The 114,404-nt window shown below is 39.0% G+C and overlaps 11 protein-coding genes, 1 long non-coding RNA gene and 2 pseudogenes across 18 annotated transcripts; 7 read left to right on the plus strand and 7 right to left on the minus strand.

Moving 5' to 3' along the window:
• Window positions 1–569: 569 nt before the first annotated feature.
• On the minus strand, window positions 570–9,556 carry LOC121780422. 2 transcript variants are annotated; one of them, XM_042178050.1, is made up of 10 exons: window positions 9,407–9,556; window positions 7,373–7,437; window positions 7,039–7,238; window positions 4,334–6,894; window positions 4,113–4,246; window positions 2,174–4,036; window positions 1,962–2,010; window positions 1,630–1,874; window positions 1,424–1,522; window positions 570–1,111 (listed from the first exon to the last, which is right to left on the minus strand). In XM_042178050.1, exons 3-10 carry the CDS (start codon window positions 7,226–7,228, stop codon window positions 883–885), a joined length of 5,370 nt encoding a protein of 1,789 aa, XP_042033984.1. In that variant the 5' UTR covers window positions 7,229–7,238; window positions 7,373–7,437; window positions 9,407–9,556; the 3' UTR covers window positions 570–882. The 2 variants fall into 2 exon arrangements, with proteins under 2 accessions (XP_042033984.1, XP_042033983.1); XM_042178049.1 differs by having other exon boundaries at window positions 7,336–7,437.
• Window positions 9,557–20,934: 11,378 nt separating this feature from the next.
• On the plus strand, window positions 20,935–31,333 carry LOC121778316 (biotin carboxyl carrier protein of acetyl-CoA carboxylase 2, chloroplastic-like). Of its 2 annotated transcripts, XM_042175645.1 has the most exons (8): window positions 20,936–21,202; window positions 29,204–29,254; window positions 29,379–29,467; window positions 29,546–29,852; window positions 30,101–30,172; window positions 30,475–30,540; window positions 30,956–31,022; window positions 31,181–31,333. In XM_042175645.1, exons 1-7 carry the CDS (start codon window positions 21,080–21,082, stop codon window positions 30,977–30,979), a joined length of 732 nt encoding a protein of 243 aa, XP_042031579.1. In that variant the 5' UTR covers window positions 20,936–21,079; the 3' UTR covers window positions 30,980–31,022; window positions 31,181–31,333. The 2 variants fall into 2 exon arrangements, with proteins under 2 accessions (XP_042031580.1, XP_042031579.1); XM_042175646.1 differs by lacking the exon at window positions 31,181–31,333 and having other exon boundaries at window positions 20,935–21,196; window positions 30,956–31,015.
• Window positions 31,334–32,025: 692 nt separating this feature from the next.
• On the minus strand, window positions 32,026–33,435 carry LOC121778790. Its single transcript, XR_006045729.1, has 4 exons — window positions 33,229–33,435; window positions 32,866–32,961; window positions 32,444–32,523; window positions 32,026–32,219 (listed from the first exon to the last, which is right to left on the minus strand). It is a non-coding gene; the product is annotated as an uncharacterized LOC121778790 (long non-coding RNA).
• Window positions 33,436–33,699: 264 nt separating this feature from the next.
• Window positions 33,700–35,594, minus strand: LOC121779256 (annotated as a pseudogene).
• Window positions 35,595–37,393: 1,799 nt separating this feature from the next.
• Window positions 37,394–40,439, plus strand: LOC121778610 (protein FAR1-RELATED SEQUENCE 9-like). The gene is made up of 3 exons (XM_042175983.1): window positions 37,394–37,459; window positions 37,933–39,441; window positions 39,961–40,439. Exons 2-3 carry the CDS (start codon window positions 37,957–37,959, stop codon window positions 40,126–40,128), a joined length of 1,653 nt encoding a protein of 550 aa, XP_042031917.1. The 5' UTR covers window positions 37,394–37,459; window positions 37,933–37,956; the 3' UTR covers window positions 40,129–40,439.
• Window positions 40,440–41,396: 957 nt separating this feature from the next.
• On the plus strand, window positions 41,397–45,869 carry LOC121778260. Of its 2 annotated transcripts, none has more exons than XM_042175579.1 (7): window positions 41,397–41,587; window positions 41,711–41,892; window positions 41,985–42,178; window positions 42,251–42,358; window positions 42,463–44,309; window positions 44,834–44,906; window positions 45,483–45,869. In XM_042175579.1, exons 2-7 carry the CDS (start codon window positions 41,808–41,810, stop codon window positions 45,645–45,647), a joined length of 2,472 nt encoding a protein of 823 aa, XP_042031513.1. In that variant the 5' UTR covers window positions 41,397–41,587; window positions 41,711–41,807; the 3' UTR covers window positions 45,648–45,869. The 2 variants fall into 2 exon arrangements, with proteins under 2 accessions (XP_042031513.1, XP_042031514.1); XM_042175580.1 differs by having other exon boundaries at window positions 41,774–41,892.
• Window positions 45,870–47,316: 1,447 nt separating this feature from the next.
• On the plus strand, window positions 47,317–52,907 carry LOC121779764 (diacylglycerol kinase 1-like). 3 transcript variants are annotated; one of them, XM_042177172.1, is made up of 8 exons: window positions 47,317–47,633; window positions 48,775–50,197; window positions 50,625–50,991; window positions 51,398–51,474; window positions 51,814–51,933; window positions 52,132–52,296; window positions 52,408–52,545; window positions 52,637–52,907. In XM_042177172.1, exons 2-8 carry the CDS (start codon window positions 49,028–49,030, stop codon window positions 52,784–52,786), a joined length of 2,187 nt encoding a protein of 728 aa, XP_042033106.1. In that variant the 5' UTR covers window positions 47,317–47,633; window positions 48,775–49,027; the 3' UTR covers window positions 52,787–52,907. The 3 variants fall into 3 exon arrangements, with proteins under 3 accessions (XP_042033106.1, XP_042033105.1, XP_042033107.1); XM_042177171.1 differs by having other exon boundaries at window positions 47,317–47,620; XM_042177173.1 differs by having other exon boundaries at window positions 47,317–47,600.
• A 3,117-nt stretch (window positions 52,908–56,024) lies between these two features.
• On the plus strand, window positions 56,025–58,355 carry LOC121778807 (vinorine synthase-like). The gene is made up of 2 exons (XM_042176213.1): window positions 56,025–56,569; window positions 57,488–58,355. The coding sequence occupies exons 1-2, from the start codon at window positions 56,106–56,108 to the stop codon at window positions 58,209–58,211; spliced, it is 1,188 nt and encodes a 395-aa protein (XP_042032147.1). The 5' UTR covers window positions 56,025–56,105; the 3' UTR covers window positions 58,212–58,355.
• Window positions 58,356–58,796: 441 nt separating this feature from the next.
• On the minus strand, window positions 58,797–67,519 carry LOC121779723 (probable manganese-transporting ATPase PDR2). 2 transcript variants are annotated; one of them, XM_042177114.1, is made up of 22 exons: window positions 67,307–67,519; window positions 66,926–67,208; window positions 66,434–66,523; window positions 66,107–66,309; window positions 65,821–65,893; window positions 65,499–65,671; window positions 65,219–65,390; window positions 64,834–64,938; window positions 64,640–64,750; window positions 64,455–64,541; window positions 64,169–64,351; window positions 63,156–63,206; window positions 62,949–63,074; window positions 62,285–62,364; window positions 61,916–62,024; window positions 61,533–61,661; window positions 61,329–61,394; window positions 61,116–61,187; window positions 60,778–60,932; window positions 60,468–60,579; window positions 60,262–60,378; window positions 58,797–60,120 (listed from the first exon to the last, which is right to left on the minus strand). In XM_042177114.1, exons 2-22 carry the CDS (start codon window positions 67,172–67,174, stop codon window positions 59,032–59,034), a joined length of 3,552 nt encoding a protein of 1,183 aa, XP_042033048.1. In that variant the 5' UTR covers window positions 67,175–67,208; window positions 67,307–67,519; the 3' UTR covers window positions 58,797–59,031. The 2 variants fall into 2 exon arrangements, with proteins under 2 accessions (XP_042033048.1, XP_042033049.1); XM_042177115.1 differs by lacking the exon at window positions 67,307–67,519 and having other exon boundaries at window positions 66,107–66,302; window positions 66,926–66,941.
• Window positions 67,520–74,565: 7,046 nt separating this feature from the next.
• LOC121778806 lies at window positions 74,566–82,304 on the plus strand. Its single transcript, XM_042176212.1, has 8 exons — window positions 74,566–75,018; window positions 75,868–77,217; window positions 77,519–79,228; window positions 79,359–80,411; window positions 80,712–80,816; window positions 80,904–80,993; window positions 81,404–81,514; window positions 81,597–82,304. Exons 1-8 carry the CDS (start codon window positions 74,962–74,964, stop codon window positions 82,116–82,118), a joined length of 4,998 nt encoding a protein of 1,665 aa, XP_042032146.1. The 5' UTR covers window positions 74,566–74,961; the 3' UTR covers window positions 82,119–82,304.
• Window positions 82,305–85,319: 3,015 nt separating this feature from the next.
• Window positions 85,320–89,422, minus strand: LOC121780434 (putative late blight resistance protein homolog R1A-10). The gene is made up of 2 exons (XM_042178064.1): window positions 85,668–89,422; window positions 85,320–85,558 (listed from the first exon to the last, which is right to left on the minus strand). The coding sequence occupies exon 1, from the start codon at window positions 89,353–89,355 to the stop codon at window positions 86,803–86,805; it is 2,553 nt and encodes an 850-aa protein (XP_042033998.1). The 5' UTR covers window positions 89,356–89,422; the 3' UTR covers window positions 85,320–85,558; window positions 85,668–86,802.
• A 1,545-nt stretch (window positions 89,423–90,967) lies between these two features.
• Window positions 90,968–93,369, plus strand: LOC121779257 (annotated as a pseudogene).
• A 2,067-nt stretch (window positions 93,370–95,436) lies between these two features.
• On the minus strand, window positions 95,437–95,838 carry LOC121779258 (putative F-box/LRR-repeat protein 9). Its single transcript, XM_042176570.1, has one exon. The coding sequence runs from the start codon at window positions 95,836–95,838 to the stop codon at window positions 95,437–95,439; it is 402 nt and encodes a 133-aa protein (XP_042032504.1).
• A 966-nt stretch (window positions 95,839–96,804) lies between these two features.
• On the minus strand, window positions 96,805–112,061 carry LOC121779545 (UDP-glucose:glycoprotein glucosyltransferase-like). The gene is made up of 37 exons (XM_042176889.1): window positions 111,733–112,061; window positions 111,075–111,503; window positions 110,784–110,937; window positions 109,971–110,142; window positions 109,636–109,709; window positions 108,931–109,027; window positions 108,733–108,845; window positions 108,473–108,588; window positions 107,866–107,923; window positions 107,470–107,622; window positions 107,289–107,387; window positions 107,056–107,208; window positions 106,036–106,104; window positions 105,673–105,755; window positions 105,357–105,519; window positions 104,826–104,960; window positions 104,598–104,706; window positions 104,424–104,518; window positions 103,912–104,024; window positions 103,617–103,824; window positions 102,952–103,020; window positions 102,455–102,600; window positions 102,119–102,220; window positions 101,471–101,618; window positions 101,023–101,079; window positions 100,809–100,939; window positions 100,601–100,689; window positions 99,567–99,916; window positions 99,356–99,451; window positions 99,201–99,265; window positions 98,880–98,982; window positions 98,499–98,657; window positions 98,257–98,397; window positions 98,104–98,147; window positions 97,905–98,019; window positions 97,293–97,445; window positions 96,805–97,199 (listed from the first exon to the last, which is right to left on the minus strand). Exons 1-37 carry the CDS (start codon window positions 111,894–111,896, stop codon window positions 97,020–97,022), a joined length of 4,905 nt encoding a protein of 1,634 aa, XP_042032823.1. The 5' UTR covers window positions 111,897–112,061; the 3' UTR covers window positions 96,805–97,019.
• Between the last annotated feature and the right edge of the window lie 2,343 nt (window positions 112,062–114,404).

Consider the following 114,404-nt stretch of genomic DNA (forward strand, 5'->3'; position numbering starts at 1 on the left):
GAGGGTGGTTTAAAGCAATGTAACAAGCAACTATATATATACCATAGCAAACCAATTCAAATTCAATAAATCTAGCATATGGTACAGTGCAAATACACAACTACACTACAGTAATTACAACGAAAAAATAAAATGGTAGGATTGCAAGTTCCAAAGGAAAACAATAATCAAAAACAAAGATAAAGTCCAGTAATGAACAAGGGCACCATGAACAGCTTAAACCTTCTCTAATACTGCTAAAGAGCCTCAAATTTGAGGAAACTGAAGCCAATTTCTTTCTGAGTTTCATTTGGAGCTGTATAACTCAAATCAGGCAGACATGATCGTTTATATATATTACCAGATACGGAAAACATGCTAGGATAGCTGCTCCTGGCATATTGGTAGAAAGGCATTTATACCTAATACTATAAGATAGCTCTAAGACCAACAAACTAATTGAACCTGCTTTACAAAGATCGAGACTCCAAGTCATCGAGCCATCAGACCATGGCCTGAATTTGAACAATGCAAGAAAGGGATTTCGTAAACTAAAGCCCCAGGAGGAAAAGAAGAATAGATACTGAATATACATAATAAAATATTTATCTATCTAAATGTCATATATCCATTTTTGCAATATCATGCTGCACTTAATATTATCCCCGTCTAGGCAAAATGATGGGGAACCCCAAATTCATTCCATTTCATAGAGATGTACATGAACTGAACCTTGCATTTCTCAATAATGACATAAATGCCTAATCGAAAAGATTAAATAGCTTCCAGCAGATATCAGGAGACCTCATGTCTGCGATTCGATCACACCATTCAACCGGCCTTGGTGAAAGTGCCAGTCGATAAAGTACTGGACACGGTTCAAATCAGCAGAAAAATCAATCATTATAGTGAAAGACATTGTACCCTGTCAGGAAGACTTCTAGGCATGGGCACAGCAGTTACATATTTTTGTGCACAAGGTTTTTGCATAGCTGCTGTAGCATCAGTGGATGTCTCTGCATTATCAGTTTGCCCGCGACCATGAAACCTAGCAAATCGATTGATGACAGAAAACTTCTCTAAATCTTGACATTCCAATCTCAAGTCCAATATTGATGTACTCCTCCCCGGTCTGCCAAACACAAATAACATATTTACATCGAAGAGAAAGATCAATACAATTGCTAGTTTGCTACATCGTAATCGGACAAAAGCACAGCAAATGAAACGCAACCACAGATAGATTACCAGCCAAACAAACTAATGTAATGGCAATTCTGAATTTCTTATGTAGAATGATATCATGTACTATGTAGGTGAAGAACAAGCTTATACTATATGTCAAGAAGAAGATTCAATAACATTATTCACAAAAAGAAAATTCATCATTCCATCCAATATATGCAACACTAACTAGATTAAATCACATAAACACATGATTTACCTCAAGAAATCATTTTCTAGCTTCCCAGCTTTTCCCAAAAATTCTTCAATGACTTTTGCAAAACGTGGATCGCTGCTGAGTTTTCCCTTAGCAACATGCCTGAAAAAAAAAATTTAATATATATTCGGACTTTGCAAAAACTAATTGATAAAAAAATTACTGATTTGGCATGATTGAATCAATCCAGGTAGGGAGGAAGAACTTACGGGGCAATATCATGAGGGGGCGAACCCAAATTACTAGAGGTAGATAGCGCACTGCATGCATCTCCAAGTGTTACTCTTGATACAGCATAGGCCACACTTTCATATTCGGAAATAGCATCAGCGGATAAAACTGTAGCAGGCGGAGGAGGAAATAATTGCTGCATAAGCTGTGTTGTCAAAATAAGCCTTCTCTTTGACCTAAGCAATGTTGGTCCATCTTCAATCAGGTCAATATCATCTTCAACCTGTCATCAGCATCAGAGGTAAAGAGCCTGGTCGACATGGTTTGTATAACTATATTAATGAGGGCATAATTAGCAACCACATAATACCTTTTCAGCAAGACGATTTGTTGCTTCAGTCCAGTTTGCTTCCACAACACTGCATGCAGTAAATTTACATAAATACTAATGAATAAGATTTTGTAGTAAAACCACAGGCAATACCAAATCCATAAAGCAAACACTTCCACATCATACATTCTTGTAAACAAGATTCAAAATTGAGAAAACCAGAAGAAAACATCCTGATTCATGATGATTACCTGAGAATTGATGGACTTAGTGAACATTGTGTTATCCCTTCATACCATGACAGAAGTTCAGAAGTAGCACTCTTACGCTTCTTGGGTCTCAAAATCATCTGCTGCTGACCAGTAGCATTCATCTGCATTGATGGAGGAGAAGATATGTGCTCATTTGTTTTGAAAGTGGGAGCAGAACTCTTAAGAGAGTCACTGACATATGCCTCAACAGGAGTAGCCGTCATTTTTTCTTCTAGATAAGGCATATCCATAGCACTAGAAGACATTCCAGGAGCAAATGGAAGTTCTTCTGGTTTCGAGGACATGGCATGGCGTATATTTTGCATAGGCAATGACCCATTTTTAAAGGATCCATACTGGTTGAACCACGATGGTGCCATCTGGGGGCTAACCATATGATGCTCAGCTCTAACAGCAGAAGGATCAGCAGGAGGTTTGCTCCGAGAATCATGCAGAGCAGTCACCACGGCAACATCCTCTGAGGCAGCATTTCCATGAGGCAAAGTGTTTCTCTGAAGCATATCAGATGGTGTAGAGAAGGTCACCACCCTAGAATCTTCAGGAGGAATTCCACTACTTGAATCCAATGAGTTCCTAAAATTATCTTGATTTTGCTTCTCTGTTACCAAATGTGATTGATGAATATCATGAATATTTTCTGGTCCTTTTAGTCTCTTTGAAAACCTAAGGCTAGGATCACTCTCTGCATGCTTCAGGACCCTCATTTGATTTAGTAAGGCAAAATTTTCATTAGAAAAGGTATTAGGTTTCAGAGATCGACCAAAGTCTTCAATGTCCTTTTGTGTTGAAGCAGAATTAGCAGGTGAATCATCCAAGTGGTTCTTTTCAGAAGATGCACTTCCCAAAGGCACTTCTGTTTTTGAGGCTGAGAGAAACTGTCCAGTTCTTTCCTTCAACCTTTGCTCTTTCTCATCAGTACCAATTGAAGCATGAACAATTGCAGTCGACTTGGTAAAAATATGCCCCCCTTTACCAACATCAAGATCACCTCGAGAACTAGATTCCAAAATATTGGGCTGGGGTAGCTCATGAATATTTGTCAGGCCCTTTGGGTACTGAGTCACCGAAGGATGTTGAGGTGTAGGAACATTAGACGGCATGCTTTGCAAGACCTGGCCTGAAGACCCTTGTCGAGAAATGCCTGACATCCCAAAATGCTGAGAATTGCGCATTAGATCCCTACATGACGCAGTTCCAGCTGGACCTATCTCCTGTACATCATACGGGCCGCTTTGTTGACCAGTGCCACCAGATGAAGGAAGACTATTTTTCTGAAGATTACCAGATGTATCAGGTAGAACAGTCTCTGTAGAACCTCTTTCCATAGAGAGTGAAGTACTGTAGCTGAAGGAGGTGTCAATGTGTTGATTCACAGCTGGTCTTGGGCTTGGCCTTGTTGCTTGTTTACTCTGAAGCTGACTTCGCATATACGGAATATCAGAAGTTAATGCTGAATGATAATTCCCCGATCCCTTACCGACAGAGTTACCAATACCAGGATGCCTTGGACCTGCAGATGTATTGTTTTCATATTCCATCTGAGATTTTTCATTTGGGAACTGCCTAGATTGCAACGAAGATGCCATATGCATGCTTTTCTCTCCCATTCCTATACCAGCAAGACTGTTACGTGTTGCATTTTCCATGCTTTGAGCATTCTGGGAGGATGCTGAAAGGTCAGGAATCTGCAACAGTTGAGATGGAGGACCAAGTTGCAATCCAAAACCTTTAGAGAAAGAAGATTGGCTACGCTGAAGGTGACCAGCAGATCCATCAGAGTTTTCAGCTTCAGGTGGTTGAGATGATACATCCACCTTGTGAAGAAGCTCCAGCATGTTTTGGCTGGATTGGATAGAAAAAAAATCAGAATGTAATGACAACTGATAAACTCTTTTAAGTAAATGAAAACTTGAAGTACCTGGGTGATGAAGCCTTGTTCGTGCTTGAATCAAAGGACTGGCTAAAAAGATTAGATGTCCCGGCCGCATAACCAGTAAAGCTACCACCAGAAGACTCTTTATCAAGGCGTTTATTGTCTTTGGGAAGTTCACCCTGTAAGTAAAACAATACTTAAAAGTTTTTGTCTAGTAACATTAATAATTAAGTCTCGTATCTAATACAACTCAATTGAGAAATGACCTTTTCTGCAGAATATCTTGGAACCTGACCAAACAGTTTCAACTGGCCAAAATGGGCATGGGCACTCTGCACAGGTGTTGCCTGTGCTTGGCTATGCTGCTTCAGGCCATGGGTTGACCCCGCATCATCATCCAGATTTCCCATGGGATGATACTGAAATTTGCGAGGAGCAGAACCTTTTTTAGCAAGCAGATTGCTTGACTTTTGCTTCCCAGAGGATAGAGACCTTGAATCAATTGCATCAGTCGGACCTTTTTCCCTGAAGCTACCTGAAGCATGATTAGATAAGTTTGAGCGATGGCTGTCATTAGAATTCTCTTTCATGGCACAGTTCTCCCTATCGTAATTTCTCATTTCATCATGATCGGAGCTCTTCCATGATCCTTGATTTTGATCTTTAACCTGGTCCATCATTCTCCCTAAGCTTTCACCCCCTTGGGATTTTGTTGAAGGAGAGGCATGCTTCCACTGATTGAGCAAATAGTTATTCTGAGCAAAGGGATTAGCTCCATCACCAGCTACCATATTAAATGAGTTCGCAGCTGAAGTGGCAGCATTGTGAAAACCCAAATCCCCTTTGGATTTATTTACTTGGTGATTTCCAGATATAGATCTTACAGAACCAAATTCAACAGCACTAGTTAGGGGACTGGGTTTCCATAAAGAACCTCCATCTGCCATTTGTCCCTGCACTGACTTCACTTGATTGTTCTGGTTTTGAGCCACTCTCTCAGCATCATGAGCATTCAGCGATCTATCTCCAGCAGGTGGTACAGCTGCCAGGGCATTCCCACCATTTGGTTGTCGTTTAGTTCCACCCTGACCAGGAGGCCAATCTGCGAAAAAATTCTTTCCATTTCTCTCAGCGCCCACAGCATTTCCCAAGGCATTTCCATGTATATCACTCTCACCTCCTAATTGATTTTGAACTTGGCTGTGATTTAGCCACTTGCTAGTTCCTGCCACGGCTTGCCCAAACCTTTGAGAAACATCAGTCGCCGCCGCCTCACTAGGCTGCTCCTGGAAAGTATGCCCAAGTTGATTCAACCCCATCAATTTGAGAGAGTCGGAAGAGCGAATGGATTCAGTGCCCGTTGCTGAAGAAATATGAACACGGTCATTGGGCAACGATGATTGTTTGACATTTCCATTGTGAATTAGGGGGGACTGATTTGCTGAAGAGCCATCATTATTGTGATAGTTCAGACCACTCCATTCCTCCTGAGGCCCTACATCGGCAGTAGAAGTTTCAGCAACTGCAGACTGCATAAGAGCACTCCAGCTACCACTCTGAAGGGATGGAGCCCCATTTGATATTCCACTACTACTATCAAATAAATTACCAGCTTCTGCACTTATACTCGGGAGCTTACCAAATGCAGACCATATATTATCATCTGAACCATACAAGATCTTTTCTTCAGCAGGATCTAAGGTGACTTCATTCTGAGGTGAAGATACATGCATTGGATATCTTTCTTGCGAGGTTTCTGACAGAGTAGACAGCTCCTGCCTCCCTGTGTGGTCCTGATGTGATGCATCATTCTGCAATGAATTCACCTGCTGGTGGAACCCTATATTCATTATGCCAGTATTCAGTGACTGACTAGAACCATGTTCATTAGTTTCATTTTGATAGTTTTGTCGAGATATGGAAGTCCCCTCTGGTCTGGTAAGTCTGTCAGGCAGAAAATTGTGCTGATTACTGTGCAGAGAATTGCCAGATAATCGCATTTGAGGTGTTGATGGTCTCTCTGTCACCATAGGAGAGTATTGGTTCATAGCCAAACCCCTTGGGTTGGATACTGGAACTCCATAAAGGGATTGATCATCCTGTTGATGTACCATGTCCATTAATCGGTGTGTCTGTCCAAGATTTGGTAGAAAGGTAGTGCCACCGGGGGATCCTTGCATGGCAGCAGAACCACGGCCAAGCCAGTTTGTACCAGGCTCAGCCATCCAAGGATTGCGTAATGCATCAGAATTTGGACTACCATTAAACAGAGAGGACTGGCTTCCAGATGCCTGTTTGGTAACCTGAGGAACCTGATTAATAGGAGTTTGAGGCCTTGAGTCCAGCTGTTGAAGTTGCTGCTGTCTTTGACGCTCTTCCATTTTCCTGTAAATGAGTTGCTGCTGCAGTTGTTGCATGTCATTGAGGCCAGATTGCTGGCGCTGTAATGCCTGCAGCATGCTTGCTTGCTGATGATGGTTCATCTGCTGCTGACCACCAAAGAGATCAAAACTAACAGGAGAGACAGATGTTCCCGATCTATCTGAAGCTTTTGGTGGTTGCTCATGGCCGCTAATTCTATGCAATTCAGGCACAAGCAAGTCTCTCGAGGCTAATAAATGACGTTGATCAGAATACGCATCCAATTCCCGGAAGTTACCTTCATTCTGCCTACCTTGGGGATATTGATTGCCATACATATAGCCGTTGGAATATTGTTGCTCATTTAGGGGTGGGCTTCTAGAGAAATCAGGCCTCAGATTTGGTTGAGGAAAATTCAATCCATGAGCTGAATGAGCAGGATAGCCAGACTGCCCTCTATCTATTTCTGCTCAAAATATAAAGGAGAAATTAGACATAAATCAGAAGCAATGGTATAGCCATGTGTCTAAATGTAACAAAAACGCCCAAAAACAAACAAATTAGACCTAGAGAACATGTTCAATTCCACATTGAAACAGAGAGGTAATACCTGGGTTTTGCCCAGAGTAATTTTTAGTGCTTGAGTTCAGCACATCAACAGGTCTTGGGCTGCCAACCCAAAAATTGCTGTTGGACACTGGCCAGTTTCCATCCAAACCATGTGATTGATGCTGCCCCTGCGGTGAATTGTCTTGTGCAAAGAAATTGTGAACCCTATCTCCAAATTCGTTGCCAGGCATAGATGCTAACCTAAATTTTGATATAGGTAAGTTGAAATTTGTGAATAGAGAATTAACTAGTTTGACTTGGAATTCGTTTTTCTCAAAAATCCATAATGCATTACAACCTTTGGAAACAAGAACAAGTATGTCAGCATACAATACCCCTGAAAACTAACATCAGCCCTGGGCAACCTTCTCAAACACTGACAGCCTCCAGAATAAGAACACTGCAGAGCAAGCACTAATTAGGTATGCACCATTGTAGAATGCCAAATGTTGTTTTTATACACCACATTAATGCAATGCAGAGATGGTTAGCAATAGAAGAAGTTTAACCACATTAAAGCAAAAATATAGACAGATCACTGATAATGCTTCAACGGTTCAACCATCTAATCACCAATACATAAAGAAAGAGTATGACAAGTGCAAAAAACCCATGTCGGTTTTGGAAACTTATAGGCTTTACGGATTATATGGGTAACGAATCTGGTATTAAGGTCGATAAACACATAATGTAACATTTTAATTTAAGTGTCTAGATGTAGAAACATATTCACCTAAGATGTAAGCAAAGTGGTTATGGGTGTTCACGTGGTTCTTTATTATACAAGGGTTGTGAGGAAGTCCACGGGTGTATACTTATAGATCTCTATATTCTGCAGAAAAAGAAAGTTCTTTAGCAGGGTAGGTAATCATGCTTCCTCCTAACCTTAGAGCAGAGCTTAAAGAAGGCTATAGGTGTGAGGCCGGCTTATTGATGTGAGGTAGATACAGAAAATAGGAAGTTAAAGTTAAAGTTATAGAACAAAGGCAAATAGCAAGTGCAGTCTAGCAAAGTTCAGTTCCATATTCAGCAATCTTTCTAATTGAACAGTTGTGAAGCCATAATTTGATCAATCTGATAACTAGCATTTGTTATTCAACATCTGATATCATTCCTTTCTAAAACATAGCAGGCTTTAGTTGTCTGCAAGTCAAACTACATCTATAACTGGGGGGAGGGGGTGGGAAGACATGCAAACCTAAGTCTCAAACAGATTATTAAATGCTACAGTTCTTAATCAGAATCATAATTTAACAGAAATTTGAAAAGGAAGATTGTCTAGACGCTCCTAGTCCTATGATTTCTACTCTTCTTTTTATTTGGTTTGGTGAATAGTTATACGTTCTATGCTGTGAATTTCGAGCTTCCTCCTCACTACACAACATGTCCATTTTATAATCCTAAAAATCAAGAGCATGTCACGCATTCCGTAGAACGGATATAGTGTACTTGCAGTCAAGCATTACATGATCATCAATACAATTTGTGTTTTGGTCGACACTTGACTGCGGGGTAAAATAAAATAATGTAACCTACAGTGGAGATGATAGATTTTAATCAAACTAAAATCAGTACAGTAAATGTGGTACTACATGTTATATATTAATTGACCACATCACAAGACCAATCATCCACTAGTCATCCACTATAAGTGATTACATTCTACATGCAAACTAGGCCTAAGAGCATCTCTCCTTATAGGAATTAATACAACTTTTATATTTCATTATTTCCTCAACCATATATGATAACAGCACTAGATTTTCAAGGACAGGCCAATACTGTGATTCACGTGTTTCTTACTTCACCAATTGAGGTCATAACTCTCATGTCTAAAACCTATACCCTATCATATTGACCATGAGGGAGAGATTATTTGTTCAAACCACTTTCAGTTATGGTAGACCATCGCACATATAAGCAACTTTTACAGCACAAAATCTAGAAGAAAAAAAATTGTGAAGATAACCCCCTCCCCCCAACACACACACACACAGCTCTCATGTCAAACACATCATCCTTACACCAACACAACCCCAACTCCAGAAGGTGCAGTTTTTAGCCCATTCCGTCAAACAATTACAACAAAAACCATTGCATCTGAATAGAACATCGTGATACTAACTCAATCTTCCAGAATCACTTCAAAACAAGCTGCCAATCGGCCTGCCCACCTTCAATTCCTAAACCCTACCCCCAAATCGAACCATCTGGAGCAGGACTTTAAAGTGCACCTATCCCCCAAACCCTCCCCCAAACCCTCGCCCACCCCACCTCATCCGGGCGCAGGTTCATGCACAAAACGGAATCAGATATAAATAAATGGAAATGCGACGGGATTAAAAAACTACCAATCGAAAATGACTCACATTAAAATTGAGATGTGTGTAACGAGAGAAAAATGGAGGTGGAAATCGATCTTCAGATACAGATGAGTTTAGTTCTAGGGTTTTGAATCGACGAGCTGGAATATGAGGAGCTCGAGAAAGAGAGAAGAGTATTTTGGCAGTGAGAGAGAGATAAAGTATATGAATTTTTCAACGAACTGTGAGAGAGAAGGTTAGGTTCGGAGAGGGCACAGGCTCGGAAGACCCGAAGCTGGGTACTGTTCTTGGTTGGGATGGGTCCACAACGAATTTCCAATGAAAGCTCGCCAGTTGGCGTGACGAAATAGGTGAGACGTAATTGCTAAAATGTTTATTACACTTTAAGCAACCACACGACAGCAGTGAGATTCGAACTCAGGTTCCTCCGTTGCCAACTGCGCTACGTACATGCGGGCACTACATTTTCTGACATGTTTTTAGAAACAGTACAATATGTAAATAAAATTTAATTAAGTAACATTAATATGAATAAATAAAATTGTGTGTCGTGCACAGTATTGAGTTCAATTATCCTTTTGTATAAAAATATTGATTAAAAATCTAATAAAATAATGATGCGGGGTTGAAGATTTTATACTAGCTATCCGAACGATCATTTTTTTGCCTTTCACAACTAAAAGATGATTATTGTAAATAAAATATTAGTATTTGCACTTTATTTCTATTTTATTTTATTATCTCAATTTTATTTTTTCTTCTATTTTCACTATCCATTTAACATGCAAATTTTTTATTTTTCCATTTTCACCAATTCCACCAATAAACTTCCTATTTGTTATTTTACTACTTTTGGTAATATTCCTCACATTCCACTAACTTTATCTCGCTCACATTTCATTATAAAACTAGTACTATTAATATTCCACTTACTTTTAAACCCATTTTTTAGTATATTTTTTAAAACTTGTGCTCGGTCAAATATGCCTTGTATTGGTGGACGGAGGGAGTATATAAAATCTTGTGTCATACAAATAATGTAACTAAAACTACAACAAATAAGAGCATCCACAACCGTGCTCTTGCCAACGAGCACGAATGTGGGTTCGGCCCCACTTTTTCTGCCTACTCTTAGGCAAGAGCACAAGGGTCCCACCATTCCATTATTCAATTTAAATAAAAATATTTCCATAAAATTAAAATACATTAAAAATACCCGGAATAATATTACAAAATACATTAAAAATTAAAAATTACATAATTAAAATCCTAAAAAATGAAAATTACATAATTAAAATCCTAAAAATTAAAAATTACATAATTAAACTCCTAATCAATAAAAAATACATAATTCAACTCCTAAAATCAAAAAAACCACTACTCGTGGCCGAATTTCGCCCAAATGTGTTTGATTAGGTCTTCTTGTAGCTCAACGTGGGTTCGGGTATCGCGCATTGTGTGCCTTATTTCGATCCTCTCACCCACCGTCGTATGCACATCTCGGCGTGGGGAGACCTCGCGCTTGAGCTTTCGGCTTCATCCTCGTCGTAAAAGCTAGCCGCCCTCGGTCCTTCGTCGGCTATAATCATGTTGTGTAAGATAATACACGTGTACATGATGTCGGCGATATTTTTCACGTATCACAGTCGAGACGGGGTCTTCACAATGTTGAATCGGGCTTGAAGAACCCCAAAGGCTCTTTCGACGTCTTTCCACGCAGACTCTTGACGCTGCGCAAAAAGAACCCGTCTCCGGTCTTGTGGGTTGCTGAGCGTCTTCACGAAAGTCGACCACCTTGGGTAGATACCATCGGCAAGATAGTAACCCATGTGGTATACATTTCTGTTGACGGTGAAGTCGATCGCCGGTGCTACACCATTCAACACATCATTGAAGAGGGGTGAAGAATAGAGCACGTTCAAGTCGTTGTTGGATCCGGAAACACCGAAATATGCATGCCAAATCCATATGCGGTAGTCGGCGACCGCTTCAAGGATAAGTGTTGGGTCGCCGCCTTTGTGGCCGCTTAAGTGTTGCCCCCTCCAAGCAGTCGGGCAATTCTTCCACCTCCAATGCATGCAGTCAATGCTGCCAAGCATACCGGGAAAGCCATGGACTGTTTCGTGAAGACGAAGCAATCGTTGGCAATCATTGGTGGTGGGTGCCCAAAGGAATTCATCAACGAAAGTTGTACGAACGCCATCGCAAAACTTTTTAAGACAAAGGATTCCAGTGGACTCACCGACATGCAAATACTCGTCGAAGAGGTCGGCCGTTTGCCCAGTAGCGAGTTGTCGGATGGCACACCACTTCTGCAACGCCGAGAGACTTTGTCGACCGGCTGCATCTGGACCTGTTTGGAAGAATTCAACACGGGCGGACAATATGTTGACAATACGCATAAACAAACGCTTTGACATGCGAAAACGGCGCCTAAAGTATCTTTCGGAAATCGCGGCGGGTCGGCAAAATAGTCAGCAACGAGCCTTTCGTGGGCTCCCTCCCGGTCACGATGGATGTAGCGGCGAGTTGATCTAGTTGGTTGAGGAGGATGGGCGGGGGTATTCGCTACGACATATGTTTCATAAGCGGCACGATGTTGTTCGTAGTATTCTTGTTCTTCGCGCTCCGCTTCTGCAATGAGATGGGTGAAATCCATTTGAGATTTTGAGTGAGAGATGAAGGTGTAGATATTAAGTTGTATGAATGAGAGATGAATGAGAGATGATTTGATGTGAAAAATGGATGATGAATGTGTGTATTTATAGATGATTTTGGGGGAAAAAATAAAAAAAATACTGAAAACGGGCAAAAAAACGGCCATTTTTTTGGGATTGGGAAATATATTTTTTATTTTTTGGTATTATTTTTTATTTTAAAAAAATAAAAAAATGATTTTCCAACGGATATGCCGTAGGCCAATCAACGCTGCCACGTCGCCTGCTTGCTGGCACGGACGTGCTCGATGCATCAAGCAGCGCCGTGCCAGCGGCAAGAGCGCAACGGCGGACAGCTCCTCCGCGCTGCTGGCACGGACGGACAGACAAGCATATGCTCTCCGTTGTGGATGCTCTAATGTGTTGGGACGTAGAAACTAAAACAAAAGAAGAATGTAATTTCTAGTTTCTATTGAACATTTCAATTTTTCAATTGAGCTACAAATAATTTAAAATTACATCAATCATCTAAGCCAAATGCATGGACATCATTCTCTTTGTTTTGAAAAAAGTAAATCGACTCGTGGGTAGTATTAGAACTGATTTTATGAATATGATATCGTATGAAGTTTGAAAGATCAAAATCTACTTTTGAGTGTCACCTCACTCATATCTACATACCAAATTTGGCTTATTGTATCATCGCATTTAACACTTGAAACATTATGTTCATCATCTTCTTGGAGTTAATAAGGACTAACATTAACATATGTGCATCATCTCATTTGGAGATTCAAATATCATAATTGGATTATGATGGGGTACGTACTAAACAAGCCCAATAGCAGTGACGGCCCATCAGCCCAAAGCCCAAGGAAGAGTATCAGTTCGGCATTACCAAAGAGTTCGGCTCCAGCCTACAGCTCGGTAAAAGCCGACCAATCAAGCTCTACTCTCAGATCGGCAAAAGCTGCTCGGCAATAGTTCAGAAGTTCGGTCTCAGTATTCGACCGAACTGGGAGATAGTGGACTCATGCAGAACCTCCACGACCTCCACTACACGATCTATTTAGTGGTGTCAACTCATGCAGGATAGCGGACCAAACAAAGAGATAGTGGACCCATGCAGGACCTCATGACCTCCACGACATCCACTACCTAGTTAGTGGTGATGCAAGCCACGACCTAGTTAGTGGTGATGCAAGCCACGATCTTAGTTCAATGTATAAATAGAACTTAGATCAGATAGAAGAGAGCTCTAGACATCAAATATCATATAGCAAGTCTGTATTTGTAAGCTGTAAACCAGATCAAGCAATACAATCTTGCCCTCCTTTCTTCCCGTGGACGTAGATTTACCTCAGTAAATCGAACCACGTAATTCCTTGTGTCGTGATCTATATTCATTACCTGCATTTACTACCATCAAAAATTCGCCCAACCATCACTGGCGCCGTCTGTGGGAAACAGAGAACCAAATTTGTGATAAAGCGAATTTTTGACCCTTTTTTCCACCAAAAAAAAAATAAATAAATAAATAAAAAAATGCATACCAGATCACGTAACACCCATAATACCGTTCATGATAACCATGAGGAAGCTAGTCCAGCCCGCAGGTCTGGAAAACAGCCTCGGGAGAAATCTACTTCCAGTTCTCACGGAGAAGGAACAAGCCGCTCAAAGACTCATCGCACCGAGTCTTCCCAGCAGCCCGATTTGAACGAGGCTGTCAAGTTGTTTTTGGCCGAGAAGCAGGAAGAGTTCTTAATTTTCCTGCAAAAGGGCCAAAAGCCGGAGACGAAAACGGTGGATTCTCCCTCCTCATCCAGACATGAAAGTCACTACCGCAGTAGTGCCGTGTCTTCCAGGAAGAAGAATCCTCAACCCCGACATGTTCCTGTTCCTCCTCGGTACCGGAATCACAGGAGAACTCCATCTCCTCCATACCGAAGAGATGTCGGGTTCGCCATGTACGGAGCATTGAAGACTCCGTTCTCGGACGATATCACCCGAACTCCCTTGCCACAGAACTACCGAACTCCGTCGATGACTTATGACGGGTTAGAGAATCCTCATGACTTCCTGGGACGCTATCAGTATAACATGGCGAACCAGGGTCTCAATGAGGTCCATATGTGCAAGCTGTTTCCCGAGCTGCTTATCGGGAACGCAAGAAGGTGGTTCGATAGCCTCCCCCAAGGTAGCATTAGATCTTACCGAGATCTAATGGATGCTTTCCACATGAGGTTCTTTCAGAAAGCGGAAGCCCGAATCACTTCGGCTCAGCTGCTTTCTACACGTCAAGGTCGCGACGAAAAGATCAGCGACTTTATGACGAGGTTCCACAAGGAATGCTTACAAGTAGATGATCTCAATGATCTACTTGTCATTTCGGCATTCCAAAATGGAATCCTGCCCGGAGCTCTCTACAGAAAGCTCGTGGAATGCAGTCCGCAAACAGCTCAAGAGATGTGGGACATTGCGGACCAGTTCTCCCGTGCCGATGAGGCAGACCGTCGCAAACGGTCTTTAGACAGCTCATCCCGAGGAGACGGGAGGAAACCCGATCATAGCGATCAGGGACATCCTCGCCGAACTCCTTTTGGCGATCAGGGACATCCTCGCCGAACTCCTTTTGAAAGGATTCAAAGGACTCCGGTGCAAGACCGATTGGGGCCACGTCTCAATCCTGAGAAGCCGCCCGCCCGCCGTGATTCCGGTTGAGATCGGCGTACCCAGTCCCCGAACTCTAAATTTCTCCTCAGAAATGAATGATGACGGACTGAGAGCCGAACTAGATCTGGCCGAAGAAAGAAGAGAATTGGCCTGCATAAAAGCAGCCAAGTACAAGGAGCAAGTAGCCCGGTATTATAACCAAAGGGTGAAAAAGCTGCAATTTCAAGTGGGAGATCTCGTCTTGAGAAACAACGAAGTAAGCCGAGCAGAAAAGCTGGGCAAACTCGAACCCACATGGGAAGGTCCATATCGGGTGTCAGAAGTCCTCGGCAAAGGGTCTTATAAATTGACTCACATGTCAGGAGAACAAGTACCCCGAACATGGTACATTTCCAACCTCAAGAAGTTCCATTTGTAAGAGACAGTCCGGTCAGTCAGTCTTGTGTCTAGTTCGGTCCTAGGGGTATGTGCTTTCTTTGTTTTTTACTTGTTTTTCATGTTTGTCTATGTGCGTTTTGTTTGTCTATGTGCGTTTTGTCTGTCTATGTGCGTGTCGTCTCTTACAAATGTTACTGAGGTATCTTGTTCTTCGAAGGCTGATCCCCTTTTTAGAACATATATAAGCCAACGATTGTGAGTCCAAGCTTCTAAGGAGGATACAAGACCACAATTCAGCTTAAGAAACAAGCAGTTCGTCTGAAACGAACTGCAACAAAGGGAAAGTCCGATCCACGCGATAAAACTCGCCGAATTAGGACAAGGGAAAGTCCGATCCACGCGATAAAACTCGCCGAATTAGGACAAGGGAAAGTCCGATCCCCAAATTAGGATAAGGGAAAGTCCGATCCGAGCGATAAAACTCGCCAAATTAGGACACAAGCTTAGTCCGGTCAAAGAAGTTTACTTCATAAGACCAAAGACGAGTCCGGTCAAAGAAGTTTATTTCATAAGACCGAGGACCAAGTCCGGTCAAAGAAGTTTACTTCATAAGACCAAAGACGAGTCCGGTCAAAGAAGCTTACTTCATAAGACCGAGGACGAGTCCGGTCAAAGAAGTTTACTTCATAAGACCGAGGACGAGCACGATGAAATTTTTTCGCTAAGCTGTAAATACGCAGTGATAGAAGCGAAATGAAGATTTCATTTATTAAAACTTGTTCGGCATACAACTCCGCTGCCCTACGAGAAGGCATTACGCTATTACAAAGGACTATTCTACTGTCCACGGTTGCTAAAGTTGAGCCACCTATTCAAAAAATCCTCGTGAAGCCGAGTTCGGGCGTTCCGGGCAGCTGAAGAATAAGCAGGTCGACGAGATGCTCTGATCGACCTACCGCCTCTTCCCTGAGTCCGGGAAGTTCTGGCACCTCGGCGGCGAAGAGTCTCTTCACGAAGCATTTGTTGATCTTGCTCACTCATAATCACAACTCCTCTACGAACTTCAGTCCGTCCTCGTCTTGACGTTTCCGGTTGCTCCTGAGTCCGTTCTCGTCTTGACGTTTCCGGTTGCTCCTGAGTTCGTTGCTGATTTGGAGTAGGATTTTGAGCAAGTGAATCAGAGGTTTGAGCTGGAGTGCGAGCATCTGTTGGCGGGAAATGCCTAAGGAATCTCTCGATTGAGGGACGCCGGGAAAGAATGATGTCGTACCGAGAAGCCCAGCGCCGCAATGATTTCACGACTTGTTGCCAAGCCGAGCTCTCCAGCGCATTGTTCCTCCGGAGTACATGATATTCCTCCCACAGTTCGTCAACTCGTTCCTGAACTTCAGAGATGGTCATTCCCCCGCGCCTGCAGATGAAATCCTCATACGCAGTCCTCTCAGCGACGGCAGTATTCAGCTCGGCCTCCAGATCTTTCTTTTCGGACTCTAAGTCCTTATTGTCGGCCTCCAGCTTCACTAAACAAGCCAAGAGTTCGTCATTCTTCATCTGGTCACCTATGGCTTTTTTCTCAGCTTCGTCTAAAGCGGAAGAGTACAGCCGCTTCCAGTGAAGTACCTCCAGCTCCTTAAGAGTTAAGAATACAAAGCAGCTATGTCAGTTCGGCATTTCAGTTTACTGAGCAGGTAGTAAACCACAACAGGAGTAAAAGAGAGTACGAAAAGCTATACAAGACACAAGTGTAGAAAGAAGAATTTTTTCATTCATAAGAAATTTTTTTTTTTTTTTTTTACACAAGGAGGGCTTCAAGGCCATTTTACAACAAGGAAGAAACTAAACTAAGAGAAGGGAGACGAAATCATACTCCGCCAGCTTCGTCTCCGGCTCCTCGGTGAGGTTCAGCTTCCTTCTCCTTGTCTGCCTCAGCTTCAGCCTCGGCCTCCTTGCTCCCCCCAGCCTGCTCGGTGCCCCCATCACCGATCAGCAGCACCTCTTGCTCGGCCTGCCTGTCTCCGGTCTGCTGATCAAGCTGCTCGGTCTCACCCTCTCCGTGGAAAATTGGAGCGGGTGAAACTGGCCCTAAGGAGGCAAAGATAGCCTCCATATTCTCGTCCCGGTCAGCTCGGCAACTACGAACTCGGTCAGCAGAAAGCAGGACCGAGGACGAAGCAAGCTCCTCAAGGAGCGACAGACTCTGGAGACGAGCTGCTATCTCTCGGCCGTACAGCGGCAGGACGACTTCGGGCCCCTGCTCGGCATTATCGGTCATCAGTTTCAGCAGATCACCGACAAAGGCCGAAAATTGATTGCTCAGAAAGAGTTTCTCCGCGAAAGCACGGAGAACCTCCCCTTGGGCAACCACGGCGGCAGCATCCCTCCGTTTCGTCTGCTCTCGCTGGATGACGAGCTGGTTTTTGGCAAACTGGGCTTCATCCTGGGCCGAGATCCTAGCAGCTCTGGCCTTCTCAAAGTCTGCCTTAGCCTGTTCGGCCTGGTGACGAGCAGCCGCCAACTTCCTCTGCATCTCAGCATAGTCGCTGGACGCTTTAGAGAGTTCGACTGCGACGAGCTTGCTGAGCATGCTATTCCTCTGAAAATGGAAAAAGGAAAGAGTCAACAGGGGCCACCAAAAAAACATAGGAAAGAAGCAAAGCCAAAGAATCAAGAAGAGAAGTTACCTCGGCAAAGTCCGTTGGCCATGCAAAAGGCTCACAGACATGCTCCGAAGGGGGCGCCAAGACGATGTCTCTCTCCGGCGCTCTTGGGGGCTTCTGGGTCTTCCCCTTCCTATTTGCCGAAGTCGACTCCGGCTTCTTTGGATCCGAAGAGGTCTTTTGCCTCTTCGGATTCTTCTCGGCATCAGACGCCGAGCTGGTGGTTTTCGGCCTCTCCGGTTCCTTAGATTCGGAGGATTTGCGACCGAGCTTGTTTAGCAAGTTCACTGCCAAAAAGCAAGAAAACAAGGTTAGTTTTCGTCGTCAAGGCAGTAATGCATAAAAAAGAAATCCTCACCCTCAGTCTCTTCGTCCGAAGACGAGGAGTCGAACACGAAGTCGCCCTTGACGAGCTCAGACTCCGAGTACTGCTTCCTAATCATGGGAATCTTATTGAGCTCGGCCTCGAGCTCGTCCAACGGTTCTACCCGAGGATGAGGAATAACGGACTTCGGCCCTCTCCAGGAAAAGTCCGAAGCCGAAGTCCTATTATAAAAAAAGAAGCGATTTTGCCATTTCGGCCATTTGGTTTTACAAAAGGCTCTAAAGGGCTGTAAAGGGATCAAGTAAAACCAAGATCCCTTCCTCTTAAACTGGAAGAAATTAAGGATTGCCCTCAGAGACAGATCCTTATCTAGCCTACGCAGTTCGGCAGCAAAGGCCGATAAGTGCCTCCAAGAGTTCGGAGTCACCTGACCTAAAGGGAGTTGAAAAAAATCTAGCAGCTCTACAAAGGCAGGGGGAAGAGGGAAACGAAGCCCGCATTCCAAGCCGGCTTCATAAACGGTGGCGTAACCCTCCGGCGGCGAGTCAGCCCTATGAAGGTCGTCGGGAATCGCAACCTTCCCCCCAGGAAAAAAATATTTTTTGTGTAAGGATATCACAGTATCCTTACTCAAGATGCTGTGAAAATACTCTACGGTCTTCTCCCCGGATTCTTTCCGGCTAGAAGACCCCTTACCCCCTTTCCTACCGCTACCTGACTCAGAAGAAGAAGAAGAAGACATAGTTCTTACTCTTTGAAAGTCTGAAGAAATTCTTGAAAGCGGAAGGAAATTTTTACGCAAAAGAGAGAGAATGCAGAAGAAGCAATAGCAAAAGTGTTCAAATGATGAAGAAGGGACGTATTTATCAGATTCGGAGAAGATTTCAAAATCATCGCACCGTTTCGAATCCCACCTTTTCAGGATTCAACGGCCGGATTTTACTGTCGCATTTAATGCAGTCACGCGCAAGGCACGTCCCCTGACGTCAGCCTCCCCCGTACCTTTATCCAGAATGCCGAAGTGACTCGCTTCGCCGAAGTGATTCACTTCGCTTTTCGGGGGGGGGTAGTGATGGGGTACGTACTAAACAAGCCCAATAGCAGTGACGGCCCATCAGCCCAAAGCCCAAGGAAGAGTATCAGTTCGGCATTACCAAAGAGTTCGGCTCCAGCCTACAGCTCGGTAAAAGCCGACCAATCAAGCTCTACTCTCAGATCGGCAAAAGCTGCTCGGCAATAGTTCAGCAGTTCGGTCTCAGTATTCGACCGAACTGGGAGATAGTGGACTCATGCAGAACCTCCACGACCTCCACTACACGGTCTATTTAGTGGTGTCAACTCATGCAGGATCTCAGGCAGGATAGCGGACCAAACAAAGAGATAGTGGACCCATGCAGGATCTCATGACCTCCACGACATCCACTACCTAGTTAGTGGTGATGCAAGCCACGACCTAGTTAGTGGTGATGCAAGCCACGACCTAGTTAGTGGTGATGCAAGCCACGATCTTAGTTCAATGTATAAATAGAACTTAGATCAGATAGAGGAAGAGAGCTCTCTAGACATCAAATATCATATAGCAAGTCTGTATTTGTAAGCTGTAAACCAGATCAAGCAATACAATCTTGCCCTCCTTTCTTCCCGTGGATGTAGATTTACCTCAGTAAATCGAACCACGTAATTCCTTGTGTCGTGATCTATATTTTCTTTTACCTGCATTTACTACCATAAAAAATTCGCCCAATCATCAGATCAGATCATGAACACTCTACAGATCTTGAAAGAACACAAAAGTTTTGAGCATATAATCTATTTTCGTCTATTTAAAATAATATTGGGAGCGTGAAGTTTGAAATTGGCATATACCAGCACCGACTTTTGAGCATGATCTCGTATCATAAATGAGTTATGGGTAGTATCTATCAAAATTTAACGCACTATCTCAAATTTGAGAGCATCATTTCATTTGAAAGTACAAAAAGTCACGTAAGCATCATCTCATATACAACTTGTAAGTTCATAATCTAAATTAAATGAGTTATGAGAATAATTTTGCTTGGAATTAAAAACCAAAACTGAATTTCCATTATCACATAATCTAGAGTTCAAAAATAGTAATGTGAGAGGGTTACATGAGTGGATAAAAGATTATTTTTAATTTTAGTATTTATATTAAAATAGTGGATTTTATATCAGTATAAATAAGTGATTTTTTAAATGAAATAATATATAAAAATTAGTGATTCAACATTTTAATGGTGTCCTATTAATCTACTGTTAAATTTTAATGTTGCTCTATTTTATAGAAACACTCAATTATTCGAACATTTACTCCCATCTTTAAAATTATAGTATCAAGGTGGTATTCGGTTAAAATAAATAAATAAAATTGAGATTTATAATATTATTCGACTGGATAATTACGGATAGATTTCGGAATAAGGGTCTTAATTCATTTACCTTTAACGGTAAATGCGGATGACACACACTTCATTTCGTGAAATGTTGTCCATTTTTGTCCGTCTGTTATATGTTGTCTATTTTTGTTTTTTTTTTCATTTTTAGTAAATAGAGTTTACTTTTCACTAACTCATTAAACTCACGCTCTATTATATACACTCGCACTCTATTATATGGAATCCATTTCACTAACTTTTTTCACATTTTTTAAACCCGTGACAAGTTAGATGTGGATAATATTTCGTAGAAGAGGGAGTACTATACTACTATTATTATTAGTCTTAGCAGCTAATCTCGATCCAAGTCAATATCGAAACAAGTTAATATCGATCAACCGAGATATTATCAATACGCCAATATGAATTGCACTTTGTTGGTTTAAACTTCCAAAACGCTGTCGTTTCCTCCACCTCGTCTATATCGCCGCCTCAACCGTTAATCTGTTTCTTCTGCTAATTTTTCTTCAAATTTATCGCCATTTTCTCTACAAAAAAAAACCTTTAAACTCTTCCCAAAAATCCACCTCTCTCTGTACACGCATTGTTCTGCATACATTCATAGCAAAATGGCTTCGTTCGCCGCTCCATGTCCCAAGGCTTCGTCGGCGCTGGCAGCGCCATCGCAGCATATTGCTTCGTTCCCGCGATCGAAATGCCGAATGTTTCCGATCGCGAAAATCAAGGTTAAGGTAACTGTACTTTTACGGTTTAGTTTGATTTTAGCTCGTGTTGATGTGTGTACATTGTGGTGCTATGTTTAACATTGCGCCGGATTTACGATTTTGCAATGCAGTAATGTAGAGAGATTTTAGATGAGTTTTGATAGTTGATTGGCAGAAACACTGTTAATTTTCGCGTATGTTGAAATGGAACGCTCTTTCCTTGACTGGATCAAACACTACAGTAGAGGCGCAGTGATGGGGTACGTACTAAACAAGCCCAATAGCAGTAACGGCCCATCAGCCCAAAGCCCAAGGAAGAGTATCAGTTCGGCATTACCAAAGAGTTCGGCCCTAGCCTACAGCTCGGTAAAAGTGATGGGGTACGTACTAAACAAGCCCAATAGCAGTAACGGCCCATCAGCCCAAAGCCCAAGGAAGAGTATCAGTTCGGCATTACCAAAGAGTTCGGCCCTAGCCTACAGCTCGGTAAAAGCCGACCAATCAGATTCGGCATTACCAAAGAGTTCGGCCCCAGCCTACAGCTCAGTAAAAGCCGACCAATCAAGCTCTACTCTCAGATCGGCAAAAGCTGCTCGGCAATAATTCAGCAGTTCGGTCTCAGTATTCGACCGAACTGGGAGATAGTGGACTCATGCAGAACCTCCACGACCTCCACTACACGATCTATTTAGTGGTGGACCCATGCAGGATCTCATGACCTCCACGACATCCACGATCTAATTAGTGATGATGTAAGCCACGACCTAATTAGTGATGATGTAAGCCACGACCTAGTCAGTGGTGATGCAAGCCACGATCTTAGTTCAATGTATAAATAGAACTTAGATCAGATAGACAAGGGGGAGAAAAAGAGCTCGAGACATCAAATATCATATAGCAAGTCTGTATTTGTAAGCTGGTAAACCAGATCAAGCAATACAATCTTGCCCTCCTTTCTTCCCGTGGACGTAGATTTACCTCAGTAAATCGAACCACGTAATTCCTTGTGTCGTGATCTATATTCTCTTTTACCTGCATTTACTACCATCAAAAATTCGCCAAACCATCACTGGCGCCGTCTGTGGGAAACAGAGAACCAAATTTGTGATAAAGCGAGTTTTTGATCCTCTTCCACCAAAAAAATGCATACCAGATCACGTAACACCCATAATACCGTTCGTGATAACCATGAGGAAGCTAGTCCAGCCCGCAGGTCTGGAAAACAGCCTCGGGAGAAATCTACCTCCAGTTCTCACGGAGAAGGAACAAGCCGCTCAAAGACTCATAGCACCGAGTCTTCCCAGCAGCCCGATTTGAACGAGGCTGTCAAGTTGTTTTTGGCCGAGAAGCAGGAAGAGTTCTTAACATTCCTGCAAACAGGCCAAAAGCCTGAGACGAAAACGGTGGATTCTCCCTCCTCATCCAGACATGAAAGTCACTACCGCAGTAGTGCCGTGTCTTCCAGGAAGAAGAATCCTCAACCCCGACATGTTCCTGTTCCTCCTCGGTACCGGAATCACAGGAGAACTCCATCTCCTCCATACCGAAGAGATGTCGGGTTCGCCATGTACGGAGCATTGAAGACTCCGTTCTCGGACGATATCACCCGAACTCCCTTACCACAGAACTACCGAACTCCGTCAATGACTTATGACGGGTTAGTGAATCCTCATGACTTCCTGGGACGCTATCAGTATAACATGGTGAACCAGGGTCTCAATGAGGTCCATATGTGCAAGCTGTTTCCCGAGCTGCTTATCGGGAACGCAAGAAGGTGGTTCGATAGCCTCCCCCAAGGCAGCATTAGATCTTACCGAGATCTAATGGATGCTTTCCACAGGAGGTTCTTTCAGAAAGCGGAAGCCCGAATCACTTCGGCTCAGCTGCTTTCTACACGTCAAGGTCGCGACGAAAAGATCAGCGACTTTATGACGAGGTTCCACAAGGAATGCCTACAAGTAGATGATCTCAATGATCTACTTGTCATTTCGGCATTCCAAAATGGAATCCTGCCCGGAGCTCTCTACAGAAAGCTCGTGGAATGCAGTCCGCAAACAGCTCAAGAGATGTGGGACATTGCGGACCAGTTCTCCCGTGCCGATGAGGCAGACCGTCGCAAACGGTCTTTAGACAGCTCATCCCGAGGAGACGGGAGGAAGCCCGATCATAGCGATCAGGGACATCCTCGCCGAACTCCTTTTGGCGATCAGGGACATCCTCGCCGAACTCCTTTTGAAAGGATTCAAAGGACTCCGGTGCAAGACCGATTGGGGCCACGTCTCAATCCTGAGAAGCCGCCCGCCCGCCGTGATTCCGGTTGAGATCGGCGTACCCAGTCCCCGAACTCTAAATTTCTCCTCAGAAATGAATGATGACGGACTGAGAGCCGAACTAGATCTGGCCGAAGAAAGAAGAGAATTGGCCTGCATAAAAGCAGCCAAGTACAAGGAGCAAGTAGCCCGGTATTATAACCAAAAGGTGAAAAAGCTGCAATTTCAAGTGGGAGATCTCGTCTTGAGAAACAACGAAGTAAGCCGAGCAGAAAAGCTGGGCAAACTCGAACCCACATGGGAAGGTCCATATCGGGTGTCAGAAGTCCTCGGCAAAGGGTCTTATAAATTGACTCACATGTCAGGAGAACAAGTACCCCGAACATGGTACATTTCCAACCTCATGAAGTTCCATTTGTAAGAGACAGTCCGGTCAGTCAGTCTTGTGTCTAGTTCGGTCCTAGGGGTATGTGCTTTCTTTGTTTTTTACTTGTTTTTCATGTTTGTCTATGTGCGTTTTGTTCGTCTATGTGCGTTTTGTTTGTCTATGTGCGTTTTGTCTGTCTATGTGCGTGTCGTCTCTTACAAATGTTACTGAGGTATCTTGTTCTTCGAAGGCTGATCCCCTTTTTAGAACATATATAAGCCAACGATTGTGAGTCCAAGCTTCTAAGGAGGATACAAGACCACAATTCAGCTTAAGAAACAAGCAGTTCGTCTGAAACGAACTGCAACAAAGGGAAAGTCCGATCCACGCGATAAAACTCGCCGAACTAGGACAAGGGAAAGTCCGATCCACGCGATAAAACTCGCCGAATTAGGACAAGGGAAAGTCCGATCCCCAAATTAGGACAAGGGAAAGTCCGATCCGAGCGATAAAACTCGCCAAATTAGGACACAAGCTTAGTCCGGTCAAAGAAATTTACTTCATAAGACCAAAGACGAGTCCGGTCAAAGAAGTTTACTTCATAAGACCAAAGACCAGTCCGGTCAAAGAAGTTTATTTCATAAGACCGAGTACCAAGTCCGGTCAAAGAAGTTTACTTCATAAGACCAAAGACGAGTCCGGTCAAAGGAGCTTACTTCATAAGACCGAGGACGAGTCCGGTCAAAGAAGTTTACTTCATAAGACCGAGGACGAGCACGATGAAATTTTTTCGCTGAGCTGTAAATACGCAGTGATAGAAGCGAAATGAAGATTTCATTTATTAAAACTTGTTCGGCATACAACTCCGCTGCCCTACGAGAAGGCGTTACGCTATTACAAAGGACTATTCTACTGTCCACGGTTGCTAAAGTTGAGCCACCTATTCAAAAAATCCTCGTGAAGCCGAGTTCGGGCGTTCCGGGCAGCTGAAGAATAAGCAGGTCGACGAGATGCTCTGATCGACCTACCGCCTCTTCCTTGAGTCCGGGAAGTTCTGGCACCTCGGCGGCGAAGAGTCTCTTCACGAAGCATTTGTTGATCTTGCTCACTCATAATCACAGCTCCTCTACGAACTTCAGTCCGTCCTTGTCTTGACGTTTCCGGTTGCTCCTGAGTCCGTTCTCGTCTTGACGTTTCCGGTTGCTCCTGAGTTCGTTGCTGATTTGGAGTAGGATTTTGAGCAAGTGGATCAGAGGTTTGAGCTGGAGTATGAGCATCTGTTGGCGGGAAATGCCTAAGGAATCTCTCGATTGAAGGACGCCGGGAAAGAACGATGTCGTACCGAGAAGCCCAGCGCCGCAATGATTTCACAACTTGTTGGCAAGCCGAGCTCTCCAGCGCATTGTTCCTCCGGAGTACATGATATTCCTCCCACAGTTCGTCAACTCGTTCCTGAACTTCAGAGATGGTCATTCCCCCGCGCCTGCAGATGAAATCCTCATACGCAGTCCTCTCAGCGACGGCAGTATTCAGCTCGGTCTCCAGATCTTTCTTTTCGGACTCTAAGTCCTTATTGTCGGCCTCCAGCTTCACTAAACAAGCCAAGAGTTCGTCATTCTTCATCTGGTCAGCTATGGCTTTTTTCTCAACTTCGTCTAAAGCGGAAGAGTACAGCCGCTTCCAGTGAAGTACCTCCAGCTCCTTAAGAGTTAAGAATACAAAGCAGCCTATGTCAGTTCGGCATTTCAGTTTACTGAGCAGGTAGTAAACCACAACAGGAGTAAAAGAGAGTACGAAAAGCTATACGAAGACACAAGTGCAGAAAGAAGAATTTTTTCATAAGAAAATTTTTTTTACAAGGAGGGCTTCAAGGCCATTTTACAACAAGGAAGAAACTAAACTAAGAGAAGGGAGACGAAATCATACTCCGCCAGCTTCGTCTCCGGCTCCTCGGTGAGGTTCAGCTTCCTTCTCCTTGTCTGCCTCAGCTTCAGCCTCGGCCTCCCTGCTCCCCCCAGCCTGCTCGGTGCCCCCATCACCGATCAGCAGCACCTCTTGCTCGGCCTGCCTGTCTCCGGTCTGCTGATCAAGCTGCTCGGTTTCACCCTCTCCGTGGAAAATTGGAGCGGGTGAAACTGGCCCTAAGGAGGCAAAGATAGCCTCCATATTCTCGTCCCAGTCAGCTCGGCAACTACGAACTCGGTCAGCAGAAAGCAAGACCGAGGACGAAGCAAGCTCCTCAAGGAGCGGCAGACTCTGGAGACGAGCTGCTATCTCTCGACCGTACAGCGGCAGGACGACTTCGGGCCCCTGCTCGGCATTATCGGTCATCAGTTTCAGCAGATCACCGACAAAGGCCGAAAATTGATTGCTCAGAAAGAGTTTCTCCGCGAAAGCACGGAGAACCTCCCCTTGGGCAACCACGGCGGCAGCATCCCTCCGTTTCGTCTGCTCTCGCTGGATGACGAGCTGGTTTTTGGCAAACTGGGCTTCATCCTGGGCCGAGATCCTAGCAGCTCTGGCCTTCTCAAAGTCTGCCTTAGCCTGTTCGGCCTGGTGACGAGCAGCCGCCAACTTCCTCTGCATCTCAGCATAGTCGCTGGACGCTTTAGAGAGTTCGACTGCGACGAGCTTGCTGAGCATGCTATTCCTCTGAAAATGGAAAAAGGAAAGAGTCAACAGGGGCCACCAAAAAAAACATAGGAAAGAAGCAAAGCCAAAGAATCAAGAAGAGAAGTTACCTCGGCAAAGTCCGTTGGCCATGCAAAAGGCTCACAGACATGCTCCGAAGGGGGCGCCAAGACGATGTCTCTCTCCGGCGCTCTTGGGGGCTTCTGGGTCTTCCCCTTCCTATTTGCCGAAGTCGACTCCGGCTTTTTTGGATTCGAAGAAGAGGTCTTTTGCCTCTTCGGATTCCTCTCGGCATCAGGCGCCGAGCTGGTAGCCTTCTCTTTCTCCGGCTCCTTAAGCTCGGAGGATTTGCGGCTAATCTTATTTAGCAAGTTCACTGCCAAAAAACAAAAAAGCAAGGTTAGTTTTCGCCACAAAAGCAGTAAGGCACAAAAAAGAAGTCCTCACCCTCAGTCTCTTCGTCTGAAGACGAGGAGTCGAACACGAAGTCGCCCTTGACGAGCTCAGACTCCAGGTACTGCTTCCTAATCATAGGAATCTTATTGAGCTCGCCCTCGAGCTCGTTCAACGGTTCTAACCGAGGATGAGGAATCACGGACTTCGGCCCTCTCCAGGGAAAGCCCGGAGCCGCTGTCCTATTATAAAAAAAGAAGCGATGTTGCCACTTTGGCCACTTGGTTTTGCAGAAGGCCCTAAAAGGCTGTAAAGGGATCAAGTAAAACCAAGATCCTTTTCTTTTAAACTGGAAAAAATTAAGGATTGCCCTCAGAGACAGATCCTTATCTAGCCTACGCAGTTCGGCAGCAAAGGCCGATAAGTGCCTCCAAGAATTCGGAGTCACCTGACCTAAAGGGAGTTGGAAAAAATCAAGCAGCTCTACAAAGGCAGGGGGAAGAGGGAAACGAAGCCCGCATTCCAAGCCGGCTTCATAAACGGTGGCGTAACCCTCCGGCGGCGAGTCAGCCCTATGAAGGTCGTCGGGAATCGCAACCTTCCCCCCAGGAAAAAAATATTTTTCGTGTAAGGATATCACAGTATCCTTACTCAAGATGCTGTGAAAATACTCTACGGTCTTCTCCCCGGATTCTTTCCGGCTAGAAGACCCCTTATCCCCTTTCCTACCGCTACCTGACTCAGAAGAAGAAGAAGAAGACATAGTTCTTACTCTTTGAAAGTCTGAAGAAATTCTGAAGAAATTCTTGAAAGCGGAAGGAAATTTTTACGCAAAAGAGAGAGAATGCAGAAGAAGCAATAGCAAAAGTGTTCAACTGATGAAGAAAGGACGTATTTATCAGATCCGGAGAAGATTTCAAAATCATCGCACCGTTTCGAATCCCACCTTTTCAGGATTCAACGGCCGGATTTTACTGTCGCATTTAATGCAGTCAAGCGCAAGGCACGTCCCCTAACGTTAGCCTCCCCCGTACCTTTATCCAGAATGCCGAAGTGACTCGCTTCGCCGAAGTGATTCACTTCGCTTTTCGGGGGGGTAGTGATGGGGTACGTACTAAACAAGCCCAATAGCAGTAACGGCCCATCAGCCCAAAGCCCAAGGAAGAGTATCAGTTCGGCATTACCAAAGAGTTCGGCCCTAGCCTACAGCTCGGTAAAAGTGATGGGGTACGTACTAAACAAGCCCAATAGCAGTAACGGCCCATCAGCCCAAAGCCCAAGGAAGAGTATCAGTTCGGCATTACCAAAGAGTTCGGCCCTAGCCTACAGCTCGGTAAAAGCCGACCAATCAGATTCGGCATTACCAAAGAGTTCGGCCCCAGCCTACAGCTCGGTAAAAGCCGACCAATCAAGCTCTACTCTCAGATCGGCAAAAGCTGCTCGGCAATAATTCAGCAGTTCGGTCTCAGTATTCGACCGAACTGGGAGATAGTGGACTCATGCAGAACCTCCACGACCTCCACTACACGATCTATTTAGTGGTGGACCCATGCAGGATCTCATGACCTCCACGACATCCACGATCTAATTAGTGATGATGTAAGCCACGACCTAATTAGTGATGATGTAAGCCACGACCTAGTCAGTGGTGATGCAAGCCACGATCTTAGTTCAATGTATAAATAGAACTTAGATCAGATAGACAAGGGGGAGAAAAAGAGCTCGAGACATCAAATATCATATAGCAAGTCTGTATTTGTAAGCTGGTAAACCAGATCAAGCAATACAATCTTGCCCTCCTTTCTTCCCGTGGACGTAGATTTACCTCAGTAAATCGAACCACGTAATTCCTTGTGTCGTGATCTATATTCTCTTTTACCTGCATTTACTACCATCAAAAATTCGCCAAACCATCACGCAACGTATTTCTCTATATTTCGTAGTTCAGAACTCTAATTTTTGCCTAGTGTAAGTGTTTTAGGGGTAGATTTAGTGCTGAGATTTTTATTTATTTTGTTTCTTGTTGATTATAGCCTTTTTGTAGGATTTATGAGATGAAATGTGTTCCTGCTGATAAAAATTAGTTCAGTTAGTTACTGGCTTTGTTGTTTAGTTGATGTCTGGTCGTCTGGATATGTGCCTTGCGCCGTGTTGTGCTATTCTAGCTCGTATTCAAAGATAAATATTTGTGATGAACCTAAGAAAGATCAATAGAGTGAGATGAGTTTTTTTAGCAGGTTTAGATGTACAAGAACTTAATGTTTTGCTGAAGTACTCCTATCGAGGGCAGTTTAGTTTACAAATGCTAGAATAATGGTGCGTTGTCACTTAACCGTGATATGGCTAAAGCTCATTTTTCTCTTACAGGGGATTAGCCGGAACCATTCTGATGCGTTTAAGGTGTTCGCCATGAACGAGGTCGTACATATCCTGTAATTTGTTGAATGCAAATTACATGTTGGTTATTGTATTATTTCTTCTAGCCATCTTCCAGTATATGCTGCCATGAGCTTTGGCTAATATTTTTTGTTACCTTGATAAGGTCTCCATTGAAAAACCATCACTTGTGGCAGAGATCCCAAATGCAGAATCTGTTTCAGTTTTTATGGATCAAGTATCCGATCTCATCAAGTGTGTACGCTTATTTGCATATATCGTCATACTGTTTTCTAGTGTTATATTAAATTCCATTTTATGAAAAATGGCCAGACTTGTAGACTCGAGAGATATTGTGGAGTTGCAGCTCAAGCAATTGGATCGTGAGCTGGTTATAAAGAAAAAGGAAGCACTGCCGCAACCTTCAACTTCAGCTCCAGTATTTTACGCCCCACAGACTACATATTCACCTCAACCTCCTACAACAAATGTACCAGCTCCTACTTCATCAACACCTTCAGCTTCGCCTGCAGCATTACCGGCTCCAGCAAAGCCAAAGTCTTCGCATCCCCCATTCAAATCTCCAATGGCTGGGAACTTTTATCGGTCCCCTGCGCCTGGTGCTCCTCCTTTTGTGAAGGTTAGTCCTATTGTGTATATATTTTCCTTTATTTGTGTTGGCACTGAAATACTTTTATCCTGTGTGATTTGTCCCCTATAATCTCTCCCAGATGCAGATGTATTAAGTTCAATAACATAAAAAATGTAATCAATTTGTATATATACTCTTTTATTATAATGTGCTTTCTTTTCAAATTTCGTTGCTTCCTTCAATGCTGTAATAACTAATAAGTTGCTCCATAGGCTAACTCAGAGTTGGTTTTCTAGGTTGGAGACAAGGTTCAGAAAGGACAAGTAATATGCATTATTGAAGCTATGAAACTGATGAATGATATCGAGGTAAGCTCCTAGAGCCCTAGACCTTAGAATCAAGATGTTTTGTCTATACATTCCGTCTCGTTGAGTATAATCCATGAATAAACAAGCAAGAGATGTTTGGATCAGATGGGGCTTTGTGATGACTAAGTTTCTATGGAAAGTTCAATTATTTCGATATTTTCTTGAAAGCACCACGGGGAAAGAACTTATTTCTTGCCTGCATTGCAATTTGGCATTCCTTGGATTTGTTATATACTTTACATAATCCTCGAGCTATATGCATGATTCTCTTATATGTTTGGTGTGTTCTCGGTATCGTTCAGGCTGATCAGTCCGGCACTGTGGTTGAGATACTTGCGGAGGATGGGAAACCTGTCAGTGTGGACACGGTATCTGTTTTGCTCTTCTACACACATCATTCCTTCATTTTCAATTCTTAATGATTAGTGCCAGAAAATTCGTTGCTTCTGTTATGCTTAAAATAAACCATAAATCACAAATTTCCCACCATAGCTAAAACCAAAAGGTCCAAAACCTATGTCATTGTGTCTTTTTTGTTGCTAATTACCCACTAAAGTGCAAATTGTGCATAAGTACAAAGCACTTTGGTGGATATGTACCACCTAGGGGCTACCTTGCAGTTATCGAATAGCTGAGTTCGTGATTTACTAAAGAAACAAGTTTAGTTAACACGCATCGTTCCCTTAAAATAACGACTGATTTTGGCCTAGTGAAACGAACATTCATATAGCGTCTCATTCTTGATGTCCTGTGTTCTTCAAAGTGCTTTTTCCTCGTCTGCAGCCTTTATTCATCATCGAACCGTGAAGATCCCAGATTATGATGGAGGACCATCTTTAAAGGGAAAAAAGTAAGATATTTCTTTGGCCTTGTCGATATATTTACCATGAAATCAGCTTTGATAGCTAGATCATCACTTATATTTTGAGAATAACACATATTCTGCTACAAAAAATATGCAATTATGTAGTCTCTTGTTATCTATGTATTAATCTTGGTTAATCACAGGAAACTATGGAGTTGAATGTTTAGCAATATGGAGTACTACTTATTTTCTTTGGAGTCTATATTTATGGTTTTTTTAATGTACTTTTCTCCTCTGTAATATTGTGTTGAGATATACTAAGTAACATACAGTGGATGACACGATTTTTAATCCAAGTTATTATTTAGTAAAGTAAGAGAGATGGATAAAAAAACAATTGAATTTTTTAAAAAATGAGGCCTATAAGAGACATTTATCATATATAGATGGGGATTAATCTTGGTTGATGAACCAAAATTGAAAAACAAAGTATTTTTTTTGTAGACAGCAGGAGGGAGTAATAATGTAATATGCATTTATTTATTATAAACATGATAACTCTTATAAAATGCATTTTTTAGAGAATACACCACTAGGAAAGTGAATTTTGCAACGACTTTTGAAGCATATTAAGGATTTATTTGATATTTATCAAGCTGTGTTTCACGTATCTGTTCATTTAACACTATACATTTTCTTTTAACATTATATTCAAATATATTAAAATATTAATCTAATATAGTATTTAATAACTAGAATTTTTTTTTTGAAATTTTTGGAATATCTCAGGTATTTTTGTTCAGCTCGGATTTAGATATAAAAATTTGAGTTTTCGAATATTTAGGATCGGTTTGGATTTATATTCTCTCAAAATTCAAAATTTCGAATCATCCAGATTAGTAAAAAATCCAAATACTCACCGTTAGCAGGTCTACCAAAAAAAAAAGGAAGAAAAAAGGAAAATGGAGGAAGGTGTGCAACTGGAATTGGAAACTGAAAAGTAGCTTCACAAAATAAATAAGATTCAAAATATAAAAATGTTACGTATATACATGAATGATAACAAACAGGAAGGGAATTACATTCTAAAAGAAATGCGATACATCTACCATTGCCCAACAAGAGGAGGAAACTCTTATACGTTTCAGGCGAAGGAGAAGGAGGAGTATGCCCGCCTTCTTTTCTTCGATCCAAACTCATCAAAAGTCGCATTAAAGCAACTCTCCACGCCCCTGGAGATATCTGCAACAGCAAATGAGCAAATTTCAGAGCATGTCCAAGCAGCACCACGGCATGGACATAAAACAAACTGTGAAGTGAGATTTTATCGACAAACACCACACCACGACATTAGTGGCAGTACAGAGATACTGAATTTGTAGGAATTTCTGTTTCCAAAAGCGGTTCTTTGAAATTTCCATGCAGAAATGGATTGGAATAGCTAGAACAGAATTGATGAATCGTACTTGAAGCTGAAGCTACAGAGCTCAAATTTGCACAATCTCCTCTGATCAAGTCCAGTAGGTAAATTCGAAATACATTAGATCTGAAACAGAAGAAATACTAGTAAGTGTAGTGTGACAAAAATTCAGACATTAGTAATTTAAACTGGTTTATATCCATCTTTAGAGAAACTGGTTTATAAGACAGTGAAATCATGAGAACTATCTGTGGTACTAATCGACACTTGAAGGGACTTTCTGGAAACAATTGAGAGTGGCAAAACATCCACTCCCAACTCAGAGCCAAATAACAAAAGGACCACTACAGTAATAATTTCTTGAAGAAATTGAGAAGAGTCAGATAATGTACATGGACTTTATTTCATTGGACCAGGTGCGTTATGATGCTGATTTAAGCGTTTCGTCTGAAGTTAAAAAAGGATTACCTGAGACAGAGTGAGGCAAGTATATCTGATAAAATCAATAGCTGGATGCCTGGAATAATGTTCCCAGATCTTGAGTTATCCCAGTACCAAGGTTTCCTGACACATTACCACATTTAGAAGCCATATACAAATACTTCTAATCGACCGATATGCGTTAGGAATGAATGGAGAAGGTGTTATTACTGATATTCTGGACCTACGAAAAAAGATATATTATGCTGTTCTGATCAAAACTATCATTCGAAATGCCAATGTATGATGCTTTATAAGACTTGAATATTTTCCAGTTTGAATCAAACAAAATTCTTGGAGATAAAACGAAACGAGATTCAGTTTTAAAATTCCAAGCATTTAACAACTGACCTTTAATGCCAGCGAATGCAGTTGTAGCATAGCTAGACCAAGCTTGTGATTACTTTTGCCTACGGGATAAATATCCTTGAAGCATTCACCGAGTGGGAATCAGAATATTTCCTGATAAACCTAAGCACAGAAAAATGTCAAATCAAGTTGCACCTATTTTCAAAGCATATATGTAGTTCAGGAGCTTATACTTCTCGAGTGTTTTAAGGAGCTTAGAAGCTCAGTCAAACACCCTCTGAGTTGATAAAATAGTACTATGAAATAAAAACATACAATCTTATGTAAAATACACAACTAGTTCATTCCGCAGGTCATGAGAGTCCATCCGAGTAAAGTATCCTTCAGGAAAGGGAAAGATATCTATGGTGGGCAATGTGCATGTTTCACATTTGGCTTCAACTGAGTTTCGTTAAGTAGGGCCAAAGAGGACAGGGCTAAAAATAATGACAGAACAAGCAATCTGTTGGATAGTGGATCAGATCTCCTGTCTTGAACCTAGTTCACATGGCCGAGGGTATTAATTTCCCAGGATTTGGCTCTATCAAGTGCTGATACTAGACCTGATATGTAATATGAAAATTAACTACTAAATTATGCAGCTTGACCAAACAAGCAGTTTAAATATAACAATTGTGGCTATTTGGCTGCTTGTTAGATAAATAGTAGAGGGGCATAAACAACATGTGATTTTTCGCCATTGTTCTAAATAAGAAAATATGTGGTGCTCTAATTTAGAAACATCTAATGGATGAAGAGAGGTTATGCAAATCTTAATCTTAGTTCAGCATACAAAAAGGGGAAACATAAGTCTTACCAAGGGGAATTTGGGAAAATTTATCGCTGAAACTGCAGTTTCTTTGCTTTCATGATACCATCATACAATGTTGCCATAATGTGGTTGTCTGGTCGCATTCCGTTGGATAACATCTCATTCACAAGAGTTGAAACCTTGCCCATATTTCCCTGCTTGCAATAACCAGAAATGAGGGCAGTGTATGCAACGGTAAACCTTGACCAATCAATTGATTGAAAAGGGAAGCAGCATCTTGAAGGTTCCCTGACTTGCAATGACTGTCAATCAGTGCTGTGTAGCAAATGACATCAGGCTTTAATCCCATATCCTTCACATCACACAACAAGGTTGAAGCTTCCTGTTTTACCATCTTGCTTCCTTCTAAACGTTTCCTAGATCGATTTTTTTTTCAGTTATTTTATGACGCCCATCTGACAATACCGTATAAGTTATAATGTCAGGATTCATGCCCCTTGCCTTCATATCACTTAAAAGATCAAAGGCTTCCTGCAGGCGGTTCGCTCGACAATATCCATTCATAATAATGGTGTAGATAACTGCATCGGGAGTTAATCCCTTACCGACCATTTGGTCAAATGCCCATCGGGCAGTTTCCATGTCTCTAGCGCGGCAAAGAGCAGCTATAATATTGATGCACATCGATTTATTAGGGCCATCATCAGTAGAAAGCATAACCTGAAAAACTCCAATAGCTCTTTTCTATTCCTTTTCCACACAAAGGCTGTTAATAAGTGTTGCACATGAATTCCTACTTATAAGTATGCCTATGTTAAACAATTCACAAAAAAATTTAAAGCCCTCGATCGCCTTGCCTGATTTGCAGTAACCATTCACCAAGGAAGAATAATTTTCTATGCTCTTTTCTCCCAGATTCATGAAATATGTTTTAGCTTCTTTCACTCTCCTCGCTAAGCAATCAATAATCATGTTGTGCGTGACTCTGCTGGGAGTCAAGCCTTGCTCATTCATCGCTTTAAGCAGTGAACACACCTCATCCAGAAGTCCCATTCTAGACAACCCACCAGCAAGGACGTTATAATTAACAATATCAGCTCTAAGCCAGCTTTTATTCATTTCCTCAAATAAACGCACAGCATCAAAAATATTTCCATTTAGACAGTGACCATTTATCAATGTCGTATAATGCACAATATCTGGCATGAGTTTCCTATGCTTCATCTCATCAAACAATCTTTTTGCATCATCTAACTTGCTCATTTTGCATAAAGCATCAATAACAACATTATATATGGCTTCATCGAGAAAAATGCCCAGCTTCTTAGAGTTAACAAACTGGTTTATTGCTTCAGAATACATGCCTTTCAGGCACAAGCACTGAAGAATCGAAGAGAGTATCCAGCAATTAGTTCTGAAATCCTTTTTCTCCATCTGATCATGGATACCCAAGGCTCGAACTATATAGTCGTCTTCTTCTAATTACGTATAATGTTTCTCCACTATAAGCGCCGCGTCTATCGCCGCGTCCGCCCCGGAGGAGGCGCGTCCTCGCCCCGGAGTCGCCTGAAGCCCGTCCGCCGCCTACCGCCCCCATTTCGGTGTTCGCCCCGGGGGCGGACATCAACGCCACTATAAGCCGCCCCGCTTCCGCCCCAAACCGCGGCTATCCATAGTGGATACCCTGAGTGTGTGTAATAAAACCTCTTGTTGGGAAGCTAAAACCCTTGAGATTTAAACCCGACCAGCCCAACCAGGCCATTTTATTAATCGGTTAAGCTTTAAACCCGACCAGCCCAGTTAGGTCCTTTTAGTTTAGTACTCCCTCCGTCCCAGATAGTTTTGTCTCACTTTGATCGAAAATTTTAATAAATGTAATGAAAAGTGAGTTGAAAAAGTTAGTGGAATATGAATCATACTTTTATATATTAGTTTTATAATAAAATGTGAGTAGAAATGAGTTAGTGGAATATGAGGTCTACTACCAAAGATAGTAAAAATTAAATGGGACAAACTATGTGGGACAGACCGAAATGGAAAAACGGAACAAACTATCTAGGACGGAGAGAGTAAAACGTTTTCGAATGGACTTGACTTTGCAATATACCACTACTATTGACATTATTTTGAAAAAAATGAAAAATTACTAGTATAGTGTTTATGGTGTGATTTTAGGGCATACACAATAGTGGAGAATGATAGCACCCCGATCGCATCAGGCAAGTCCCCAGCTTCGGGCGAGCCCAATCGGTCAACTGATCATTCGGGCGCTCGATTGTCCACTACTGCACGCGTCCTACAAAATTTGTGTTTTTCCCTTATTTTTCACTGTATAAATATCATTTGTACTCCATTACTCCTACCTTTTAACTCCAATCTCTTTACCGCCAATGAGGTTCTAGTGGCAACGACCACAATGTGCGAATAACAAACCCATCCTCAACTCCAGTGTGATATGATCGAAGAAATTTGGGCACGTAACCACTGAAGCTTCTTTTATCTTTTTTTAGTTTGTTTCTCGTTGTATATGTGTAGACTGAATGATAAAATAGTGATGTGGCAAAGGAGAATGGTAATAGAACGAATTTATAGTCGTTCGTATCATAAATGACCTTATATTTTTGTATTATAATTTTTGGGTAAGACGTGATTTTTCTAATCAAATATGTTGAGATGAATCACTGCGACTTCTTCTCACTTCCCAAATTCATTTCATTTTGCGGGCTTTCCCTCTTTTTTTTTTCCTTTTCACTTCCCAAATTCATTTCATTTTGCGTGCTTTCTCTCTTTTTCTTTTTTCTTTTCATCATTCTTGTCATAAGCACACACATTATGTTACTATCATCGACATAGATGCATCATATCTTTGCAAATAGAGTATATTTGAGTAGATACACCTAATCAATTTTTCGAAAGACACCTTAAATAAAACTACAATATTCTTAAACTAATGCAAATATGTTGCTAGTTTAATTGGAGCTTTGGGATTAAGAACATGAATTCCATTAAAATTATTAGTATAAAATCATGACATGGGTTTTATCGCAATTTTAAATTCATACCATTATTATTGATCTATTTCTAAAAAATTAAAAAAGGCTACATTATTTGTGGTATTTTTTCACATATTATACAATAATATTATTATGTTTAATTTTAGTGTTAAGTTGGCAAGATGCATTTTTTCGACTTACATACAGAGATTCAAATCACCCAGGATAAAGATGTTATTTTTCAACTATTATTAGCCTCTTTCTTTTAAAATGAAAAATGAAAAAAATTATTACTCCTACTACTATTTGTTTTATACTAGTACTATTCTATTACATTTTTGAGTTACTGTATTTTTAAATATCGGGAAATTTGCAATTTAAACATCTAAATTATAATGTCATAATTTTGAAAACTTAGAAATTGCAATCTTTCGCTGAAAGCTCTTACTACACCTCCTACATCGGCGCAGTAAGTTTTCGTGAATTTTTATCCAAATCTTCAAAAACCATTTCTATTTCTGGTGTTACGTGCTGCAAGTTTCAATTTTGTCATTAATTATGGCGTGAATTTGCTTATGAACAGCTCAATTATGCAGATAACTATGAATTTTCACAGCGATTTTTTTTAATTTGATTTTTCTCGTTACTTGATTGAGTATTATACTCCATCGAATTGATAGATAATACTATTTCTGCGTTTTCGCATATAATTGTAATTGCAAACGGAAGAACTGATTCCACATATGGTTTGATTTGTATACAGATATATGCGAGCAAGTATGAATCTCTATGCTGCTGCATTTTGAATTATATCCCAGTTCAGTTAATTTGCTAATGGTTTGAATGTGCTAAACTTGATTAGGATTTGCAATTTTTTGCTATAACCATTCTACGTAGGGATTAGGGTTTGTTAGGTTAATATTGTTTGATTTCTCGTTGCAGCATTAATTGGGGATAAAATTACAAATGAATAATAGCAGCAATAGGCAGAGAAACCTCGGCCCCGGGGTTCAGTATTTGCTGGATTATCTTAAGAAAATGGCAGCTGATAATCCTGGTTTCTTCTATGCATTTGAGGGTGATAATGAGCTATGTGGTAATGTGTTTTGGGCGGATGCTGCTTCTCGGTCGAACTATAGCTATTTCGGTGACACGGTTAGGGTTGACACCTCGTATAGGTCTAGCCGGTCGAAGATACCATTCGTCACCTTCACGGGTATAAATCACCATGGTGAGCCTGTCCTATTTGGCTGTGCATTGCTTCTGAATGAATTGGACACCTCCTTTGTTTGGCTCCTCCAGACGTGGCTCCGTGCAATGTCTGGACGTGTACCTGTGTCCGTCACTAGTGATCCTGATAGACTGATTCAGATGGCTGTGGCGCAGGTGCTTCCAGAGGCACGTAATCGCTTCTGCAGGTGGAGTGTGTTCAGGCAGACGCAGGAGAAGTTGGGCAATGTGTGTCGGGTCAACCCGAGCTTCGACTTTGAGCTGAAGAAGTGTGTGAATGAGGCTGACACGGTTGAGGAGTTCGAGTCTTGTTGGGGGAGTTTAGTGAGTAGATACTATTTGATGAATAACGAGTGGTTGCAGTCTTTGTATAATATCCGTGATCAGTGGGTCCCTGTTTACTCGAGGGACGTGTTTTTTGGGGAGTTATCTGCGGTGGACTGCAGTGATGCCTCGAGTTTCTTATCTGACAGGTTCTTGAGCAGCTCCCCCACAATACAGATGTTGATTAAACAGTGCGAGAAGGTTGCTTCGAGTTGGCATGAGAAGGAATTGAAGGATGACCTTGATACGTCTAGTGCTAAGCCCGCTTTGAAGACACCATCCCCTATGGAGAAGCAGGCCGCTAACCATTACACCCGGAGGATTTTCATGAAGTTTCAAGGGGAGCTGGTGGAAACCCTTGCTAATCCGGCCATTGTAGTCGATGAATCTGGTGGAGTAACAACATATCGAGTGGCTAAATTTGGCGAAGAGCACCGAGCTCACTCAGTCAGATTCAGCACGTTTGACATGAAAGCTACGTGCAGTTGTCGGATGTTTGAATTTTCAGGTATCACATGCAGACACATACTCTCGGTTTTCAGAGCCAAAAATGTGCTCATGCTCCCGTCTGAATATGTTCTGAAACGCTGGACAAGAAATGCCAAGACCGGCTGTGGAGAATCCATGCCATCTGCTTTTGGGGGACCAAGCACTTATAAAGAATCTCAAATGGTTCGTCATGATAATCTACGCCAAGAGGCTCTAAAGTATGTGGAAGAAGGCGCAAAATCTATACATGTGTACAATGTGGCGATGAACGCTCTGCAAGAGGCTTCAAAGTGCATTGCTGCTGTAAAGAACAGAAGCTCTGGCTCTACACATTGCACCATTGAAGCAAATGGAGGAAATAAGGAGATGGATGCAATCAAGAATCAGTCTTCATCATGCTTATCCCGGGTTAGATTCTCTCTACTATCTCTTTCCATTTTGTTTTAAATCAAGATACCGTTGTTGCCAATGATACGAAACTGTCTCTGAAGCTGTACACATCGAACTTCCTCATCATTTTTAGGTCTGTAAGGTTGTGGGAATTGCTGTTGGGCATGAATACTTATATTGTAGATATAGTTAGGGGTTTCGAGACATATGACTGACGTGCTCTCTAATCCCGGAGTTGAAAACCACAGGCCGGGCCTGGGTTGGTCTTTTTTTGTTAGCAAGGGTGTTTTAGTCATTTTGCCAATATAAATAGTGTATCTGAAAATGATAGTACAAATTGCGTTGATGGTGTCGAATGGGGTAAACCATTCTCGTTTGCTTTTCTAATAGCCTTTTTTGCTTTATTTCGTAGCAGAAATGTTGATCATTAATCCTTTATCACGATTGTTAGAGCTCTCGTCTCCTCGGTTTAAGCGCTCTCGCTCTACAAAACAGAGTGTCACTTCGTAGAGAATCATAATGCTATTGGTTTTGCAGGAGGAGAAGGAGAAGAAAATCCAAGAACTGACAGCAGAAGTGGAGCAGACGAACCAAAGATGCGAAGTGTATCGAGCAATTCTGCTTGCACTTTTTAGAGACATGGAAGACCAGAAGTTGAAGCTCTCTGTGAAGGTCCAGAATGCGCGCCTTTCGTTGAAAGAGTAAATGTTGCGCAATCCCCTTAGCACCGCCATTCACGTTGAACGAGCACGAGCCTCCTAGTCTTGCCCTCGTGTTGGCTATAAACTTCGCTGTAAATCGTGTTTCGTCATCTGTTCTCATGCTGCCCCTCGGAGGAGGACATCTAACCATGTTACAATATGAGATGATGAAAACCGTCGATTAACTTGGGACGGAGGGAGTGTAAATTTTAGATTTGTCTTTCAATTTACTGAATCATTTTCTTGTACTCAGATTTTTGTAAATGCTAGCTAGTACTTTACATTTTGACATTATAAAGCTTTACATTAGCGTAACTCCCGTGCAATGTATGTTTGCATATATCTGCAAGTTGTGAATTATATATTGGTATATGGCATTTAATATCTTGGAACTTTCAAAAAGTTGGGTTTTTCCTACGAACTTTGAAATTGACAAATAATATCACGAACTTTATCCCGAGTTTGTTATTTCCCACCAATGAAAAATTCCCACAAATAATATTATGATACTTATTTTTTTTCGTAGTTTCTCGACAACAATTTTGAGAGCTTCAAGTTTTTCAATCTTTGAAAATAGTTTTTTATTGAAGTACACCCTCCAAAATTGTTCTTTAATCTATTAAAATAACATGAATTTTTCATTCGTGGGAAAAAAATAAACCCGAGGTAAAGTTCATGATATTATTTGCCAATTTTAAAGTTCGTGGGAAAAACTCAATTTTTTAAAAGTTTTATGATATTATATATCAATATCCCATATATATTTGACATTGATAATAAATAATATACTATGCATATATTAACAATAATTGAAGTATGAAAATAAAATTAAAATATATTTTGTCTTTTGATCTTTTCACTTTCTTTCGTGGTGTGGCCTTTAAATTTATGTTAATTTAACCATAAAAAAAGTTGATCTAAATATCCACTAACCCTACTTTTTTCTTTCTCTTTCATACTAACCAATTTCACATTAAAATTTGTATAATTTCTAAAATTACCACTATGATGGATACTATTAAAAGTTTGATAGAATTGTGGGTGTGAATTGGCAAGCAGTGGAGAGATAATGCTTAAGACCAAAAGTGTTGATTCGAATTGACAAGATTTTTAATTTTAAATTCATTTATTGATAAAAAAAATTAATAGAATTATCACATAAAATTAAATAAAAATATTCTAATTTAAACGGCCATATTTTTCATAGATAAAGGACAAAAAATTTAAAAACCACAAAATTAACTCCTTGGAATGATTGCAACAAGATTGCACAATATTAAAAGTTAAAACCCTTTGAAAATTAATCTTCTTCAGTCCTCTCTGCAACTGCCGCTCTTTTCCTTGATTTCGTTTCTCAAAAGCTCAATCAATCTCATTGCTCTCTTTTAATATGGAGAATGTTTGTTGAACTTTCCTCTAGAATTTCAGTGCAATTTCAACAATCACGCAGAAGGAAAGGAAAGGTACAATGGCAGACCCTGAATCTTTCTTTTTTTGTGTAATTACCTTTAAAATCACAAAGTTTGATTAAATCCTTGTTTATCCAAAATTTGAATGACAAATTTAAAAAACTCTCAATTGTGTAGTGATAACTTTTTCGGAGCAAATTCGATGCTAAATTGATGCTAAAAACGACCTACCGATAGCAGGGTATCATGATTTGAATCTTTGAAGCAAAAATTAATGGACTGTGGATCGTCTCTTCCGTATATATGGTGCTTCGAGGCATTGGCATGCTCTAATCGTGTGGAGGCATCTCTTTTACTAGGTAGCCATAGCAGTGAATTTTGTTTCTTTTGAAAATTATAATTAATGGCTTTGGTAAAGGCACATGATGTTTTTGTGTGTTCATGTTCATAGATTTTCTTAGGAAGATACCACAAATAAGCAAGGATATTGGGAAAAATGCAAGGGAATGGGGGTCACTGAAATTTCTAGAGAGTTTATCCATTCACGGAGCTCGTGCAAATTCTGTATCGTCTGCCTCGAGGGAAAAAGTTAGAATCGATCCATCTGACCGTTGTGAAGATGTACTGCGACGAATATTGAGTGAGGTACTTCTCAGTTTTAGAGAGTTCAATCATTTGAGAAGTTCCAGTGATGATGAATTATGTTCATATTGCCAGAAATCTTTATCGGATCTGAAAGCTGCTGGACCAGAGATATCGAAGTGGGATCTCAAGCCATTCATAGAGCATAAAAAATCTAACTTGCCTAGATATGCTCTGAAACAGGTGAAGGGAGCTACATTACATGACTTGATGTTGCAAGAATTCTGAAATAAATGTTGATTTGACTAAATCTGGTCTATTTTTTTCTTATGTTTTTCATTAAACAGCTGAAGGATGCAATTCTTACAGGAAGCCCATCTATTCCGTCATATATAAGAGAACAAAGTGGTTTTCCAGTTGGGAGTCATGCGGAGCCTCAAGCCCCGGCAGACGATGGTAATTGCTATGGAAGTTCACCTGGAGCCGGAAGCCACACTGATGATGGTATCCTTTTGTCAAGGGATTTTCCTGATGAAAACTTAGTACCAAGGAAAAAGAGATCCAGTGAAAGTCCAGCTGAACAGTTGTGTATAACCTGCGTAAGCCCCGTCAAGAAGAATAAGGTTTCTCATTGTGACAATGGACGGAATAACAAACCTGAGGAGCAGCAGAGGCAAGAATGGAACATTGAAGAAGAAGGTGGCAAGAAAGAAGCCCATAACCTCAAAACAACTAATGATGATGTCAATGGTGGACTTGAGCTACATATGGAAAATGTTGATGAAGTGGAAGAAAAATCTCATGTTTCTGATGATAATGATGGTAACGATGATGGAAAGACTGACACTGCTAGGAAGCAAAATGCTTTGCACAGTCTTCGGTGCACTTCCAGCCAAGATTCTTTGGAAACAACTAATAGTGGAGCTCAAAATCTTTTAGCAGATGCTTCTAAAAGATGCAGTAAAGAAAAGTGCAGCTTACAGAAAGAAACTTGTGTAGAGGTCATGAAGCAAAACGGGTCTGCTGGGAATGGTAATAGCCAGGGTAATTCAATAAAGGACCTTCACGTTTTGCCCCATCGTGGTACTGAAGTACTGAATGAAAAATTTGATGTGGCAATGCAAAATAACGAGGATGAAACCAGGGAAAATGATATGAAAGGTTTCCATGGGCTCACATCGATTCACGAGGACATTTATAAGGATGACCAAAATGTGCATAGAACTGTCAGAAATGTTGGTGAAGCTGAAGCTGGTGTACATATTTCCAGTGATGATGATGGATATCAGGACGAGGAGGCAGCTATTTCCACACAGAAGGAAACATTTTTGAGCTATCATTTGACATGTAGTCAAAATTCATTAGCACCAAACGATGGAAGAGAACTACATTTTTGTATGAAATGTCACATGGGTGGAGAATCTGGACAAATGTTGTCTTGTAATTCTCCTGCGTGCCCTTTAATGATTCATGAGAGTTGTTTGGATTCTGATGTGAGCTTTGACACAAGGGAGAAATTTTACTGCCCGTTTTGTGCATATTCTCGGTCAATATCCAAGTATATGGAAGTTAAGAAATCTGCCTTCTTGGCAAGAAAGGACCTTGCAACATTTTTTTCCCTGGGGCTGCAAAATGAACCAAGCATACAGACCTGTAAATCAGTTGGAATGGATGGAGATTGTTTGAAACAAAATGAAGGGTTTCCTAAAAGTAATGAACCGAAAGAAATAAATGTTGTGGAGAAGGTCAATGATCTTCAAGAAAGGAAGAAACTGGAATATGAGCAGGCAGGGAATTCAAAGTTGCATGCTGATTTCAACCCTCCATTTGGAAGAAAAACGGCAGACTCAACTGATAAATTAGTTCATAGTTTTAAAACGGTTAAGCAAGATACGAAAGGATCTAGGCGAAAATCCCAACGCCAGGCAGGTTGCAGACCGAAACCCATTGCTGCAGAGGCAGTTCATTACTCTCCGTGTGAAACTGTGGCCTCAGAGACAAGCGGGAGTGAAAAGCATGCTGATGTCAGATTCAAAAAGGGAGTTCCACGCCCACCAGAAACAAATTTACCTTGCGAGCATAAATGCTCACAAAGCTCTCAATCAAATTATGCAGATGAATTATCTGAAGAAGAGAATGAGGATTCTGGACCTTCCAAGCGCCGTTTAAGGTTTCAAAAACAAAAAAGACAAAAGTAAGTTATTTTCTTCCTATATATATCATCTAGACAACATTTTCTTTAGTTTATAGTTACAAGGTCCATAGTTTTGTGTTGAATTTTACTTTTAAAATTTGAGATGAATAATATGGTATATTGGTATGTAATTTTCATTTCCTCTTTTAGAATGTCAAAAATTGAAAAAGAAAATGAAAGGGAAATGTAAGAGTAAAGAGGATCTCTCAGGATTTTTAGCTGCAGAGAAGTGAACTAATGGTCAGTATGAAAACATAATAACCTGGCAGAAGATGAATCTGCTCCCAAGCCAAAGCGCCTCTAATTCCTATCAAGGGCTGTCTTCTTCTTGTGCTCATGATGAAAGATATTTTAACACGTGTTTTCGAAGACAGGGACTATGGCTCTCTCTTTAGTACTCAAAGTAGAAAGTATGATGATGGTAGTCTGTGACTCAAATCAAATATGCTTTGGGATGCAACATGTAGTAATTTTCCACATGAAGATAGTAAAAGAGTGAGGCTGATCTTTGTTTCCTTTTGCAGCTTGCACCCAGCAATTCCTCAATTGAAAAGGCGAAAACTCCTGTGGACAAGTGGAGAAGAAGACAAATTGAAGGTAGAATTTATGTGGCATAACTTTATCAGCACGTGTTTTTCCCATATCTTGCTTGCTGTTTAATATTTAATTTGAGTTCAACATTGGCATTTCATAGAGCTTAATGTAAATTAATGTTTCTTCTGGTCTCTGTCTTTCTATGCATTTTTTTAATCATAATCGGTTATGTTCTGGAAGCTACCAAGATTCCAGTATACTGTATACCCTATGCTTGAGAATGCATATATAGCTTATATCATAACAGTCCTGCCTATTCATTTAGCCATTGGTAAGACTGCTTCGATATAATATGCTCTATTCTACCATGCTTCCTGCATTTTAACGAGTCCCTACTGGAGCTAAATTTCCATTTTGAGTTGGATGTGACAATCTTGAACTTAAGAAGAAAACGCTAGCAATTCCTGATATTTGGTGATTCAGCCCAACTCAGAGCAAGAGCTCAGTCTGTGGAAAGATTGTTCAAATTATGATATCTTTTCATTTTTAATTGCTAGAGCCTGGCCTTCTACAAGTTGTTTATTATAATGTTCTTGTTTGGGGTCCTATGTTTGTGATTCACAAATTGCTTTGTAACAGGAGGGGGTGCACAAACATCATCGCACTGGTTTTAACATCCCATGGACAACAATTTTGGAAGAGGGTAAACTTACGTTCCATCCAAGTCGTACTCCCGTAGACCTCAAAGATAAATGGAGGAACATGTGTAAGGCCAACTCAAAATCCAAGATGATAGTTTGCTGATGAATTGTGGCTGAATATACTTTTGCTTCTAGCTTTGTTAGAAGGGCCTATATTTTTATTTTTGAACTGTTATGCTTCTTTTGCTGGTAATTAGATATTACCACTCTCTCTAGTCACATGTTGTAAACTTTGAGGGTAATTTGGTCATATCACTTTAGTGTGTGTAGTATGTGTACTCTGTAGTTATTTTGAGTTTTTTAACCTTTGAAGGTTAGTCTACTAGTACTATTCACAGAAAAAAATGCCAACTAGGAAAGTGACTATATGTTGGAAAAAAATTACTAACTGATTATTATATTTTGAATAAAGTAATTAATTAATTGAAGCTGACTTGTTTGTGTAAACATAGCAAAATTATTTCTTAATAGTATGTGATTCCTCTCACTTATAGTCAATTTTTCGTATTTTTGTTAGGATGTCTTGATTGACTCTTTTCTCTTTTTCTATTGTATTTTTAGTAGTATCATTAACTCACTAAATATTTTTTTTATTTTTGTGCTGAAAAGAATTGTTTCATCTGAGTTAATTTTATAGTATGTGCAATACCTAGGGTTTGGCTCACAGCATTAGGATTGGGGCAATACATACAACACTATGTGGTAGGCTCATATTTAAGGTTAGTGATTATTTTTAATCATAATTTTTAGTGTCATTAGTCAAATCAGTTAAACTTTATATTACTATGTTTTTAATCACGCTTTTATAATTTGAACTAATATTATTAATTTATAATGAGAATATTAATATTCTATAACTAGGACTTAATGATTAATTCAACTAGATTGATTGAATTTACAAAAGGAATATGGGAGTGCGGTTCTTTTATTATGCATTTATTCGCTCCACCACCCTAAGTGATTTATAGTATATAGTATATCAAATTAATATACAAGTGACTATATTTTAATAGGACTTTAATTCAATTGTGATAATTAAATCAAACAACCTACCCTTCAGTTTTAAACCTTTTATTCTACTTGCGATGCAAAATATTTTGAATTGTTTTTGTCCCTTCAAACGTATTTATGAATGCAGAAATTTTATTTTACTGTTTTCATTTCAATCTTCCCCACTTCAAGTGAAAACAATGTTAATGACCATATTCTTGAATGCCATTGGATTATCAGTGAAGTTATTAGAGTATATTAAAATAAAGAGAAAAATAATTGATTATTATAAAAAAAGCGATGAACACATGTTTTATTTAGAAAATAAAATAAAAGATCTTAGTTGGGATGAATTATAACAAAAAGACAACAATATGGTGGTGTAGTTTTTATAGTTCTTTACTAAAATAAAATAAAAAAGTAGAAGGAAAAAAATGTACTCCATAAAATTAGACTAATCCATTTCAAATCACCATTATTTAAACCCTATTCCAACTATTCTTGATTAAAATAAATAAAACAAAAATTATAAGGACAATTTTTTTTAAAAAACGTACTACTACTATTCATTACAAATCGGCATTATTATATTATTCTAATTAAAATAGAATAAAAATATAAAGATAACATTTCAAAAAAATTGTACTATTATTTCAAATCAACACTATTTATACTTTATTCCAATCATTCTAGATTACAATAAAATAAAAAAGTATAAGGACAAAAAATAAAAAAAACTATACTCTATTATTCATTTCAAATCAACATTATTTCCACTTTATTTCAATCATTCATTCATACTTTAGTTTCTTTGAAGTTTTTTCTTCCCTCTAGAAAGTGCTTCCACTCTCACAGAATCTGAATCTCCATAAAAATGGCTTCAAATTCAGAGATACGAATTAGAGCTGCACTCCACTCATCTACACACAGCTAGCAGAATCACAGATCAATCGATTCAATCAATCAATCACATACACAAATCGTTTTATACGAAGTTACAAGCTTCTATTTCAGCTGCTCGCTTGTTCACCTCTTTGATCGCTGGAGAAAGATGTGCGCTTTGTTAGTTATGAGCTCGATCTCTTTGTGAGTTGTTCCAGTTAAATTCCTGCTTTTTGTTATGTTTTAGAGAACTCCTCAATGCGTGTATGTGTGTATTTGTGTTTAATTTTTTTGGGGGTGAATATTGGTTTGTGTGAATGCGATTGGATGATTATAATTTTGCACGATTTCTATGAGTTTAAACTGTGTATTTAGTTCAGAAATTGCTGCGTTTTAGTTTTTGCTTTGTATTTTATGATTGGATTAGGCTTAGAGGCTGATTGGGAGGTTGATTGCAGTTGTTTTTATGTAGCGGCTTTGATCTCGAATGTTTGTGCTAATAAGTTGAGTTGCAGTCCGAGTAAAATAATGATTTTGGTAGTTGGATGAAGTAATTTTGTTATATGATTTTCAGTGGAGTAATTCTGAGATTTCAGGTTTGTTGGAAGTTTACCTTGATCTAAACTATTAACAGTGATATTTATCAAGTTGGATGATGTAGAAATATGTTGAATATTTTCAAATTTCTGGAAAATACGACATGGTTCTCATTAAAGTTATTCAAATGAAAGTGGAGGTTTTTTAGGCATTCAAAGACTGTAATCTCCGTTCTTTTTTTAACAGTGATTGACTTTTCTTGAATCAAAAGATGGATAAACAGTTGCGAGATTATATCTTATGGTGACTATAATTAATAGTAGTTCCTTGTGAAGAATCACAAGGATTTTGAATATGACCGTTTAGCACTGACAATCTCAGTTCATTTTTTGGTGCGATGCAGCAGCTTGCACAATCTGAACTCATAGAATGCTTATATTAGTTACAAAACACAATCAATGAATGCTAGGAAGCAACCATATTAGGAAGGAGTAATGGAAAAGGATTAGGGTCAATCAATCCCTAATTAGAGTTCATAAATCCCCAATTAAAATGTATTAATCACAATTAGGATTTAACTAGGATGGATGCACTGTGCATCAGGTGTACCGTAGTGTGTCTTATACATGTCCAACTTAATCGAAAACCTTTAAGTGTTTTACTTTTAATTTGGGGTGATGATTAGTTTTGGGGTGCATTCTTTATCTCTTAGTACAGAGTTCCACAGGCTTGTTATGATTATACATTGAGGTTTTAATCTTTAAATTCTTTTGATTAATTGTCTAGGTATTAATGTGTTAAATATTTGATCATGTTCACAGTTAAATTGTCTTCACAACTCACAAGATACTTTTGAGGATATCAGAATGAGTGAATGACAGACATGATGTAGCTGCAACTCATACATACAAAGAAAACCTTATACCAGGTGTCTCTTTTTGGAAGGGGCAGTTTCTAGCTAGTGTTAGTATATTATCAGATAGTGCAAAAGCTTTCCCCATCTTTATCAATTGAAACTAGCTGGTGTTTTTGTTTGTATAAATTGAGTATGAGATGGTGGGTATAATATAAGAAATGAACGAGTACAGGGAATCTGAAGGTTTTGTTTTTACCTGGATGAGTAAAAATCAAATGGAAATGGAAGAACATCATATGTTCGTTATATCTTGCTTTGTAGCAAGCATAATAGGAATATTGACTATAATCTACACAGCCTGGCGGTGGAGAAGAAATATTAACTTAAATTGGATGAAAGCCATAGCTAGATCCAAGAAAAACCCTAAGTCAATGAACAAAGTCCCACAGGTTCCACACACTTGGAGTATGGAATCTGTAACTCGAGGTAGAAATTTGAGCTGTTGCGTATGCTTGGAGTCCATCTCTCCTTCACAAACTCTTGGTCCCATGGTGGCTTCAGATAGTTACATCCACCACTGCAGCATATGTGGTGCAGCAGCTCACTTGGACTGCTCTGCTGGTGCTCAAAAGGATTGCAAATGTGTTTCGATGTTTGGATGTGGTCAAGTTTTGCATCAATGGGCAGTTCAGTGGACAGAGGAAACAGACCGGCCAGATGAATCTTCTTTCTGCAGCCACTGCGAGGAGCCGTACACTGGTTCTTTTCTTGAAGGAACACCGATATGGTGTTGCTTATGGTGCCAACGCCTTGTACATATTGACTGCCACAGCAGTATGATTAATGAAACAGGCGATGTTTGTGATTTGGGGCCTTTTAAAAGGCTCGTTCTTTCGCCATTATATGTCAAGCAATTGAAGAGAACTTCTTCTGGAGGGTTTCTAAGCTCCATTACTGCTGGAGCCAATGAGGTTGCATCATCTGTACGTGCCACTATTAGAAGTCAGAGTAAGAAGCATAGACATGGATCCGAGACCTTTGCTGATACAGGTAATGGAAGCAATATGAGTGATATGTCCGGTGACAGTGCTGCAGATGGTAGTCAGGAAGGTATTACTTCTAGAATTGAAGATTACAGCAATAGCCATGAAGGGAATCAACGACAAAATGGAGAAGCTAACAAGATGGAAAAAATACCCAGCTTCAAGAGAAGCTCATCACTAAATCAAAAGGACTCGAATGATTTTGTAGGCATGAGGCAGACATATGAGCTAGTCGATTTGCCTCCAGAGGCAAGGCCCTTACTAGTATTTATCAACAAAAAAAGTGGAGCTCAACAAGGGGATTCGCTCAGGCAAAGATTAAATGTTCTTCTAAATCCTGTACAGGTCAGAACTTCTATAAGAGAAACTTCTGATATAGCTGCATCTCTTGCATAATAAAATATTTGTAAAAATGTTTCATTGTGTAACTGAGACAGTGAAAAACTGATTCATTAGGATAAAGATAGTTAAGGAAGATGCGACACAAATTTGCAAATACTTTTTTAAGTAATTGCTTGTGAATCAGTTGTGAGAAAGTAGATATTGTGTTATCGTCCCACAAACATTTGCTAGGGTGCAAAAGAGATGGGCTGGGGAGGTTGCTTATGTATAAAGTTTATACATGATTCTGTTTCGTCATTGATTAAAATAAGACATCATAAGCCATATGTTTTTATCCGTGTCCTCTTGAAGCCAGCCCTTCGATTATGTGCTGTTGTTGTACCTACTGCTACTAAGCTTGCCGATTACTAATTACTTATGTTGATTATAGGTTTGTGAACTAAGCTCAACAGAGGGGCCAGAAATTGGACTCTATTTATTTAGAAAGACGCGGCATTTCCGTGTTCTGGTCTGTGGAGGAGATGGCACTGTTGGCTGGGTTCTTGATGCCATAGACAAACAAAATTTCATCTCTCCTCCACCAGTGGCTATCCTTCCAGCGGGAACAGGAAATGATTTGGCTCGGGTTCTCTTGTGGGGAGCTGGTCTAGGCTTACTTGAGAGGCAAGCCGGCCTTTACACTCTCTTGCATGACATAGAACATGCTGCACTAACTGTCCTTGATCGCTGGAAGGTATTGATCTCAAACCAGCAAGGGAAGCCACTTCAATCCCCTAAGTTTATGAACAACTATCTTGGTATGTGTAGATTATATTTCCTCGTTCTTCTTACAAAATTTATATGATACACTTATGTACAATAAGACCTATTCTACCAAATGCTTGTTTAAAGTTTCTGATTAGGTATGCATACTTAGTGCCAACCTCTAATTAGATTTCAACTTCACTTCTTTAAAGATGCTCCACGATGCCCATTTTCAATCTAATGCTCTACATTCAGAATTTCTTTATACTGCTAAGCGTATTTTAAAAAATGGTTCATGATGCCCATTTTAAAGCATGTTTTTCTTTGGAAACTTACATACGTGCTTCTAATACTAAAGATGTGCCTCGGTGGGTTTTGAAATGAACTGTATAAGTTCACCGATTGTTCTGTTGTGATCCATTTATGCTGTGTAATTATGAAATGCCAATATTGTTGTAGGTGTTGGTTGTGATGCAAAGGTTGCTCTAGAAATCCATAATTTGAGAGAAGAGAACCCAGAGAAGTTCTACAATCAGGTATATCCATTGTCAAAGATAGCTGTTGTTGATCAATGCATGTTATTGGTGATATTGGTTATATGCTTCTGTATTATTTAAAATATTTATTTTTATTTAGTTATCCCCTTCATTATAATCGTAAATCACAGGCAGGTTGACATTTGCCAATATTGTTTGCAAGAAACATGTTCTCTAAGGAATTGAAGAAATGGATCGAAAAGTCTTGTTTTCCTTGTCAAATACTCATACAGCTTGGTCTTTTATTTGGTTTTGCCCAAGCCGATGAATAGAACCAGTCATATTTCGTCTAGCTCTGTCGTGTTACTATTCACGTTTTAACTTGCAGTTTTATTGCAGTTCATGAATAAAGTTCTTTATGCTAGAGAAGGTGCTAAGAGCATCATGGATCGCACATTTGCTGACTTACCTTGGCAAGTCCGGGTGGAGGTTGATGGTGTCGAGATCGAGGTTCCTGAGGTGGGAGCATGTTAATTTAATCACTCAATAACTGATAAAGCCTTAAATTTTATTTGATGAATTCATCTTTATCTATTTTTTCTATGTGCAATAACTTTAATACTATGTGAATTCAAACTATTTCTTGTATGTGTGTGCATCAACTAGTGCAAGAATTTTGTGGGAATCATGACGTTATGATGTCTTCTTTGTTTTAAGGATGCAGAGGGAGTCCTTGTAGCTAATATCGGAAGTTACATGGGTGGTGTCGACTTGTGGCACAACGAAGATGATAGCTACGATGATTTCGACCCTCAGTCCATGCATGACAGAATGCTCGAGGTCGTAAGCATTTCAGGCATGTGGCATCTAGGAAAGCTGCAGGTAGTGTCTTCTCTACTTGAGGATTATGTTGATCAACAACACTACTCATCTATCTTAGAAATTAAACATTAATATTCCCATATATCACCATACTTATTGTATGCATGGAAGGTTGGGCTTTCCCGAGCACGCCGGCTTGCACAGGGACGGTCTATTAAGATCCAGCTGTTTGCCGGGTTCCCTGTTCAAGTTGACGGGGAACCATGGTTTCAACAGCCTTGTACATTAAACATCTCACATCACGGACAGGTCTCTCTCTCCGAGTAAACTAGAGAAATTGAAACTGATTCTCAGTTCTTCGTTTAGACCATCTGCCGCTAACATATACTGTGTTTCTCAGGCGTTTATGTTGAAACGAGCTGCAGAGGAACCGCTCGGCCATGCTGCTGCAATCGTGGCCGATGTCCTCGACAATGCTGAGACCAATCACATCATCAACGCATCGCAAAAGCGGTCACTTCTTCAAGAAATGGCGCTGAGGCTGTCTTAGAAAACCACCTGTAAAGTCTTCTTATCCATAATATATTTACATTCCACCATTGGCTTACACTTTTAAGGTTGTATGTAAGATTTATGAGAAAGAAAGCATGATTGCAAAGATCTTTTAGTGATTTTAGCTGTTAGTCATGTTCCGGTCGGAAACATCACGTCTAGGGATGTCAATCGGGCCAGCCTGTTCAGGTTTGGGCTAACTCGCTCGGGTTGTCGGGCTATTTCGGTACGAGACAATCGGGTTATAATTTTTCTGGGTTATAAATTTTCAACACATACCCATAATTTTTGGGTTTTGGGCTAACCCGCCGGGCCAATCGGGCTTTAAAATAATTTATAAGTACTCCCTCCGTCCCATGTTACTTGCACTCTTGCTTTTCGGTTCGTCACAAACTCCTTACACTATTTATAGTTTAAGTTAGAATTAATGCATTTAATTAATATGTTAGTTTAAGTTAAGAGCTCGCTCTTTTATTAAATGATGTCTCATTACACTTAAAATTCTAATTTAACAACACTAAAAAATCAATTCCAAATTTACGGCTTAAAATGAAAAGTGCAAGTAACATGAGACAAATGGAGTATATTTTTTACTAATATATTTTTGTTGATAATTTTATACTAGTATAAACTGGAATGTGACCATATGCAAACTCTAAATATTGTACAAACTTCAAACTATGATATGGACCTTTAGAAAATATCAACAAATAATAAAATAATAGCAACAAAAAATGTCAACACAATGTCAACGGTTGATGCTGTATTGAAATTGTGTTGACATCAAAATCTTGAAATTGACATTGTGTTGACATCGTATTGATACTGTGTTGAAAAGTTTGGAGTTTGTACAATATATGAGTTTGCATTTTATCACTACCCAGCATTAAATAATTGCACATTCAAATAAGTGTTATTTTAGTATGTACTCATAAAGATACAAAAATACATTTGTTTGCTTAAATAATTATCATTTTTATTAAACTCACATTGTGAAATTACTTCACCTTCTATTAAATAAAAAAAAACTTCTCCGTTCATTCATTCGTTCGTTTATTTCAGGTTGCAAACTATTTTCATCCAATGGATCCGCTCCGTCCGCCCCTCCCAAAATTATATTTTACCATTAAAAGCTAAATGTTACGACTACTATTATTAGCACATGTATTAAGCGAGTACAGTAAAAATGGTTTGTGTGGAGATTCTTGACCATTTTTCATTGTTAATCTTATGGTGGTTATTAAAATAGTTTGAAAGTTTAGTAAGACTATTAACTATATCATCTGAAATTTAACTCACAATTAAAGTTTAGCTAAACGCGTAAACCCCATCTATCGATTAGTTAGGGTTACCCCACTAAAAAAATAAATTGCACTAGGCCAAATTAGCCAAGCCAAGTCTATTTATAGTCGTCACTTGACATTTAAAATTTGGCCTATGTAATATTATTATAATTATAATTTCATTTATTTCTTCTTCGTTATTGATATACTCCGTATGCTACAATATCCATGAGGCTGGTAGAAGTATATTTTTTCAATAATTTCTAATTTTTCCATCGGGTTGTATCGATTATAAAATAAATGGTTTATTTTTTACCATGTATATTCATGCTTCAGTTGCATACTTCATTTCTATATTTTCTAAAAGGAATTAAAATTATCAATTCACGATCTTGCAAAACCGATATGATAATCAGTTTTGCTATTTATCCTATCGAATTTGACGCATTAAAAAATGCATACCAGATACATAGACGTTGGTCAACAACTGCTTCAAAAATTATCATTGAATGTATGGTGTATGTGATGTGTAGGCACATTTTCATGCAACATGACAATTCTTTAATAACAAGTATATACAATCTATGTCGCCGAGCATACCAGGAAAGTCATGAGCCTCTCATGCATATTCGTCAATGTTTGGGTGTTGTGCACCGCCGGTTTTCTCAAATATGTGTTGTGAAAGGTCTCGATGGTCCCGCGACAAAATCGTTTCACACATTTACGGTCTGTTGTGTCGGCAAAAATCATTTCACGCTAGCTACTGAATCGCCGTCGTGTTACTCGTGTACTTCTCCAGCATCACTGCAGATTTAATTAAGAACAAGGGGGTATCATTGTACCCCCAAAATATGAAAGTAGCCTAGTGGTAAATGCATCACCCTTCCACAGCAACTCACGATCGATTCCTCCTAAGTGCGTTTTTGTCCATTTCTCTCAGGCACGTTTTTGGCCATTATAGTTTCTAATAAGATATGTTTAAATATAATCATTTATTAATTGTTTGCTCATTTACTTCATATAGTTTCTAATAATATTTGACTAAATATATACTACTATTTGTTTTCTCCTTTACTTTATACATAATAAAGCTATATGGTTGAATATAATCTTTATTAGCATTTATGATCACTACTATTGTGCTCATATTCTAGATTATATAGAAAATATGATGCATTTTATTTTTAGATAAAATATTTCAGACTTTCTATAAATTAATATAAATTCTTTGTTGTATAAATATCTAAGAATCCATAATTTAATAGTGGAAATTTTTCAAATAATAACACTAAAAATATTTTTTTTATTTAATAAATGACTTAATAGAAAAATTGACATAACATAGGAAAAAAGATCGATTGAATTTTATATTTTCAAGTTAATATAATTATTTATCGTACCCCCAATATGAAATTTCTGGATCCGCCACTGTCCAGTATGAGACTCCATCATGTCTAATACAGTCGGGGAACTACTGGAAATACTCATCACATCCAACCAACATGTTATCAATCTGCATGAACAACGTTCTACGTATACGGAACTGACTTCTAAACACAAACCACAGGACTTGCAACGTATGGCTGCATTGCAGATGCTCTTAAGAAACATGCATTTTATTTTATAGGATGGCCGGAGTATTAATTATCGTTTGTACCCAGGGGCAGAGCTAGGAATTTGTAAGAAAGGGGGTAAATTTATACAGGAAGGAATTTTAAAAACGTGAGGAGGAGCATTTAGTGAGAGATTAAAAGAAATAAATTTATAATGGAAAAAATATACTACATGTAGTAAAAAATACGAGGGGCACCTAAGCCTAAGATAGATCCGCCCCTGATTGTACCATCTCTCATGTCATGTAAGATAAACATTACTCATTTGACTTCATATAACATTTCTATATATATAGAAAGCATTGACAAGAAAATTAATATAACAAAAATGGCACAAACAATCATCACAAACCATATAGTAAAACCATCATCTCCAACTCCGCTTGCTTCCAAAATCCACAAACTCTCAATTCTTGATCAAATGCTATCACCAATATACATTCCCTTCATTTTCTTATACGAAAACAATCAATCTGCTTCGCAACAAGAAATCTCCAAACGTCTGAGACAGTCTTTGTCGGAGACCCTAACCATCTTCTACCCCATTGCAGGCACACTCGTACAAAACTTGCACGTGGATTGCGACGACACGGGTGCCGAGTTTGTCGAAGCCCGGGTTCATGCTCCCCTCTCACACTTCACACAAAACCCTAATTATGAGGAATTGGTGAAGCAGTTTTCCCCTACGGTGGACGGGACCGAAACCCGAAATCTGTCTGTGAAGATCAGTTTCTTCGAGTGTGGAGGATTCGCCGTTGGCGTGTTTCTGTCGCATAAGCTCGCGGATGGGTCGTCTGCAGCGGCGTTCGTCCGCGCGTGGGGGGAGACCTGCCGCGGGGAAGCTTCTGGAATCATCCACCCCTCCCGTGGGCAGACACACTTAAGGTTGGCCTCTTTGCTTTTTCCTACTGTCATCAATATGAGTTGCTGAATAAAGTTATAAAAAACTCATATATTTTGTGATACGAGTTGATATTAATGTATTAGAAAAAATAATATGCCTTTCCCTTGTCATTTTAAAAAAAATTCTCATGTTTTATTTAAAAAAATTTAAAGTCTGAACACACGTACCAGTTCATAAATACAATAATATCAGTTGATATTACAAAACATATCATATATCAGTTCTTGGCTCAATATCAATTCGTTGATCAGTTCCTGAGAAACTGATATGTTTTGTAATACCAACTAATATTATCGTACTTTATCCGTTCTCTCATAGTTGAGTCATTTTTCCATTTTGGGAAGTTTCCTCATAGTTGAGTTGTTTCTATATATGGTACTCCCTCCGTTCCTTGTTAATAGAGGCGTTTCTTTTCGGCACGGAGTTTAAGAATAGTGTGTTAAGTGGATGGTGAATAAAGTAAGAGGGAATAAAGTAAGAGAGATGTAGAGAGAATAAAGTAAGAGAGAGGGTTACTTTTTACCAAATATAGAAATGACTCAATTAACTTGGAACTTCCAAAAATGGTAAAATGACTCTATTAACATGGAACGGAGGGAGTAACACTTTTTCTCACTCTTATTTTACTTCTGTTTACTTTATTCGGTCTACTTTATTCACCTTCTACTCTATTTTCTCTTACTTTTTTATCTCTCTTACTTTTTTCATCTATTTACTTAATACACCAGACTTTCGTTTCTTAAACTTCGCGTTGAAAATTTTTGCCTCAACTATGAGGGAACGGAGATAGTACTTGATATGATTTTCAATTCTCAAAGTTCTTATTTCAAAAAAGTTTTCACTGGAACTGCCTGTTATTTGAACGTAAGTATATAAACTTAACGAGAGCCCTTCCCCAGTGTCCACCCCTCCTTCGACATGGCGCTCCATTTCCCGCCCTCGCAATCGCCTCGGCCCTTGTTGTATCTTGGAGTCCCGAGAGAGAAAATTACAACGAGAAGTTTGGTTTTCGACAAGGAGAAGGTGGAGAGGATCAGGAAGCTGGAAGCTTCTAGAAGCGAGGTAAAGGATCCAACTAGGGTGGAAGCCGTCTCCGCTCTCCTATGGCGAAGCTTTGTTGCTGCGCATAAAAAAGCTGGGACGGGAACTACTTCGTTCCCCGCTGTTCATGCGGTGAACCTGCGCCCTAGAGTAGGGCTGCTGGATCGCACCTTTGGGAACTGCATCGTGGCAGTAGCTGCGGTTCTTTCGTCAGACGAAGACGAAGATGTCGTGTCGAGATTGAGGGCAGCTATACGAGGAGTGGGCGATGATTTCATTAATGGGGTTATGAATGATGAAAAACTGCAGCGAATGCTGTATGAATTCGGTGATATATTTCGTAAGCCGGGGAGCTGTTGTTTTAGCAGTTGGGTGAGGTTTGGGTTGTACGAAGTGGATTTCAGTTGGGGGAAGCCAGCTAGGGTTTGCACCGGCTTTCCATACATGAATCTAGTGTTGCTCATGGACGCTCCGGCCGGAGACGGAATCGAAGCGTGGATTAATGTCAGTGACGAACGTTTCTTTCAGATGCTGCAATCCAATTGCGACAAGCTTCTTGGTGAAGATGTTATGGCTACTTGATCATGTCCCAAACTCACTAGTATATTGAAATTAAATGAATAAGACTTTCAGGTTTGATCAATGCCCGTATATGTTTCTAAGCACACTTGGTGCAATTATGTATTACTCCCTCCGTCCCCGAATAAAAGTCGGTAATTTCCATTTTGGGTCGTCCCCCATTAAGAGTCACTCTTCATTTTTACCATAAATGGTAGTAGGCCTCACATTCCACTAACTCACTTCACTTACATTTTATTATAAAACCAATATAAAAATGTGGGTCCCACATTCCACTAACTTTTTCAACCAACTTTTCTCTACATTTCTTAAAACTCGTGCCCGGTCAAAGAGCGACTCCTATTAGGGGACGGAGGGAGTAGTATGCATTTTGTAAAATGCATACTCATACATAATTGCGAAGACGAAAATCAGTTAATGACATGGGTATGCAGTTGAGATTTATTAAATAAGTAAACTGCTAACGACGAAATTTAAAAAAAATAATAAAAAATTCTCCCAAACCTTGCATTTATTAAAATAAGTAAAAACGATTTTCTAAGGTTATTCCATATAGCAAAGATAGGGAAGAATATTTAAAGCAACGAATTAAACTAAACAAAACACCTGATAATTAATTTGATTAAAATTGTCGTATTTTATATCCAAAAGACAAAACTGTCCCCACAAATTAGGACTGGTGGTGGCGCAAGGCCGCATACGGCGGCGGCGACATAAAATTAATATCCATGCACAAAAAATAATTTCCTCGTATCAGAGAAAAAACATGGGGATTTAGCCATTAGAAGTGATGCTATATCATACCAAAATTCCATAGCCTGCTTTAGACTCTCTTCTTCTCTGCGCTCGTCGCGACGGCCCGTTGCTTCTTCTTCCAAGCCGGCATCTTTCCGGGGAAGGCCCACCTCAAGAATCTTTCCCAGCTGTAGCAGACCAGGAACGCGAGGAACGACCAGAGCATCAGCTTGTTTCTCAGCTCTTTCGGCAAGGGCACGAGCTTCAGCCAATCGTTCAAGTCCCGGAACAAGTCGGAGGTAATGACAGTGAAGAAGCCAACAGCCCCGACGAGGGCATACTGGAAAGGTCTGTTCTGTGAGATGCTCTGATTGAAAGGGTGGCCCATGTAGTTGACTGCAAAAGTGGCCACTTGCAGCATCATGCCCACCATGTAGGAAACGGTGTTCACGAGGTTCGGGTGGAACTCTGAGTCGGGCTCGATGCATTCCTCTGGCATGTACTTCTCAGCTGCCTTCACCGATGATATCAAGAAGAAGATGTGAACGGTAAACTGGCCTAGGAGGGAGAGCAGGACGTAGGAGCAGAAGATATTGGGATGAGGCCTCTCGGCTGATAGTGTCGGGAGTGGGGAGGCGTGGGATATGAACAGAAAGAAGGCGGCAGTGAAGACCCCACTGATTGTGGCCTGAACATCGCCCAGCTTCACGCCGTCCAAGTACATCACGCTCAGGACATAGGCAGTAGCAAGACAGTTGAGCCCGAGTATCTTGAACATTTGGAGCGTGGTGACGAGGGTGCTACGACCCTGACGGATCACGTCGATAGTTGGAGAGACTGAAGCATGCTTTGCTGTGAATGGTGACGCCATCGAGGCATCACCCAGTTTAACAACTGGAGCAGAACGACCATCACCATCCTCGTTTAGCTCATCCATTAGTTTCTTCAGCTTTTGCCGTTGCATTTCTGCAGCGGTTAGATGACGGTTTGCATTCTGGTTGCTGGTAGACTCCGACCTTGAAGCAGGTTTGCTCTTTGAAGGACCATCAGCAGTTCCACTTGCAGGCTTCGGTTTCTTAGATTTACCAGACTTCTCAGTTTCGTTCTTTGACGATGTTGCAGACTTCCCAGTTTGTCCCGCGGGTATTGCATTAAGTAAAGCCACCCCAACATGTGCCTGTACAAGAATCATCAAGATTCACTTAATTTCTTTTACTCAACAAGCAAGTCGAAATTTGCCATATCTACGATAACCAATTAAACTTTCATACATGCCTCTGGAGAAATATTTCATCCAAGTGGATATTAGAGTAATTACCTGTTTTAGAGCACCAACATCGTTTGTGCCATCACCACACATAAGCGTCACCCTCCCCACAGATTTGAAAGAAGTGATTATGAGTTCCTTTTGCTCAGGAGCAACACGGGCAAATACCTAGGAAAATGTAGAAACCTTTTTTAATTAAGAACTAACAATAAGAGAGCAATGAGGCTGAGCCACAAATAAACAGCCATAAGTTGCACCTTCACATAAGGAATGACTTTAAGGGTAGAAGAGCTTTGCTGCAGCATTTCCATGCAGTCACCACCAATGCAAAGATCATAACTCGCAGATAAATCTCCAACCTCATTCTTGCTTTCAAAAGGACAAAAACAAAAAACATTAAAGCAGCTCAGTAAAAGGAGGAGCAACTGTGTAAGTTTATAGGTAAAGACATAGGGAAATGCACAAACACCGAATAAGAAAAGGAAAAGATTTGGTAGTTTGAGGATAATATACATGACTATTATAGTGAAAGTAAACTGAAACCCTTAAATCAGAAAGTATCCTCACCTGAAGACAACTGTATGGGTCTCATCTGGAGAAACCCACTCATACCCACCATTATTGCCTTTAGCCGGGCCAAGAATTAGTGCTGGTTTTGAAATTATATTAACTTGGCGGGCAACATGGCAAGCCGTCAAAGCTTGATCACCAGTAATCATCACCTGAAATATATATTATAAGTTCCTCAAATGAGGGAAAAATAGAATCAGCAAATATAATTTTCTGTTTGTTCATTTAATGAAGCTGTCCATGCATTAACATATATCCATCATCACAAAATTTAAATATTTCATACTTCCATAGTTCCATATAACAAATTAAAAACAGTAGCACAAAGTGCTCACCAGATCGTGTGAGGATGCTTTTAATTCAGACAACACAGTGGCTGAGTCTCCACGGATAGGGCAATTGAAAACCTGAAGTACCCATCATACAAACAATTATAGCATCTAACTGATAGGTCTCTAAAGAAAATTGATCAATTTAATATTTGTGCTTCCAGAATGGAAGGTGGGGGCACTGGGGAAATCAGGTCATGTGTTCTTTAGATCACTTACTGCAAATCCAGCAAAAGTTAAACCACTTTCTACTGTGTCACGCTCTAAGCTCCGCGCTTCACTAACCTTCAGATCAGTAATAAACGTGGCATTAACAAAAAACAGACAACTTTGAAGGGTTTATATTTTGAAATGGTATTAAGTTTGGATATATAAAGTACAAGAATGGGAAATATGGCTAGGGTGCAAAGAAAATTTTCTTACTGTCATATCTGGAAGGGACTTGTAAGCCAAAGCCAAAACACGAGACCCTTGACGTGTGTGTTTCTTGTAAGTCTCAACATACCATGCAGGCACATTAATAAGCCTTTCCTGAATGGTTTCTGGAGCACCCTGCAATATTAAGGAAATGGGGTCATTAACCATTTTATAATCCAACATTTATATATGAATAAATGTCATGAGAATAAATAAGTAATAAATGCATTCAGCTATATTCATAGAAGGAAACAAAAAAATGTACAAGTACTGCATCTTGTATTCCTGTTACATAGGAAACTTGAAAGATTGCTTTTTTATGAAAACCTTTCAAGGATGTGCATGTGGAAGCATGATACGTGCACAAACATATACTTTGGACTCTGTACCTTAATGAAAGCAAAAAATTCCTCCTGAACACGAACAACTACAGCCATTCTTTTTAAGTGAGAAGCAAAGTGATGCCTTTGAACAATCTGGACAAAATTGCCACCTCCCCTGCATTTGTTCACATCAAGGAGAATAAATCAACATAAGATTTACATTAATACAGCAAATTCAAGAAATCAAGAAATGGCTAAGACTTGTTTTTAGAGTATATATGCTTATGAAGATAGAATAGATAAAAATATACATTGAGAAATTTAAGCCAATTTGTATGACAGCAGAAAGGGTGGGTAAATTTTAGCATCAGCTACAAAAATAAATTAACTGCATCAACATAATTGCAATAACTGAAATAGAGATTAATAGCATACTTTTTTGGAATGGCCTTTTCATCTGATTTGTAGGTCCAATCAATTCCTTTCAGTGCAGCTTTCTCAAGAGGATCACCAACCTATGTCAAGGTATGAAGGGAAAATGTTACTGCATAAAACAAGAGTTTATAAAAAAGAATATACAATTTTAAGACGTTTGAAATTTTAAATCTTGGACTAAAGAGAATCTGATGTCATGTCAATAAAAACTTTCAAATATGTATAGCAGATAATGGAACTATGTGATTCCACCTGAGTGACTTTTCTATCTCCCACCAAATGAAAATCCAAATAAAAGAGCAACATATTGACAGCATAATACAATTAATAGTACCATTTTACATTTTCTTGCAATGCATGTGAGCAATATACCTTATCAAATGTTTCAGATTTATCAAATAGGGGACCCTGATTGTGATGAAGCATGATTTTCCAGGAAGGTAATTTACTAAATGCATGAACTTTCTTCAGTTTTATGAACCACATAAACACTGTATCATACTAATACAATCACACATTATACACTTTACAAAATCTTCAGTTTATGAACTTCCTACCCTTGCTATTTCCCTGTCCTCCCGATTCATAACCAATACCAACTTACACAGTCACTTTTTATACAGTGAGCTTAACTGAATGCATCACAAATGACAATACACCATACCAGCTTATTGTCCACAAAGACCAAAGCATGACAGGATGCAAGTATTTCCAAAGTTCGATCAGGCACTTTAGATATTTCTGTTTCTAAGTCTTCACTATCTGTCAGACCACCAACCCCAGAAAATTCCTGAGGAACAAATGAAGAAAATAAACACAATATACTGTAGGATCAAGAAGAGGCACGTATAATACAGCTTGAGCATCATACCATGTCATCTGAAGTTAGTGTCCCAGTCTTGTCAAAACAACATATATCAACCTGAAAGGTAAATAGCTCAAAATCAGCAGGTGTGCTTCGGAATAATCATCAGCCAACAGCCAAAGAAGCATATTTTTTTAAACTATAGCAATAAGAGACTATAAAACCCAGTATCCACACATTTATAGATGAAAAAGAATAGCAAACATTGAGTTCTGAGAACAAGAAATTCAATGATATAATACCAAAAGTAATGGAATTTATAATTCTAATCAACCCATTTCGGATTCAAGAAAATGCTTGTGGTATCTATCATTTATCAAGTAATATCATTCAGAATGCTATGGAGTGCTGCTGTCTAGAGTATCATTGATTGCAGTTACATAAGAAGCACTGGGCTACAAAATATTAAGCATGTGTCGATAGTGATGGACAATTTGCTAACTGAAATAGGTTTCTCATTGGTTGGTTGAAGATGGCAATAGGCTCACGATTAGTTCTAGGTAATTGATTATTAAAGAGCAAATATGTGCTATAACATTCTAAAAGGTAATATGAGTTATGCTAATGAGGCACAAGATGATCCAAAATTGTACAATTTAGAGGAGAATCAACTTTCAACTCTAAACCTGATATACTCTGGTAGAAGAAAGGCTTAAGTTAAAATAAGATTTTACAAGCTTGTACATCAAAGAACATTTAATATTTTACAGCCTAATTAAGACACGTGGAGATTAAATGAGTTGGTCCCTTCGCTAGACTCAAAAGAACCTATAAAATACATAACTCCTTAGTTTGAATTAATTCAGGTATATACTCAGCACAATTGTTTTAAATATAACAATATCAAGAAGAAAACAGGACAATGTTTAAGGAAAGTGTAAGCAACAAACAATCGATAAACAAATCACAGTATTATCTTAATCTCAACAGGATAAAGAGCTTGAAGTTTGGAACTAAACAAACCCACTGATGTATATTCGTACAATTCTTTATCAGAAACAAAAAGTTGTGCTACTCACCTTTCCAGCAAATGGAATTCTAAATGGTTCTGTGCAGTAAATTCCACGTCTGGCTAGTGCAATCAATGAAGTATTAACAGCTATTGACAGCTCCATTGGAAGTTCGGGGGGAATCACAGAAGTAATAATCAACGAACAACTCAGAAGAAGCTTGTATTTACTCCTTGTTGGATCCTCAAGGCCCTGTGGAACAATTATTGCATAATATACACCATGTTCTTTCCAAATAAAGTATCCAAAAAGGATCCATTGAGATCTTCATGAACATCTATCAGAACCAACTTACCTTTTTAAGGACATAACCAGCAGCTATAAGAGCAAATACTACCAAGAACAGAATAAAAAGCCCACTTTCCCAGCTGTTTGCAGTAACCTACGAGATCACATTCAATATTAAAATTGTCAAGAAAATTATGAACAGAAGAATCCATATAACATTAATAAACCACCTAGAAACAGAAACAACTTTACCCTCTCAGTTGAAAACAGTATAGTTCGCATTAGCTTTCCTTGGCTAGTTTCAAATCCAGTTCGCAGCACAACAGCCACACAGCCCCCATCAGGGGCTTTCAAGTGAAATGTCTGTATGGAAAATAAATGAATGCTTAAGTATGAACAGAACATGTGAGAATTCTGCCAATGGAATGAAGAGAGAAGTGAGAAACCTTATCTGGTGTATGCTGTAATATTTTTGTACCACCAAAAAGAACATGTGCCTTATCCCGTTTGATTGATAGTCTCTCATCATTTCCTCTGTTGCCTACTGAAACCTACAAAAATCTTAACGAATTAAAATGGAAACCTTCAGGTGGAAGTGTACCAAAAAATTTCTGGGGACAAAATATATCCATTCTTCTCTTCCCAAATCTCAAATATAGCTATTAGTTATTACTGCATGTACTGTCTGTGAACATCATCTTATAGTAACTAAAATCAGTTATATGGAAAAAACAGAATAACAAGAATTGCAAGATTATGGGAAATGAGAATAGCATAATAAGGAAATCAAAAGACAAGTGTATCATTTTAGTATTGGAAAATGGAAATAACCTTCCATTGTGGTGTAGACTCCCCAGTCAGAATGGCTTCATTCACAATAGCACTTCCAGCCAAAATAAGCATGTCAGCAGGCACAGATTTGTCTTCCCCATCCAGACCAGTAGAGCGCCCAATGGATATAACATCCCCAGGCAGAAGCTCTGTCCCAGAGAGTTTAACCCACCTAAATTTCAAAGTAAAAGGTAAAGGATAATAGGATATATGCAAGTAATAAAAATTACAGAGCATAGTATTCTTAAAGAAATAGAGAAAGGAATTGAGAGGGACGTACTTGCCACACCGATAAACCATCAAAATTTGGCTATCCACTTTTACACGTCTAAGCTCCGATAAAGTCTTCAAACGGCTTTTAGCCATTGTTGATTCAAACATAAACAGCATGAACAGAGTGAACAGACTGTAGTACCAATACTCATCTAAACACCACAGGCCAACACAGAAAACCTAAATACATTACAACAATAGCTCAGACAAGACCTCCGGATGGGCCAAAAAAATTGAAAAATGATAGTATAATTATGCACATAAAAAAATTACTATAATAAAACAATTAATCAAGCTGAAACTAAAAGGTAGTTGGATTTACTATATACCTGAAATACGAAAAATGGTTCCATGACCTGCTCTTTCATCAATTTTTGGAATGTGGGTTGAGGATACTCAAATCTGCATAGTCAAAACTTATTAATTAGCAAAAAACTCCTTTCAGAAAAAAGAAAAAAAAAACGGTTGAAAAGTACATGAACATTTGACATATATAATGAGTACAGATGAAATAGATAATAGTATATGTTCTATTTACATAATAGCACCACATCACTTAGTGTTGTGAGAGAGAAGATAAAATAGTTAGTTAGTTAGTTAGTTAAAAGAACTTACACATTCCTTCCCCATTTCTCGGTACCAGTAACAATTTTAGCTTCTGTACCATAACCAGTATTCTTGAGATAATACCCAATTGCTTCCTTGGATGGATACGGAAGTTTAGAGAATGTATGTTTCTCATTAGAGTAAATAAAATGTTGCTTCCTGAAGTCAAAGTAGATCTCTTCTGCACTTGGTGATGTAGAAGAAGCTGCCAACTTAGGAACATTTAACAAAATGGTACGAATTAGGCACATACAGTTTTATTTTGTAACAAAGTTAGACAACAGTTCTTTTTTTTCCTCAAGAATGACAGAGAGAATGGGTTGCTGAAGTCCCAACCTTCCGAAAGTGAAGCGGCACAACTTCTTTAGAGCCTGAAAATTTAGCTGGAGTAATCTTGCAAGCATCTGCATGGTGTATATCATTAACCTATCATGCAACACAGTACATGTTAGAACTTCAACTAAGGAAGTACAGTCAAAGAAAAATAACTCAAGTTCAACTAAGGAAGCTCAGTACATGTTAGAACTTCAACTAAGGAAGTACAGCCAAAGGAATTCTAGTAGCTATTGCAGTCATTTCTACAAAAGCTAAATGTCCAACTAAAGAAATCTCAACTCAACTATCAATACCGATCACATCAATACCAATCACAGTACTATGGGCGACAAACATATAAAAAAGATGTCAACTTCAGATGATTTCATTATGATCATCACAAGTTTGTAACATAGTCCACTTCCTATAGAATCAATCAAACTTAAAGCAAAAAATATAAGCAAGACAGAGTGGTTAAAAAAAGCATATTCAGTCAGAAAAAAAAAGACGAACCTTGGAAAATTTTACAAAGCATTTGAAATCCACGGACCAAACGGTGAACAGAAACACGAGAATGTGAAATGCAGAAATGCCGCCCAAAACAATGCAAGCATCCGCGAAATCCAAGCTGGGGACTACAGCTGACACCCACACTCCGTATAGAATCGCGAAAGGCCACATATCCAAACGCCATGCCCAATGCCTCTTTCTCAACAAGTCAACCGTATCAACCACTTTCCCGCCCACATTGAACCTCGACATCACACTTCTTTCTGACGATCCAACCACAAATTCTCTGCGATTTCCAATTTGAGTCAAAAATTGAAAAGGAGCAGTAGTGTAACAGCTGATAATCACCGTAACCGAGAGAAGAATTCGTGTTGGGTGACTAACCTTTGATTCTTTGCCGCCGGAGATCGGACTAGAGGAGTCAAGGCTCCGTCGTGGCGCCGCCGATCAGGCTTGAAAACGACGACGGAGAGCTCAGTAGCTGAACTCAGATATCGAAGAACAGATTTGGCGATGGAGAGGAGTGGAATCTGAAATCTGGATGTGCGTGCCCTAGCCCCCAAATTCAAGAAAAAATTGGAATTTTGATTTTTCTTTTTTACGTAATTTTGATTGGGTCAGGTTAATGGGTAGTCTTTATCAACATAGTACTAATCAAATACCACAATTTTTAATTATTTTATCAATTTAAATTTTAAACTTTATTGAATATATCTCAACTTTTGCAAAAATATTACTCCTTGTTGTTTCCTATATCCCTTGGCAAGGGACTTTGTCACGTACTTCTTTCGTTTTATAAAAATAAGTACATTTTCACTTATGATCATTTAATATTAATATAAATATGAATATTTTTATTTATTAAAAGTTGTAATGACTATACATTGTGAAACTGCCTCAATTGATGATTCTGGATTCGCCGATGGTAGCAAGCGGCGAGATCCCGGCATTTAGGGGTGGCAAATCGTGGGTATTGTGCCGTTATCGTGTCGGCACGATAACGACACGATACGATAACAACAAACACGAACACGACCCGTTAAAAAAACTTCAAACACGAACACGACCCGCTACCCTCAGACACGAACACGACACGAACCCATTAATGACACGAACCACTTCGGGTCAACACGACACGATAACAACATACATATGACACGACACAATAACGACACTATAATAATACGAAAAATGAAAAATCTATTTCCACGCTAATACTAAGTGCTCCATTAGACTAAACCTAATTTAAAAATTAAAATAAATAAAAATAAAAATAATATTATAATATATTAATATTATTTCTTAACGTGTAACACGAACACGACACGAAATTTTCGTGTCGTTATCGTGTCGACACGATTAGGACACGAACCCAATAAGCTTTGGTACATACCCATTATTTTCGTGCGAGTTCGCGTCGTGTTATCGTATCGTACCAAAAATTGTCAGTCCTACCGGCGGCATTGGACAAAATGTATGGACACACAACGAACTTGCATTTGTTTACAAAATGGGAATTTGGTTGTTGAATATACATATGAAACAAATTTTTTTACAGTAATCGTTAAAAATTGCAAATACAGTTGATCTAAATTTATATTAGTCCCATAGGAATATTCATGAGATACTCCCTCTGTCCAACACTAAGAGTTTCGATAAATCATTTTAGTCCGTCCGTCATTAGGAATATCGGTTCACTTTTATTATTATAAATAGTAGGTTGACCCCACTTTCCACTAACACATTCTCCTCACATTTTATTATAAAACTAATACTTCATTCGTCTCACAAAGTTTGTCTCATTTTACCATTTCCGCCCGTCTCACAAAGTTTGTCCCACTTGAAATATTACCAAAAATAGACATTAAATACACCTATCAATCTCTTCAATTTGTGACCCTTATTACACTACACTCTTTCATTTAATATAAATTACAATTTTTTAAAACACGCGTCGGGTCAAACTGGGACAAACTTTATAAGACAGAGTGAATATATAAAAATGGGTCTCACGCTCCATTATTTTTTTCACCCACCTTTCTTTGCATTTCTTAAAACACGTGCCAAACTCAAATAAGATTCTTAATGGCAGACGGAAGGAGTGCATTATAATATAAGCATTATGAAGACGTGCCAAGATGCTTTGGTAGTTGTGATCATCGACCGAGATTTCGAGAAAAGTTACCTCACTAGGCACGACTAATTTGTGAATTCGCGGAGGAGTTTAGAACATCCTTAACCATGACCCGAATTCAAGCCCCAAGTCCCCTCCACGTCATCATTCCCCTAAATTTGAGTCCCAGACCACAACTGCTCTAACCCTGCAGGCCTCAACCCGGACCACAACTAATAAATTGCATTATTCACAACTTCAACCTATTTTACTCGTAAATGCAATACGTTGAACAATTCAAACCGGGAAAATACATTGTTCAGTAGAAATTAAAATTACAAATCCTAGACAAATCAAATTAAAAATCCTAGAAAATAAAAATACAAGTCATACATTTTTTTTTAAAAAAGGATAAAACTACTACTTCTTCGTTTGTGCGCGAAGGTAGGGGATCATCTCATGGTGCAACTCGAGATCGAACTCCAACATTGTCGAGGTATTCCTCGATGTCAACTCCGTCAGCTGGCTCATCCGCCAGGTAATACTCATCTCCGACATAGAGTCAGAGATCTTATCCAGAGACTGATTGGGCGGCGGTGGCGGCATAGCGGAGTAGCTCGCAGTTGTCTTCCCATTCGCTTTCCTCTTTGTCGTCTTTGTTTCCATCGGACGGCTTTGAGTGCTAGGGGATGAGAAGAAGACTACGTCGTCCGTCACGTTGAGGTCGATCGTCGGACCTCCTTCGCTCGAAGAGTAGTTTCTGGTGGCGGAAACTTTGGTTCTCTTCGGCGCCCCACTTGTCGTCGGTTCGGCCCCACCGGTGTACTTCGGGCTTGTCTCGACAATCTTCCAAACGTCAAAGTACTTGAAGCGCTTCTTCCCGTCAGCGAAGAACTCCGCCCTGGCCTTCTCCACGAGGTCCATCTCGCTGCAACATCCGGATTACGTTGGTCCACTTGCCATTCCACTTGTTCATCTCCTTCTGGACCCGACTCCAATGCTTGCGCAGCTTCACGTAGCTACGCTCGCCCTCTAGGACGACCAGCATTGTACTTCTCCGCAATCCGCTCCCAGAACACCTTGCTGCTCTGCTGGTTGCCGATGATAGGATCCTCGGAGATGTCGACGAAGTTCTTGGCCAGCCACAATATCTCTTGCGGACTATTCTTCTTCAGCCCCTCATCATCTGCAACCTTGCCCTTGCCCCTCCCTTCAGCGGGCTCCATATCACTGATCTCGTACTCATCAGTGCTAACTAGCGATGTTATGTCGATGTTGCTAGTCAATTGTTGGCCCTGACGAACTCGTTCATCTGACGTTCATCGCTGTTAAACCACTCCATAGAAGCCGAAAATATGGGAATACAAGAGGATTGAAATGGGTAAAGTGCGGAAGAAATGCACAAATGTTCAGTATAGACAAAAATTCAAAAAAAAAAAAAACTTTTGGGACTTGCGGCCCGGCCCAGAGAGCATCTAATGCTGGGCCGGGATGCGTTCGTTGCGGCCTGGGCACACATAACGCCGGCCAGGCCGGACCCCGAGAGCATCCCCAGGCCGCAACTGCGGCCCCCGGGACTGGCCTGGGCCGGAACTCTCTCGCCTCCAACCAGTGGCGGATCCAGGATCCGGAAACGGAGGGGGCGGAATATATAGTATTAGCTTGATTTAGTGCGGACATGGCTATTTCTTTTGTTGTTCGGGGCGACGCCGGAGGCAAATGGAGGGGGCGAACATGGTAATTTTACATCCCGATAAGGGAAAAATAGTCGGACGGAGGGGGCGACCGCCCCCTCCTGCCCCCCTAGATCCGCCAGTGCCTCCAACGCCACGCACGGGCCGGGACTCGCTCATTGCGGCCCGGCCCCACGCGTTAATGATGCTCTTAGCTCACGGTTTGTGATTATAGTGCTAAAATACACACGTACTATAATATTATAGTGCCTAATGCTTTGGGCTTCAAAATATAAAGATTAGCCCAACATGTAGGCCCATTATTAGCTTTTAATGGAGTATAGATTGTGTATTTCAGTAATATGATCCATTTTAGAAAAGTTCCTAAAACACTATAATGTGTTGCATTGTTTTAAATTTATAACATATGAATCATTTTTCGTACAGATATTTAAAATAGTAGAACTGATTCATGATTAATATCCCATTTGAAATTTATGAATATATTTTTGAAGTATCATCTCGCTTTGGGCATGAAAAGTCAAAACGAACTATGAGTATCAATTTGTCCAGAGTTTGGCGACTACTTATGACTTGTAAACATCGTCTCATTTGAATACTGAAAGATAAGACTTATGAGCATCGTCTCATTTTTCGTACATATGATTTTTATATTCATAGTCATCCCAAACATGATTAAAACGTATTTATTATATGTCCTGATTCTCTAAAATCTGTGTGTTGTATTCATCATAACTTCTATTAGGAAGTAATTTTAACTATTGCATTCGTTGTATAGTTAGTTAGGCAATAATGCTTGAGTAATTCAGCTTTTGTTCACAACACTACCAAGAATCAATCTCAATACAAAATGCTGTCAAACCCATTTAAGGAGTAACTATTGCGTTTAATAGTATAGGTAGTTAGACAACAATGTTTGAGTAACTAAGTTCTTGTTTACAACATAATTTTCCATTACCAAATGAATGTCAATACAATTTTGCTCCACTACTAGTTTGATATATTGTGTTTTAGTACTATATAATATACGTTTGTATATAAGCAAAATATAAACCAATGAGACTTTATCAACACTTTTTCTACGTTCATCGCTGCACAAAAGTCGAGGTACGTACATATTTGGGAAATCGCTACATGCTCAAGCTACACAATGGGCCACAAGATCTAGCCAGCATCATACTTCCTAATCCATTAACAAGATTCAACTTTGCAAAAGTAAGAAACTAAGATTCAAGTAGTCAAGATTCACAACTACATCACAGCTAAGCTCCAAACTCCTACTCCCTCGTTCTCTTTCCTTCTAGCAACTGTGACATCTTCCAACATAAGCTGTGAATGATCATGGGCTGAGTGAGCAGCACGGGCTGGGTAAGGTAGCGACAATCCCAACCATCACGAAGAACATCTGTGATAACAGGGATATAAGCACCATAAAACCAGAATAGTATGATGTAGATCTGAGAGATGGGTCTGGCCATCTCCAGCAACACCTATACAGCTTCAGACATCAACACTAGCCCCACAGTGTTGGGCGAGGGGTCACAGGCCACGAAGACCATCCAACAGATGCTGAGGAGAAGCGCATCCTTCAGCCCTGTACCCTTAGTGCCAGGGGGCCTGCGTGCATATCCTGCGCGATAAGCCCCAGCTGCAGCAGTGCAGCTAACAAGCATTATGGCCAGCTGAACAGCGCTCGTATCACCAATGGCTGGCCAGTCGTCCCGCCCTAAGAAAAGGGGCAGAGGAAGTTGCAGGTGCAGCCTATGATGGCCAAGAATATAGCCACACACTTCTCCATCACAAATTCTGGCACAATATCGCAATAGATTTAGCATCATTCTGCATATGTCAATACTCAACTTGGAAACTAGATTTAGCATAATATCAGTCATGCATCATTCTACCAATGTCAATACTCAACTTGGAAACTAGATTTAGCCAAATACAGTCATTCAACATTTGGAAAATGTTAATACTCAACTTGGACACTAGATATAGCAAAATATTAATCATTCAACAATCTGCAAAAATTAACTCAACTTGGAAACAAGATATAGCAAAATATCAGTCATCCACCATTCTGCAAATATCAATACTCAACTTAGAAACTATATTTAGCAAATATACAAGTCATCCATCATTTTGCAAATGTCAATACTCAACTTGGAAACTAGATTTAGCAAAATCAGTCATTCAACATTTGGAAAATGTTAATACTCAACTTGGAAACTCGATATAGCAAATTATTAGTCATTCAACAATCTGCAAAAGTTAATACTCAACTTGGACGAAACTAGATATAGCAAAATATCAGTCATCCATCATTCCGCAAATATCAATACTCAACTTAGAAACTAGATTAAACAAAATAAAAGTCATCTACCATTTTGTAAATGTCAATACTCAACTTGGAAACTAGTTTTAGCAAAATACCAGCCATTCATCATTCTGTAAATGCTATAATACTCAACTTGGAAACTAGATTTAGCAAAATACCAACACTGTGCACATGTTAATACTCAACTTGGAAACTAGGTTTAGCAAAATACCAGCCATTCAACATTCTGAAGATGTCAAAACACAACCAAAACTCTTCCCTTCACGCTGATTTACAATACCAAAAGATAAACATAAAATTAACGAAAATTTTATACATTAAAGCTTGTACAGAGCAAAAGGCACTCAAAACAGCTTCGAATTTCAAAGGCATCAGTTCGAATCAACAGTTGAAATCCTACGCCTCTTTTACCCAAACAACATCACAACATAATCGCGACAGATTAAAAGTTTATACCGCTAAAGTCTTGTCAATTCTAAGTTCGCCCGGCTCCAAAATTGAAATGCAGCTGTTGAGGGAGAGTTACTAACAGATGTGAGTCAGAGACGCTCGAATTTCGGCGGCGAGCGGCGGTACGGTGGCGGAGGAAGGGTTTGCTCTTTGCTGAATTTGGTTGTGAATTCGCGGGAGATTTGAGTAGCTGTTCACGGTTTTGTGATCATATATTTAATTTTATTGGGCCTAACGGCTGGGCTTTAAAATATCGTAGTTAACCCATATTAAAGGCCCATTTTAACCTAAGTGTTTTAATTCATATAGATATTGTGTAGTAATTAATATTATGAATAAGTACTTTGTAGTATAACACTTAACTCGACTAAATTATTTCCATGCACAGCACATATTTTATTTTTACATTGTTTTATAGTTATAGCATATGAAACATTTTTTCTATAAATATTTGAAATAATAGAGCTGATTTATGAGTAAGCTTCTAAAATAGTTTTTATGAAAAATATATCGAATTTGAAAAATTAAAATCAAGTGATGAGCATTATTTCGCCTAGAGTTTGATAGTTATGACTTGTGAGCATCATATCAAATCTGCAACACCTTTTAATTACTAAGTTCTACTTTTTGAACCGACGTATAATTTATGCATTGTATTCGTCATAACCTCATATTTTAACTATTATAGCCTTTGTCAAGCTTATTTAAAATTGAAGGCATATAATATTTTCTTAAAAATACTTGTTTTTATAACTCAATAGAATTGGTTGTTAATTTGACGTACGTATTTCAAATTGATGACATTATTAAGTTATTAGCTAATTTGTTATGAAAAATGATTAAATTTTTTTTACTCAATTTGTATTTGGTGAAGAAATTTCTAAAAATGTCAAAATTCATATATGGACGATTTTTAAGTTACGAGATTGACTAGAATAGGACCAAAATTTGATACTACTATTTTTAATTACTAATTTGCCCTTTGTTTGCAAATAAAACATCATTTATTGGTTTATTATATCTCTTTCCAGTTTTAATAATTCTTAAATTGCTGTCAATATTCCATGATCATTCTTTTCGGCTTTCGCCCAAAATCTTTTCTTTTCTTGTTGAGGGGAAAAAATTGTGAATGCACAGCTCTTTACTGACAAATCTGCTCCACATTTTGTTGAAAATTTTTCACCTTTAATCAGCACAAAAACACTGCGACCGGCTGCTTTTCTATTCGAATTTTAGCAGCCATTTCAGAGGCGTTTTCGCCCGGGACCATCAATTCATCAGTATCTACTTTCTAATTGTAGTTTGAAATCTTAATTACTGAGCCATCAATCTCATTTATTCGGCAGAATCGGTGCAGATGCGTTTGTTTCACAGTGTTTTGATGTTGAAAAGGAAAATTTGATTTGTGGGAAAAGAGGAAAGAATTTGGGTGTTGAGGTTTTTGATGGAGAGGAGTGATGGTGGCGATGATCAGGCTTCTGGATGGATGCAAGTGAAAAAGGTTTGTTTTTTTGGTTTATTTTGGGGGCTGTGTGATGAATTGTGTTTTGATATGGTATGGATGGAAATTGAATTTAATCGTCTCTTTTCAATTGTGTATTTGGGCAGGAATTTGTTGGTGATTAATGTGTTTAGATGTTTGTTTTTGTGTGAAAAAGAATGATTTTTTAGTGTAGTGGTTGTTTGATGCTTCATTTCATAGAGCTACTGAAGTGGTAATGCTGATGATGGATCTGTTATGTTGCTTGAGCTTTGTATTATGAGCCTTATCCGACTACATGGTTGTGGGATGGAACTAGAAAGTTCACGACATTCAAAAGATTTTATGGGCATGGTTTGAAAAGGTCGAATAGTTGATGATTCCCCTTGTCCGAACCCGCTAATATCAATGCTTTCTCTGTTGTAATCGTTGATGACCTTGAATAATGAATTGTGTTTTCATATGATACGGATGGAAATTGAATTTAACTGTCTCTTTTGAATTATATATGTGGGCAGGCATTTTCTTGGTGCTTAATGTGTTTCGATGTTTATTAGTGTAGTAGTTGATTGATGCTCCATTTCATAGAGCTGCTGAAGTGGTAATGCCGAAGAACATAATCCGTTGCCTGTTTGTGATGTATGGATTGTTTTTCTCTTTGGTTATGTTGCTCGAACTTTGGATTATGTGTATTATCCGACCACATGGGTTTGGGATAGAACTACAAAGTTCGTGACATTTCCTTTTTCTATATTTTCTGGTAAGCATTTAAGGATCTTTAAGTTACTTTCGGGGTAATGGCCATGGGTAGGAAACTAGGATATGATTTCCATTTTTATCTTCGATTGAGTTGATCATTTTATTTTTCAGAAACACAGAAGCAATTTGAAGTTCTCATTACATGGTTGGGTTGAAGGGCTGTCTGGAAAACAGAGGATTAGCAAGCCAAATAATCAAATATCAATTGCTAAAAAATCGGAGAGTAGTTCAAGTGCAACAAACCAAAGAGATAATAAAGGTAAAGATTGTGCTGTGTGTGATCATGAGCGTGACAGCAGCAAGGCTACAGAGCCCGCTTCTATCTCTACTGATGATGGGGCAGTTCAACATTGCCTTGATGGCGACAACGTTAATGCTACCAAACACACCTCGAGTTCTAATGGGAATGTGGCAATTAATCATTACCTTGACAAACGTGTTGTCAGTCAAAGCAATGAAGATTTAGGTTCTTCTCGTTTGGCTCCTAAAAATAATGCAGATCCTAGTCATAAAGTAGTCGTCAGTCAAGGAAGTACCCACAAAGATAATGTCCTTCCACAAATAAAATGGGGGGATTTGGATGAGAGAACTCTCAAACACTATGGAAAAGCTTCCGGAGCTGAATTTGAGTCTGTGGGAGTCAAAAATAGCAATTTGGTCTCCGTGAAGGTTGATGGTACTTCTGAGTGTCTTCCCTGCATCTTTCCAGTTTATCCCGATGTGAAGAAATCTGATAGGGATCATTGTCTTCCAGAACCCCATTCTTCATCTCCGAGGACTATATCTGTTGAAGAAACTGATAAGGAGGTGAATGAAGTATCTTCAGAAGACGTTAAAGAGCAAATTACTAGTGAGAGAATAGTTGGTCAGAGTACTTCTATTTCGGTCTCTAATTTCGAACACGAGCATGTCAAGCCAGATAATGAGGTGCCCTGCAGTTCATCTGGAGAAAACGGTGCCTGCAGAGACAACAAAGAGATAGAAAGGGCCAAATCAGCTAATGTTTCAGCTGCACATCTTTTGGATTTGGCTACAAGTAGTCGGACAATTGATGAAGCTAAAAGTGAAGAATCTATATTGGCAGTTCCAATTGAAGAATCGAGCAATAAAAAAAGTGAAGCAAACTCTGATGGTCTTCTAGATGTCCAGAATGCAGATGCTGTTGCTTCAATCGACATGGGTGAAAGCAAAGAAAGATTCAGAGAACGTCTTTGGTGCTTTCTCTTTGAAAACCTCAATAGGGCTGTAGATGAGCTTTATCTTCTCTGTGAACTTGAATGCGATCTTGAGCAAATGAAAGAAGCTAGTCTTGTTCTTGAAGAAGCTGCATTAGACTTTAGAGAATTAAATAGCAGAGTAGAAACGTTTGAGAAATCGAAAAGATCCTCGTCTCATGGGGCTGATGGGAGTCCATTGGTTTTGCAGTCCGATCATCGCAGACCACATGCTCTCTCGTGGGAGGTCAGCATTCATGCTCTTTTCAATTCATGTCATTTAGGTTTCCCCTTCTTTGTTGAAATGTATTTACTCATAACGCTAGTAATTGAGCAACAAACAATAAATAAATTGGTTAGAGAAATAGTTTATTAGATTCTCAAACCATGCAATGATAGTATTAGTACTCTTGTAATTTCATTTTATAGTGCTTGTGGAATATTTTTATGTCATACGAAATTTTATTACCTTACAATGATGCTTATTAAAGAAATTGACATCAATTTCTGCAGAATTCTTAGTATATATTTGTTTTATCTGATGACAGGTCCGTCGAATGACTACTTCTCCACACAGGGCAGAAATTTTGTCTTCATCTCTTGAGGCTTTCCGCAAAATACAGAGAGAGAGAACAAGTGAACGTTCCCACAACTCTATGAATCCGGGGTCTGATTGTCAGAGTTGTAACTTAGGAACAAGGGATATTGTGGACTTGGAGAAGTACATTAAAAAAGATGATTTGGTGAGTGGCTCTAAAGAATCAACAGTGAAGGTGGCCGACAACATGACTGGTGTATCAGTTACAGCTCAGCATCTAAATAAAGAAAAGAAAACCCACGATTCAAAGCCAGGTTCTGGGGCATTGAAATTACATAAAAAAGAAGGTTATATCCCTTACGTTAATGGAAAGAGCAAAACTCCAGCAGAGAACAACACTGCTGAGAAAAATATGAAGTTGGCTGATCCGTTGAGAAGACCTGTTCCTGAAAGAGAAAGGGAGAAGCGAAATGGATTTTCAGGGAAGTCCATGGATGCTTGGAAAGAGAAGAGAAATTGGGAGGACATACTTGCGATCCCACCTCGTGTGTCTTCCCGCTTCTCATATTCACCTGGCTTAAGCAGGAAAAGCACTGAGCGAGTTCGTGTTCTGCATGATAAACTTATGTCTCCTGAGAAAAAGAAAAAATCTGCTCTTGATCTAAAAAAAGATGCTGAAGAGAAACATGCTCGTGCCACCAGAATCAGAGCTCAACTTGAGCACGAGAGAGTGCAAAGGCTTCAACGGACATCGGAGAAACTGAGCCGTGTAAGTGAATGGCAAACTGTGCGCAGCAATAAGTTGCGAGAGTTGATGTATGCTCGCCATCAACGTAGTGAATCCAGACATGAAGCTTATATAGCTCAGGTTGTGAGAAGAGCTGGCGATGAGACCAGTAAAGTTAATGAGGTACGGTTTATCACCTCACTGAATGAAGAGAACAAAAAGCACATATTGCGCAAGAAGCTTCATGATTCCGAGTTGAGGAGAGCAGAGAAGCTTCAGGTAATAAAAACTAAACAGAAAGAGGACATGGCCAGGGAAGAGGCTGTTTTGGAACGTAAAAGGATCATTGAAGCTGAGAAGTTGCAGCGCCTTGCAGAAACTCAGCGAAGAAAGGAAGAGGCTCAAGTTAGAAGGGAAGAAGAGAGGAAAGCCTCAAGCGCTGCTCGTGAAGCCAAGGCTATAGAACACATGAGGAGGAAAGAGATCCGAGCCAAAGCGCGGCAGGAGGAAGCTGAACTCTTGGCTCAGAAATTAGCTGAAAGACTCAGTGAAAGCGAACAGAGGCGGAAATTTTATCTAGAACAAATTCGAGAAAGAGCATCTATGGATTTTAGGGATCAATCTTCGCCTTTACTGAGACGATTTGCAAGTAAAGAAGGCCAAGCCCAAGTTCGGTCAGCTCCTTACAGCAGTGGAGATGATAATCTTACCAATGATAGTAGTTTCCCATCTGGTACTAGTATTGTAAATGGTGAGGCGTTGCAACACTCGCTAAAGAAGAGAATTAAAAAAATACGTCAAAGGCTAATGTCTCTAAAACATGAATTTCCTGAGCCTTCAGCTGCACTTGAAAGTTGTAGTCTTGGTTATAGGACTGCTGTTGGAACTGCAAGGAGAAAAGTCGGTAGGTGGCTTCAGGATTTGCAAAAGCTTCGCCAAGCAAGAAAAGATGGTGCTGCTAATTTTGGACTGATAACTGCTGAAATTATCAAGGTATTGATTCTCACTTGAAGTACTTAGTTGACTATATTTTTCCTGATTTATGTGTTTCTTTATTCTGTAGTTATCAATTACTCTTGAGTCCTTGACACACCTGTATTCCCTTTTTGGTTTTCAATTTTAGTATCTGGAGGGAAAAGATGCTGAATTACAGGCTTCTCGACAAGCCGGCCTGCTTGATTTTATTGCTTCCGCACTTCCTGCTTCTCACACATCCAAACCCGAAGCTTGCCAGGTTACTATATATCTTTTAAGGCTTTTGAAGGTAGTGCTGGCAACGCCGGCAAACAAATGCTATTTTCTTGTCCAGAATCTTTTGCCCCCACTTATTCCAATGTTGGCAACCGCCCTTGAGAACTATATCAAGATGGCGGCATCATCAAATCTTCCTGGTCCAGCTAATATCGTGTCAAGTAAAGTGTCGAATGGAAATTTGGAGTCAATTTCTGAAATTGTGGATGGTTTCCTGTGGACTATTGCAGCAATTGTTGATCATGTAAGCTGTAATGAGTACCAACTTCAGATGCAGGATGGTTTGATAGAGCTTGTTATTGCATACCAAATTATTCACCGGTTAAGAGATCTTTTTGCGCTTTATGATAGACCTCAGGTGGAAGGTTCTCCTTTCCCTTCATCTATTCTCCTAGGTATTAATTTATTGACAGTTCTGACTTCAAAATTCAAGGGGTCATACTCGATAGACTGGGATTCTTTTCCAAATGATATAATGCAAGGAAATAAACTCGGGGAGAGAGAATTTTCTGGGCCAGCTGATTTACAACATGAATCTAGTATGGATGTCACACCCTCTTTGCCAACTGGCGATTTACCGACAGATTCTCTGAATGTGCCAGAGGGTAAAAAAGATGGATGTTCAAATATTGAGGTGACCGGTAGTCTAGTTCCCGTATGTGATACCTCTCTTGATGCTGATCGCGTTGCTTCTAAAGATGCCATGGATGATTCACTTGGACCTCTATTGGTAGATAAGTATCAGTGTGAGGACAGCAATAAATGTGTAGGTAACAGTGCTGAGCTAAAAAATAGAAACGGCCTCGAAGCAAAGCAGCCTGCTGTGTTTCTTCTTGCAGCAATGTCCGAAACTGGCTTAGTATGTCTTCCTTCCATGTTAACAGCAGTGCTACTGCAGGGCAATAACCGGTTGTCTCCTGAACAGGTTGGTGAATGCCAATGTTTTCGCGCAATAACCTTATTATGCGCTGTACATTTTCTTGTTTGTTTGAGCTGTTGGTAATTCGATCTAAATATTTGAAATCATGCTCAGCAATGGAGAAATCCAGCTTTATTCGATCATGAATATTAGGGAATTTGAACATGAATTTTAGGCTCTGCTCTTTATGCAGAGTATTTCTCATATGGCTTACTTGTCGTGTGTGTGTGTGTGTGTGTGTGCGCGCGTGTGGGCTAAAGTTTCATGCACTGTTTCGCCCTGAATAGTTTTTTGAACATTTTTCAGAGCTCGTACGTGCTTCCATCTAATTTCGAGGAAGTAGCGACTGGAGTTCTGAAGGTCTTGAACAATCTGGCTCTGATAGATATATCTTTCATCCAGAAAATGCTGGTAAGTCCCAACTCCGAAGTTCAACCCAACCCCCTTCTTCCAGTTTTTCAGTTCAAAGTTGATTTTCTCCTCCGAAATATATTTCAGGCTCAACCAGATCTTAAAATGGAGTTCTTTCACTTGATGAGTTTTATCCTTTCTCATTGTACAAGCAACTGGGGAGTCGCCAATGATAAGGTAATTGTACATTTTCCTTTTTGTTTTCTTGAATTGGAAGCCAATCTAAATGCTATTATAATTTCATTTGATGTTAATATATTACTCCTACTATCTTTCACAAATACCTAGTTGAGGGGTAATGGTATAACTTTGTATTAATCTATTACTCATTCCTTCCTATGTTAAGTGAGCCGTTTCTTTTCTGCACGAGATTTAAGAAAGTTTTGTTTGGTGAATTAAGTGGATATAGAATAAAGCAGATGAGTGAAGAGGCTAAAAGAGTTGATTTTTGCCAAAAAGAAGAAAAATGACTTGTTTAACTCGGGACATCCCAAAAAGGAATACGGCTCAATTAACTTGGGAACGAAGGAGTACTTTAATATCTATTGATTTTCTTAAACAAAACTGTTGTATACTGGAATGAGCAGATTGGAACCCTCTTGCTGGAATCTTTGGCACTTCTTGGTTATTTTGCGTTATTCCACTCCGAAAATCAAGCAGTCCTACGATGGGGAAAGAGCCCTACGATTCTTCACAAGGTGAGGAATCGACTTGCTTGACATCTCAAACATTACCTCTGATTTGACGTTGGAGAATCTAACTATGCTTTGTAATCAACAGGTTTGCGATTTGCCCTTCGTGTTCTTCAGCGATCCGGAGCTGATGCCTGCTTTAGCCGGCACTCTAGTGGCTGCCTCGTATGGGTGTGAACAGAACAAGGCTGTTATTCAGCAGGAGCTCAGTATGGACATGCTCCTCCCGTCACTGAAGTCGTGCAAAAGCAATTCAAACCAGTGTGGCCCGTTGTCTGCCGATGATGCTGGTGAACTTCTGAGTCGGACTGGTGTTGAAAGAAAAGCTCAAGCTGACGCATCTCAGAAATCCAACCGGAGCTATCCAAGAAATGCTCGTCTCGTTCCCCAGAGAGGCGGTGGTGGTGTTAACACGAGAGGTCTGAAGTCGAGAAACATTAGAGACAGCAAACTGGTGAAGGTTAGTGAAGAAATGCAGACGGGCGCTGCTCAATCTGCTTCGGAAACTTCCACGTTGATGCTGCACTCGAGGTTCCCGGTAAGCTTCATCGGGAAAGCAGAAGAGTTTTTTACAGCAGAGGTTAATACAAGCAACGGTGAATTAGTTTGAAGTGAATACTTTTCTTTCCGGTCTGAATACATAATATATTTATAATAGTATACACGGCTTTAATGTCCCTTAGGAAAGATAGATTTTTTATATCCAAAAACAGAGAAATGAGAATTATATTATACTACCTGGTTTCAGAAATGACTTGAATAGTAAATAAAAGGAAGGGGAATTTGCATTATTCAATAGTGTCTTAAATAAGTTTCCTTATTTGTGATTTTTTGTCACTTTTTAATTCGTTATACAAACATTTTATTTCTATTAACATTCCAGAAGCTAGTAGTTCAGTTTTTATTGCAATAGTAATTTTTTGATCATCTGTAATTTCATTCCAATCTTTCTACTTCAATAAAACATTTAAGAATATTCACAAACGTCTCTAATTAATTTCTTCAAAAGTGTGATTTGACATCTGGTAATAAATTATCTTTCCCAACAAACACTAATATTTACTACTGCTTTTGATTTGTCCAAGTTAATTGATATATAAAATACATTTATTTTGGTTTGTCCCAAGTTAATTCATATATAAAATACATTTATTTTCAACATGAAATTTTAAACATTGTTGTGACATAATAGAGTAATTGTGTAATCGAGGTAAACAGAAACGTAAAGAGACACATGATTTACGTGGTTCGGCACGCCGGTCCGACGCCTGGATGGATGCACTTATCCTATCGGATATGTACTTTTTAATTTACATGGATCTTAGCTACATTCCCTCTGGTCCCCGTTAGAAGTCCCATTTTTTTTATCAGTGAGGATTTTAAAAAAAGTATTTGACTTTGTAAATAAAAGTGGAAAAAGTTAGTAGAATATGTGTCTATTTTCATTATTGATATTAAAATATAATGTGAGTAGAGTGAGTTAGTAGATTGTAGTTTACTTGCTAAAAATAGTAAAAATGAAATGCGACTTGTAAGATATTATAATACTACTCCCTCTCTCCATCACTAAAGCAAAACTTTTAAAAATAGTGAAGTTTTGTTAATTAAGTGGAGAGAATAACTCGTGAGTCACCAGATCACCGCAGTCCATGAAAACACATCCGAAAACGGGTTCTTTTTTAAAGTAATACTGCTGAGTGTTCTTCATACTGGAGCTTATGGATACCAGCAATTGAAGAGCAACAGATTTTTCAGAAAGTTACCTGTAATATAGCTGCTTCAGAACAGAGCCTCGAATTTCTAACTTATAAAAACTGCAAAAACATCTAATTTTTTGTTTCTACTCTACCCCCTTATCTCTGCTCTCGCTCTCTCTCCCCCACCACAAATCCCAGAAACAAGCTGGTTTCTCTGCTCCAACTCCAATCATGGCCAATTGCTATTCAAAGTCGTGATATAGTAGCCATTGCCAAGACAGGATCTGGGAAGACTTTGGGTTACTTAATCCCTGGATTTATTCATCTGAAAGAAAAGCGCTATAATCCTAAAATGGGCCCAACTATTTTGGTGCAACGCAGATACAAGATGAAGCAGTGAAGTTTGGGAAATCATCTAGGATATCTTGCACGGTATGACTGGGAATGAGTTAGTGGAATATGATGTCCACTACTAAAAATGGTAAAAGTGAAATTTGACAAATTTTTAGGGACGCGCGAAAATGGAAATAAGTGACAAATTTTCATGGACGGATGGAATATCTACATCTTTTAAAATCGTCAAATCGCCATTGAAATTCATTTATTCGTTAACCTCATAAATTTGTAAATACTATCCTATAATACCAATAAACTTAATTTTAGATTATAAAATAATAATCTTAACAATCTACGAAGTAAGAATAAAAAATAATTCTTAAATCCCACAAATTTATATAATAACAAAAAACTTTAAAAGTACATGAAACGAAAGATCTTGTCTTTGTAAATCCTCTTCGCAGTCCAATGATTATCAGATTCAAAATGATTGAATAAATTATATAGAAACACAATAGTTGCTCTTACAGTAGAGCATAAGTAACAACACAAAGATCATACAATATTCAAGAAACAGAAGCCCAAACTTTGTATTACACGGTTAAAAATATGATCTCCAAGTCATCCTGAGCTAGCTCGGTCTTGACGGTTTTCGACATCTTCCAATCACGAACACAAAGGTCTAATCGGTGTCCATATAGATCCTCGTGTTCTTCTAATGTCTTTTTTGCTGATGCCACAGCTGCGAAATCGATCTCAACGTTGCTATCCGTCTGTGCCGCTGGCAAGGACGCCCCTGTCCGCCGCTGCGTTTTAGCGCTGGCACGGCGCTGCTCGATGCATTGAGCACGTCCGTGCCGCTGAGCAGAGCGACATGACGAGTTTCTATTGGCCTTTGGCCTTTGGCATTTTTTTTCTTTTTTTAAAAAAAATTGAAAATAATACCAAAAATTAAAAAAAATATTTTCGGATTCCCAAAAATATAGCCATTTTATTACCGTTTTTTTTTAAATTTAAAAAAAAAACAATCTCAAAATCATCTATAAATACACACATTCATCATCTATTTGGACTAAATTCGGCCACTTATGAATTTGATTACATAATTTTTAATTTTAGAATTTAAATTATGTAATTTTTAATTTTTAAGACTTTAATTATGAATTTTTTAATTTTTATGATTTTAATTATGTAATTTTTAATTTTTTAGTAATTAGTAATAGTATTTTGGGTATTTTTAAATGCATTTTAATATTGTGGAAATGTTTTTATTTAAATTGAATAATAGAATGGTGGGACTTTTGAGCGTGTCTTTGTGGAAGAGCACGGATATGGGTGTTGTGCTCTTGCCTAAGAGCAGAGAGTAAAAGTGGATCCGGACCCACATCCGTGCTTGTTGGCAAGAGTACGGATTGGGGATGTTCTAAATGGCTGAGGCTAAGCTTCTGGAGAAGTGGAAAGTGGGAGCACATTAAATGCTGATAAATAAATGCACACTAAATTCTAAAAATGATTGGCTTTATTTGTGGTTCCATGGAAAATGATTGGCAATATTTTTTAGATCTTAAACCTACAAATTGCCACAGAAAATTATCTAATCATAAGAGGTTTAAGTTTAATATCACACCAAACCAAATAAAATCATATTTTTTCTTTACTTTGATAAAATTATAAAATTATTGATTTTGTTTATATTTTTTTGGCAAAACTATATCATCAGTTAAAAATAGAAAATTTTATCTTCTAAAAATCATGAACACAAAATACTACTCCACAAAAAATAGTCTCTAACAAAGTTTCGTTTATAAAATAAATTCAAAATCATATCAATAACATCACTAAAACAACAAAAAGTTAAATACAAATAAACATTTGTGTATAGCCATGGAAGAATCTCCCACCGCAGCCGCCGTCGTCGACTCCCTCCACCGCGCCACCAATCTCCGGCCATTCTCCCTGTTCTCTGTCCCTCGGCTCTGGCCTCACTCAGCTCCACAATGAGAGCTAGCAAACAACTCTGACAGAAATATGAGGTCATATGTAAATGCTCTTTTGCAGTCCAATGTTTATCAAATGCAAAAAAGATTGAAAACAAATTACATAAAAACACAATGCATGTTTATTACCTCTTTTGCACTCCAATGTTTACCAAATTACCACATGAAGGTCTAATTGCTCTCCATATAGATCCTCATGTTCTTCTACTATCTTTCTCGCTGACACCACAACTGCTTCACTGCACCAATACAACGAAACCGATTTCAGCGTTGCTATTTCTCCAACTTCAGATGGGATTTCCTCGAGTTCGGATAAATCATAGAGACTAAGCTTCTCGAGAAGTGGAAAGTGGGAGCTGTCTGACACAATCCAATTTACTAGACCATCACAATACGACAATTCTAGAAACTTGAGCTTCTGGAACTGGCCTTCAATTGTTTCCCACTTGCCTATTTTGAAGACACCATTTTCTAATACGAGCTTCTCAAGAAGAGGCAACGAACCGATTTTAGGCAATATGTCTTCCAACTTTGCGCCAAACTCCGTGATATAATAGTCATGAATAATCAACTTCTTGATAGAGTTGGGGAAATTAATCCTCAGCAAAAAGTCACCACTTTCATGAAGGATGCTGCAGCGTAAGCTTTCCAATTTACTGAAGCATTGAAGATAGCTTAGACAGTTTTCTCCCTCCTTTTTATCCGAATGGTATGTTAAATGCAATTTCTTCACATTGGGAATCCTTTTAACCACCTCCTCATTCAATAACAAATCCTCAACTCCTTTGAGTGTTTGCAGATTCTCCATAATGACAATGTCACTATCGTCACTACGAGGATTTGGGAGAATCAATTTTTTCTCCGGAAATTCAAGATGCCGAAGTTGATGCAGTTTCCAAATTCTATGCGGTACATGTAGATCGTTCGGAGAAGATGAATAAATAATCAATGTCTGCAGATTCCAAAGGAGATCAATTGAACTAGAGAATCTGGACTCATCATGAACACTGATAGCAAGGTACCGTGAGTTCACCAATTCAATCACATTTTCTAGGGAACAAAAATCAGAAACACATAGTCTGAATGTCCTCAACAATCGAAGATCCTGAGAGAGTAGAAATTTAAGACATGCATTGTTGCAATCACATATTATGGAACGAGTATGTGATAAAGATCCTAACAACCCTGCAGTTTTAAGATTGAAAACAAATTACATAAAAACACAATGCATGTTTATTACCACTTTTGCAGTCCAATGTTAACTCTACCAGTCACAAAGGTCTAATTGCTCTCCATATAGATCCTCATGTTCTTCTACTATCTTTTTCGCTGACGCCACAGCTGCTTCACTGCAACCATCCAATGAAATCGATTTCAGCGTTGCTATTTCTCCAACTTCAGATGGGATTTCCTCGAGTTCGGATAAATTATAGAGACGAAGCTTCTGGAGAAGTGGAAAGTGGGAGCTGTCTGACACAATCCAATTTACTAGACCTTCACAATACGACAACTGTAGAAACTTGAGCTTCTGGAACTGCCCTTCAATTGTTTCCCACTTGCCTGTTTTGAAGACACCATTTTCTAATACGAGCTTCTCAAGAAGAGGCAACGAACCGATTTTAGGCAATATGTCTTCCAACTTTGCGCCAAACTCCGTCATATAATAGGACAATAGGTCTTGAACAACCAACTTCTTGATAGAATTAGGGAAATTAATCCTCAGCAAAAGGGCACCACTTTGATAAGAGGTGCTGCAGCGTAAGCATTCCAATTTACCGAAGCATTGAAGATAGCTTAGACAGTTTTCTCCCTCCTTTTGATCCGAATAGTATGTTAAATCCAATTTCTTCACATTGGGAATTCGTTTAACCACCTCCTCATTCAATAACAAATCCTCAACTCCTTTGAGTGTTTCCAGATTCTCCATAATGACAATGTCACTATCGTCACTACGAGGATTTGGGAGAATCAATTTTTCCGGAAATTCAAGATGCCGAAGTTGATGCAATTTCCATATTTCATTTGGTGCATGAAGATTGTTCGCAAAAGATGAATAAATAATCAATGTCTGCAGATTCCAAAGGAGATCAATTGAACTAGAGAATCTGGACTCATGATGAACACTGATAGCAAGGTACCGTGAGTTCACCAATTCAAACACATTTTCTAGGAAATACCTCTCAAAATCACATGCTCTGAATGTCCTCAACAATCGAAGATCCTGAGACGGTAGAAATTTGCCATCCTCAGGTACTGCTTTGTCATACTGACATATTATGGAACGAGTATGTGACAAAGATCCTAACAACCCTGCAGTTTTAAGAACGACTCGACGTTCGCTAATACTGGTTGGAGGATCATCTCTTATGACATGGTAAAATCTTTCCTTTTCAGCTTCTTTCAAACACAAATCTCTCAACAAATCATGAATTTTACAAAACTTAACGTTTCCAGTAGACCCCAATTCATCAACTAAAACGAGATTTCTATCAACCAATTCCTTAAAATACTCTTGCGCAAGTGTTTCCAAACATTTTCCACTCCTTGGTTTTAAAAATCCTTCAGAAACCCATAACTTCTCAAGCATTGACACACTGATACGGTAATCTTCCTTAAAAACACCCATATACAAAAAGCATGGCTTTAAATAGTTCGGCAGATAGATATAGCTCATCCTCACTATTTTCAAGCAAAATCCATCGTTACTGTTAATAACAATTGAATTTAAATTTTGCTCTATACGCTCCCAACATTCTTTTGTGCGCTCAGATTTTGCCAAAAGACCTCCTATTGTAGCAATTGATAAAGGAAGTCCTTTACAATTTGCTACAATATTCTTTCCAATCTTCTCCAACTCAATTGGACAACTTTCTTTCCCAAACACGGTCATACGAAATAAATCCCAACTACTAGCCTCATCTAGAAATTTCATGCCAACTATACAAGACTCGTTCAACTGAGAACTCAAGTCAGACAGCCTAGTTGTTACGATTATTCGACTCCCATTTTGGTTATTAGGAAAGAAAAATTTTAACTTCTCCCACGCCTCTATGCTCCACATATCATCCATTATTACGAGATATCTCCTACCGAACAAAAACTGGTATAATTTTTGTCCCAGTTCATCCTCACTCAGATCAGTACTTGAATCTCCACTAGCTCGAAAAAGAACTTCTTTAAGTGTTTCTCTAACATTATAAGTTTGAGAAATTGTAGTCCAAGCACGAATATCAAAACGATCCTTAACAAGTGCATTCTCAAATAGATTCATGGCAAGAGTGGTCTTACCAATGCCACCCATCCCCGTGATGGGGATGATCTGGCGGTTGAGTCGATCTCCGGTGAGCTTATCCAAAACGTCAAGAAACACTTCGTTTGAGCCCACGATCACGTTCTCTTTCACATTGGAAGAAGACGCCGACAAGGCAGCAACGGGCTTCTGCTTGGTCTGAGCTTCAAAAGCAATGCTCTTCACCTCTTTGTTGATCAGATCCATTTCTTCTATCACTTTCTGTAGATTGTGATAGAAGTCATGATCTGCAACGATTGTGGATCCACTGTGAATTTGATCAGCAATATGGGATTCGATAACATCCTCAGCCGCGTATACTGCATCAGCAATGCGACGCTCCAATGGATCCGCTTCGTGGCTATCAGCAAAAGGGGAAATATAGCAATCAAGAAACTCCTGCAAGAAGGTAATGTTTTGAGTGAGGGATTGAATATGTTTTTCGTTGATAGAAATGGGAGGAGAAGGATGTTTCTCGAGGGTTTCGATGATATGCATAAGAGAAACCAGAACTCCATAAGCAGCCATGATTAACAACTCTCTCTCTCTATGTGAATTATAATAAGGTAATATTTAGAACACAGCCAATCTTGTATTGGACGAAGAACGCGTGTGGCGCGTTCTTAAAATCAACAAAAGATGCTATATTTGTCGGATACACACTAATTTATTATATGTTAAAGTTACTTTAATTATTAGGTTTAACTTACTTTAATTAATAGTCCAACTATTGATATGCGAACCTAGTGTGGCTAGCATTATAATTATAGGTTAAAGTTACTTTAATTATTAGGTTAATGTTACTTTAATTACTAGTCCAACTATCAATATGCGAACCTAGTGTGGCTAGCAGTTTTATTATGGGATATTGACCCTTAATATCATAGAATTTTAAAAAAGTTTATTTTTTCTCATGAACTTTTAATTTGGTAAATAATATTATGAACTTTTACTCGAGTTTGTTATTTTCCACTGGCGAAAAAATTCCGACAAATAATATCATGATATAGATTTTTTTTCGTAATTTCTCGACAACAACTTCAAGAGCTTCAAGTTTTTCAATCTTTGAGGATAGTTTTTCTTGAAGCACACAGTCCAAAATTGTTCTTCAATCTAATAATATAGATGGAAATTTTAGCTAGTGAGAAATAACAAACACAAGTAAAAGTTCGTGATATTATCAAATTAAAAGTTCGTGGGAATAAACCAACTTTTTGAAAGTTCCGTAATATTAAGGGTCAATATTCCTTTAATTATAGGTTAAAGTTACTTTAATTATGTCTGCACATGATAATGTTAGAAAATGATTCACCTAACATTTTATAATATCAATTTAATTCTAATATTATCACGTGTGATTCACCTCGCATTTATTTGAAACTTCATGAAATGTAGAGAGAGAAACTCGTTAAAACAAGTGGTGCAAATGAAATGAAGTTCAACGAGCCGTATATATAGAGTTTTTTTTAAATTAAAAATCGGGACGTCCGTCGGGAATCCGCAATGGCGGACGTCACGACTCCCCGGAATGCCGCGGAACTTCAGTGTCCGCAGCGGACGTCCGCATCTGCCTCCTTGCTGCCTAATGGCGGGCGTCCCGCGCGGACGTCCGGCACGCCGATCGGACGTCTGCCTGGACGCCCGCCGTTGCGAATGCTCTAACGACCAATCATGAATCATCCCTCTATTGCCTTAACTCATGGGCTTTACCTAAAAAAACCAACAATTTAGCGGGCTTCGAATTAATGAATCCACGACTAGATTATGGGCTTTGCCTAAGCCCGTTGAATTTCGGCCCAAATATAACTGGGCCCAACAGTTATGTCCAAACTAAGAAGAGAGAGAGAGCGGTCTGTGAATAAACTATAGCAACAGACAGCAACTAGCAACGGAAGCGAAATGGCGGGAAGACGACGATGTCGACGTGGCTGAGGAGGCACCGGTGTAGCTCGGAGGTTAGGGAGGAGGAACTTCTCAGTGTAGACGGAGCAGTGGCGGAGAGAAACGCCTAATTGAAACTCCCCCGCCGCCGCAGCAACTCCACAGCTTTCGCCAAGCCTTCTACAACCAATAAATATACTAATGATTACCATTTTTTACTCGTGAATAACCATTGGGATGCGATTTTGGCTTTACACAAATGCGGAATCCACCACAAACCGCAATCAGAGGCGTTCTATCAACCCTGTACAGAGTTCCCGCAAGGTGTTCGACGTTTTGCCTGAGTAAAAACCATCTCCCCAAATTACTCGGCTCTTGTTCTTCAATTTCGACTTCTGCTGCGAGAATTGGGGAAAGGGTGGATTGGAGAAGAAAACCGGAAAAGATACGATCTTTGTATGTGAGCGTCGAACGGGGAAAACAGGATTAAATGGTATTCGGAAAAGCTGAGGGATTGTGCGACTGGAATGTGTTTTAGAGAAGGGAGGGCAATTCATGGCTGTATTGTTCGAAGAGGGACTGAGCCTGATGTTCACCTCTGGGTTTCTTTAATTAACTTCTATGCAAAATGTCGGGCGTTGGAGTGTTCGTGCCGTGTGTTTAAGCAAATGCCGGTTAAAGACGTGGTGTCTTGGACTGCACTGATATCGGGTTATGTAGCTCGAGGGAATGGGATAAAGAGCGTCGAGTTGTTCTGTGAAATGAGGAGGGATGATGTGAGGCCGAACGAGTTCACTTTGGCCACTCTGCTGAAGGGCTGCTCGCTGTCATTGGATTTGGATTTTGGGAAGCAAGTGCACGCGGAGGTGGTTAAGGTTGGCCTTCTGTCGGATGTTTACATTGGCTCCTCTTTGATTGACCTGTATTCGAAATGTGGGGAGCTGGAGTATGCGGATGGTGTTTTCTGTATGATGCCGGAGAAAAATGATTTCTTGTGGAGTGCTTTGCTTAATGGTTATGCACAGGTGGGAAATGGAGAGGCAGTCTTAAGATTGTTTTTGAAAATGGATGAGGCAGAATTGAGGTTTAATAACTTCACGATATCGATTGTTTTGAAAGGGATAGCTAGCTCTGGTGCTCTTAGAGCTGGTCAAGCGATCCATGCTGCGGCGATCAAGGTTGGTGGTGAGCTTGATGATTTTGTTACATGTAGTCTAGTTAATATGTATTCTAAATGTGGAGTGGCTGATGACGCCTTAAAAGTCTTTAGGAAGATAAACAATCCTGATATAGTTGCGTGGAGCTCGATTATCAGTGTGCTTGATAATCAAGGTCTGAAGGAAGAAGCAGCCAAGTTGTTTCAACAGATGACGGAATCTGGGATGAGGCCTAATCAATTCACCGTCGAAGCATTTAATAGAATGATGCTCAGCACGGAGAGGGCGATAAGGCGCTTGAAGCATTTAATAGAATGATGTGCGACAGGCTGCTCCCCGATGAAATCACATTTGTAGGTATCCTTTGTGCCTGCAGCCACATGGGATTAGTTGAACAAGGAAAAAAATATTTTCACTCAATGAGGGAATCCTACGGCATCTCTCCCAGTATCGAGCACTATGCTTGCTTGATCGATATGCTTGGTCGAGCAGGCAAATTCAGTGAGGTTGAATGCCTTATCGAAGACATGGAGCTAACTCCAAACGTATTGATATGGGAGAATGTACTCGGTGCTTGCAGGATCCATGGAAATGTGGAATTGGGTGAAAAGGCTGCTGAGAAACTTTTCGAAATGGATCCTGAAACAGATTCAAACTCAGTTTTGCTAGCTAATCTCTATGCTGCAAAAGGGAGGTGGGACGATGCCTCTAGGGTACGAGCATCCATGTCTAGTAAAGGCGTGAAGAAGGAACCTGGTTGCAGCTGGGTTGAGGTTGATGCTCAAGTTCATGTCTTCCTATCTAAGGATGCATCCCATCCGAGGCTGTCGGATATCCATCAGAAGCTGGAGGAGTTGGGAGACGCGGTGACTGAAGCAGGGTATGAATCGGATGCGAAGCACACGCTTCACAATATTTCAGGCAAGGAAAGGGTGGATAATCTTTTGCGTCACAGTGAGAGGTTGGCTTTGGGGTTGGCTCTCATAAACAAGGGCAGTGCTGCTGGGAAGATCAGGATTTTCAAGAACCTTCGTATCTGTGGAGACTGTCATGAGTGTATCAAGGTTGTGTCGGGCACCATGGATCGGGAGATCATAGTTCGTGATAGAAACCGCTTCCACCACTTCCACCACGGCGTGTGCTCGTGTAAAGATTACTGGTGATGCTGATGTTGAACAACGTTCGGGCTCTAGCAACTGCAGTCAGTCGTGTCGTGCTCCAAGTCTTGGATCAGGAGATTGCTCGCCGTGGCTGCGGCTTTGTAGACGGAAGGAAGACATGAAAATAGCAGTGATGGTAAGTGCAGATTGTGAAGTGATTCTCTGCAGTTTTGAGGGTGTGTATCAGATGGGATATATGCTGCATATTTTTTGAATCTGACAGAGGAAGAAAGCAAAATTGTCTGCATTTATTGCAAGGAAGGTTCTGCTTTTTAGGATGTATAATTCTCTGTACAATGAATTTTTATGAAGCTAATTACCAAACCTATAAAGATTAAATTTCCCATATATCCTCAACAGTTTTGAGCTTTAGCAAATCTGAGATTGGGAAATCAAATGGATATAATCAGCATATACAATCTACTCTTTTGTCTAGAACATGAAAATAAAAAAAAAATTCATTACAACCATCACAAGGTACGTAACCATCACCAATATATTCAAAATCACTATCGTAGCTATCCTTCCGTTGCATTATCCAATCCATAAAACTAATGGAGTCCGTATGGAGCCACAGATCTTTTCTTTGCTCGGAGCCAGAATCGATACCACTATAATAGGCTTTCTCAAGAGCGTAGCATAGCCGAAGATCAAGTGATTTGAGGTGGGGGCAGTCATCGAGAATCGCTTCCAGTCCCATATGTCCCATCCGAGGTTCACAAAGTCGGAGATGACACAGATTAGGCATGGTTTTTCAAATTGCTACCACGTTCCCAGTAAAATCCGTACCTTTAAAGGACCCTCTGGAACAGTTGTGATATGAAAACGATTTCAACATTGGGCAAGCAATCCCAATGGCTTCAAAATCATTGGATGTTAGCATTGGCGTCATCGTAAGGTGCAACTCTTCCAATTGTGGCAGTTTTTCTAGTCCCAGAATCAACTCGTTTGAGTTTATATTATTATAATCGCGACACACTACTGTAAGGCATCGAAGCTGAGGTGAACTGTGGAAAAAGTATAACATAAGGCACATTAGAGACTCTGTAAATCGAAATGGGACCATAAATGAAGGCTATAAAACTACGAATCACTACACCAGGAACATTGAAGCTGTACAAAGCGCAATGATACTGGAAATCAAAATTCAGGGTTGCAATCTTTTTTCAAGCTAAGCTCATTGAACTGAACTTTATCTCTATAGAGTACATATCAAGAAGATGATGAACTATAAAAGGAAGGAAATGAAGGAAATGATGAAGATACAAATGCTGATCACATTCAACTTCTATTGCTGATAACTTTCCCTAACAGATCCAACCAATTAATTCAAAAACTGGTGCAACTAATCTCCAGCTGATTCAGCTAATGGCCTAACAACTTTTGCCGACGTATCTCTCCTAATTTGTGATCGTAACAGTAAGGTTGTAGAATAATGTGTATACGCAAGATAATAAAAGAAAAACACACAAAATCAACCAACATCCAAATCAGAGGATATGAAATGAAAGAATAATAAAAGGAAAACACACAAAATCAACTGAACTGAAAGAACAATAAAAGGAAAACACAAACTCATTGAACTGAACTTGATCTCTATAGAGTACATATCAAGAAGATGGTAACTATAAAAGGAAAACACTCAATGTATATATGGAAATGAAGGAAATGATGAAGATACAAATGCTGAAGAAGATACACTCGACACCTCTCGATGTTCTCCAGAATGAAAATCACATTCAACTTCTATTGCTGATAACTTTCCCTAACAGATCCAACCAATTAATTCAAAAACTGGTGCAACTAATCTCCAGCTGATTCAGCTAATGGCCTAACAACTTTTGCCGACGTCTCTCTCCTATTTTGTGATCGTAACAGTAAGGTTGTAGAATAATGTGTATACGCAAGATAATAAAAGGAAAACACACAAAATCAACCAACATCCAATTCAGAGGATATGAAATGAAAGAATAATAAAAGGAAAACACACAAAATCAATCAGCATCCAGTTCAGAGGATATGAAATGAAAGAACAATAAAAGGAAAACACACAAAATCAACCAACATCCAATTCAGAGGATATGAAATGAAAGAATTCGACCAATCTGCTACGTAATTTAGCAAGTCACACACACTGCACGCACATACACACACTGCACGCACAAACAAATACTGCACACACTCTGCACACACATTTCATAAAATTCAATTTCGTATGTCATTTGTACTGAACAAAGGATTTGGAACTAAATTATAATTCAATTCCTTCAAATTCATTTCCGTAGAATTCTAATTCAATACCAATTCCGAGTAAATAATGTGTATAAGCAATATAAGGAGTAATAAAAGAAAAACACAGAAATCAACCAGTGGATATAAAATGAGAGAATTCTACCGATCTGCCTCGTAAGTTATCCAAGTCCCAAACGTCGGTTGATCTTTAGCTTGAGCAGTTGTCCCTGGCTTAGATCAACTGCGCGGCGGAAAAGGAAAAACGGATAATGTCGTTGCCAGGGAGATTCCCAATACATCTGGTCCCCGAAAGATAAATGCTTGCCGCAATTGCAGACGGTGGGACGTCGATGATCCAAATCTATAGCGCGCCATGTAGCGGGATTCTTGCAGACTCTCCACCATGTAGTGCACACGCGCTGCGCACTGTCAATTATCTCTTCGGTGGGCAACCTTTGCAGAATATCTGCCGTCAGATGCTCGGGTAGCTCGGTCCATGGCGGGAAAGATGGAGGAGGAGGGGCTGACGATGAAGATCCCCTCTCCAATTTCGTCGATTTTTTAGGGATTTGAAGGTTCATGGTTTGGGAAGATGATTGGATTGATTGTATTTCAATAAGCGGTTTTTCCCATTTATAGCGCCAATTTGTGGAAACGAAATCAATTTTCGTGAATTGTTAATATATTTATTTATATTTGAAGCTGTCCTATTTATTGTGATAAATTTTAATATATTTTGAAGCTGTCCTATTTATTTATATTTGGTGAAAATCGTGTAAAACACGAAATGCGAAATCCATAATTTATTACGATGTATAGTATGAAAAATGGAGGATTATAAGTTTATGGTAAAGTATTTTGGCTCCTCGATCATACATAATATGCTCCCAAGTTCAAATCAACAACACAATTAAAAAAAATGTCAAAGTTAAGACATGTAATTGAGTATTTTTTATAAGTGTGAGCTTCATAAATTACATACATTTCTTTTGGAATTTAACAAATTCATAGGTTAAGTGAAATGAAAATAAAGGATAAAAAGAATAAATTAGATAAATAATAAGAGAATAAAGTAGCTCATAGAATAAAAATAGGAAAAAGTAAATGATAGTAGAATATAAAGTGGGTTGGATTTTGTAAAAAAAAAATACTCAAACACTAAATAGGATAAGGAGTAATAAACTGAAAAGAAAAGTTTGAAGGAATTAATTATGAATCGCTTATTATAATCTACTACTTCATAATAGTGGATTAAACGGTTACTAGGTAAGTTATCCTATTTTTATCAAAAACATCTATAATCACAATCTTATTATATTAAAAAAAATTCACTTCCACCTTCATGAAATAATTCGTGAATCATTATTTTTTTTTTTTAAACTCTCCTTTTATACATGTATAAATATAGATCTACGAAGTAAATTAACCACCATAAAGATCACATTTTCCATATTTCATCAACAACTTGAGCAATGTCATCCCTTTGCCTTATCATCATCATCATAAATCAGAAGAAAAAAAACTACTACAAAATTGGACAATAGAACTATGAATAATTCAGTTTCATAACAAAAATCTTACTAATGTATTTTGCAGACAAAAATGAGTCTCTTCTATCATTGAGAACTATCTAGACTACATTGTTAGACCAATGCTGCACATTTTTGCAAATACTGCATTGTGTAAACATTGATTTACAGTGTTAGACCAAGGGGTTTCGCAAAACTTTATCTCGTCGCCTTTGCTCTAGAATCCGTTGCATTCACAATTCTGCTTTTGATTCCGCGTCCTCTGCTGAGTAATCTGCAGCTGGTTTCTGGATTTCGGGGGTAGGCAGTGCGACTTGCTCTTGGGGTTCGATATCCTCGCCCAGAAATTTGGCCGTGAAGCGCCTGGCTTCTAGATCAAGATCCGGCCACTCTGCGACTATTCTTCTCGCTCCCTACAAAAAGCAGAGGACGAAAGACGAAAGCTGAGAAGTGATGAAAGCAGAGACGTGAAGAGGGTGTCGAGAGTTGTGGAGTTGGGAAAAAACCTGAAGCTTGGGCTCCTTAGTCATGGGGTTGTTGCAGAGATCTATGGTTTTCGCCTTGGTTTTTGTTGCGTTGCCACACCACGACTCGCACCATAGCCATTCTTGTGGCAGGGAGAAGATGGGCACCATGTGCTGAGCATAGTTTGGAAGATCCTGAAACACACATCAATTCTTATCACCAACGCGTCACTTTCACACAAAATATTAGGATTAATAGTCAATTTAAATCCCGAAGTTTGGTTCATAATGTTTGAAAACGAAATACGGAGTATTAAATTATGAAGTTTCAATTTTTCTCAAGACAAAACAGTGGCTTTGATGATGTTTAATTAAAAAATAAAATAAAAGAAAAAATCACTAAAAGACGCCATTATGTACATACAATCGAGAAATATTGCAACTTCGTGATTTGATACTTTGTTTTCAAACCTTATGGGACTGACCAAAATTTAAACAATCATCGTGATTTATAATATTGCATTTACTCTACTGATTCATTAAAATTCTTGAATCAAAACATGACTCTATCCCAAAGAGCGGCATGGTATTACCCGTTATTCAAGAAAATCGAAAAAAGCAGAGTTGAAGCAACCAAATAAACTCATCATGTACCTGATCGAGATTAGAAAGACTGTTGGGGTCTTTGCTTAGGGTTTCGTAAACCACTCTTAACTGATCCCCTGCTGCTGTCTCCCGAAATTTGACCAGATCAACGACATATAATGCACTACAGAAGCATCCCACCCCACGTTAGGCTTGTTTATCAGAATGAAAAGATATTGAATTACAAAAGAAACGAAAAGACGAATACCTAATATGATACGGTCTTCCTTGCAAATGGTCTCTCCAGAATCCCTTTTCACAAAATCAAAAATCAATCAGCTATAATGATTGATTAAAAATTTAATTTCTTTAGAAGTGACGACCACAAGGAAAAGATCGATAAATAAAAAGGGGGATTTACTTGTTTCCAGAACCGATAGCCATCCATGTCTTTGTTATTGTCACAGAAAGGAGTATACGCGAGGGGCCGTCCTTTTAAATCCATATCATAAAGTTCCCCCATGTCTGCCCTCACGATCTGATCCGCATCAACAAATATAACCTGCAGGTTGAGAAACCACATTTACATATATAGTTGCATTACATCGAAACGAACCATCATTAAAGCAGCATATACCATCATATTACGAAACCAGAACATACCTTTTCTAGGGCAAGTGGGAAAATGACATCAAGAAAAAGGATTTTATACGCCCATATTATTCGCTGTTTCTCCTTTTGTTTGTGAAGCCATGTAGGCCACTTGTACGTGATCAACTCATACTCAAAGCCATATTCATTTGCCATATGAGGGATCACATCCTGCCAAAAATCATAAGTAATGCTTAAGCAGAGCACGTATAATTTTAAACGGATAAAGTTGAGATTAGCAAAGAGAACAACAAATATTACTCCCTGCGCCCCGTATATATTGACAATTTGACATGTTTTTTCACCTTTAAATCAACTCCCATAAAACTCCGTTCCCAAAAGAAATAGGTCAATATATATGGGACAGAGTTAGTGACAAAGTGAAGAGCAAACCTTGAACTGAGGAGAAAGATAGTTCTTTATAAACCAAAACTTGACTGGTCGATCTGTATTTTTCAGGACACTTAAAATCATAATTTTGAGAAAACGCTCATACCTGCATAAAAGTAGTGTGTCACACGTTAGATGTAAATGAGAGAGTTTAAAATCTGACATACCGATTCCAATTCACATTCCAAGTGTCAAGGAAAGAAACACAAGATGCTCACCTTTAAAGGCGTTTATTTTGTTTTAATCTATTTATTTGTTTTTGTTTAAACCAAATTTCCAACCATGGGCTTAAAGTAATTCTCAAAGTGAAGATATAGGACTTACAGGTGCCCAGATGCAACAGAGAATATATTGATTTTTTCCCCGTGACGACCACCACTTCCTGGCTTCTGCAACGAATTGTGAAATTATTTGAGAAGCATAATCTTGTGATAAAGCATAAGTATATAGGAATGCCCATTAACGAGTTTTAATATTACCAAGGAACTGCTCACGTCTTTCTTTGACTGTTCTTTTCCTCCAATAAATCCAGAAGCCCATTTGAGGATATTTGAGTTCCAGCCGTTCTGAGATCCCTGAACATTTATTCGACAAAATCCCCAAAACATAAGATTCTGAAGCTAATAAACAAAAATTTTACAGGGGCATTCTACAGAGTAAAACATCTAGGTGAATTTCATAGCTTCTTACCTTTTTCTTACTAGAGTGACTATCATCATCAGCCGGCAACAATAGTTTCTCTCGCTCCATGCCCTTCTTCTTAATCACTTCCATATGAACCAATTTACCCCGTAAGTCATCTATCGTGATTCGTTTCGACAAAGTCGTGTCACCGGCTCCTTCACCATCTTCCTTCATGACATACAGCTCGGAACTTCTGCCTGGTGCCATCTGCAAGTACCATACCCCAGGAAGAACCTTCATTTGCCAGTAACCCAAATTCGCCATCACAAGAGTATCGACCAAGTGGGGAGCATGCTTAGTCCCTAGAATCAACTGCAGGCCCCGAGGGGGTTCGTGATCCTTCTCAGAGCAATGACCTGATTGCATATTACTCCATTAGCATCTTTGACTGATTATTGAACTCAATAATGTAGCGAAAACCAGTGTTGTTAGGGTCACGGGGCGCACCGGGTCGATGAGGTAAAAATTCGGGTCGTGGGTCGACGAGTCGACGGGGTCGAGAGACCCACAAATCTAGGTTAATTGTTTTGCCTTTTAATATAAAATAAAATAAATATATTGCTCTAATGTTTATAATATATCAAATAATATAAATGTAGACGCAATTCATGTGAATAGAGATAAAGTGGAAAATAGAAATGATCAAAATATCAAAACAATTCATAAGTCATAACACAATAAATAATTGATACCATTGTCTGAAAATATCAAAACAGAGGAATATATGAAGGGTGGCAACAAAAGATCTTTGAATTGTTTATTTGTTTAGGAGTGAAGAGGCCGAATTCTAAAATGTAGAAAGTAGGTTTGAAAAGTTTGATGTGGTGCATGCATATATATAGAGAATTGTGATCTCTAGTGTCAGAAAACATGTGAGAGATTTGAGAAAATCAGAGATACCATGTGTTTAGGGCGACCCAGCGGCGACCCTGTATCTCGATCAACCCACCCATGTTGGGGCGGTGATGGTCTCGACCCAGGCGACCCGGGCGACCCGAGCGACCCGAACGACATTTTGACAACACTGGCGAAAACAGTACCTGTAAGGACAAGAGCTTCAAGTTCAAACACTGCTTGCAAGGTCCTGGTGTCGCCGAGATTCTCTAGCAATATGTTGTCCAGGTCATGGCTGCAAAATATCACAGTTATTAAAATTAAACGCTAAAGGAATCATAACAATGCTTGCATAGCTTTTCCGTAATGATTTTTCCACATGCCAATTCTTAAAGTGTTTTTTCATAAACTTACACAGCAACTACAGGCTGAACTAGCCATGGTTCAGGAACATCGAGATTCATGGTGAGAGTCTTAGAGAGTGGCATGTTTGCGAAAAATGCTCTGGGACCCTGTACGACATGATCCGTAGCACTGAAGTCATCCTGAAAAGTCAATGAGATAGTGAGGGCCGGAAGCGAGGGAATCTTAAATAAATGAGTGATGGGCTAAGAGTGTTAACGCTTACAATTGTTGGCACTACATATCTGTAATAATTCTTCAAAGGAAGATCCACTAGAGAACTCTGAGCAGAAAATAATAACAATTTTAGACACTGTATAGAGACGTACTCATCGACATATCCATAAAAATTGTTCAGTACCACTTGGGCACGTAAATAACAATATATTCGTAAACATGAGGTAAAATTTAAAATTTCTTTTCCTTTAGGCCTTTAACAGGAAGCAAATGCAGGATAGCCCTTTCCAACTTAATACACTAGTACTTAATACGGCATTAGCTTCAGAGAAAATTAAGTCTTAAATAACAAAATAAGGTTCTGGATTGCTGGAAAGATCAGTTAGTTCTTATAGTCTCGCTTTATGCTCAATAGCACATTTTGCTTCATGGTATATCATGTAAATTTTCAGTAAGGTATTCTGAGCCTGAGGCAGCTTTTGATTCGACACTCTTACCATTGGATTTAGCACAAGTCGCATGCTTGGTTGTACATACTTCGACAGAATCCGAAGAAGAGCTGCAAGTTTTTGGCCAGAAGGACTCAGGGGATCGATCACGGCATCAATATGGATGCTTGAATTTTCGTTTTGCAAAATAACAGCACTGCAAAAAGTTTTATCACAGAAGGAGTTTTAGTCAATGAAAACAAAGTACTTCACGCAATCAGCCCCATTAGATGCGCAAATTGATCAAACATAATGCATTGTCAAGATATATGTCATCTGTCATACATCACATGTAGTACAAATCAAACAACCAACGAGGATTTTGGTGAATATGCTGAGTTGAAAAATTAGAAGTTCAGATTCTTCAGAGTAAGAGAAACTATGCATAATGCATATCGACGCAAGAGAATGATACTGAACAAAACTGTAATAACCAATTATATCACTTTTATGCACCGATTCAAGCAGGAAATTTGATATGAATTTGACTTAAAAGCTTTTGAATCCACTTAAAAGGAATCAACTGCATTATCCAAGGCCTGTTAACGTGGTTTATCCGGACATGACAAAAATGAGTCGAAAGGAACACCAAGCAAATGGTCATATCCCTTTCCCACCTCCAAAATAAACCAATTCTTGCAAACAAGTAGTACATACCTGTAATCAGCATTCAGAATTTCAAAACGGGCACCCTCAGAGCTTCGATCCCTTGTAGAAGTTGAGGATGAGATGGCCATAACAATGTCACTGATGAATTTGCTGCAAAGAGGAAAAAACTAAATATGTTATTCGCAGATTAACGAATATGAATGAAAAAATGTGCTGAAACTGAGCTAGCAAAGAGAGTATAAAACAGATAGGGTAGAGACTAGAGAGTACTATGCAGCATTTGAGATACTCTTCTCTTGATACGATTTCAAACATAGAACTAATTTACAAGAATACAGCTACATTATGGATTTAACAGCAAATGAGCCTAGACCATCGATGTACCTTGTCAACACATCTGGATCAATACCCTCCCATTTTATCTCTTCAATGATTTCAGCAATATGTTTAATACGCTGCTTGAACTCTAACGATTCAAGAAGATGCAAATCGTGGCTCAAGAATGTACTACCATCAAAGAGTCGGACCACCTGTGTAACAAAATGGAATATACAAGGACCCTGAGTGAGTACAAGAATTATTTAATTAATTGCCAAAAAAATAACTCAGCTGGGGAATAGGTGGTAAATCCAATGCATTACGAGTTTATGAAAGACAATATATTAACCAATATTCTTTATAGAAAAACAAACAACTTCGAAACCCAATCCAGTCCACCACCTAAATGAATTCCTCACATCTTCAAAGAGCCTCCTATTACATTCAAACCAAACAGACTATTGCAACTAAATGCAAAGTGCAAACTAATTCAAAAAATTATTACGAGCACATGTTGATCCAAAGTGTGCAATATAAATCAAGAACAGTGAAAGGATGCTCACTCTGCCATTGGTAATAACTGCATTGACCCCAAATTCAAGACCAATAGTCCTATACAAGAACTGGGTCACCTGCACATGCATTGAGCAAAATGTCAACAGTGTATGTAGGACATATCTATAAATAATTTAGGCACTGATATATCTACTTTGGGTACATATAGAATTTAACAGCAAACTTTTCTAGCCCCACTCACGAAACAAGAGTCCAGAGTGTGCAAGGGTATTGTCTTTATTTCAGTGAATTTCTTTTGTGTTCTAATTTTCTAGTGCCAAAAATGGTACTCCGTATTTTTAAGTGCTAGACTATTTTGTTGGCTTGGTTGTCATGTCGTATCTCACTATTGCAACCTGGATTGCATGATGGAATAATCATTGATAGAGATTCTTTGTCACACCACAGATGGATAGTTTTACATTGATAGACAAGAGGCCCCTTGGACCATGCAAGAATTCGGCGTCCAATTGAATCTTGTCTAAGTACATATGGAGACAACAAGCATCCAGAATAATTGAAAAGATGATGGCAACAACTCTGACCCTGACACATTCCATTAATTTTCTCCGTGCTTAAATAGTACTTACATTTATGTGAGAAAAAGAAATGTGACTAAAGAGAAAACTCATGCTTAGTGGTACAGAACACCAGAAGAAGAAGAAGAGCAAACCTTCTTTAGGTAACCCCTAAAATTTTCAGCAGAAAATCCCGAGCAGGCAGATACGAAGCCCTTTGATGGCAACCCATTTGCATCTGCTAACTGTACCACCTTATCAATAAGTGCCTGATGGTTTTCGGTAGCTCCAGAAGACGACATATATTCCTTTTCGTAGAATGAACAGAGTTGATCGATAAACTGTAGCACTCCTTTTTTATGGCTGCAAAGCAAACAAGAGAGACTATAAGACGAAATAGCATGGAAATGAGGGGAGAAGGGGGCTACCAAAATAACAAGCTCAACTAACCCATATGAGGATACTGCGGTTTTGAAGACTTCCATGAAAAGGAGACTTGGTAAAGTTGCATCATCATTGACATTAAACAACACACCAATCCGAGCATATTTGGTGCCACCAATCTGAAACATGATGCATGCGTTATCACAAAGAAGAAATAGAGGAAAACATTCCGGAACAAGTAAACCATGCAATCAATTAGTGTTGGAATTATAAAACACAACAAGTATTTCTAACTATATCAATGAAATGGGCGACAAAGTGAATGAAACTGCTGAAACAGTTTCCCATTTATCCTGTTTAACGTCCTGGTAACTGGTTAACTGAAAAGGGATACAGGCTCAACCGAGGACTACAAGGGTCACATCCAGTACTTTTAAGTGCTTTTCTTATAAAGAGGGAGGCTATCAAATATCAAGGGCATAGTGTAGATTTCCTAAACAAAACCTATCAATTTCCACGGTGGAGAAATGATATTAATGAATACTATTAAATTAAATGAACTGCAACATTAATATCACCAGATAGCGAATTCCTTCATGTAGCAACTTCATCCCTTTCTTTGAAGTGGCATCAACACCAAGAATATGAGTGACAGGCTTCACATCATCAAATGCTGAAATAAAATGCTCAAGATCAGATATTTCATATAAGATGAAGGCTAACATTCTTGATATTGCTCACCAAGAACTTACTTTCAGATGAATGCAAGTAGTGGAGGTCATTCAATACTGATTCTTTCACCAGAATTGATTCACACAAGGAGACAAACTTTGGTTTGACGACCTTACCATCTGCAATTATCTGCAGGATCAAAGGTTCGAAGAGCTTTAGCCAGAGAAACACACCAAAAAAGGAACACGAAGTGATAAACAACATGTACAGAACCAAATTTAATTATGAAAGATGTGATCAAAATTGACCTTTGGGTTATAACGCTGAACACCACTTTCAGAAAGAAATTTGTCCAGAACATCAGTATGGGAATTTATTTGCCCATAGTATACTTGCTCTTGTATTCTGGGAAGCTCTTCATTCATGGCATTCATAAGAGCCTCCTGGTAATGGAAGAACCAACAACAAAATCACATTAACTAAAAACAAAGATTCTGAAGCTTGATTCAGTGATTTAAGAATAACCAATTATCCATTCACAAAGAAACAGTGCCAAGCATTAAAAGGATTGGATAAACACACTGAATATGATACATGAAAGAAACTAGTAAGTACTACATCTTAAACAAGTACAAAAGTTATTTTCAAAGAACGACTCATATATTCTACATTCAATATGATGGCAAAAATCAGTTCTGAAGCCAATAAATGCTAAATGATACAAATACTTAGGAATTACCAAAAGATATGATGTAACTCAAACATGACACATACAAATCAACCCCAAAAAAGTTCAATGCTAATAAATCAGAATATTTTATTGGATTGCGAAAGAGTACCTCATTAGGTTCATAGACAAGTCCATTCATCAATAGAGAACACTCAAGCTTAGCAAAGCCCAGTTTAAAGGCAAACATGGTGCTCTCCACAGACAGCTCGTTCAAAGTTTGGTCCTTCTCCAATTTCAATAGAGTCTCTTGAGGGAGCGTTTTCACCCTAGGCCTAAAAGGGCAAATTATAATTAGATCTCTGAAAATTTGGCAAGAATTTCACCAACAACTCATATCTTCAATTGGAGAATCAATGACCCTTGCAGATGAGAGGAAAAATTACAACAAGATCACAGTTACAAGAAGGTAAATTTAAAAGTCTTACAGCACTGTTTCCACAAAAGCTCCTTCAACATGATGCACTTCGGGACTATCCTCTGCACCTGAATCCATTCTCAATTTGTTCACCTGTGATTGTGAAATACGGATTAAACTATGTATATAATAGAGTACAATTTCTAGACCATGACACCCAACTGATTATCAAGCACAGATCAATAATTATATGTTTGGGTAAGCGAGTAGCTGTCCAACTGTAAGTCTTTAACAGGATCACAAATAGGGAATGGATAATCAAAGCCCATAAAAATGGGAACCAAATACCACATTCCCACAAGGGAATTAGCGCCACAAAGTTCGACTAAGTAAGAATGCACAATATATCACTCTTTGTGTATCAGACTCTTACATTGCTCAAGAACTGGAAAGCCGTTGGAGCACCATGATTTTCTTTGATGTAATTGAAGAGGCGTATGATCTGCCACATTGAAACAACACATAATCAGGAGAGTAAAGAGTGGTTCATCAAGGTCATAAGGTCAAACAAAGTATAGATACAGTGTGTTCTCTCTTTTTTCACTCATTACCAAGAAAATTTCTTTCAGTTTCTTATACCATATAATTAGTCCCTAGTCTAGGAAAACAGGAGAGAGAGAGAGAGAGAGAGAGAGAGAGAGAGAGAGAGTTCAATTATATTAAAACATCTAAGTGCAACTATAAAAACATCCAAGTGAAAATTCATAATTGTAAGCACAATATCCTAGACCTCGATATTACACCACACAGGTGTTTTCCTTCTTCACCACACAAAACAAAAAAATAACTTCGAGGGTAATATTTATACAGGTTTATCAAGAAGCCACCTTTTTCAATAGAATATAATGAATAGTTATGATTTGCTCACCCTAAGATCATGTAATTTGTGCGGTTAGAAGCCTATTCAAAGAAATTCTCTTTGCTGATTTTAAATTTCAAATTATCTCCCAAGGGAAAAAAGAGCTATGTTTGCTGATTATAGAATGAAAATAAACAAGGGTTCCAAGAAGCTTAGGCAGAACGCCTAAACCTAAGTAACGAAGGTAACAAGACTTCAAGATAATGTTTGGTTATGTTTTGACTAGTATATCACACAAATACGTCACCAGCCCTCAGAAGATAGGAATGAGGCCGTATGCGTTTGATTGTTGTTACTACACGTGCCTAGGAAAAGAAGATTGCTTGGGAAGAAATTTGTTGGAGAAGGTGAGTAATGTTTGGGGTTTTTAGGAGGATGATAATTCAACCAAAGACTTAAGAAGATGATAGGCCGTACAAGATACTTGAATTCTTGAAGAAACATTTACGTATTACTGGAGAGTTGGAGACATATAAGAGAAAAACAAGAAAACACAGACATTTTTATACTTTGTAAGCTAAATACTCCACTTACCAAACTGGAAATGTCTTCATCATCCTTTAGACGAGCAACTGGAAGTTCACCATCATTTGCTTCAATCCCTTCGACTAACTTTGCTGAGTACAATATCACACCAAACCTCATAGGAAGATTGTTCTCAAACAAGGCAATGATAGTGTCAATTGTCTGCAATATTCCAATTGATTACCAAAGGCATCGGATATCGAATATAATGAAGCACGTGATACACAGAATGGAAAACTTGCCTCAAGCCCACAAGGAGATGCAGGATCCAAAACAAAAACTGCATGGAACAGGTTTTTGCGAATGTATCGTAATTGTCCAGGGAAGACTGGCATCAAGATCTACGATCTCATCGTGTAAGAACATGTAATCAATTTAATCTGCAAGTGTCTAGTTCCAATAACAAAAGACAAATAGCTATACCTCATTTAAATTGCTTCTCCAACGCTTGTACATGGCATCTACTTCCAAGTTATTGATGTAATGAACATGGTCCGAACGAAAATCAACACGAAATGCATGTGTCTCTGAAGGTGGCAAAACCGAGAGGAATTTCCTTACGGTGCTTGGAGGGATCTAGGATTTTATCAACATTCTTTATTAGTCTTCAAATTCAGGAGATATTCAATGAGATCAAGCACAGTGCAGGGAGGGAGATTGCAGGCCAAAAAGATCTAGCACTGAACCATCACACAGGTTGGAACTTTCTGGAATATCCTCAATATATATCATTCAGGATAAATGAAATTCCAAAAGATAGTTGGAGTTCTTCTCCTTTTTATAGTCAAATAAAATTGTATGCATGTGGAATTTCAATACCTTCAGTTTTCTGTACTGTTCGGCCAATGTCAACTCCTGGTGTGCCATGTTAAACAACCTGCACAACACAACATTATAAGAATTATAATTGGGAACAAGTTTTTTGGACAAAAATTGCACAAATGTCTGAAGACTTCTCTCTCTCTGCATTTAATACACTGACTAATTAGAGCTTTATAGCTAATTATACAACTCCAAAGCCTACCTAACTCTGAGTTTCTGAGCACAAAATAAATAAGAGAGAGCCTAAATTCATGATTTGAGACCCACCTCAAAACTCTGAACTTAGTCCTATACCACACAAGATCTCACAAACCAAAGTGACCAACATAAAGTCAGTACAACAACCCTCCTTAACATTTGACATTTTTGTATGCGAAGCACAAAGAACACTCTTAAAATGATTGTGGCAGAATCTAATGCAAGCCAAACTGCCTCAAAACTTGTTTCCATGAGATGAAGGCAAAGGGCCAATGCACCGCCACCCCCGATAAATAATAGACCAATAATTATTAGAGGCATTTTTATTTTCCTTGACAAGGATTGAATTAAATTGAAGAGAGAATAATAGAACATCTAAATGAGTTGTTTAGGAAATAAGCATTACAGATGAAGGTCTATATCTTCAACATTCAGCAAGGCACCATTCAGAGCCATTAAGGACTTTCCGGGTGGAAGCATTCGCTGGTTGGCTATAATTTCATCTTTTATGGAATCATTTAGCTGCAAAATATTAGTTACACGGCATCAGCTCACAGAAAGACACCATGTCTTTAAAGAGCAGCAGTCACATGCAGATCGCAGCTTATAAATTATTACTACTATCTAATATCAGAAGTCTGTATAATCCAAAAAAAATTACAATACCTTCATGCGAGACAGTGAAGAAACAACACTAGGAAAATTTTGATTGATTTCCTGCATTGACTGCAAAGGATCAGAGGCATGCACTATCCGTTGTGCTGTTTGATGTCCTAAATCTGTGCAGTTAAAAAGACAAAGGTTTGTAAATGATTAAACTTTATATTTTATAATGTGTTGTTTAAGCTACAATGATAAAATTACCTTTTAGTTCCCAAACATCCAGTGTATCAGAAATAGTAGATGACAATAGATAATCCCTAAAAGCCATTACTTCAGATGTTAGCTCCGGTTTACGTTCCTGCACAAGCACAAAGATTTTTCAACTCTAAATTAACTGGTCTGTAGGATTTACATACACCACATTCAATCTTGCTTAAATATATTTCCTGATCATATCGTATGACTTTCTTTGTGATGCACACAAGATAACTGATGATTCAAAGCTTTAAGTTTAAAATATATCAACTTTCTTTCTCATTGAATGTTCTCTGTTGTAGACTTCACAAAAATATTTACTGGTAGTCAGCATCTCATCTAGGTCCTCGATGAGATAAGTTACTTTTACATACAGCATAGGCAAACTCAATGTCTCGACTTCTCCCATTATTGAGAACAACAGTGAAATGCATGAGTAATTAAGTACGAATATCTCACTCTTTAAATATCTGTTTTCACAAGTTATTGTATGCACAGAGTCTATATCTGCCTAATTCGTAGCAGTATAAGATTTAGTCATTGTAATTACTTTCCATCCTTTTGATATGTAAATCAGAAATTTAAACTGAAGAGTCACCAAACATCAAAACAACTACGACACAGCTATTCATGTTTCGTTCTCTTGCCTTCCATCCATTACATTACGGGTGATAGATAATTTTGTATGAAGGGGTGAGAGGATGAACAAACCAAAATGTGGGAGAAAATGAATCCTCTGACTTCTAGGCTAAGATCTTCAGTATGGGGATCTTCAAGAGTCACACCTGTTATGGATATAAAAAAAACTTTAGAATCACGGTCTTTGACGCTATTGTTAATTATCAGGGGCTAGTTGTTTTTCCAAGTAAATGCAACTAAGCTACAAACTGTTTGGAAATTAGACTGTTTGGAAAAAAATACGGTTGGACAATGTAAAAGTTCTGTGTCAAAGAGTATTATGATATTAAATGCATCATAATTCATAACCACATCACTTACTCTTGCCATCATTGAATTATCAATCTAGTAAGGACATGGAATTTTACCTTTCTTTATTGCACTATCATCCATAGCTTTGTATTCCATATTCTTCAGTGCTAGCTCTACACCATAGCCACCCAAGTTTACAGAATCGCCTGTGCCAATGGCTCCACAAGGAGAAGTTTTTTGTTCACATCCAGAAGGCAATACGGATCTGACAACGTACTTGACTTTTCCCTAAAGGGTTGATAAAAATGGTCAGAAAATGACAGATGGATAAGAAACGGAAGAATCCTTCCAGTTATATCACCCAACTAAGGAGGATGAGTGGCATTACGAATATAAAAAGTGGAGAATATCTCTAGGTCTGGACAGTCATTGGGTAGGAAGTAGGAACATAAGCATGCCGGCCCCAAAACAACGGAACACTTTACAAAACTCACTTAGTTCAAAAGTGGAAGGAAAAACTAGCTAGCTAAATAAACAAGATCATAGTGTATGTTATGAGGATAACAACCCTATGGAACAGAAAGGGATGAGAAATTCCCGAAGGTGAAGTTAGACTAACCACAAATACAGCTCCAATCTCTTGCAATATCCAACACAAACGAGGCCTTAAAATTTGCGCAGGTTGAGGCCCACCATGTAACTTAGAAACTTAACTCCATACCACACCTCCTCTAATATTCTTCTGTATCCTTGAAATCTCCTAGCCTACTTTGTACTGCCTACTTTTTTATTTTTCTAATAAATTTGTAACTTATTAAGACAAAAGTTCTCCTATCATATCCTAAGAAGAATTGCATTCCAGAAACACTCAGACCAGAAAATTAGCATGGTTAAAAAAAGAGAGAGAAATTCTGTTTCTGAGCATTTACATTTTTAGCAGCTTCTGACAAGGCCATATGAAATTCCTTAAAGCACTCAGTCCCAAGAGCTCCATAGAGAATGGCAGTGGGACATCCAGCAGTTGAGTCCGGATGGACATGATCGAAGTCAAAAATCTCCGGATACTGAAATGCACTATCCTTTCTGTAGGCAAAAGGTATAGTTCAAAAAAATGCTGGAAATTCACATTATCTTGACTGGAAGTATAAAACATAAAAGTCTACAATAAATCTCTCATATCCTCAAATAAGCAGACGAGAACAACCTAGAGCTGGACTTACGTGTCAATAGGATTTTCCAGCCACTTGTGCAAATCTTTGACATCAAAGAACAGGGAACCACCGGTGTCAACCCAGCAACATTTATTTCCAGGACTCTTGACGTTCTTTCCCAAAAGCAACGCTTCAGAAATATCAAGCTTCGCAGTTTCACTCGGTTCGGATGTCCCTCCATCGTCAGCTAGAGGAAAAGAAGAAAGAGATTCCTCCGCTAACTGGCGATACAGCACTAGTCTAGGTGAAGCTGACCTAAGAGTTAGAGAGAATTCAAACACCGATGCTAATGGTTCACTCAACAGAGACTTCCCATGCTCAGCTATTTTCTTCAAACAATCTTTCGCAGTTCTCAAATCCGAATCCAAATCCACCGCGTGGATCCATGATTCAACGAAATCCCAGAACAAATCTTTCCATTCTTTAGATAACAATTCCCTGCCAAATTCAAAAAATTGAAATCAGTATTGAACCAAACAAACCAGCTCAGCTCATCAAAGACTCCCCTACAATCATGATAAATGTCAATTAAAGCTAATGCAGCCATTCAATACAAGCAATTGCAAATGCAAACCAAGATACAATGCTTCAATTTCATAACCATATAACAAATGCTAATTAAAGCTAATGTAGCTATTACAGTATGAGAGAGAGAGAGAGAGAGTACCCAGCTTCTAGAAGAAGTGGAGTGCCAGACCACTTAGCTCTAAGGGCGACCTGCACATTCTTGGGGCTGCGGCTCTGAGCAGAAAGGGGCGAAAACAAACCACACAAAACTAACACGACGATCACACACAAAAAACATCTGGATCTAAAACGCGCCTCCCCCATTCCCTTGGTGATCGATTCGCGCCCTTCAAAATTGAAGAATTGATCAGACTCCCATTTTGAACGCGGCGCAAAGATTCAATTTTTATTTTTAATTCTTGTTTCAGTGGTTTTGGGGGTTTGCACAAGGAGTGAGTTGACGAAGGTCTTCAATGGATTGTTCTTGGTCAGCGATAGCATTAAATTTCTTATTTATAGCTTTTCCATTGTTGAATCTGAGGTAGGAGAAGATATATTTTGGGCCTTTGTTTTAGGATATATTGGGTTCATCAACATGTATTGTTGGGCTTAAATTATTTAAATTTGATATTACAAGAGAGATATACAAATAGTGAAAAGAGTGTTAATAGAGATACTAAAACCATTATCATTAGTAAATCTGACAGATCAAAATTATAATGACTTATTTTATAGGGAAATGGAAATGATATGATACATATTTTATTGTGAGCTTATTATATGAGTACTACTTTTATTTGATTTATTTTATTATTACTTTATTTGAAATTATAGAGAAAATGAGCAAAGTGAATTTTTTAAAATTAAAAATTACAATAACATTTTTTAATATATTAAAATCAAACGGAGTATATAAATCGAAACGAACAACGCTAAACGCACGTTAAACAAGAGTGGTCATATAAAGAGCCCATATAAGGCATTAGCATATCATTTCTCTATTTTATAATAAATGAAAGTGTCTATTTCTCTATTTTATAATAAATGAAACTGTCTATTTCTCTATTTTATAATAAATGAAACTGTCTAGGATATGTATGAAATTAATACTCCCTCCGTCCGCGAATAGGAGTCATATTCCTATCCGGCACGGGTTTTAAGAAATGTTAAGAAAAGTGGGTAGAAGAAAATTAATAGAATATGGGTCTCACTTGTATATATTAGTTTTAAATGATATATGAGTGGAGTGAGTTAGTGGAATGTAGGGTCTCTTTACCATTTATAGTAATTATGAACCGGGGCTCCTATTCGTGAACGGACCAAAATAGAAAAACGAGACTACTATTCGCGGATAGATGGAGTAATAAGTTCAAAAGCTTATTTTAAACAGTGTTTGGACTTCATGAGCTGGCAATAAGTTGGTTGACCATTAAACCCTACCCAAAAAATTTACTTATAATTCGAGTCTACTTGAGACTCATGACCCGAGATATATAATCAATAATAATGCAACAGTCAATCTATGTTCATGACTTCATTTCAAATGTATATTATAAAAGTTTTGAAATTTGCATAAAGGATTGTAAAAAAAGTTTCATTCAGATTCAATTTAATATATTTTGTTATCAATTTTCTACCATTTCAATTTTTTGCCTATACAGAGTACATGTAATTTCATTATTATCTATGTTGATAAAAAAATTTAACTATTACAAGTAGTATTTTATATTAATACAAAATGTTTCATAACATACATTAAGATTATAAAATAATTAAAAGATAATCAATCAAGATTTCGCGTCGTTGATTTGGGCCCTAACTTCTTCTCCTTGTAAAGCCCAATTCTTCTTTTTCGGCCCACGTTATCCTCCTTATTTGGTAGGACTTGGATTTGATGTCATTATATGAAATTTATATTACTTAATTATACTCAATATTATCATGCACGAAAAGAATTACTTAATTAGGATTTGATATAGAAATATTTCCCAAATCCTATATATAAATATGCACGAAAAGAATTATTATCATGTCCCATTAACCAAAGATTTCCCAATAATAAATTAACTGGTGTGTAGGATTTACACAACATAAAACAACATCCTCTTTATCATTGAATGTTCTCTAATGTAGACTTCACAATCGTAAATTACGTATAGTCAGTGTCTCATCCAGGTCCTACTCCTCAATAAGATAAGCTACTTTTTACCCATAACATAGGCAAATTTAACATGTTCCCAATCTCAACTTCTCCCATTACAGATTACTCCCCCTCCCTCTGTCTACTAATAGGAGTCTAGGAGTCTCATTTCTTTCTGGCACGAGTTTTAAAAAATGTTAAGAAAAGTGGAAGAAAAAAGTTAATAGAATATGAGTCTCGCCTGGATATATTAGTTTTAAATAATATTTGAATAGAATGAGTTGGTGGAATGTGATGTCTTTTTACCATATATGGTAATTATGATCCGGAACTCCTATTTGTGGACGAACCGAAATGGAAAAACGGAACTCCTATTTGCGGACAGAGTGAGTATTTAACAAATATATTGTACTCCTTTTTCCACAAATGATATGCACCGATTCTAGGACTGCGTAGTTGCCCTAATTCTTAGGAGAATACGACTTGGGCATTGTAAATACTTTCCATCCTTTTCATATGTAAAATAGATAATTTAAACCAAAGATAATCTGAACATCAAAACGAGTATGACACAGCTATTCATGTTTCCGACCCGAACCGCCGACCCAAATTTTCTTCTTTAGTCCACGTTATTCTCCTTAGATGTTGATTAGGATTTAACGTGAATTTTAATTTATTTAGATGTTGATTAG

Source organism: Salvia splendens, chromosome 19 (assembly GCF_004379255.2).
Source record: "Salvia splendens isolate huo1 chromosome 19, SspV2, whole genome shotgun sequence".
Classification (NCBI taxonomy): Eukaryota; Viridiplantae; Streptophyta; class Magnoliopsida; order Lamiales; family Lamiaceae; genus Salvia; species Salvia splendens.

Bases quoted from the DNA above. Each gene is read 5' to 3' on its own strand.
- LOC121779723 (XM_042177114.1), bottom strand. From the start codon at position 67,174: ATGTCGAGGTTCAATGTGGGCGGGAAAGTGGTTGATACGGTTGACTTG. The intron at 64,751-64,833 runs GTTTCTCACTTC...TTTTCCATACAG, and splicing joins TACAGCATACACCAGATAAG to ACATTTCACTTGAAAGCCCC. The intron at 62,365-62,948 runs GTATGGTGTATT...ACCTTGACATAG, and splicing joins TCTTTGTGGACAATAAGCTG to GTTGGTGATCCTCTTGAGAA.
- LOC121778806 (XM_042176212.1), top strand. From the start codon at position 74,962: ATGGAGAGGAGTGATGGTGGCGATGATCAGGCTTCTGGATGGATGCAA. The intron at 77,218-77,518 runs GTCAGCATTCAT...ATCTGATGACAG, and splicing joins CACATGCTCTCTCGTGGGAG to GTCCGTCGAATGACTACTTC. The intron at 81,515-81,596 runs GTGAGGAATCGA...TGTAATCAACAG, and splicing joins GCCCTACGATTCTTCACAAG to GTTTGCGATTTGCCCTTCGT.
- LOC121778610 (XM_042175983.1), top strand. From the start codon at position 37,957: ATGAATAATAGCAGCAATAGGCAGAGAAACCTCGGCCCCGGGGTTCAG. The intron at 39,442-39,960 runs GTTAGATTCTCT...TTGGTTTTGCAG, and splicing joins CTTCATCATGCTTATCCCGG to GAGGAGAAGGAGAAGAAAAT.
- LOC121778260 (XM_042175579.1), top strand. From the start codon at position 41,808: ATGGACTGTGGATCGTCTCTTCCGTATATATGGTGCTTCGAGGCATTG. The intron at 41,893-41,984 runs GTAGCCATAGCA...TCATGTTCATAG, and splicing joins GGAGGCATCTCTTTTACTAG to ATTTTCTTAGGAAGATACCA. The intron at 42,179-42,250 runs GTACTTCTCAGT...TCATATTGCCAG, and splicing joins TGCGACGAATATTGAGTGAG to AAATCTTTATCGGATCTGAA.
- LOC121780422 (XM_042178050.1), bottom strand. From the start codon at position 7,228: ATGCCTGGCAACGAATTTGGAGATAGGGTTCACAATTTCTTTGCACAA. The intron at 4,037-4,112 runs GTACTTCAAGTT...TATCCAATCCAG, and splicing joins AACAAGGCTTCATCACCCAG to CCAAAACATGCTGGAGCTTC. The intron at 1,112-1,423 runs GTAAATCATGTG...TGTGTTTGGCAG, and splicing joins CTAGAAAATGATTTCTTGAG to ACCGGGGAGGAGTACATCAA.
- LOC121778316 (XM_042175645.1), top strand. From the start codon at position 21,080: ATGGCTTCGTTCGCCGCTCCATGTCCCAAGGCTTCGTCGGCGCTGGCA. The intron at 21,203-29,203 runs GTAACTGTACTT...TTTCTCTTACAG, and splicing joins TCGCGAAAATCAAGGTTAAG to GGGATTAGCCGGAACCATTC. The intron at 29,468-29,545 runs GTGTGTACGCTT...AAAAATGGCCAG, and splicing joins CAAGTATCCGATCTCATCAA to ACTTGTAGACTCGAGAGATA.
- LOC121780434 (XM_042178064.1), bottom strand. From the start codon at position 89,355: ATGGCTGCTTATGGAGTTCTGGTTTCTCTTATGCATATCATCGAAACC.
- LOC121779258 (XM_042176570.1), bottom strand. From the start codon at position 95,838: ATGAACCTTCAAATCCCTAAAAAATCGACGAAATTGGAGAGGGGATCT.
- LOC121779545 (XM_042176889.1), bottom strand. From the start codon at position 111,896: ATGGGGGAGGCGCGTTTTAGATCCAGATGTTTTTTGTGTGTGATCGTC. The intron at 107,388-107,469 runs GTATAGCTATTT...ATGAGATCGTAG, and splicing joins GGAGAAGCAATTTAAATGAG to ATCTTGATGCCAGTCTTCCC. The intron at 102,601-102,951 runs GTGAGCATCCTT...TTTGTTACACAG, and splicing joins CAGTTATTACCAATGGCAGA to GTGGTCCGACTCTTTGATGG.
- LOC121779764 (XM_042177172.1), top strand. From the start codon at position 49,028: ATGAACGAGTACAGGGAATCTGAAGGTTTTGTTTTTACCTGGATGAGT. The intron at 51,475-51,813 runs GTATATCCATTG...GTTTTATTGCAG, and splicing joins CAGAGAAGTTCTACAATCAG to TTCATGAATAAAGTTCTTTA. The intron at 51,934-52,131 runs GTGGGAGCATGT...CTTTGTTTTAAG, and splicing joins TCGAGATCGAGGTTCCTGAG to GATGCAGAGGGAGTCCTTGT.
- LOC121778807 (XM_042176213.1), top strand. From the start codon at position 56,106: ATGCTATCACCAATATACATTCCCTTCATTTTCTTATACGAAAACAAT. The intron at 56,570-57,487 runs GTTGGCCTCTTT...GCCCTTCCCCAG, and splicing joins CGTGGGCAGACACACTTAAG to TGTCCACCCCTCCTTCGACA.